At 39.9% G+C, this 144,179-nt stretch overlaps 6 protein-coding genes across 8 annotated transcripts; 2 read left to right on the forward strand and 4 right to left on the reverse strand.

The window, feature by feature from the left end:
- Positions 1–2,077: 2,077 nt before the first annotated feature.
- Positions 2,078–64,933, reverse strand: LOC137608133 (ankyrin-1-like). The gene is made up of 43 exons (XM_068334210.1): positions 64,808–64,933; positions 35,754–35,855; positions 31,819–31,917; positions 31,332–31,430; positions 31,078–31,176; positions 30,369–30,554; positions 29,993–30,091; positions 29,669–29,767; positions 29,406–29,504; positions 28,890–29,087; positions 28,458–28,556; positions 27,835–27,933; positions 27,322–27,420; positions 26,843–27,040; positions 26,599–26,697; positions 26,313–26,411; positions 25,914–26,111; positions 25,712–25,810; positions 25,356–25,454; positions 25,129–25,227; positions 24,791–24,883; positions 24,518–24,590; positions 24,311–24,331; positions 22,468–22,591; positions 22,214–22,277; positions 21,862–21,974; positions 21,114–21,338; positions 20,768–20,922; positions 20,348–20,559; positions 18,778–18,982; positions 18,528–18,624; positions 17,696–17,924; positions 17,362–17,490; positions 16,050–16,169; positions 14,336–14,420; positions 13,210–13,284; positions 12,979–13,110; positions 12,741–12,899; positions 7,195–7,852; positions 6,977–7,106; positions 6,412–6,483; positions 6,161–6,253; positions 2,078–5,940 (listed from the first exon to the last, which is right to left on the reverse strand). Exons 1-42 carry the CDS (start codon positions 64,931–64,933, stop codon positions 6,185–6,187), a joined length of 5,634 nt encoding a protein of 1,877 aa, XP_068190311.1. The 3' UTR covers positions 2,078–5,940; positions 6,161–6,184.
- A 23,288-nt stretch (positions 64,934–88,221) lies between these two features.
- nefma (neurofilament medium chain a) lies at positions 88,222–93,182 on the forward strand. The gene is made up of 3 exons (XM_068334889.1): positions 88,222–89,400; positions 90,213–90,337; positions 90,451–93,182. Exons 1-3 carry the CDS (start codon positions 88,342–88,344, stop codon positions 92,306–92,308), a joined length of 3,042 nt encoding a protein of 1,013 aa, XP_068190990.1. The 5' UTR covers positions 88,222–88,341; the 3' UTR covers positions 92,309–93,182.
- Positions 93,183–95,922: 2,740 nt separating this feature from the next.
- On the reverse strand, positions 95,923–98,894 carry nefla (neurofilament light chain a). The gene is made up of 4 exons (XM_068335212.1): positions 97,783–98,894; positions 97,507–97,631; positions 96,725–97,164; positions 95,923–96,616 (listed from the first exon to the last, which is right to left on the reverse strand). Exons 1-4 carry the CDS (start codon positions 98,827–98,829, stop codon positions 96,183–96,185), a joined length of 2,046 nt encoding a protein of 681 aa, XP_068191313.1. The 5' UTR covers positions 98,830–98,894; the 3' UTR covers positions 95,923–96,182.
- Positions 98,895–101,712: 2,818 nt separating this feature from the next.
- On the forward strand, positions 101,713–103,498 carry pgam2 (phosphoglycerate mutase 2 (muscle)). The gene is made up of 3 exons (XM_068334953.1): positions 101,713–102,236; positions 102,358–102,538; positions 103,053–103,498. Exons 1-3 carry the CDS (start codon positions 101,820–101,822, stop codon positions 103,220–103,222), a joined length of 768 nt encoding a protein of 255 aa, XP_068191054.1. The 5' UTR covers positions 101,713–101,819; the 3' UTR covers positions 103,223–103,498.
- Positions 103,499–103,854: 356 nt separating this feature from the next.
- On the reverse strand, positions 103,855–108,799 carry LOC137608488 (syntaxin-2-like). 3 transcript variants are annotated; one of them, XM_068334909.1, is made up of 9 exons: positions 108,723–108,748; positions 108,423–108,488; positions 108,209–108,308; positions 107,428–107,502; positions 106,916–106,989; positions 106,616–106,724; positions 106,154–106,227; positions 105,918–106,055; positions 103,855–104,265 (listed from the first exon to the last, which is right to left on the reverse strand). In XM_068334909.1, exons 2-9 carry the CDS (start codon positions 108,477–108,479, stop codon positions 103,978–103,980), a joined length of 915 nt encoding a protein of 304 aa, XP_068191010.1. In that variant the 5' UTR covers positions 108,480–108,488; positions 108,723–108,748; the 3' UTR covers positions 103,855–103,977. The 3 variants fall into 3 exon arrangements, with proteins under 3 accessions (XP_068191010.1, XP_068191011.1, XP_068191012.1); XM_068334910.1 differs by having other exon boundaries at positions 108,423–108,491; positions 108,723–108,742; XM_068334911.1 differs by lacking the exons at positions 103,855–104,265; positions 108,723–108,748 and adding exons at positions 104,891–105,826; positions 108,752–108,799.
- A 2,578-nt stretch (positions 108,800–111,377) lies between these two features.
- Positions 111,378–115,414, reverse strand: LOC137608844 (serine/threonine-protein kinase pim-2-like). Its single transcript, XM_068335435.1, has 9 exons — positions 115,378–115,414; positions 113,112–113,303; positions 112,868–113,020; positions 112,557–112,651; positions 112,423–112,467; positions 112,115–112,327; positions 111,836–112,013; positions 111,556–111,732; positions 111,378–111,469 (listed from the first exon to the last, which is right to left on the reverse strand). The coding sequence occupies exons 1-9, from the start codon at positions 115,412–115,414 to the stop codon at positions 111,378–111,380; spliced, it is 1,182 nt and encodes a 393-aa protein (XP_068191536.1).
- Positions 115,415–144,179: the final 28,765 nt, after the last annotated feature.

Here is a 144,179-nt window from a genome sequence, read left to right on the forward strand (position 1 = left end):
TTCTTTGGAGCAGCGGACCTCATGTCAATGTTTTAAAGAATTATCTGAGCAGCTGAGTCACGCTTGTACTGATGTAAATCACTCCAATAAGTGTTAGAGACTAAAACATTGTCTACATGTCTCGGTGTCTCTCAGGCTTTGACTGTCAGCACATAAACAAATGAACCACTTGTGTGCCGGCGCTACACCACAGGGTGTCACTCAGCCTCTGCCTGGGTCAATGGATACCATTCACAGCAACTGTTTTTTTGGGCTGTGTTATTGACAGAAGGAAGCCCACACCGGGAGCTTGAACTTCAAATCTTAACCCACATAAACACCCACATGTGCACCAAGGCTCACGGGGAAACAAGGCACACAACACAGCTTAGCTTTATTGTACAACAACGTTATACGGACAGAAATACATATAGAGCTATGAAGATATAATCTCTGTCTTCTCTGCTTTTTGTTTCAATATTACAAATGGATGTGACAGCTGATGCATGAGGTTTGGCTTATGGTATGATTTCCTACATTTATTTGTTTATTTGACTGTCTGCAGGATTGTAATAACGGTGCATTTTGTAATAAATAGTCCAAAATGTAATAACTTTTTCATTTCATTTTGTAATAAAGCTGCATTTTGTAATAAAGTACCGCATTTTGTAATAAACTGCCCCAACGCATTTTGTAATAAATTTTGCCGCATTATGTAATAACTTATGACATTTTCAACGTTAATTACAAAATGCAACGTTATTACAAAATGCGGCTCAACAATGATGTTGTGGGTTTCTGATTAAGTGGATCATGACTGGATCTTTGGCTGAGGAAGAGTTGATTACATTTTACTGAAAGGATGTTGATTCAAATTGTTGTTGGCTTTTTTAAAAATATGATCATTTTGCAAGAAAAATTATTCCCAAGCAAAACAAGGCGACAAAACAAATCAACAAAATCATAATATCTAAATATGACCACCGTTATACGTAATGCTCCATCAAGATCCTGATGCTGTTGCTAAAATGTAGCTGCGATAAAGTATATTCATGTGAATTTCATTTCTCAAAGGGAAGCGGTTGTATTTAGACAATGTGTGCCCTTATTTACACAATGTGTGATCTTATGGAAAACTACATTCTTATATATTTACTGATAATTCGTGGACCACAGATAATCAACACTTGTTTCAAAATGTAACTGATTCAATTTTTTAAAAAAAAGCTGTTTGATTTACATTTTTCAAATTTGTCCTTTCATTTTCAGAATTTTATTGTCAGGTCACAAATGTTCAGAATAATCTTCTGTTTACCACTAATATTAAAAAAAGGGTGTATTCTAATAAAACAGTAAATACAAACAATGGTTCACATATGAATGCATCTCAAAAACGTCAACCTAACATTCTCTTGTGATGTTTGATTCAGACACAATGATTTTGTATAAAATGTCAGCATCCCATGGAAAAGGACACACTAATGGGAGGATTTTTTTTTTTTTTTAGGTTTTATGAAGAATAACTGAAAATCATGTCAATCCATCATTTATGAATTTATTTTCTTTCTGCATCCAGTTTCCTAAACCCAGTTTGAATCCTGGTCTGACCCAGCGGGTGTCTTCAGAGCTGCGTCGACATTGTGTGCACTGCTTCCCTCTGCTGGTGAAAAGCGGTACTGTGGGTGAGGAGCGAACTTAAAAGCCTAGTCAGCAGAACTGCTGCCTCCACATCCATGAGTCAGATGTAGAGTTACACCCCTGCAATCGTTTTGTACTGCTCTTAACAGATGGACATCACTTTGGTCATAGTTTTTTTTTTTGCTATCTCAGTAGGTCAGACTGACGGTGGTGCAGAAGGTAGTGCTGTTGCTTCACAATAAGACGGTGCAGGTTAAAGTCCTTTTTGTGTGTTGTTTGTATGTTCTGTCCAGGTTCGCTCTCCAAAATTTATTTTAGGTGAGTTGATCAGTGGTTGCATAGGTGTGTGGATGAGTTGTTTGACTTTCAAATATACATACATATTTTTATTCTTACAAAAACACACATATTTATGTCACATCTTTATTCATTTTTGTAAATGGTTTGAGCTGGTGTACAGGGTAAGATGATCTATACATATCTTCATGGCAGAATGATTCTGATTTAAAGGCTTGTATATATATTCACATTTGTTTGTCCTCTCTCCAGGAAAATACAAAAGAAAAGAAAACAAGTGTTCATAGCTACAAAGCCTCTACATTCCCCATGATGTGGGCATTGGCCTAGTCTACATAACGCTTAAAGAACATCCATAACAACTCTATGAGGGTGCATAGCATTCTAATTAAATATATTTTGTCATATATTTATACATATATTTTATTAAAAACATCTTTTGTGCATGTGCGCAGTTGCATTCCTTAAGATATAGTAATATGATATTGCATTTACATTGTCATGTATCCATTCTAAAGGAGTATAGGTGATTTTTATTCGTCGCAATGGTTAAAATGTTACAATACTCTTTAAAGCACATCCTTGTTGGTTACACGTTTTCTCAAGCAAGGTTTAAACGGTCTTCCCTTCTTCTGCCAGATTCAACTCATAACCCCCCCCCCCCACACACACACACACTCTTTATAAACACATATTATATGGTGTAGTTGAATTCGTCATAGAGCCAAGGTTCACTGAGTAATGTAAGTCATTTTGTATAACAAGACTGCACACAGTTTCTCTTAACTTATGAAGTGATTGTTTGATTTTAGAACTGCAAGATAATCAACTGGATGACTTACAGTCACAGTTCTAATCCTTAAGATTTCAGCCTTGTGTGATTTAATGACGTCTGCAGCCTTTGCTCCAACCAGGATTTAGGACGACACCAAAGTCAAAGTCAGGATCTGACAAATTTAATATCATCTTTTGCTCAGAAATGTTAATTGAATGTTGTTTCTCATATTATGTAGATGACAAACACACAGTGTTTGTCATCTACGTCATGTCCAGCAAACGGAAGCATGATGTCCTTTAAATCCTTTTTGCTTGTGAGCAAAATCCTGCTGGATCGTTTTGAGCACTCTGTCAAGAAGAGATATTTCTTGCTAAAACACCAACAGAATGCTGCTAAAACAAATGGTGTATTTTGGTGTGGTAAAAATCTTAAGGACTATAACTTTAAAATGAGATTAAGTAGATTTTATTTATTAAAAATCTTCTAAACTTAATAGATCTGACATTTCTCTTGTGCTGATACAGAACAAGATGAATCACACTAGAAATTGAGGGAGTCACAGATCTGCATCATTCAAAAAGTGCATGAATTTAAACATAGTAAAAGTAGAGTGTGTGTATCCTGACTGGATTCACAGCTCAGATTTAAAACCTTGACTTATGACAAAAAAAACCCTTTGATATGATTACAGAAGTTGTACCAAAAAAAGGTCAAATAAAAATCAAATACCGGTAAAACACTGTATAAACCGTGTTATATTAGCAGCCCACAGGAAACATATGAGTGTGTCCTCTAAACAAAGCTGTCACATTGCCTCCCGGGGAGCTTACACACACACACACACACACACACACACACACACATACACACACACACACACACACACACACACACACACACACACACACACACACACACACACACACACACACACACACACACACAGCGAGAGAGAGTTGTCGTTTTGCTTCACAAAGTCCCACCAAACCCCCTCATGCATCCCTATCCCATCTCAAATGACCCTCAGGTTTCATCCTGAACTCCTTTTATTGTCCGTCACTCGTCTTTGGAGAGAAGAAAACATAGAAACAAAAACATTATTGATTCTGACAGAGCAGAACTGAAAACCTGAGTGGAGTAACAGTGGAAAACATGTGATATGTAATCAGAAACATGTGCTGTGTCAGTGGAGGCTATCATGTGCACAGACTGGGAAGGGAAAATATGTGCATTTTGTGTAATGTGTAATTAAAGTGTCCATTCATTCATTTGGTGTCTCACTCATTCAGGCTACAGTAGCATTTACAGTACTTAAATGTTTTATTCTGATTTTCAGGAAAAGTGTGCTACTATGACATGACCCCTCCGTAGTGCAGCAGTTGGGAATCTGCATAAAGCAAAAGTTTTGGAGATGAAACAAGCAACGTTAAACTAAATAACTGAAAAAGAAGGAGTAGTCAGCTGGTTTGTACCATACTGACTCTTCATTAGGTATCTGTTAACATATCCTGGTTTACATTTTGCTACGTTCGGTGCTGTAAATAATAATAATAATCCCTCCCGCTGCTACAGCTAAGTCACCCAATCTTGCATCGATTTGTCATCTTTGACTCGTTTCCTCCTGATCTGGGTTCAATCAGTCCCAACTTTAGGTTTGATGATTAAAAAGAACCCTGGGTTCCATCTTCTGTGCTCTTGTTATGTGTTATTGCTGTAGCTATCTCAAAAAAAGTCACCCCCCCCCAAAGAAAAAAAAAAGTTCTGAGCAGGTAATTATTACATAATGATGAGATGTGCTTCCGATCATGTATGTGCATGCGTCTGTTTGCAAATATGAACGTTTGCGTGTCTTCATAATTCACGAGTCTGGGGTCGGTGTTAAGACAATCACAGTGCTGCCTCGCTGTCTTGTCACATTCACATGTTGTCGTACCATCGCGCTACTTTTTTTGGGGGTGCTTTGGGAATGCTCTGGGCTACATCCTCAGATGAGTCGGATCTTCATCCAATTGGATGTACCAGCGTTTGCATCCGTTGCAGACAGATAAAGAGAGGAGCACACAAAGATTTTCTCAGTGTTTTCAACATTTGGAGCAGATGTTGAAGGATGATTTTACTGCATATTGACTGATGCTACTGATGAAGGCTGTGAGTTGAGGTGACATGCGCTACTAGAGGAATAATGGAAGAAGGTAGAAAAGGTCTCAAAGGAAGAAAATGTTGATCTTGGTGTTGTAGAGCTGCTGCACAGTGCGATCAAGCAACCCAAACTCCTTCCAGAGAAAACATTCCCCGTTGTCTGAAAATCACATTTCCCCTGTGAACACAAGGGGTGACAGAGCTTCAGCTCCTTACCAAGGTTGGACGATTCTTCGAACCAAGGCGGACAAGTTTAAAAGAAACGAATAACAAGAGACGATCCACAAATGAAAAGACGCCAGCGCACAGGGACAGAAACGCAGGGCAGCACGGAAGCTTTCTCATTCCAGCGCTGAGCTCGCCGTGACATCACAGGGCGAAGCGAGCCAAATCGCGAGGCGGGGCTCAGCGCTAAGCCAGAAGCAGGTAACACATGCGATAGAGAAGAATACACGCACACACGTACACGCATTGACACATGTCCACGTAGCATAGAGTGCATATATCTCATTGAGAATAGAAGGGGGATTGGTCCAGTAAGAAGCGTTGGTAGGCTCAGCTGAAGCTTAGCAAGTTTACAAAACCATCCACTGAGGGACTTTTTTTTTTGGCTCTAGTGTTACTGGACTTCACTTGTTTTGTCTCTCCAGGTGGGGCTGGGTGGGATACAGTCCTCAAAACGGCCTGGAGCCCAGTTGCGGGCCAGCCCCACACCTTGTACCCCTTCAGTTTGTGGATAATGACAGTTCAAAAGGTCAAAGGGCATGCACCAGCAGTCATCATGCGTTTACAGTTCACAGGAAGCACTTTTTGTCACTTTTTTTTCTTGGTTATTTACCGACATTTATGTAAAAAAAGAACCATCATGCCTTAGTTTAGTTGATATTTTTCTTTACAAATGTTATAAAACTACAAGTTGAACTCCTCTTTTTTTTTTCCGTCACTTTTTTTCTGCAGCGGTCCGTGTTCAGACGTGGAGGATGGTTCTGTTTGTCATTTTCGTAGTCTGCACTTCTTTGCCTTTCTTTCACTTTTTTCTCTCCCCCCTTGCTTGTTTTCCTCTGCTGTCTGGTTGTGTTTTTGTGGGGGATGTTTTGGCAGTTGCTTCCCTAGAAAACAAAGAGACATCATTAAGATATGAAACACTCTCATTCCCACTGAACTCTATGATGAGAGTGAAATGAATGCTGCCTCTGGAGCTCTAATGATGTGCATTAATGGAGAAGAACAGAACCTTTCTGAGCTCTAGCAAATTCTTATATGTTGCCATACAGGTTTCTTTTCTATCCAAGCATTTGGATGCACAAGTATTTGTTTGCTGTCCTTTACCTGGAGGACTGGTGACTATATATTTCAGTGTTTAACTCTGCGTTGACTGGTACGTTGCACTGACTGAGCACCCTTCCTCACATCCAGCGCCACCTGGAGCAAGGAAGGAGGGAATAGGGAAGGAAAGAATACTTAGACTCGGACCAGTTAATTTCTGAAGCCTCTGTACGTATCCAGACACAAGAAGCCTACTCATTTATCCAAATTTCTACCTGCATATTGGGCGCTGATGATGAAATCATGACATTCACCTTTCGAGCAAGTGCGGTTCCACGCTCAGAAACAAACTGTGTCTCAGCAGCCTGCTCCCCTTTCTCCTCTTTCTGCACAAAAACAACACAGTTTACACATTAAAAGTTACTCAGTTACACATTAAAAGTTACTTTCTTATTGGTGCGCTATAAAAATAGTTTTCTTCCACAAATGTTAAAAAAAATGTAAAAAGGCCAAAAAAAACAAAAGCATTGAGAATTGCCCATTAGTTGCACCACACAACCCATCATTATGGTCTGTTTCTGTGACTCCATCAAAATAATCCATTTTGATGATTCAGTGTTCCGTGAGACTAAAATCTGTTGATGGTCGCAAGCAAAAACATTTAAAAAAATATTAAAATCAAGTCGAACAGCTCCTTCCCATTTTACAATTTGAAAAAAGGGATGGACAAAGATGTTTCCCCCTCGGCGCAGCAACCTGACCTGGCCCCCGCCTCAGCTCCTGTTCCCAAACATGTTGACAAAACCCCAGCCCCCTGTCAAAGGACTGTGAGCCCTGCCGGTGCCCCCGCAGCACATACGAGTAACCCGTGTCACACACCGGATTCAGCAGAGCCTCCTGGGCGGCGTGCAGGCCGGGCACGCTGTGTCCCGAGGAGACAGAGCCCACCCAGCCCTGCAGGGAGTCCTTGTCTGGTATGTAAGGTTGAAACGCTCCACCTCCGACCACCCTGGAGAGAAAATGGAGAATAAATCCAAAAGCAAAGATAAGGAAAGACAAGAAATGATGATCACTGAGATATGTAACAGCAGACGAACCGGTTATCTCCGTTATGATCTGCAGCCCGACTCAGTCCCGACACCTCACACCGCTGGGCGTACACTTGCTGGCCTGCAACAACAGAAACCCCTTCCACTGAACCGAGGCCTACACCTCCACCTCCTACTTTTTTTCCTCTTCCTGTAGCGAGAGCCTCCCCTCTCCTGCCGTCTGACCTCTGACCTCCCAGCTGCCCGTTCAGGTTGACCTTGGGGACGGCGCCACTGGCCCTCACCCTGTCCCTTTCTGCCAGTACCGTTTCTGGCTCCTGTGGTGCCTCCTCCTCCTCTACCTCTCCTTCCTCCTCCTCCTCCTCCTCCTCCTCTTCTAGTTCCATGATGGAGCCGCTGGCACCGCTGGCTCCGCTGCTCGGACGACCCAAGCTGCAGGGAAGGGAGAGCGTGGCGCCTTCGGAGTCGTCAGCCCGGCTGCTGCCCTCCAGTGACGAGTCCTCCACGGTAACCAGCGAGGGGCTGACCCCTGCTGGCCACACCTGAACGTCCGACATCTCCATTAACGTGTCTTCTTCGGTGGTAGCAATAGGGGCGCACTCCAGGCTGGAAACTTCCTGCCAGTAAGGTTCGGTGCTCAGTGGAGAGGGTAAGCTGTACTGCATAGAGGCTGGGGACAGCAGCTCCTCCTGCACCAGCCCATAACCTGGAGGGTGGACAGGGGCGAGACAAGAGAGAGACTAACACCAGGCAGGCACAGCCAAAGGGAGGAGGGGGGCAGGAACGACTGTTTCTCCAACTCACGAGAAAACAGTGGTGATCAGCCCTGTCCCAATGCACCAGGAAAGAATCAAATCTGGATGAAAGAGTCCACAAATCTCGGATAAAGACATCCTCCAGTCCGTTTCAATAGTGTGAAAGGGAACAGATTGTTACTTTATAAGGTAAGAACATTGATTTCCATTATTCCTCTTTCCTTTCTTGTCATTGGGACATGGCAGTAATAGTGAGGTGAGGGTTAAAGGCGTTTGGTGTATCATCCATTGTCTATGAATGGTGCAGGGCTCAAGTAAGTCCTTCAGAAGAAGAAAAAACATGCACATCTGGACTTTTAGAGTGTAGTGATTGTGGGGTTGGCACGATATAAAACTCTAAGTTGTTAACCATCCCAGAAAAGGGTTTGAAGTGAGATGCTCATTGCAGCAATTTTGGATTTCTATTCAGTCAATTCATTATCTAAAAAGAATTGCTGTACGTTAGAAATCTGAGTATGACAAATATGCGTTCATATGCGTTGTGTGGAGACAGACGTTAGTTTTGAATAATCTATGATTTTTCGTAACAACCCTGCTGCAATACAAACACTGTGATGTGTGCTACAATGTCCATACTATCGTTCCAACCCGTGTTCCTGCGTGGGAATCAGCAGCGTCTTGAAGAGTCTGCAGAGGGAAATGCAAGTTGTTCTTGCATCTCCTTGTAGTTCAAGTTCAGAGTCATGCATCATGTGTCAGCACCCCAAGCATCCAAATAAACGTCATCGTACTGCTCTCAGACAGTACCCTCTCTCCCCACACACACACACACACACACACACACACACACACACACACACACGCACACACGCACACACCACACACACTGCTGCTCAATTGAAACTAATAAACATAAAATAAAAGACAGAAGATTTAAAAAAAAAAATTTTTGCTGGACAATGAAGGCAGTAAAACGCAGAAAATAAGCTTCAACAGTATATATATGTACCGTAAATACATATTTTTTACACTGGTTTGATTGCCAAGATCTCACATAGTGGCAAAACATGAGGACACACACATAAGCAAACTGTCAAGTACACAAAGAAATTCTAAATACATTCAGTTGTACAGGTATAGTCCTCAACCTACGAACACAATTGGTTCTGAGAGGCTGTTTGTAAACTGAATAAGTCATTATTAAATTTCAATCTATGATCACCATTTTAGGTCTACACACGAAAGTGCTATTCCTTAAGACTCACCAGAAATAATAACAAAATATAAGAACAACACAAACTAAATACAATACTGTAGGACTGTAATGTAAATTTTATATTTCTAACTCTGCTGAATTAATTTTATCCTTGCGGGATGTAGAAGCCAAGCCAAACTTTAAGCCATTGATGTATTCCACCACACTTACACGAATGACATGCTGAAGCGCTTCCTGGTAATCAAAAGTCCGACACGCCACTTTATGTTTGATTATTCTTTTTTTTTTCTTCTAATAAGTTTCTTAGTGAATTCAACAAAAAGTTAACGTCAAATACCAAAACATTCAACTTTCAGAGTTTATTTTGTAGTTAAACCAAATATTTAGAAAAATAAACCCCACATATATTTAATCTAATCTCTATGTTGTGTTTTTTTGTTTGGACTGATGATTCATTGTGAGGACATTTACTATGATAAACTGTATTAATGAGTTTAGATGAATGAAGTTAGGTGAACTTTTGACGGTAAAGGTGCATGTCACCCAAAAACAAAGTGAAGATGAATTAACACTATTTTTAATCAGAACATTAAAACAAAATTCCACCCTATGAGAAAGACTGACAAAAACTAAAAACACAAACATCTCAAATCCAAACACATTTATATTCTAGTGCGTGTTGTAGAAATTCTTTATATATACAAACAGCTTTCACAAATGACACTTTTAAAATAAAATAATATAACATATTAAAATACTAGTATTTCCTGTGATTTTCTCGTCCACACCCCGACTGAGAGGGATTCCTGTGTAACAATGATTTATCTCGTGTCTGATGAACTGCAGTAATCTGTCATGAACAATGTTTTCACAAAAAATACGACTACAATTTGAATTGTTCATCAAGATGATGATCTATTGCAGCCCTTGGGGGCTCATCTAAAAGAAGAAAATGACTGGATGAAGTAATATAAAGATTTCTCCCTCATGCTTTTTAGATTTTAAATCAGAATCTGTTCTACCATAAATTACATTAAAATGACGTGAGCAGTAAAGAATTCATGTGCTAATGGGTGAAATATTTCTTTACTATGTAACTACAGTAATACTATTTTTTGTGAGTTAGTGTGTCTTTGATTCTGGGATGATACAAGGCCAAGAGGATGAGTGCTGGCAGAATGAGGTGAAGAGAGAAGAATGAGTCAGGATTAGGATGAGGATTAGAATGAGTTGGATGAGTCTGGGTTAGCCTTTCCCTTCACTTCTACTATTTAACATAACACACACAAACACATAGAAGGTGTCAGAGGCACAGGGTGTGAGGGAAACACAAACACACTCTACAGAGAGAAACAAAAAGATAGCACACTGCACGACACGCTACTCACACGACCACTATACAGACATACACACACACACACACACACACACACACACACACACACACACACACACACACACACACACACACACATACACGTACACACACAATACTGCACACATTGAATTACAGGTGATGACACACATTTTGGGGTCACAGGTGAGTTTCAACGGTGTGGATCTATTATCACACACACCCCACAGCGCTATGCCTGCTGGGAGTCAGCAATAAAACAATGTTAAGAGTGAGTTTGCAGTCAGACGTGGGCAAAACACAGATTTGGGAATTGTAATTAAATATTCAATGAACATCAAACTTTAAGTTAATTAAGGAAAAAAAAATTTTTTGAGAGTAATTTACAGCTATTTTGCCCATGAATGAAAGACATCATGTCACGGAAATGTTGTGTATTAAACATCAGGTGTCATACAGCTGGACAGTGTATTACAGCAGAGCCTTAAAACACACCGTTTACTAGTAATTAAAACAAAAACAGCATTTTTTTGTTAAAACAGCATCAAAAAAGTGAAATACAATGATTTAACAATAAATGTTTTATAATGTGAAGTAAATGTTCCACGGTGAACGCATGCCATGCACATTAAGATACCAGAGTCAAAAAGGCAAAATTGATTTTGTTTTAGAAAGTCCTCCCACACAAAAACTGGTCACACAGACACACACACACACACACACACACACACACACACACACACACACACACACACACACACACACACACACACACACACACACACACACACACACACGCACGCACGCACACACACGTCACACATACAAGCAGATAACAGCGAAGCATGCAGCATGCACATGCACAAACTGTAGAACACACATAGAGCTGGACTGAGAGAAGAGGAGGAGAGGGCCCTCCCTCGGCTGAATGAGGGAGGAGCGCAGGAAAATAACATGAAAAGAGAAGAGGAGGCGGCCCAGAGGTCAACATGAGGTCACATGAGGTCAGAGGTCAGACAGGAAGAGCTGTGAGGGAGAAGAGCAGGAGAGGGGAGAAGGAGGAGGGCGGTTGGCCAGCAGATATGACGTCACAGAGAAAGATGGAAGTCAGGACAGAAAGGGAGATTGTCCTGAGCAAAAGACAAAAGTTCATCAGACTCAGTCAGAGGTGAGATTCTGTCTTCTTCTCAGGGAAAGAAAGAGAGAGACTGAAAGAGGGAAGGATAGAAACAATGTATGAAGGCCCAGAGCACGCTATCATCTGTCTACTACTACCACTTCTGACTAGTGTATCCGTCCCAGACATGTATGTATGTGCGTTTTTGTGTGTGTGTGTGTTTGTGTGTGTGTGTGTGTGTGTGTGTGTGTGTGTGTGTGTGTGTGTGTGTGTGTTAGTGTGTGTGAGACAGACGCACAAACCCACTTAATCTGTACAAATTATCTAAAATGAAAGATCAGGAATTTCCCACACGTAAAGAGTTAGCCTGTTTTGAATATTAAAACCCTGCTAGTTACTCTCCTTTCTCATATTAGATAAAGAATGACATCCATCATGTTAAGAGCTCCGGAATGAGGCGTGAGGTGCGTCAGTGAAACTGCAATGACTTGTGCCTCAGTGAGGAATGCACACAGCCAGTGTTAGTGCATGCTGCAAAAGGCCAGGAGTTTGTGGTGAGACAATGATACCATTCTCAGGCCTGAGAGACATCATTTGAGATCCATCATCATCATCATCATCATTATCATCATCATCATTATCATCATCATGTACATATCATGAGCAGCAAACCACCATGCAGCCCCAGGTTCAGCTTCAACTTACCCCTCCTGAAAAACGGAGGTCTAATAACTTGTGGCTTGTGCACTAGGCGCAGTGACCTTGTATCCGTGACCTCTTGTAGAGCAACAGAGACAAGGTAGAATGGCTGTTACCCACTCTCACAGGCAAGTAAAGGGGTTTTCAGCGGGGAGAAGAGTAGAGAAAACCAGTTCCCATATCCTGCTAGGGAATCATGTCTCAGATTTTTAGTAGCGCTAACTAACACCCGCCACAATGACCACTACATATGCATTCGAGTAATAGTAACAGTAGTTAATAAGTGTAGCAGTTGTGACCACTCCAGATCATCATGGTACAATCAAAGGAGTTTACATGCATATATTTGTAAAACATTTTAAAGTGGGGAAGATGTTTAAAGGTAACAATGTGTTAAAGCCAAATGTAAGCAAACTCTTCTGTGTTTCTTTGGTGTTTGATGTGTGGTCTTACCATTGATGACACTGGGGGACAGCAGGGTGGAGTCGCGGTCGCTGAGTCGACAGGCACCCTCCTCTAAAGAGCCGGGAGCAGGCTGTGGATTCTGACCCTCCAGAGAGGTGACGATGTCTGCACGGTCGATGCTTTTCAGGGCGGAGTAAAGCCTCTCCACTGAGAGGGAACACGTGAGGGACAGAGTGTATTAATGGTTCTCTTCTCAGAGCAGCAGCATGAGTGTGTCTTTACTCACTCTTGGCCCGTTTGCCTTCTCTGCTGGCCCACAGGTTGAGCAGAGCTGAGCTTTGGTCTAGCAGGGAGTTTGGATTCTCCACACGGATCCTGTTGACGTCGTCCACGTTGAACTGAAGCTCACGCGCCAACTCTGTCGAATGGACGTCGACAGAAGATCGATAGTAAAACAAACCAAGACACACAGCTACAACGTGTGGACAGATCCTCTGATCACATTCTGATCACTAACCTGCCCAACTCAAACCCAGCTGCTCAGATATGATGTTGATCTTGATCTCAGTCCTTTCCATGGCGTTCACTGTGGCTAAATAGAAAAGAGAAACTCCAATGTCACCAAAACAGTGTAACTTTACCAAACTAAGGTTTGTGTAACTTCTCTAATTTGAAAGAAATCAACTGAGTAAATCCAAATTAATATTTAGACAATGAGGTATCTACAGCTTTCCACTGCTTGATCTTGAGTATGCAGATAAATATAACTGTGTTCTAACAAGTGCTACAATATATAATGCCTCTGATTTATAATAGAAGTACATTTATAATTATTAACAACAATACTTACCGTGAAAAAAAGCATCACTCTGTTGAAGGAAATAAGCAATACCCAGAAATAATCCAGATTATCCAAATCCTTTTTGAGGAGTAAACACACTATATATACAGGATAGGTCAGAATTTGGGGTTCATTCAGGTAAAAGTCCCACCTGTCACAGTATAGCATTCAGTAACCACTACAGAGGGACAGAGGTGCAATGCAGCAGCGCTGTGCACTTCATAGACAGAAAAGGCCTTTTACCTTTAACCAGCCCGTCATCAGTGACATTTAAACCAGTCAAAACGACCGGCGGCCAATCAGCACAAGGACTCCTCTGTCTAGCTCCACTGCGAGGTCCTGCCCATTCCCAGTGCTAAGCTACAGTGCTAAAGCTAACAGTAGCTGATGCCATGCCAATGGAAATCGCAGTGGAGACACCAGCGCCATGCAAACCAATCGCAGTAGTCATTCATCTGTTATCATAGCTACCAGGCACTGAAAAAAGGAAAGGCTAATACTTCATGTGCCATGGAGCTATTTTGGGTCATGTTGGGGGTAGGGGGGGGCTGCTGCTCATCTGTTGGCGACACATTCAACAGGATTTCCTGTAACTGCACAACAAAGAAGACCTGGGCATACTGCAGAGCAGTGCATTGCATACAAGGCTCAGTCTTTGTGCCATTCATGCTAAAGAAACATCGAGATGGAATAGAAAGAGCAGAGTGGGAAGTTAAGGATTGTGGATAGTTCAACATTCAGGGCCCGTCTCAGCTGTGTATAAATCAGGGGAGGACTGAGGTTCAGGTAGCGGAGGACTCACCCAAACCAGGCTCATTCAGTGCACTGTAGCGCTCCCTCAGGGCGAGGGGGGTCAAGGTTCGTCTGCGCTCCTCACTTCCAACAACCTTAGAATGAACAGATATAAAATCATCAAAAAATGAGCTCAGAATTATTATTGCATCACCAAAGTGTGACCCCCAATGTTAGGCCTGGAGGATGTTTGCACTATTCACAGGTTTGATTGACTTCTGGTACAACGAAAAGTCATGTGAATATCGTGTATCAACTTTCATTTGTTTTGGTGGTAATGGTTTTCCTAATGCCTTGATTTAGTAGCAATCCTGTGGACGTGTGAAATGTGGCCTTATAGTCTTGTGATCTTTTGATGTAAAGCCAAAATCTGGGTTTAACTCCCCATTGTTCATCTCCACGTGAATCTTCTCAATTGTTATTTAAAATTTTTAAGAGTTTAATTTTACTGAGCTATAGCATATTTAATAGTATTTATTTTATTATTGCTTAGATTATTATTTTATTATAATATAAGACTATATTATTTCATTAGTTTATCACTATTCTATTATTATTTGATATAGAGAGTAAAGTCACAGATCATTGATTTTTATGGCATGGACTGAACAGATGATCGCTGACTGGATGGAGACTCATGTTTTGTGTACAGTATTTGTCTCTGAAAGACCATTTATCATGTTTAGATTTTGCTATAAGCATGCACTCTGCTGCCTCACTGGAGAAAGGATTTACCAAAGCCACTCCAGGCTCAGTGTTAAGTGCTATTTTTTTCCCACTATGGTTGAAAAGGGGCATGTGATCAGTAGTGGTCACAGAAATGTTCCAAGGTCTCCATAGCTCTTCAACATGCTGTCACCACCAAAACAGAAGGGGGGGTGTAATACATGTGGTTATTGTACTGCATGTGGATTGGTGGCATTGCGGTGAAACAGCCTCAGGGCAATATTAAAAATGATGAATAGCCTTATTTTTCCAAGAATTAAAAAAAAAAAAATCTAGATGGAAAATATTTGGCGAACAGGAGGTCTGTGCGAAGCAAAGTTCCTTCACCTTGTAATTACCATCAGGAACTGTTTTTCATTTGATCAGTTATTGCTTGTATTAACAGAAATGTGTGAAAATAGTATAAACATAACTATATAGCCAAGAGACTAAAAGAATGAAACATAACATGACTGCCTACTTGAACTTGTGTAGAGTGGTCGTAATACCACATCCAGCCACTAGATGTCAGTAATCTACAGCGTCACTTGCTGTGACAGGACTGTTAAATTAAGTCACAGGGACTGCAGAAAAAACTTGCATGTGTCTCACCTGTCATCCATGAGACATCTTCAGTTCAGAACTGTTCAGTTCTAGGATGAGAGGCAAAATCTCTTCTAGCTTTTCTTTCAGTCCAATTGACTTAAATCAATCTAAAGACCTACCATAACTTTGATGACTGAGAATCTCCACAGACATCTTGCTGTGAAACATTTCAACCATGTGGTGGACAAAGTTTCTTAACTATAATTTATATTCAATCATTAATGTTATGAACTTCTTTTGCTATCCATAAAAAAGGCAGTTACTAGGGGTATAGGCTAGGAGGCTGTTCTGTTTTGTCCACATGCTTTATTTGATGGTGTGGTCATTCATTTCTAGTGTGAAAGGTCAATGTCTGCTGGAACTCTTGGAGCATGTCCCCATTGAACTGGCTGTACAAATAAAGATATTCTTACCTTGACACAAGCTGGCATGGCTATGTTAAGGTTACACAGTACATGCTGTGTGTCCTCATATTTTGTGCACTTCCGCAGAAAGGACAAAAATCCGGTGGCGTCCTTATTACTGTCTCTGACCTAATATTAGAATTACAGGTCGATAAGAAGGCAAAGAAAAAGAGAAGACAAAGATGGAAAGAAAAAAGAAAAAAACAGATAGAGGACGGGAAGAGAGGGTGGATAAGTTTCAAAGACAGTAAACAAAGAGGGAGCGAAGGGAATCAAAAAGGAGACAAAATGGGAGAGAAAGAGAGGGAAGGAAAAACAAATCAACAGGGTATTAGATCCCTCCACAATATCATGAGCGTGTGTGTTGCAGTAACATGGGACGAGAAGCAGGGGGGAAACAGGGATGGACGCAGTCCACAGGCAGGTGAGAGAGAGAGAGATTTACCTTCACATTTACCTGGACGTCTGTCAGACCAGACAGTTACAGAGTGACCGCGAGAGAGAGAAAGAGAGACAGTGAGACAGACACATACAGACAGGAAAGGCCGCAAGATAGGAAGGCAGGCCGAGACAGTGTAGCAGTCAGAGGACATGCAAACAGTTAACCCAGAGAGTCGACAGACAGGTTGGTAAGTTGTTTGTTGCTTGATTAACGACAAGAGTTTTATCAGGTTATTTATCTATCTGATACCAAACAACAGTTCCTCACTTGGACAGACAAACAACATGAACATGAAAACTGCATGCACAGTACAAAGACAGGTGGAAGCAGGAGGAGAATTGAATAAAATCGATGAAACACAACAGGATAAAAAGTAAGAAATGATTGACGGAAAAAAAAAGATGCACTTATTTTACAGGGACTTCTTTAGCAACACTTTACATCACATATGAGGAAGGTGTTCATTAGGGCTTGTTTACCAAAAGGTGATTCAATCAAAATTAAACAGAGAAGGAATTAAAAATCAGGGACAACTTCAAATTGATATTACCCAAAAATGTTATATAACAAAAAGAATAGAATGACTTATCAGTTTATAACAAATGGTCAATAACAGTAATCTTCGTTGGTATACCTTCACACTGACTGTGTGATGAGCGAAATTTAAACTCTTTATTAATCTTAAAATTTGCTTTAACTGTATGACGGATGTGACAATGGAAAGCAAGCACACAAAAAGCGTGGTATGAATATCTGGGTGATCAGGAGGGGAATGGTGAGATCATCCTTCACACGGTGGACTCACAAAACCACAGAACCCATAGAACACGTGGTGACTGATAGAGAAGCAGGCAAATAAACAGTCCCGTGGACACAGACCTTGACAGAGACAGGCAGCCTGTTATCTCTGAAGGCCTGGAAGCTAAAGCTGCGCGGCTGCTGGGTGGCCTTCCTGATGGGCACCAGGTTTCCAGAACATTCCAGGTGAAGTGGCATGCCCTCCATTAGCTGCAGAGGTGATAACATTATCATAAAAACAAGAGAATCTAAGCTTTTAAACGAGAATGTTACTCGTACTCTCAAAATGAAGGATCTTTTTTAATGAGGCAAAAGGAATGTATCTAAGACTGAGTATAGAATTTATTTCATATTACACAAATTACTCCAATGTGTTGCACGACTTAACAACTATTCCTGTTTATTTTTCGTTCACCTCAATGTCTCGACTACGGGCCACTTCTGTGAAGTTTTCATGTAGCTCCAAAGTTTTGTCCATCTTGTCGTCTGTCATACAATAACAGCGCAAGCGTCCCTCCCGCGCCTCGTTCATCTTGGCAAAAATAACAAACTTGGCCATGTACGGGACGGACATCAGCTCTCGGTAGAGCAAGTTGGCAAAGGTCACCGCCTCTGCTGTGCGGGGACAGTCTGCCAGCCAGAATCTAAAAGGAAGGAAAGAGGAGAGAGATGTGGAGGAAAAAAAATCTGATTAATGTTCAGATGTGTGCAAGAGACTGGTGACACGAAAATGACTGGCAATGAATTTGTCTTGATGGGGCTGTAGGTGACAGTTTGAAGCTTCATTTAATATGTTAACATTTGATTTATCTCTGTGTATAATTAACTAATATTATAAGACAAGTATGACAGTATTTAAAACTAGATTTACATCCTGGCTGTGTTAATTTCTCTCTTTACACAGACAGGGAGATTCACCACCACTATCTATGTCAGATTATCGTCAGAGGACACCACAGTACAGAAAAGGCAATTCGGTATACTAATGGATAGCTACTTTTACATTACATAGCTATATGTTAATGTTACCTCATGTTATCCAGAGGTGAACATGCTTGACAAACATGGTCACATGATACCAGTAACACTGAAGGGGTTTGATTTTTTTTAAAGCAGCAAAGCGCAGGTTAAGTAGGTTGGCAAAATATTCATCCATTGGTGGCAAAACAAGCTGGAAACATTTTCTGAAATGTCAGAAATAACAACAACAACAAAAAAAGACCTAACCTTCATTCTCAGATGCTCACCTTGCAGATACATTAGTGGTAAAGTTGGCACAGTTGTTGGCATACATCAGCTTGGTAGTTCCAGTGATATCCTCCCACTGGGCTGCTGCTGTGCCACCTGACAAAATAACAAACCGTAATGTTATTCATGCTTTGATTACCTAGTTAGCAGATTCTCACGTAAACCATTTTGATGCATATAGAGTTTTGTGAAGGTACATTAAGGAAATCTTTATCTTCCTTTTTTGATGAATTTAAACATTAATCATACCAATGACGCTGCAGAGGAGGCGCAAACTGGTGGTATCCCCCTCCCCTGCATCACGAGGGCTCTCCCTCCAGGATGGTGGTAAAGGGATACGCAGCCCGATTGGACGGTGAAATTTGCGTCGCCGTGGCTCAATAGTAACCACTGGGCTGAAGGTCGCTTGGTTGCCAAGCTGTCGAGTTAGAAGCTCATCAGGGATTGGCTGCGCCTGAGGTGGAAGCATCAGGACAAATGGTTATTAAATTGGAGGACATTAGAGCAAACAGTTTAAAGGATATGAAGTTGAAGAACGGAACAAAAGAGGAAAATACACTCAAGCAGAGGTAATCTAGAAAGATAGTAAACAGGTGGGAGATAGAAAAGATTGACACATCAAACTCACAACCATACTCACACATGCAACCAATTCATATTTCACACCTGACCCAACTCAGATCAGTGCATCAGCTCGGACAGAGCGGCTCACAACTTAAATCAGGGAACTGAGAAGTGATGAATGGCTGGATAAAAGGAAAATAAACAGAGCAACATTAGACAAAGCAAAAACTCATGCATCAGTGCTGTGACAAATCAGTGCTTCAAAAGGCAATGCAAATAAACAATGCAAACTTAAGTGATAAAAAAAGAAATAAATATTGAACGTATAATGTCATCATAAGCACACTGCTATGAAATACAAGGTTTTGTTTGAACAGAGATAGTTAGTGTGAGCCAACTTTCCATATGTGTGTCTGTGGAGGCCTGGATGAGTAGCAGTCAGCTACATATCTGCCAAAAGTTTCACTTTGACTGCTCGTTTGGACTTTAAATCATATGCTGCAGACTGTTTTAAGGCTGTCATATTGTATCTTAAATACCCTGAAAATGTTTTGTTTTGTTTTTTTCTCATTCACTGTGCTCAGTATTCGAGTTCCAGGCTGACTGAAGTTGGTAAAGTTTGGTTATTTCAAGCGAGATTCCTGTTTTTTGTCCTAGCTTCTCTTACTTGCTTGTGATGGGTTTAGTTAAAATGAGAAACAAAATGTGTTTTGTTTGTCAATGCACAAAATCATAGTCATGATAAAATAGATTATGTGACAAAGTTAGATTTCATGTAGCCTTTAAAGCTTTAAGGAACTGGTGGAAGATCCTGTAGTAGTTGGAATTACTTTTTAACATCCTTAAAGATATCTTAGCCATTTTTTTACAACTGCATATTTCATTCTATTGCTGAAGAGTCTTGAAAATTTATCAAAGAACTTCTGATTCTTAATTTATATGTCATGTATTTGGAGTAGCTGATGGTTTCATTTAAACATTGGATTATTTAACTAACTTAATGAAATGTTATGTAGAAAAGCTACTCACAAATCTGACAAAGAAATGTTCAGAATAAGCACAGTGTCATGGAGGTCAGTCAGCTGTTTTGTCCTGAGTTAATTCTGATGAGCACTAGATTGTCTCAAACACACTAACAATGATCATAGGTCTGAAAAGAATCTATTTTTTCCTTGTTTTCCCATATGATCACTTCACTCTCCTCTTCTTCATTTCTGCACACTCACACAGGTCTGGTTTCAGCTATCCTCCTTACCTGCAGTCCCAGCCTCACTCTCTTGGTGACAGCCGTCTCAGGAAAGATTGCCTCAGTGTGGGGCACAAGCTTACTGGTCAGCCGGCCACCCTCTGGACCAATGAGATCACTCTCCTGCTGAACCCGGGACACCACAGCGAAGTATAGGGGGAAGTCAGTGGAGATGATTCGACGGATTCTCTTCTTCTCCAGCTCATCATAACTCTCCAAGTCTACACACAAGAGGGTGTGAAGAGTAAATACCCTTTTCTTGTTTTGCTGTATATGTCCAGTAGAGCTGCTGTCATGAGACATCATTTCTATAAATGACTCCTCCATGTGTCTTTGCTCTGATACAACTGGGTCATGAATCAGATTAGGATAGACAAATCTGCAACCATGCAATGTCTAACTCAAACTAGTCATCACCATTACACTGACCTTCATCCATGCCATTCAGAATAGTTTCCAGGACTTCGTCACCATAGCGATTGCGATGTTCCTTCCAGACCGAGCCATTTTCACTGCGCAGGATCACAAGTTCTCGGTCCCCTCGGCCGAGCGAGGCAAAGTGGGGGATTTCAACAATAACAGGCCTGCAAAATAAATAAGAAAACAAATGTTAAAATCCGCTTTGAGCTTTGAACTGTTGATAGTGTTCCCCTTAAATATAGATTTAAATTTCTTTTGTCGCCTTATATTACTCATCAATGCCTAATTATAAATTTCAAAGAGTTACTGCAAATAAATTACACATGAGCAAAAAAACCAAAAGCGTTTGACTCACCCAAGAAACTGCATACTGGAAGGTCCAAGGGAAATGATGCGGCTTGCGAGCCCCTCCCCCTCCACCAGAGGAGGAGGCGTGGTCAGTTTCTGAGGTTTGACCAGGCGGCAGGTGATGCGTGTCGGGGCGGTGCAGGTTCGAGGAGGAATGATGACTCGCAGGCCGTGGTGTCTGCTGCCTCGCATGGAGCCTCCTCGGGCATCCACCATGAAACTCACCAGGAAGCTGAGAGTCAGACAGTGAGACGGCAAAACAAGACAAAATAGGGTTTATTAGGAGTATATCTTTTTCTTTTAACCTAACACAGTGGAGGACATGACATCTGGAACAGCCACCAAAGAATGAGATGATATTAAAAAATTTAACACCATGTGTTGGACAAATAGCTTTATACTGGTGTGTACTGGTGTGTACTGGTGTGCTTGTGTTTGTCAGGGTGCATCTTTTTTCTAATCCCCTCAAGATATCAAATTCTGCTTTTCACAAGCCGACTCATTAGGAAGACATGGTAAAATAACGTTCACTTATTTTATGAAACCCTAATTACACGGTTGTATGTAAATACAGAATGAATACAATTACTTTTTTCGCTGTGATCATTATAAAGTAATTATCATTTCATCAAAACAAGAAGTGACATGAAAGAAAAATTCCTTGACACCCACATGAGACCATTTCCTCCCACACGGTTCAGACACAAGTCTAAAGTCTGTAAATACACATCTAAAGAAACATCTGATGAGCTGACCCAGTGTGAATGGGGCTGGCCACGGGGCTGACGTTGTCTGAGGTCTCTGTAGCTGGACTGCTTGGGATGAGAGAGTCTTCATCATACTCCTTTGGTAGGGGGACAGGGGTGTGCTGGGGGAAGGGAGAGGGAAGAGTAAGAGGCAGTGTAAAACCACAGGCAATGGACAACATGGTGCAGGGAGTGAAAGAGGAAAAGGAGAGAGAGATGATAGAAACAACCTAATAGAATAAATGGGGATAAAATCAGACACCCATTGATGAGCTAAAAAGTCATACTGATACAGAATACTTTTCAATACTAGTGTTTGAAGTTCAGTAATTCAGATCTTGATTTAACATGTTTAGCTTACCTGGTCCAGTAGTACAGTCTCTGGAGACACACAAGGAATCCTGGGAATAGCAGGAGAATAGGGCCTAGATGACAGCGAGGAAGAATAGCGTAAGGCAAAACTTGATTATTAATCTGCAATAAACATCCAATTACGGTAATCACTGAAATCCACTTTAAAGCATTGATTGTTAGGTGTTCTCAAAACTAAATCAAAACAAGAACAAAACCAAACCGGATTGAAAATAATAGTTGAAGAACAAAAAAGTTACTCACGTGGTCCCCATGCCACCCTCAAAGTCTCTCAGAGTCTTTTTCGGAGACAGGAAGTCATCGTCCTGGTCCTTGAAGTCATCAAGCTTCAAATAGCGTGCCCCGTCCATTCCAAGCAACTCGTCTCCTGATGGAAAAATAGAACTCAGATAGATGGACGAGGAACAAGGAGGACAAAACACACACTGAAAATAAGAGAACGTCAACACAGGAAGGCACAAGACTGAGGGGAAACAGGTCAAAATAATGCTGATCAAGCTGTACAGTTCTTCCACTCAGCTGAATAAACAGCTTTTGTGATTGATGCACTAAAATCTACCAGTTTGATTCACATTTAATGTGTGACAGAATTGTGGTTGACATCCACATATGAAACAAAATAAATGTCACTTGGCACAGCGTTTTGTTGGATAGTGATCAAAGTAGTGATTGTTACACCACCAACCTTCCCTTCACCTCAATAAAACACAAAAATTAAAAAAAACAACCCAACAACACAGCAATGTGAAATATTCCGTTCTAAGCGATGGAGTCAAACCAAAAACCACTAGAGCCAAAAACGAAAGCAGTGAAAATAAGACAGTGAATATCAACACGGTTTAGGACAGTGCATGGATGGCAAACTGCAAGGCACCTGGTGACAGCTTTTATAGTGAGCATGCCCATTTAAAGATGTGATCACATGTGATGATGGTTGCTTCTGTGTAAGAGAAAATAGCTTCATTATTATGGGAGGAATGATATTAAAATAATAACCAAAACACCAATGTAGTAAATTATGAACCATTTTATATACTCATTATCACTAGCTGCAAGGGTGAACACAAACGTTGAGGGAAAAAAGCAACACATAACAAGTACAAAAAGAACTAAATTGACTTTGGGGAAATATGTTACATTCTGGTTTCTTATCTTCTTTAAAGTGCAGATGACTGAGTAAACAAGCATGTTTGCTTGTTGCAGGAGAGAGTCAGAGCTAGAACACAGCATGTGTGTAATCAGCTTATTGAACAATTACAGTTTTGAAGGGAGACATTCATCTTTTTAATACTGGAGTTCTGTCAGTACTGAGTAAAAGAGCAGGTGTGCATTGATTGCTGGTAAAAGGAAAATGTTGTGACTACATGCTGATGAAAAACAGACATTTTAAATAAATCTCTAAGCAAGAGGAAGAGAAAAGCATATACACTCATCAGCCATGACATTATGAACGCAGACAGGTGAACTGAATTATCTATTTATTTAGCACCCGTAAATGGGTGGGACATTTCAGGCAGCAAGTGTACATTTTGTCCTTTTACGTGTCACGTCCGCCCTTCATGGAAGAGGCATTCCCTGTTGGCGGGAGCCTCTTTTTACACGACGATGCGACTTGCCGTAAAGTGAAAATAGTTCTGGAAGGGTTTGAGCAACAAAGCGAGTTTGAGGAGTTAACTTGGCCCCTAAATTTTACAAATGTCAATCCAAACATTTATAGGATGTGCTGGACAAATACGTCCGACCCGTGGCGGCCCAATCTCGCAACTTACAGGACTTTGCGCTTAACATCTTGATGCCAGATACCAAAGCACACCTTCAAAGCTCGAGTGGAGTCCATGCCTCAACAGGTCAGGTATTTATTAGCATCAAAAGCTATTAGATGATCATTATATTATGGCTGAATCATGTACATTGAGAAGATAAAAGATGGGGAAGAGCCAGTTAGGCTGACGTTGACAGCAGAGTCAGTTGAACTGATAAAAAAAAAGACAATTAGTGCGACACAGAGAAAATGAGAAAGTGAAACTGCAATGAAGGCACAAATTGACGGGCTGCACCGGACAAGCGAAATACAGACACATCCTACCTAAGGTTAGCTGGGCAACCCCTACAAAACAAATGAAACAAGGTGTTACATACAGTCATATACAAATATAAATTCATGTTGGTACTCTGGGCACCTCCCATACAGGAACTTCAACCAAAATAATGAATCGGAGCTGAAATTGTTAGCAAAACTGTTTCACTGATTGTGATGATTTTTTATTTTTTTTGTATGAATTGTTTAAGCTACCTTCATCTTCAGAAACATCCAAAATCTCATCGACCGTCTCAGGAAAACTCATGCGATGCTTCTCTGTAGAGATCTGTGATGTGCAGACAAAGGATTCAGGAGAGAGATATAAGGAAGAAATTAACATACAGGAACAAAGAACAAATGTTTTACACTCGTGGAATGGCTGAACCCCATCAGAATAAGACAACAATCCGATTGAACATCTGAGTCCAATCATGTCAAGGCTGCTTCTTTATGTATTGATGTAACCATGTGTGAAGGGTTGCTCACCACAGAGACAGACTCCTCAGTAACCAACTTCAGCACATCAATGACAGAGATGTAACCCAGTCGCTTAGCAATGCCCAGGGGAGATGTCCCATTCTGTAGAGAGAGAGAGAGAGACGAGAAACATGGTTCCAGGGTTCCACTGATTTATAACTCTGTTTAAAATCAAACTAACGTCTGTTATTTTACCAGAAAATGTCTGGAGGTGATTTTAAAGCTATTTGAGAGAATAGAGACGTCAACCACAAAGTTAATAAAGCTACAGATGTTTGTCCGCTAGGGAAGGCGTAGTGTTGGAATGAAGACCTTAAGAGTACAGGATATTCTGAATGGTGTCTTACCGTGGTAATCTCATTGGGTTGGGCTCCATGTTTCAACAACAGGGTGACAATATCCGTATGGCCCTGCTGAGCTGCCTGGTGCAGTGGAGTGTAACCCATCTGGAGAAAAGAGAAAGGATGGCCAAGTTAGCTTGAAAAACAGCATGTTCTCAGGTTCATGCATACTTTTACGGAGTAGTCCATGTTGTACACATACTGTACATACAAATGAGACACATGAAGCTTACCCTTGTCTTGCAATTGACATGGGCCTGCTGTTGCAAAAGAAACTTGACCATCTTGATGTTGCCATAATGACAGGCCACATGAAGGGGTGTGTAGCCCATCTGGGACAAAGAGACAGAGAGTTGGCTCCCAGCTTCAGTTGCTTCAGTAATTTCTCTTTACAGACAACTTAGAGATCACAAAGATACAACTGGCAGAAAGCCATTTTGACCAGGCAGAGAAATCAATTCTAGATGTGCTATTGTTCTTCTACTGTAGTTGTAGCTCATCACCATGTTCTAGCATCATAGTTTAATTTAATTCAGCTAATAATACCCACTCTATTATTTTGTATACCGATGGGGACATTGTAACTTACCCGTGAGGCAGCGTAAATGGAGGCTCCTTGTTTGACCAATGTGTCAGCAATTCCCACATGACCTTCCTGAGCCACGAGATGCAACGGTGTCAATCCATTCTAAAAGGCAGAGAGGACTGTCTTTTTAGTTCAGCATTTTCATTTGTATTTGAGCATATATTACATAAAATAAATATATCCACTTTAGATGTTCAAGTTTTACCTTGTTTCCCAAATTTACGTTGGCCTGTTTTGAAATGAGCAAGGCCACAATGTCAGGCCGCCCCTCCTGTGAGGCCAGGTGCAGGGGCGTGATGCCTTGAAGTGACTCTGCATTTGACATTGCGCCATTCTGCAGAAGACAACTTGCCACCTCTATTTGGTTCTGTTTAGCTGCGATGTGAAGGGGAGTGTAGCCATTCTGAAAAAAACAAAAAAACAAAGCCAGGTCACACAGACTGGACATTTTCTTGAATGATATTCATGTGTGATCTTGGATCAAAATTGAAACTCAAATATTGTTATGAAATGTGTCATTTAGGGGTGTGTGTAACAGATGTGTTCACATGCTGCCCTAGCCTGGCTGAATGAGTATGTGCACACGCATATGTGAGCATCTTACTCGGGCAGTGCTATGTGCAGATCCTCCTTTGCTGACCAGGAGTCTAACAACATCCAAGTTGTTGTGATGAACAGCCACATGAAGGGGTGTCAGACCGTTCTGTTTAACGCGCACACACACCCACACACACATAGATAGACAAACCCATATACAGAAACAAAAACAGACAGAGATATATGAAAGACATACCAGAATAAATTGTCTTCATGGCCTTGCAAACCCTTGTAAAGTGTGAATTAATGTTTTGTGTACTAAGGAACTAAGCTACTAGCACAGACTTTCTGACCTTTCCAGCTGCATTAGGGTTGGCTCCTCTCTCCAGAAGGAGTTCAGCAACATCCACCTTCCCATATTTAGAGGCCACATGGAGGGGAGTGAAGCCTTTCTGCTCAAAATAACAAAAAGATGAGGAGACGGATATTAAACATCCATTACTATGTGGTCAATGCATGCTCATCTATGTTCAGGCTATTGTCAGAAAACATGCATTTTCACTCTGATGCAATATCAGTAGTACAGCCTTACCCTACCTTTGTCATCTTGGTCTGCTGTGCCCCAGCGTCCAACAAGATTCTGATGGTGTGGATATGTCCTTCACGTGCAGATATGTGTAAGGGTGTGTGGCCAGCGGTGGTAGCTGAGTCAGGATTAGCCTTGTGCTCAAGGAGTAACTTGACAAGCTCCTTGTGACCCATTCGGGCTGCACAGTGCAGAGGCGTCTGGTCATCCTAGACATAAGCAGAAAAGTAACAGAACTATCACAACTATTAACCAACCACCAAAATCTATCTCTTGCATTTGCTATTGTTATTTTTTTTTCATTTTTAAAAGCATGTTTATTGCAATTATGCAATTAATAGTAGGAAAATAATAAACAAACGAAACAAAATATAATTATAATCCTACAATGTGGCAATGTGACAATAATTACTTTTGATTGGGAGTGATGGTCACAATCACTAGCTGTCTGTTAGGGCCATGCAAACCAGTAGGTTTGCAGAGCTCCTACCTTCGCCTTAGCATCCACTTGTGCAGCATTCTGCAGGAGGAACTGAGCGACTTCACAGTGTCCTGCTCTTGAGGCCATGTGGAGAGGAGTTTCCACTTTCTGGACAAATAAATACAACAGAATTACCAAACAGTGTACCATTTAAACGTACTGTATGTAACACCCTTTTTATTCATTGACACCCCTAGTTTTTCTAAGCAAAAAAGTATAGTTTAAATGCACCATGTTCATATTAGGGGCAATTTATGTATTACACTCCATCTTGTCTTCCTGTGCCGGCAGAAAATAATCCGTCCGGTAACTGTTTAATGATTGACTTATTAAATTAATCTCCTCATGTAATTAATCATTCTATTAAGTGCGGATTTGAAGTGTGAGCAGTGTGTGGCATAAACCAACCAAAATAATATCTCACTTAAAAGCAGTGTCAGAATGGAGAAAGCAATTTCAATGACAACGTAAAACAAAATAAAAATCTTCCGTTCAGTTTTGAAGAAGAAGAGGGTCTCTTACTACATTGGAAGCATTGGGTGATGCCCCTCTCTGGAGCAGGTTCTTCACGATGTTCAGATGACCCATGAATGCTGCTACATGAAGTGGAGTGAGACCAGACTGGACACAAACACAGATAGGATAGAAGATCAATATCAATGTATCAGAGTCACATTCTACTTCATTAACAACTTCTTTGTCTCACTGAGAACAGTGGAGGTGGCTGTCATTAACACTTTAGAAACTTTTAACTGGGACCAGTAAAGTTGGTGAAACAAGAGTTACTGGATTTTGAAATAATCAATCCTCTTCCCTCTTCTCTTATGGTCAAATTATCGGTAAAGGATGTGTTTTCTACAGCCTCACCTGTTTCGCTATCAGAAACACAACTGGCACAGACCAGTTACGTATCAATAATAGGGAGCTACACAGGCAGACAAGCATGTAAGCCATGCAATCATTTTATTTGTTTGGAATGAACTGACTGAATGGGATTATTAAAGGACAGCAACAACCACAGATACCTGTTTATACTGTCAACAAACACAATAGGAAGAAACATATATTCCATATTTGTCCCTAAATCCCATTTACTGGACCAATTCACTTTCAGACTTAAGTCCCTGGTGGTCACATCATCTCACCTCTGTGACAGCCTCTAGGGAAGCAGAGTGTTTGAGCAGCAAGTCCATGGACCGCATGTGGTTCTTCTTGCAAGCAATATGTAGAGGTGTGAAGCCATTCTAAGCACAAAGAATGAAAGGTTGTCCGTGAGGCTATACATGTGCAGCCCTAGTCATAAAGTCAAACTCAATGTATGTCTTCTGATCCACAGAGTTAAAGCACAAAATTTATCTTAACATTATAACAGCTGACACAAAAAAACAGTGACACATCGCCAAATTAATTCCAACTAAAACATGAAAATTGTAAGACTTATTGTGTCAGTCAAATATATGTGGACATCCATGATGAATTTGTTGAAACACAATACTGAACTCCAACTTGTAAATCACGTAAAGATGGATAATACATAACAGAAATGAATCGATCCTAGACTACTATTATCATCTCACCAGAGCGCGCGCATTGGCTTTCGCCCCCTTGTCCAGTAGGACTTTGGCCATTCGATGGTGACCACAGTGGGCTGCTACATGAAGAGGGGTTAAGTGATCCAGCGTGATATCATCAATCTCAGCATTGTACTGTAAGAGCTGCCTGACACAGTCCATGTGATCTCCCTGCGCTGCCATGTGGATGGGAGACAGACCGTTCTAGGAAATGTAACCAAAAGAGATCCTTGTTTATAAATCAAACCATACGTGTAGCACATAGTACAGAACAAGCATTCAGTGGGATTACTGTATATTAACCAATAATATTGTTAGCTAAACAATATCAATAGGATGTCAACAGGATTTGATTTCATGTGTTTTGTCAAAACTGTAAAAAATAAAATAAAAAAGTCAACACACAGGGGTTAAAGTCAGTAAACAATAACAAGAACAGATACACAATATATTCAATATAAACAACTCCAATTCCAGAAGGACTTTTTTTTTTTTTTTTAACCACACACGTATACACAATACCTTTGTCTTAGCCTGGATGGGAGCACCGTGTTCTAACAGGATCTCAATGATGCGAACGTGACCATTTCTGGCTGCACAGTGGAGAGGAGTCAGCTCATCCTGCACAGAAAGATGAGTGAAGAGCGAGAAAAGCCAGGACAGTAATGAAAAGCTGTTAAAAGGCAATACAAACAGAAAAGAGCAAAAGAGAATAAAGATAGATGGGAAAAGTAACATTTGGTATTTGAGTGAAAATTTGCCAAGAGATCCAAACAGGAAATTACCTTTGTTTTGGCATCAATCTGTGCACCTCTGTCCAGCAGTAGTCTGACCATCATCATATTGCCTCTCCTGGAGGCTATATGTAGGGGAGTGATGCCATTCTAGACAAGCAAGGGTAGGAATGTCATCAGCATGATGTGAAGGTTCACCAGCAAGACAAGACAAATGGAAGCTGAAAACAAGTCTAGATTCATGGAGAAATTTTATTACAGACCTGGAATTCTTAACAAGGTCTATAATAAAATTATTCTCTGGAAACCCAAATGCTTGACCCACGTCCTCCCTCTAAGATGTCATTTCAATCACACAGCTGAGATCATCCTGACCTTGGGGGTGAAGTTTACATTGGCTCCTCTGTTGAGCAACAGCTGAGCTACGCTCATATTCTCATAGTGGGCTGCAATATGGAGAGGTGTGAAACCAGTCTGCAGAGAAACAGACATAATGAGAACATGTGAAGATGAAAGTATAAATAAGGATAGTAATAATCTATTCATATCACCATAGCTGTGTTTCCAGTACAGCACAGTGTAATATGCTTGGAATCTGCTTAAATGTTTGGTGTTTCCTTCATAAACTTCCTACAGAATGTTTTTCTTGAGTAAATGCTTTGAAGAGTTTTCATTTATGAAAATTGTTCTCTGATTCTAACGTAATAATCTCTTTTTCTTCATTTTTTTGGCAGTGCTACTATAAATATACCTTGCTAAGTACATCGGCGTTTGGATCATTCTGCAGGAGCACTGCTGCAGTGCGTGTGTCATCATTTCGTGCAGCAATATGCAGCGCTGGGAGGCGGACCTTGCCCTTAGTGCCATAGTTGATGAGCAGTGCCACAACATTTTCATGGCCCTGCTGGAGGGCTACTGCCAGGGGAGTGAAGCCGTCCTGATGGAGACGGAAAGTAAAGAAAGAGATAAATGATAATGAAAATAGAGGAGGTAAGGAGGCTAAACATGTCACACCAGAAAAGCAAAAGCTTTCTGTTGCTTCTTTTGTGGCTTGATAGTAGACCACATTTATTTAGATTAGATTAGATTCCAGAAGTGTCTAATATTTATGAGACAAAATGTAAAATTACCTTTATTCGACATTGACACAAATAACTTAGGTCTCCCGTCCATTAAAAAAGAATCCAATTATAGTTATAGTAAACTACAGTTTTGGCATTTATAAGCTTTTTCTTTTTCAGCAAAAATTGGGCAATATAAAAAATAGGTTAATAAGAGGTTTTTACACTTCCACAACTATCAACTTTAGTGCTAATTTGTTTCACTAAAATGAATGACAAACCACATGGTAGCTCAAATTGTATGACAACACAGTAATCAATAACGGATTATTATTACCAATGAAGCTCTGGAAAATGATAAAACACGAAAGCGAAAGGCCAGTTTTAAGAGATGCATACCTCTGTAGGGAGACTCTGATTGGCTCCATTCTCCAGTAGGAACTTTACAACCTCTAAGTGATTCTCTTGCGCTGCCATGTAGAGAGGACTGAAGCCTTTCTGTTGATGCACACAGATTACGTATAGTTACAAACACACAATATTCCTAGACTCAATCTATAAAGATGTGTTGTTTATCAAACACATCCCAATAGACATTGTATTTTAACATATGAACAACTCTTTAGCGAGTGTGTTAAACACACATGACTCACATGTGACTGTGCATTAACATTGGCACTATAGTGAACGAGTTCAGCCACCACTTTCTCCTGCCCTGCCAGTGCCGCAATGTGGAGAGCTGTATTTCCTTTCTGGAGGTCACACGCACAAGAGGGAAATGACATCAACTTGGTAGATTAATTTTTAAAAAAATTTTATGCTGTACAAAACAAAAATTATTTTCTAAATATGTGACTTTATTTTCTTTATACTTTGAAGCACTTTGTTTAACTCTGTGCTCTATTTTAAACATGCTAAACAAATAAATTAACTTGGGTTTTATCAATTTTCCAGGTCTGGAAGAGCAATATGAATTGATTCCTAGTCAATGCAGTCAGATAAAGCCAAGGAAATAATGCATTTATTATCGTGAATCATCTCTGTTTTTAATGTAATAATTCAGTTGTCTGTCACCTTACATGGCTCTTAACTTTGTGTTTCGCATTTTACATTCATAAGCAGAGAAAAAGAAGGAAGTACCTTGGTGGTAGCCTCCAGCTCAATGCCAGAGTGCAGCAATTCCAGGACCATTTTGACATGACCTTCTTTAGAGGCCAGGTGTAACCCATTGAGGCCATTCTTAGAGAAGAAACAGACAGATTTAATTATATTAGAATTTGGAGAAACATTCTGGTAACACTTCTCTGTAGGGTTATTAAATACTTAACAACTTAGTACTAATCTACATCTTTGACAAGTTGTTTGAGTTTTCAACTCGAGTTACAGCAACCAAGACAACACCAGTCCCATTAATGCAACAAAGGAATGAGTGTAATTTTGGTCTTGCAAATTACTTAATTATAAATAGAGAAATGCATATTTCTCTATTAAGTATATTAATTATATAATTATATAATTAAGTATCTCAATGCTAAAATGTGCTATTAATGCAGCAGTCTGAAAAATCTGATTTTAATATGTCTGACTTCTGCTACCAATCATCATTTAACGCATTGTACAGCAACAGCAGCAGGAGTCAGCTCTAACTTAACACAAACCTGGTGAGTCTTTTTGTAGACATCACAGGGTCTAGGAGGGGATGGGGAAGCAAATTCCTTCAGGCGACGTTACTGTACAGTATTTATAGCATGACCTTCCTGCTGTGACAAATCTAACCACCAGGAGTCTCTGTTAACCACGCTGCTTGCAGTCTGCCCATCACACTGCAGTGTCACTCAATTTAAATTGGCAAGGGTTTTTCCAAAAGCATGTGCAGTGTTGGGAAATATCAAACGTTGCACACTGTCAAAGACAATGGGGACGTCTCCCATGCACACAAGGCGCTAAAGCAAAAACACATTCAGATTCAGTTTTTGATTTCAACAAACTAAGTACAATACTCATTATCCCCTTAGCTCCCCTTGCTTCAACAGCAACATGTGTGAATTATGTGACTGCCGTCAAGGTCACAGGAGTCACAAAAGTAACATTTAAAAATACAATCTTTGCCTCTGACTCAGTAAAAAAGCCTTCAATGACCTCCACCAACAAAAAGTTTGTGACCAGAACTCAATTACTTGTTAATTTAATTCAACATGAACAATTTGTTTATTTTTTTTGTCAATCTGTCAATCACTTTTTTAACTTTTCATCAACATCGAGAGACAGCGTCATGTGCACATGACGCTGTCTCCCCATCCCTGATTGCGTCCAAACTAGATCATTGAGTTTGTTTGTTCTAAATGCTTCTGAGATTGATCAGAAGCATCAGACTAAGAATTCTCAGTGTCACTAACAATGCATCTCACATGTCTCTGTTAGCAGAGACTCAGGGTAAAAATTGCTTCAAGTTCACCGTGCTGCTAAATCCTTATCTTAAAGTTGGTCATGACAACGATATCAAAACAAACAGTAACAGATAGTGATAGTCATAAATATCTGAGTATGGAAAAATCATGATGCTGCATTGTTACGTGCAATTTGATCTGGTTTCACATTACAGGAATAGAGAGGTCAAAACAGGTAGATATGTGCCTGAGATGATTATTGTCTGATACAGAGTCTTTCAATTACTTTTCATATCTGTGAAATATGTTATATCTAGACAAAAAAAACCACCAGATCTGCTATTATGGGAATGATATTTTCTATTTAAATAATTGCATAAGTTCTGTCAGGAGAATTAATGCTTTGCACCTTTGAACTATATTTCTCATGCTATTCTGCCATTCGCATGCAGTATCTGAAGCACACTGAAACTCATTTTCTACTGTCATGGTCTTGAAGCATTAATTGAGCTTGATCATTCTCATCAGCTTGTCAAAACTAACCAATAGCACAGCAACACACAATGGTTAGCCATCATCATGTTGTTGTTGTTTATTCAGGTCTCTAGATATATATCTAGAGACCTGAATAAACAACATCATCATGTTGTTGTTGTTTATTCAGGTCTCTAGATATGTATAGTGCTCCTCCCTGACACTACCAAATCCTAGAATGAGTATGAGTTTGGTGACGTCAGGTGACGGAGGTGAGTGTCAGAGATGCACGTATGGAGAGGAGCTGATCAGAGTGGGTTATGGCATGAACAAAAGCTGGTCGAATGTAGTGCAAAATACGATCTTGCAAACGCAAATCTTCATTTTATGAACTTAATCAGTGGTTGTTTGTATCTCTGGTGGCACAAAGTACATCAATCAGAATCAGAATCAGCATACTTTATTGATCTACAAGGGGGGAAAGTTGTACTGCTCCAGAATAAACAGTGAATTTCAGAGAGCTAAAAAGAAATCGTAATAAACAGAGAGTAGACTTTCTTACGTCTTGTTATCCCATTTAACAAAAATATTTTCTTCAACCAGGGCCAATGAATAAGTTGGTATTATTTATGCTGGCATGAGGCAGATCAGAGTAAAGGAACACCTTGATGGATGTGATACACCTGTAATCAGGATGCAAGAAGCATTTTCTTTTGACATAGCTATTTACTATTTCTTGTCTGCATAGCTTTTAGTTACAATGAGATTAGTGGAAATTGTGCTCATTGAGTGATTAGTAGTTCTTTGGGTGACAATCATTATCAAAATTGTGCAAAATATAACACTGTTTATAGTCCAATGACTAAATCTTACATATCTTCTTTGTCTCCCTGGTGTACCTACGTGTGCGTGTGCTTGTGCGTGTGCGTGTGTGTGTGTGTGTGTGTGTGTGTGTGTGTGTTGGTTGCATCAACAGACATTGAGGGATTCTTAATGCCTATCTTACTGGCAGTGTTTTGTCTTTGCATTACAGCACTTTATCCATTCATCAATATAAATCCATTCCACGGCTATCCGCAATGCAATAACATGCTGGATACCTACGTGTCCTTTACCACACATATTGACACACTCACATACATGACTCATGATACTCAATCACCTGACTTAGTGTTTTGGTCGTGATGCAACAAGATGTAAGAGAGCAGACAGTAGGGCTGAAGATTAAGGGAACTATAAACGAATGCACTTAAATATTAATGCACACCACTTTAGCCAAAGACAAAGAATCATGAGATCTATGACTCATGAATTTTTGATCCCTTTTTTGGTCCTATTTTACATCCTTTGCAGACATAGATACAGTGACATTCTGTTGAGATTTTAGTGATGCACCCAAGTCCTCAAGTTAGTTTGCAGACACCAGAATTTCTTACTTTTTCTTTCTCAAAGAAATAACAGGACATATATTTCTATCAGTCTTATGCAATAAAGTCACTAGCTATTAACTGAAGGAAATCTGTGCACTTCTGCAGGGGGGTAACAAGAGGCACCGTATTAAGACAGAAAAAAATGTTGTTTTTTCAAAATGTCACTTAGTTCATTTTATTTCTGACTAAAGTCTTGATTCCCTTCAGTTCCACACTGAGTTCCCATGGCAAATAAAACATTCAAACATATTTAGAGTAATATAATTGAATGATTATTGTTGAATATGAATGGAGACCAAACCCTCTCTAAATACTGACAATTAACTGTCTGTCTTTACACCTCATCAAACTTCAATTTATTTGTTTGAAAAAAAAATTAAAGGAAAATTTGGGGATGGTATTTCTGTTTCAGATGTCATCAGGAATATGCCAAGTATTTTCATCAAGAATATCAGACTTTCTCTCTAATCATAGTCTAAGCAAAAGTACTACTAGCTGACAATGATAGTCCCCTGTAACCGGTATATTGGCCCACAGATAATGGTGTTTCTCAGGATACAATAAGAAGAAACCAATTAGTAGAAAACTAGAGATTTATACTTTCTCCAAATGTGCCTCAAGCATGAATGAATCCATTGGAGAGTGGTTTCCAGGAAAAATAATCATATTTACAGCGTCCTCGCACCATAACTAAAATTAGCCCCTCAGCTGTGAATTTGACACTATAGACAACAAAAGTCTTACTCACCCAAACAGACAAATAAGTCTGTAGAAATGATCTTACTTGATTGGCCGTGTTAATGTCGATTCCATTCTTGATGTGATCCAGGGCTTTGTCCAGGTTCCCTGAACGAGCTGCACGCAGAAAGCTGGTGGCTGCATCAGCCTGCAATGAACAAAGGTGTTCACTATTAAAAAAGAGAAGCAAGAAGCGCCGCCAGATCAATTTTAAGTGAAAACAAACCAGAAATATGACCATCATGAACAGGCCTGAAATATACATACAACGCATTGTTCTTACAAAATCATCCATGGGTCCTTCATACCAAGATGCAGTTGCACTGAAATCCCCAATCAGGTTTCACGTCTGGATCCACGAGATTTGTTTCTCAAGGTGCGGCACCAGGCTCTGAGCATGAATTACTGTACATCATTCATGGGCTCTCCTGCCCTCTTTGAGAGTCTAAAAGCATTAGACTCCTTACAGTCGAGTTTCGCCCACACTGCGTGCTTGGCAGGCATTCACAGACGAGCACACTCCACCATGAGCTGTCCTGTCTGCGCATCTGATCTCAGAGGAAAATTTCCTGCTACTTCTGTCTCAGTGTGTGTCAGTGTTTGTACACCCACCTCCAAATTCATTCATCAGCCTCTGGCGTATTGCATCGACCTGTATGATAAGATGGTTCCAATGTTGTGAGGAGGTAATACACTGCAGTGTGCTGCACTCTTGACCCTCTCATCGCCCCTGTCGACAGTTAAATTATGAACGTTTGAGCATTTATTCCCAAGTGGGTTAATTATACTAAAATGCTGAGATATATGCCTGCCCTTCAAAAGATGACTGGGATCAGTTTATCCTCATCCCCTCATATCACTTATCTGTGCTCCGCAAGTAGCCAATATATTGTGTTCCTCTCATCCATGGACTGCACCCTCAGTATGGTGTCATTGGATGAATGAAAACCTACTGTAAGGAGTGTTAAATGCTTTCCTTTTTTTTTGACGACCTACATTCTATCATTATTTTGGGAACTATTATGGCCTATTTGACACTTAATAAATAGTCTTAGCAAGCTATAGCTACCTTCAAATTAGAAAACATTTGTACAATGCTTCGACAGTACAAACATTCTTTTTTCTGGAGCCAGTGTAGAATTGAACAAAAAGCTCTATTGATGGAGTTTCATTGACTGATATTTGTTGAACTCTGGCTCTAACTAACAAATGAATGTTTGCTGCACAAATCTGGCTGATTTTCCAGAAGTATTGTTAAAATAAATTGAAAAGAAAGGCATTAAGAGCTCATGATGTTTCATTGTGTACAATGAGATTGATTGCAAGTACGCTTTCCAAGCTAACACAATCAGGTGGTGATACTTGGTTGTGAAGCAACACCATTGAGGTGGCGATACAATTATAAAAATAACAGTTAGAGTACTTTGTTTTGATATTAACTACATGATTTAACCTGGTTTTCCAAATTTGAGTTAATGTTCTGAAAGCTTTGCTTTTCTCTGCACATCTGTTTTCTTGTGTTCACGGTTACACATGACATTATCAATTCTATCACTCCGGTTTGCTTAGAACCCCAGAGCCAGAATTTGGAAACTGAGAGCCATTCAGAGACTGGACTTCAAAGTGTCTTTGACAAGACATTCTACGCTTTAACAAATAAACCAGTGTGTGGTTTTAGTGTCTGTCACATTACGCATTCTTCCTTATGTTTTTATTATGGAATTTCCCCATTATTTAGGTGTGTTAATGATGTTGTTTTACCAACAACAGTTTCTACCTTCATGACTCCACCACAGCTGCTTCATGAACCACTTCTAGAGTACATTTGTCATCTGCCATCCGTATTTGTTAATGAGCGCATGTGCGTGTGTGTGTGTGTGTGTGTGTGTGTGTGTGTGTGTGTGTGTGTGTGTGTGTGTGTGTGTGTGTGTGTGTGTGTGTGTGTGTGTGTGTGTGTGGGTGTGGGTGAGGGAGTGTGTGCGTACCGAGGCACTGACAGCACGAACTATGAGCTAGCCACTTTCTGCAGATGATGAAATGTCTCACAGCACTTTCCAGAAATTGTACTCCAGTTTGAATCCCTCCTTTCTTTCTTCTCTAATTTCACAGATGTTAGTGCAGTACATGGAATAATTCACTTACAACGTGACACCTCATTTCTCCCGTTTGGCCTCTATTTTCAAAATGTCATTAATATCATTACTCTTTTTTATTAAAAGAATAATGTGATTTATAACTTAATTTTTTTTTTTACTTTTCTTTTTGCCCTGTCAGAAAAAAAGGTGACTTGTGTTAAAATTCATTTTAAACCTCAATGGAAATGAATTGTTAAAATAATTAATTTGTGAATCTTTAAGTCAAACAGATTTCAATGTGAACATGAGGAGTTTGTGAGAACAGATCTGAGAGCCTTTTACCTCATATGACTGCTATAACTAAAACAGGATGTACACTCATTGACTGTGCAGCTGAGTCATACCATAGCCACTTAGCATATGATCCACTGCTGTGAAGGGCTTTGAAACTGCACATTTAAAATGTTTACCTCTGCAAACATCCTGTTTTTAATGTGAAACAAAACATAGTTTGATTCAGGGTAACTCTCATCTATGTGCATAAACCAGACAGAGATTGTTTTCTTTATAAATACATTTGCTCTGAATTACTTGTCTATAAACATTACATTTTTTAACATAGGGTTGTTTATTCTACTCTATTATTGTATTTTTGTATGTTTGGCTTTTCCCATTAGGGGCCACCAGAAAGGGGCTCAAGAAGGGGCTCAGAGCTGATCCCTGATCAGTCCAACCTCTACCTTGAACTCTTATGTGACACCTGCAGCACACTTCACTGCTGTTCTGCTGCCCTCCTACATGTTCTGTACTAATCTAAAGTATTTCTCTGCTACTTTAGACTTCCTCATGCAGCACCACAGTTCCTCTCTAGGTACCCTGCCATAGACTTTCTCTAGATCTACAAAGACACAATGTAGCTCCTTCTGACCTTCTCTGTACTTCTCCATCAACATCCTCAAAGCAAATACTGCATCTGTGGTACTCTTCCTAGGTACAAAACCATATTGTGGTTCACAAATATGTCCTTATTTTCCTCATTCATCATCAACTCAAAGTATTCCTCCCATCTACCAAGTACACTGTTGGCACCAGTTGACACATTTCCATCCCTATCCTGAATCACCCTAACCTGCTGCACATCCTTCCCATCTTGAACCCTCTGACTGGCCAACCTGTAGAGATGTTTCTCTCCTTTCGGAGTGTCCAACCTGGCATATATGTCATCACATGCATTTTTGTTTGGCTTTTGCCACTTTCACTTTGGTGCTACATTGCATCTCAATGTATTCTCATCTTCTCTCCTAAGTCTTCTCAATGTCCCACCTCTTCTTCACTTGCCTCTTTCCTTGTTTGGTTTCCTGTACTTTAGGGTTCCACCACCAAGTCTCCTTCTCCCCTTTCCTACCAGAAAAGACCCCGAGTGCTCTCCTGCCTGCTTCGCTGATCAGCTTGGATGTAATGGTGATGTAATTTTTGGGAGCCTCTCATGTCCACCAATAGCCTGCCTTGTAAATTACCAATGGTAGTCAAAATAAAGTTTGTTTGTGACAGAAAATGTCACAAACAACCTCTGAAGTGAATTTTATTAAATTTAATACATTAGTTCTCTGTGAAGTGGAAGTTATCATACCGGAACTGCGTGTAATCCCAGTGAGCAATTTCTAGCAGGAACATTCACTGAGATTTAAAAAAAATACTGATGGAAATTTGGTGCTTGTGTTTACAGTATTTGCCCATAAAACTGATCATGATACAACTCACTGACATCACAAATGTCAAAATACTGTAAGTATGCTTCACACACAAATTCAGCTTGGCATCAGAATAGATTTAAATGTCACATTTCCAAGATATATAAGGTTAGTGTCAGCAATTTAATACCTGACTGAATATGAAATTGGGTCAGTCTTCTGTTTCTGAGTCATAATAGTGGGTAATGACTAGAAAACGGTACTTTAGAACATTATGAAGTCACCGTGAGGATGACTTTTGCACGTAAAATGTCACTAGATAATCTTCTCCTATTAGACACTTGAATGAAAATTTTACTTAATTGCTGCATGAATTATTGAGTTATGGCCAAAAACAGTTTTGTGAAGTCACAGTAACCTTTAGCTCTGATCATTGAATTCAGTCAGTTCATCTCTTAGTCTAACTTAATGTTTGGGCCAAATGTATGCAAATTCCATCAAAACAAAACAAAACCTTCGATATTACAAAAATGTGATACATGGAGAGATAATAAGAACATAATGCAGATGTACACAAAACCCAGAAAAAAAGTCTGTCATTGCCAAAAAACAAAAACAAAAACAAGAAACTCATTCACATAATGCAAAAAGCAAACCATACAAATTACCTGTACAACACGCACGCACGCACGCACGCACGCACGCACACACACACACACACACACACACACACACACACACACACACACACATAGGCTCAAAGTAAAAATAGCTGCATAGATGTCACAGTTTGTCAGCGTTGGCTCCAACAGGGAGGGAGGGAGATGGAATACAGTAATGGATCCTCATGGGTTTAAACAAAGACCCAGTTCTCCCACAAAAGAGAGATTCTCAAGCAAACTCAGACACGCATGTAATAATTGGAGACGGTCAACATACCAACACAGGCTCCCAGAGTGGGAGGGGATATTTACACGAAGCTGCAGCACATATGATTTTCAGACACAGTCAAGAGCAAGAGCATCCAGTATGTGTATAGGTGAATGCAGGCATACATGGAACATACAATGTCTGGTGTTCGTAGATTATTCTGTGGGGAACATCATCCTCAAACACTGGAAGTGTTAATGACATTCACCACAACAGATCCACAAGAAATGTGTGTCTACACCTGGCTGCTGAATCCCCGTGTGCATCATTGAATGACTCACCTAATTCATCACTTCTAACGTTGCTGGCACCCTTTCCACAGTCCCTTTTAGCTTAAGTCATTCCCTAAGTCTCGACTTGGGTCTCTAGCTCTGAAGTGTTGCCTTGGCAGGAAAAAATGTGATCCAAGTCATCACACTGAAATATCTATCCATCTTCTGTCTAACCCTAACCCTGACATCCTCATATCATACAGGATCAGAAAGGATGTAACCCTCTACAACTCACCTCAACTCCCATCAGGCCGGGCCCATCGCTGTCTGGGACACATCATACGATACAGTCAAGGTTATATTTACTGTAAATACTTCAATGAATGTAAATACTTTATAAGTTTTTTAACAATGAATCACACAATTTCGTAGTTACGATGAAATAGCTTTTTGTTTTAAATAATAAATACGAGGAGATGTACGAGAATGTCAATTAAACACGCAACATCTGATCTAGCTACCTTATATTGTTGTTTTGCTTGTTTGTCTCCTGATTCATTTGTCTTGAGGATTGATTTCTGTAAAATTATGGCCATTCATTTTGGTACCGAACTACAGAGGGGCAGAGCCGCCATGTTTTTTTAATGACTGTCCTTGACATTGTTAAATGGAGCAAATTTCAAAATTGACACTAACTTTGTAAAAATCAATATTAACCCATTTCTTCTTCAAAAAAGTTGGGCATAAAATGGATGTATGGTATGTTCTATACAAAGTTAGTTTCATGTTATTTTACCTCAAACAAACTTGATTTGCTGTAAAACATAAAACAAATGTTCTCTACCAAAAATGCTTTCTTTTTTTTTAACCACAATTTAATGCTTATTAAACTAAAATAGGTTATTAAACTATTTTGGTTTAATAAACCTGCTTCAAAAGTAATTTACCTTGGTCCAACCTTGTTTGTGGACAACCAAGCCTTTCACATAAATCTACTAAATTACCATCCATGATACCATTACCTACTAATCCCCGAACCTACGTATTTCATCATCATCATCATCATCATCATCATCATCATCATCATCATCATCATCATCATCATCATCATCATCATCATCATCATCATGATAATTATCCATCATCACCATCCAAATTACTTAGAACTGGAGTTGTAATAAAGCTATTTCCTATTCAGTTAGACATTTTTTACAGTGTTTGTTGGAGAAAGACTGTTGACTTAGGTCTAAACAAACAGTTCGATGTCAGAGGATGTCAGGCGCTGGCATAGAGCTATCTCATAAGATGCGTTTGAGGATGTTTGATGTCAACTAGGGTAGTTCATTTCAAATCCTTACACTAATCCTGCAGAGCAGTACTGTATGTTTTGCAAACAAGCTGCATAAACCACACAATTGTACACTGATGTCATTGACTGGAATTGATGTGAGATGCATTGAGGTGAGTTGCAACAGTTCGACCAACAACTGTATGTTTTCTAGTGAGAAAACAAAATGGCAAACAGACAAAGGTGAGACGGTCAACAAACCACAACAGATTTAATACACAGCCCCATTAGCCAACTGACTGTGGAGAAGGGAATCAGCTGGTCCATCACCTGCTGTGAGCTGGATATCAGCTAAAACACAGCAGTCTCATATTCTAGAAATATATTGATCTATTTTAGTTGAATAAACCTAACAACCTCCTTGGAGAGATTATATGATAATTCAGAGTACAGTGAGTACATTACAAAAAGCAACTGGCTGTTATTAAAATTATATGACTGAAACCACCAAACAATTGTGCAGCAGATACTGTATCTGTAAGGAGGCTCATGTTATTCAAGCATATTTTCTAATCTCATGCCAGTTTCAGTTCAGAGCTGCAAAACTACCACCAGCCTTAGTGTGCAGCCTGCTCCATGTCTACAAAAGGCTGCTCCTCTGAAGCTTCAAAAGAAGAACAAGGATTGAAGCCTGAAGACATTAAACGCTTTGTAGAAATTTTATATATATATATATATATATATATATATATATATATATATATATATATATATATATATATATATATATATATATATATATATATATATATATATATATATATATATATATATCCCCCCCTCTGGGGTGGTATCTGTGTGTCATCCTGTGTGTCATCCTCAAGCCCGGGTCCTCTACCAGAGGCCTGGGAGTGAGGGTTCTGCGCAGTATCTTAGCTGTTCCTAGGACTGCGCTCTTCTGGACTGAGGCTTCAGATGTTGTTCCAGGAATCTGCTGGAGCCACTCTTCCAGTTTGGGGGTCACTGCCCCAAGTGCTCCTACTATCACGGGGACCACATTAACCTTGACCTTCCACATCTGTTCCAGCTGTTCTTGTTCTTTCAACCCTTGGTACTTCTCAATCTTTTCATGTTCCTTCTTTCTGATGTTGGCGTCAGCTGGAATCGCCACATCTATCATATATATAATATATATATATATATATATATATATATATATATATATATATATATATATATATATATATATATATATATATATATATTAATTTTTTCGGTAAACACACATTTCTCTTTTCCTACTGAAACGATGATGAGACAAACACCCAAACTAGATCTTCCTGTTGTCATCTCTATCCTGGTGCTAAAACAGAGCATCTGAAATATTCATAGTTCCTGTCAGGCCACTGCTTCTGCAAGCCAGTACAATTAGAGGATGTGTTTCTTCAGCTTTACACACACACACACACACACACACACACACACACACACACACACACACACACACACAGACACACACACACACACACACACACACACACACACACACACACACACACACACACACACACACACACACACACACACACACACACAAACACACACACACACACACACACAATTATACAGTAGATGTATAGAGCAAAAGAAACACACAACAAAGACAAAGAGATAAAAAGGATGTGAGTAGTAGAAACAGTACACGCATACTGTTACATCGGGCCGTGATCATGTTCTGTTTTAATGAAACTTTTCTGGTATGAATAATTGTATAACAAAATGCCAAAATTTAAAATGCATTATAGACATGTAGGAATATGGAAATTAAAGTAGGTACTGAAACTCTTGGAACTGGTGTGTAGCTGTGTTAAACACGCACTGTAACATCCTCCTCTTAGCTACATTATTTATTAGTCTTCCATTTAACTTTCCAAGTCTACAGAGCTTCGTAATCGACTAACTCTAGAGAATAATCCTCCCCAGCCTAGAAAAACACCACAGTAATGAAATACACCTCTTTTACAGAGCATTTTCATTGCCGTTCCACTATCTGATCAGATCATTTTAGAGACATTTTCCATCTACAGACAGAAAATAAAATAAAGGAGCTGCATGACAGGGAGAAAGTAAGCATTTATAAAGGCAGTGTGAGGCAGCCCTGAACTTCATTTGCTACACTTCATATTCACTCATTTCTTGTCATTACTCCATTGACTTTCTCTCTCTGTCTCTGCCTCTCTCTACTTCATTCCCCGTTTACGATGCAGCTTTCTCACTCTCCCTCAATATGCTGGCTCGCTCTCTCCCTTTTTCATAGCAGTTCAATATTTATGAGCACTGCAGAAATACTACTGGCATTGCATGCTGGGTAAACCTGTCCCTCAGAGTCTGTTCTGACGTCACGGTGATTTGCTGACATTGTGGGTTCTCTGCGCTGTCAGAGTGTCCCAAAACAGTGGTTAGATGCTAGTACAGCCGATACCTGAGGGTACATTAGGATAATAAATAAGAAGTGTCATTTTGAATGGATTTGTCAATTCCAGTTAAAAAAAAAACTTTGAACAGGCAAAAAAACAAACATCTCTCAAATACAAGCTGACATAGAAGTATCTCAAGAATCAATGACAACAAAGAAAAGAAAACTCGTTTTAATGTTTCAATTTTCATTTTGGCAATCACAGCAGAAAGCCATAAACCCATTAGAGATTTCTGCATCATTTTCTGTTGGCCATGAGCCTGATGTGTGTGCCCAAGTATTAAGCATCTGCCAATTCAAAGTCCAAAAAAGTCGGGAAACTATAAATACAGACAGACTACAACAATTTGCAAACAAATTGTGATTACAAACAACATTTTTGGCATATCCTTCATATAATCACGTATGTAAGCCTCATCCCATAATACGTTTTATGTCAGTGGAATAAAATGAAGAATAACAGTCATAGAATTTTCCAACGACAAAGCTGAAAGTGTAAGCCATTAACTATCAAAATAAATCAGCTAGCATGTCTTTTATTTATGTTTTACACAGAAATCCAAATTTGGAATCAGGTTTGTGTCTGAGGCACAGAAATAACAGCTGAGGATGGCCAAATCTGACTTGCCCTACTGCTCAAGGATCTTGATGAAAATGCTGAAGGTCTGACTTCAAAATCAGTTGACTGGCTTTAAGTATTGAGCCAAAGCTATCAGCCGTACAAAAGAAAAACAATTCTGCTGTAGTTGTTGGAACATGAAAACTGTCAACTAATATTTTAGCATCTTACTCATCATCCTAAGCTTCAGAGGGTGGTATCAGACCACGGGCAGGATGTTGTTCCATAATATCCACATCCAGGTTACTTTAACAAAACAACACACTGCAATAAACGATCAGTGGTTAGGTCCATGTTTGTTGGAGGTAATCTTTATCTTCGTTCCTGTGCATATTATAATTTTCCCTGCAGCAATGCATTCAGATGGTTAGGGCTGACATTAACTTCACTCTGGGCTCAGCTGTCTGATAGTCCAATCAGCTTTCAGGAATATGTGTACTAACACATGTTTTATTAGATGATTTCAGCCTTGATGTGGCTGAATTTAATTTCAAGTCATTTTTGATTACTTTTAAAATTCTCATTTTGAAAACTAGTACATACAGAAAGCTGTGTGGCTAACCGCTGTGGTTTTATGCTAAATGAGATTTTGCCGGTGTGAGTGTTGTGTATTGTCATGCTTCATATCTAAATCTCTCTTTTAAACCAACACCTTGAACAGCAAGTTTGCTTGTAATGTCAATGATATTGATAGCGTTCAATATCAATCTCATGCCTGCATTTTAAAGATTTAGAGACTTCCAGTGTGACTAATTTCAACTCAGCCTCACATAATTCAGCACTAAAAATATGAGTGAAACGCCAGCTAGTTTATTTTATACATAATCATCAACAAAATATTAATAAACAGCTACTTTCATTCTACATTCATTCTTTGCAGTGAGCTCAGCTAACCAGTGAATGGCTGCTTAATTAGAAGGAGAATAAAGTTCCTTTTATTACTCGGTGGGGAAATTCTCTTTCTCACTGCCAGCCACAAATAAAACGTAACTATAAGAATGGCATCAATCCTTATATTATCTCACTTTTTTATAATAACAGCCAGGAAAACAATGTCAAATGCAAATACATATTATGTCATTTAAATGATTAGTTTAACATGACAAAATTGAGTTTTTAACTGATTTAGGACTTCCTGAAAGAGAAAAAGAGGTGCAAAAAAGGGAACAAGCAAAAAGGAATAATAAATGCAGGGCAAGGAGAATTATAAGCTGGGGAGCCAATATGTCTGAAAGTCATGTGTACATAGCTAATGCAATGCACTCAGCCACACATGCTCAATGAGTGCACTCCCATAAGACTAATATGCAATCACTGAAAAAGAAGGAAGCAGTCATCAGTAGGAGGAGCAAGAGTGGTGGATAGCAGGAGGCGGAGGAGTAGGAGGAGGCGTTGGAGTACAGGAAGGACACACAGAAGAGACGATGGGGCCATCTCACGTTGTAAAACCAAATAAAAGGAAGGCACATAAAACTTAAAAGTGTAACGAGAGAATGAATGAGAGGGTAAAGGAGAGAGCTTGGAAAAGAACCTGAAACAGCTTTGTATACAGCTGATATCATATTATATAACAACTCATTACCAAACACAGTCCCATTCTTTTTTGTTTTCTTCCCTAAAAAACTTTTTGTTTAATACAGATGGAAACATTGGTGAGGGTTAAAAGTATACAAATGCATTCATGAGATCTACAGTTATATACAGAACTAAGGGTCAGGTGCAACTGGGAAAGATAAAATTAAGAGAGGGACATTATGTGTAAAGTAATGGTGTGCGTATAATGGGAGAGATCTTGGAACAGGAAAAGGTTGGAGGCCATGGTCAAATGCTGAGCAGCACCTCTGGGAGCAGTGGGAATACACTGGCTTCCATACTTGCGGTGTGTCAATACTGGCTGTTTAGATTTGGATCTAAATTTCATAAAAATTTTTGAAAATCATTCTTTCCTTTGATTGTCTTTTTCCTCTTCTCAAGACGCTTGACAAAATTAATGAAAATATTCTTGTGATAGAAGGGTTACCCCACACAAGGGATGACCCACTGTCAACACGTCACTTTTTTTTCTACTTTTCATGTTGTCCTCAGATTCAGTGTATATTTCTTGGAATTTTAGAATGGCTAACTTTCTACAATAGGTTCAGAAAGACTAAGGCATATTTTACTGCGTTTTAATTTTTGATCATCTAATTTTATTTGGTCATTTTGCTTTCCTTTAAGTTCTTATTATAGGCTCGTAAACATATTTCAATGACCATCTTACTGCTTTTAATGCATATTTTAAAAGATTCACCTGGATGTAGATGAAGGGATATAATATTCTATCTATTATAAAGCTCAGTGAACAAAGAATTCAGTCTTTAATTTTTGATACGGGGTTCATTATTTATGTTCCTGAGTTATTTCATGAACTCAGATGACTTATGCACTGAATAAAACACAACAACAGTCATGAGTGTAGAATAGTGTTGCTTAAACGTACATCTGTGACACTGCTTTGTGAAACTATTGCGACGTAAAGCAGCACCATGATGCTGTTTGTCTCTGCCTAACACACTCAGCCTGCCTCATTCCTAAGTAACTGTACAGTTGTGTTTACATAAAGCATCTCCCGCTTTATAAATGTTGTGTAGCAGTTACGCCTCCTCCTCCTCTCATGAATAAAGCAAAAACATTAGATTAGATTGCAGGAAGTCAACTCAAAACATACCAATGAGGTTGCTCAAAGATGACTGTAGCATGAATCACTGGTTGAAGACAGAGTTAGATGTCAGATGTTAAAAAACTAGAGATTGTAGGCTGAGAAGAAGTGACGGATGGGCTGAGAGGACGAGCGTATGAGGAGTGGGTGGGCAGGAGCTGCTGCCCTATGGTGACACTGAATGACTGACTATCAAATCACTTGTGTCACACACCAGGACTAAAGAGAGCCCCGGAGCTGACGCTAACACAGACAAGCATGCTGATGGACACAGCAGGGTTTCCACTATTGTGCTCCTTGCCCGGTCACCCGGCAGGTCCAAGCCGTGCGCCGGCTCTCCAATTCTAAACATTGGGGAAATCAATTTTATAAATGTTAATAGCGTAATGCTAACAGAACAGATAAAGTGGGTCTCGGTGATGCACCCAGTTATTTTGTAATCCATCTTCACAAAAGGAAGCTGACATGAGCGAGGTTTGATGTAATGATGATTTAATGAGCTTGGAGAAACAAACAAGAAGTATACAGTGAACTATATCATTATCAAAAAGAGAGAATAACTTATTAGAACAAAGAACCCCAGTGGTAAAGACATGATGAGGGAAAATAAGGGAGTGCTGAGTCCCTTCCAGTGCCTTGGGTAGCCGTGTCTTTCCCCGGAGCTAACAGAGTAGCAGAGAAGCTGTCCTACATCAGATGAGACATGATACTGATGACACATCATCGCACTCGCCTCACTTCACTAAGATAAGGTTAAATTGGCTGTCAAATTCCAAACAATTAAAGTGGTTCATTTCTCAAAATAATAATGGCGCATACCTCTTAGCCTTATTTTTGCTTAATGATGTAAATTAGCCAACTTACACTAGTGAATAGCTTGGACACAATATATGGAGCAAAAAGAGTGAAGATAATGCTCTCTCCTCTATTCTTTGGGTTCCAGGTGCCGTAATGCTTTTAACTCAGGAAATGACTGGTATAAATGCTGCTTTAAACATCTAAACTCTGGTTTCTGGTGATGAGAGTATCTGTTTGTTAGGATTGACAAGACCTTCATTAAAAAATAAAACACACTGTAAAAAGATACCTGGCCAACTTTTGAAATCTGTATCTGCAAAAAATCTCCACAAAATACCCACATTTACAGTTTTGTGGTATGTAGTGTTTTGGTGTTTTTAAATGTATACTTGTTTACATCACTAACTCACACCGACTACGAGTCGGCGTGAACAAACATGCTACATCATCTACAGCCTGTTGTCAATGCTCAGCTACAGAAAGTGACATATGTTCTTCTCTGCATGGTGTAAAGAGTTGGACACACATGCACGCACGCACACACGCATGCACGCACGCACGCACGCACGCACACACACACACACACACACACACACACACACACACACACACACAAGAATACATGTGTCAGCTCATTGCTCCCAGGAAGTGCGCATGAAACAGACGCAAACCAAGTCTACGTGATTTTACTTTAACAACAGTCTAAAGTCCAAGCCATACGTGGCCCTCGTCTTAATCATAATCTAATTTTCCAAGCAAATGCAGGCCAATATTGTCTGACATTCATTCAGCCCAGAAAACTAGTCTCCCAGCAGGCGTCACAGGACTGCTGGAGTTAAAAATCTCTCCAAAGCCTCTCAGTGGCAAACTGCATCAGATATACAACAAGGAACGAGTGATCGACCTACAATAAAGGCGTTATATGTAGGGATGTACGATAGCTAGATAGCGAGATAGATAGATAGATAGATAGATAGATAGATAGATAGATAGATAGATAGATAGATAGATAGATAGATAGATAGATAGATAGATAGATAGATAGATAGATAGATAGATAGATAGATAGATAGATAGATAGATAGATAGATAGATAGTATCATAAGAAACACTGAAATGTGTTTGGACATTTCCGTGTGTGTGTTCATGCATGCGGCATCGATATGTCAAGACACAGCATGGAGTGCCAGCTCCACAGCGCTGTCTGTTAGTGACGGCGGGTCATCACTAATCACCCAGTGGGTGTAGTGTCATACCGGTAAGTGACATGCAGAGGGAGCAATGGGGGTGCTGCTGGAGGAGGACAAAAAGTCAATGAGGACAAAGAACTGAAGGACAAGTCCAGAGGAGGGTAGAGTCAGCTGTGCCTGTAAACTCATAATCACTTCTATCTCTGCTGCTTCCAATAAAGCAATGATATAGCAATAATATTAATGATAGCATGAACAGTGTCTGGCAGCTCTGCCGACAAACATGAGTACTGAACATGGAATTATTTAATCATCAATTAATTTAGCAAGGTTTTATTGATTCTTTCTTGATTGATTGTTGCCAAATCAATTCATGTTGGACTTTTTAAAATAACTCAGTAAATGTGAACCTCTGTTGAATAGTGAGATGACATAAATATGCAAATAAACATGATGTTAAGATATATAATCAACACTTATAAAAACCAGAACCTCAAACCACAAAATCATCTTCACGGGCAATCCTAAGAGAATGATGGCATCGCCTTTGGCCACAAATTACTGTTGCTGCACTGATGGATTTCAAGTGATTGTTTGTGGCTGGTCGATAAAGAGCTTCCTCCTTTATGATTCAGCATTCTGCCCATGCTCTCAAGGGATGTTTTGGCTCAAGAAAAAGCTATTCATCATTGGGACAAACTCCTCACGCCAGGGTCAGGAGCTGAAGCACAAGGTCCAGTCTGGGTTAACACACAGTTTGCCAATCTGAAGCTACATCAAGGGGATTATCCCCAGAGACCATGGAGCTAAACACATTAAATTCAGGGGGAAAAAGTGGAAATGAGCAAATAACACAAAAATAAAAATAATGTGACATTAATCCACTCCTTGAATTTAGGGGGACAAACATAATCCTTAAAGGGGCAGGGGGGGGGGGGGGGGGTAAAGAAAGAATCCTGGACATCAGCTGATTTTTTTGTTTTTTTCTGAATTTTCTGTTGGTATTTACATTGAAACTAAAGCCAACACCATGATATGATCTCATCATATGATGTCTACCCACAGATCAATGTCCATACAGATTTTCATTTCTATTGAAGCGACAATCCTGATGAGCTCACGAGAGAACATTCTGTACAGACATAGACAGCATCATCAAACCTTACCAGCGCAAGCAGGTGAACATGCATCCCAGGAAGCATCAGCATGACGATGACATATATCACGTAACATCCCAATGAGAAGTCAGTCAGTCCTTTCCAAAGCTCATGCTATAATAAAACTAATGCATCAGGGAAAAGCTAAAAATAGGTGTGGACAAGCTGACACGCTGCATTTGCAGAAAAGCGTCCTGTCGTTCAGCCCACAATCAATCATCCTTATCTATCACCAGTTGTTGACATATTTCTGTGCCGTATTATGTTATATATGTTAGGATATTTAAGGACTGGAGAGTAAAACCCTAAAAAACAACAACCCTCATTTAATTTTGGGACAATACGTATGCTATTTTGAAAGCTCCACTTATAATTGCGCTAACTTCTTCTCTTATGCAGCCTGAACGCAGTCACACCTTTCAACTTCCAACAGACGTGGCCTTTTCATTTCACACACACACACATCTGGCTTTGAGCACAAACTGTGTACTGTATTTAGCATTCTCTCTCTAGTCTTTAATTATTATTTCACGTCAAAGTGAAAAGACCCCGCAAAGCCATATTAAAATAACCATGAAATTTGAGACACGGGGATAATACTGGTGCAGTATTATGCAATTATGTTAGATATTTCTTGGAACTTTAAGCACATGTACAACAGAAAACTCTACAACAGACTGCAGGGACATCTCCTGATATTTTGTCATTTTGTTCTGAATCAGCAGAAGACTTCCTGGATCATTATAAAGCCTGTTATTTGTTTTTTAAATGAAAAACTGGCATGCAAAGTATTTGAGCACATGAAGGTGTGTGATCAGTGCCAGAATCAAATGCACAGCAACCAAGGCATAATTAAAAACTGAAATAGAGCTTATGTGCTGTATTTATAATAAAAATAGTTTTCCTATCTATCTTTAGTGGAAGCAAATTATAGTGTAATCAGTTACTAAATCTCGAGGATAAAGGATGTGATTTTAATATGTATGCTCTGGGCTTCTTTCAAAGGCGTGTTTTGTCCTTTCACCTTGGCTTTCCCCATGAGATCACAGAGGCAGAGCCAGCAGAACACACCCTGACACCCTGCCAGTCGGTCATAACGCCTTTAAACAGCTGAGTCAGACTTTCTGCTTCATTATAACCGGGCCACGATCCACAAATATTTTAGCTTCCTTGTCTGACTCACACATGTGAGACAGAAAGTCGCGGTAAAAACTCAAATGTGGTTAGCTTGAGTGAGGCGTGTGAATTCAAGACACAAGTGCAATCAATGAACTTAGCCAGTGTTGATTGATCGCAAAAGGTGATCTTCCCTAACGTAGTAGCTGCTCTCCTGTATCACCATCAACAGCTGTTTGAATTTAACTCACTAGGAGTCGCTGTGAATGACTCAAAGAGTTGATCATACAGCATCAGAAGCAAACAGGAATTCTTACTGATTCTGCTTCGTGCATTTCTGACTTACAGCTTATGGGAAATGACAAACAGGAAGAGGTGAATGAAAGACAATCCTCCACATAACAAACAGGATCCAGTTCTAAAGGCTTGTCATTCAAGCGGCTCTTTAACCAGGATGAATGAGGGGTCTAAATAGTGCGTGTAATAGTTCTCTATTGTGCTTCCACAGCAGTATGACTTTCCATCTGTACCTTTGCTGCTAACTCAGGATCATATACAATGCTAGAAATCAATTTCTTACTCATCACAGGCATCTATCTGTATCTATATATTATATTATTGTACTATCTCTATGTCTGTTTTTATACTACTAGTGGATTTCTGTCCTCTGGATAATGCATTAATTCAAGAAAATTAAATAAATGTGATATATGTGCTTGGATGTGTTTAACATACTGACTAGCTCATGTTCTTGGTTGGTCAGGAAACAGGAACGCATGCTGGATTGAGCCAAAGGTAAGTAGGTGCAAATGTAGAGGGAAATGGGAAGACAAATCTTTATGTCACTTAATGAGAGTGAATCTGCACACCAAGCAAAAAATTTGCATTTGGTCTGATATAGGACACACGCAACACATGCTTCCTTTATAGGTCAACAAAAGCGAAGCCCTAACGTCACAACAGATGCGCACAAACACCACTTAGTTTGATCATGTTAATGACCCATATATGTCAATATCTGAAAATAAATGCAGAAAATATACTTGAACACATGTAGAGATTCAGACCTTTCATGATACATGACATTTAGATATAGGGCACAGGTATGTTCTGGGTACATCACGCATTAAATCAGTATTCTTTGCTATCCACCAATCATCTATGGACTCATATTTAGTTTTAAATGTCAGTTTTGCCGTTTAAACACCCCAAATATTCTTGGGGAGGAATAGGTATGTGGTCCTTAGCCAGCGGACCCATGACGTCTACCAATGCTCTGCTTTATGAATATGAATAAGCTGATATTTAAATGATTAGGAGAAGGAGGGCTGCTGTTTTTCACTGTGTCTGTGTTGATTACATTCTGGTCCTCCCAGTTATGGAAAATTATCATTCTAGTTAGTCTTATTAGTAGCAGGTGGCATGCAGGTGGGTGAAATAATCATCAATGAGGAAATATTTATTACATGACCTACAGTGTCCCAAACGATATCTCTTGTGTATGAACAGTTTTTTACCACAGAAGGGACAACAACTTAATTTAGTAATTTCAATCTCCTGACATGCATACTTTGTGAGATGTTATTAAATGTTATGTGTTCTTCTACACATGCAGGACAACAAACACCAACAAACACAGAACAATGTTCATTCAGGTGTAAGCCTGTAAATCATAGAAAATAATTTGTCCTAGTAGGTGATGGAGGACTCAAAATGTGGACAACGTCAGAGCCGGCCTATGCATCATTGGTGTGTTTGTGTCGGGAAGTAGTCTATGTAGGTATGCCTGAAGTGTCCTTTAAATAGCAGGGAAATCACTGCATCATTGGCATAGGATCAAGCAAATGTTTTCCAGTTCCCGAACTTCCTTCCACCTTATTTATGACTAATACATTGTGGGCACACAAGTAGACAACACGGATACATGCTACACAAACAGCACGGGAGCTGGGAAACAAAGTTCCAACTGCGTCCATCAATTGCAACCATCAGTTGCAAATTGCTAATATCCAACACCAGAGAGGCCAGAGGGTTAATTTGGGTAGGCCAATCAGCTTCCCAACATCCTTCAGAGCCCTCATGTAAATCCACCTTATAAAACACCCCCTTCAGTTTAACGGACCTACAAATGATATTTGGAACAACACTGGGTGTTATTGTTGGGACAGGATAAATCATGAACCGCAGGTCTCCTACACATGTGGATCACTGGCAAAACCAGAAAAATCCTGGGTTGGACAATCCAAAATGTGATAGAGGCAAGAGTTGTAATGATAATTTATAGAATGAAAAGGTGAGAGTCTTTAAAGAAATGGTAAAGTGAGGTGGGGATTGAGGCTGAGATCAAGTCTTTTGGAAAGAAATAAAAGCCACCACAGCCAGGCTGTCATTCTGTGAGATGATACAAACACAGTTATGATTATGACAAAACATCAGTTACATCAAGGTAGCCCACTGCAAAAAAGTATGGCTAAGCAAACTACTAGGTCTACTAAGGCCATGCTTGTCGGGCTCCATCCAGGAGTTCAAAATTAAATTTGCAATTAAGTATTAATACAAATTCAGTGTGGGCTGCTGATAGGTCTCTTTTTTCGGCATACATGTTCACAATCATAAGTGCAACAGAGGGATGATGACAGAGTCAGTCTGAGTTTGCTTCTAGCAGCCCCATGTCCCCAACCTGGCTGTCATCTATGAGTGCTGACGCAAGCTCTCTTGGATCCTGCAGTGTGAAGTGCTATCAGTGAATGAATGGCAGCTGATCTTTACTGAGATGTCTGCAAACTGCTGATGTTATCTCCTGACGTTTGCAGTAGTTTCACAACTCAAAAAGCAAAACTGTCAACAGAAAATAGAATATATACTTTGATCCAGTTATTTTGATTTTGACCGTGTGTGTGTGTGTGTGTGTGTATGTGCATGTGGAGGTGGGGGGGGTCTAAAGACCTGAGTGATGAGCCTGAAGAGAGAAAAGCCATTCCATCCACCATCAGGCAGCAATCTCACTGATGCATGATATCCTTTTTCATCATGCACACACACACACACACACACACACACACACACACACACACACACACACACACACACACACACACACACACACACACACACACACACACGTGCACTCACAAAACCAATTAAACCACCTCTTGATTCATGACCTCATTTCCATCTCGAAGAAGCTAAAAATCCTTAAGGAACACAGCTGTCCCATGGTCTCTAGCCACTCTTGCCACTTGGCCAAAAAAGGGTTCATAAGGGAAACACTCTCCTTATATCAGGATGATATAAGGATATACTTACGTCATCCTGCTACTTAAATCAGGATGACATAACTATGGAAAATATTTGTAAGTATATATCACAGAACCACTACTTTACAAAATCCTTAATCACACATTGCTTCCATTAGCCAGCACACATAATGTAGGATATGTTCAGGGCAGAAGAAGAAAATACTGGAGTAAGGATGTGCCCCAGAGTGGCTGCTACAGTGCATTAGTGGGCTCCTGCAGGCCACATGATCCATACAGACTTGAGGATTATTAATTCCATTATGTAATGCCCATCTCCATCTCTTCAGTGTGTGTGTGTTCCCTGAGTGGGCATATCAATGTGAGGAGCATTGTGCCAGTCTGTATCACTTTCACTTTTCCTCTGCTCACTAATAAGTAATTAACGTCTCTTACATTCTGATTTTGCACATGACTTGTCATTTACATCATTAGAACCAGGTTTATAGATTGCTTATGCGTTAATCATGTAAAGCTGATGTGCTTTGTAAGCGTTCTATAGTTCAGATGTTGTTTTTCATGAATCAGTCTGTGCTATGCAGGATTCTAAACAAATCTTGAATACAATTACTGTCTGACTTGTGCTTTTCTTTTTAATGTTGTCTCATCAGAGGCATCATGCATCAAAAATTAAATTCAGCAATTACATAAATCTTGGCCAACGCAGAGACTTTTGAGAGCATTTCTGAATCGACAAGCATTTTGACTCAAGCGATGTCTGGCAGGCAATCAGTGCGGCAAGTCGGTCTTCTCATCACTGACCAAGGCGCACTCTTGTTCATTTCCTCACACGTACATCATCCCACCATGTGAAGGTGTCACGCCATGATCGCTATGGTAACATCAGTCACTTCAGTACTGCTTACCCAGGGTCACTCTAAAGTTTGCCCTACAATTTACAGCTGTTCATCCCCCCCATGCCATGGCGTCACATCAGTTGGCCTTGCTAAAAATGCTTATGGATGCTGTGATTAACAGGTCCAGGATGTCAGCAACTCTTCAGAAACTCAGCGACTGTACTTTGATGTAAAGCCATGAGCACCGAGACTCACTGACCAGACCATTAACAAGACTAATGAAAGTGCTTACATCACTAATTGTTTTTATATTTCAATAATTGTTTATATATCGCGCAAAACGATTATATCTATTTGGTATTTATATAGTTTAACAAGATGTTTACATATTTAACAAAAGGGTTATACATTTAGCAAAATTTTCACATATACAAATGATGTGGGAGGCTAGGCACCTTTACAAAACAGCAAAAATAAAAGTAATAACAAGCGCAAAGTTGTGGTCGATTCTTAATTGTTGTTTATTGGTTATTTATATAGAAGTTAAATTTGGGGGAACAACTGAAAGAGTATTCAGTTGTGCTTTAAATAGAACACGACCAGATCCTGAGGGGTGCTTTACGATGGACTACATCAGGTAAAAAGAAACTCGGGGACCCAAAAACCAGCTTGTAAAAAACTGTGAGGGAAGAGTTGGGAAATTTTATCTTTCAAAAGGAGAGGAGAAGCATGCCAACAATCACAGAGGGCGAAAGAAACAGTATGTTTAGGCCTTTTGTGCCAACAGATGTGAGAATTAATATAATTTACAGGTATACAATATAAATGAATGACATAATAAATGTATTGTAATATTAAACTAATTCATGATATCATTTTAAGCTTGATTTTAATTTTAAGTTAAAATTCCTTCAGTAAGATACTATATCACTGTATGATAACATATTACTTCTTGCCCCTCCACATCAGAATACAACAGATGAACCGCATGAAAGTTCTACATGCTAGACATTAATTTTTTTTGTTCATACAGTGAAGATAACAATCTAATAACACTGAAAATTCAAAATGAGTTAGGGTTAACATAATTTTGGATTAACAGAGCAAAAGGTGCTTATATAAATTCACTTTGATCACCACATTAAAAATCTGTTGTGTTCTAGATAAGCCCACATGTGATGAATATCGATCATCGTGCTTCTTTTCTGGAATAATTTTGTTTTGTTTGAGTAAGTAAAGGAGTGTGGGAAACATCAGAGAATTACAGCAGGTGCTGGGCTAGCACACAGTAGTGTGTGGAGATAGATGGAAGCTTTGGTCTCAGATGCAGTGTAATCCTAGGCTGCAAGGTAAATATAGCCTGTGGCTACCTTGGGCTGGGCTGGCTGCTGTTTTCTCACTGTTCGACCTTGGCTTATTCTCTTCTTCCTTTCCTCAGAGAGGATGATAAGGCACCAGCCCACACTGTAACACAACCTGTGCTACAGTATCACTGAGTTCTTATAAAAAGAGAGAGAAATGGATCCCAATTGTCCTAAAATCTTCAGAGATCAGATAATACACTTTACCTCTTGGAATAGTTTGACATCAAGTAAACGTCCATCTTACGTGGTGAGCGTCCAGTGTTATAACAGCAGTACAGTTTTCATAGGGAATCAAACAATGATGTAAAGTCTACTGTGTACTCCACAACATTCAAATTTCTCTCAGAAGTTGGCGGTGACCAAATGGAGCTAAAATTACCAGTGAAAGTTAGAATTACATTTGCCATAAACACAAAGGTGTCATGGCCCCAGTTCCAGTTTTCCCTCTTGTCCTGTCCTTCTGAATTCACTCCCACTCAATCAAATGATTCCTGTCACCTGTGTTGCTTCAGCCATCTGTATCCCCTCTCCAGTCAGGCCCTACCCTACTTGGTCAAAGCTCAGTTTGGGGCCAGATTGTAGTGACTTGTCCCGCTAAAACAAAAACTTAAAATAAACTTAGAACTTGGACTTATCTCCTGGTGTACTGCTTTTGAGTCCAGACCACATCCGTGATAGTACAATCTGGCCATAGATGGACCCAGCATACCATTTCTCTTCCTCTCCACAGACTCTTCTAGCTTGAGCAGAGAGTATACCTGAACCAAATTGGTCCCAGAGCCTGATCTTGTCCTGGAACTCAAATCTCAATTCCAGTTTTCCCTCCTGTCCTCAGTATTCTGTTATCACTCTTGATCCACTCATTTCTGTCACCTGTTTTGCTGCACCTAAGTTTGAGGCCAGGATGTAGTGACTCCTCTGAGTCTGCTCACTATTTGATATCTTAGCCACAGTAGGATGTCAACTAGACATTGAGAAGAACAGCTTGAAGACACCTTGTCTATCTTGGATGAGAGGCAAAATGTCTTCAAGATTTTGCTACATCTCCAGTTGACTTTATTCAACACAGAAATCTACCATGACCTGGATGACTGAGACTCTTCAGGCACCATTGAACAACAGTCTGTTCAGCCACATAGCTCAGCTCAGGGAGCCACTGCTCACTGCTGTGTGCATTGTGGAATAGGGTTAGCTGTTGAATGAGTGTGTTGTCATTGCTGCAGCAACAATGGGCCTTCCTCTCAAAGCAGTTAAAGTAGCATAATGAAAGTAATTTTAGGTTGGATGGTCGAGGACAAATATTATGATATAATGATGGAAGTAAAAAAAGAAACACGGCTATTTTTAGAACTCCAAGCTGTTGGAAGATTCAGCTGCACTTTCTCTGTCCTCCTTGAGTAACTAGCTCGCTAACAGCATCAGCAAAATCCCTTGCCAGGTCTAGTTACTCCAGTGTATTGTTTTCCACAAGGACCAAAGTGAACAGAACACCAAAGAAAGAGGAACAGCTGGAGAAGAGAGTTTCAGCTTATTATGGAGGGTCAACTACAAGATTACAAAAGAGGACTGAGGTACCCTGAAGCTCTACATTTTGTGCAGAAATTCAGCCCTTTTGGAACCACAAGCAAGCACACATTCCTATAAAAGAACATCCGCTCCATTAGGAGATCTTTGGATCCATTGTAATAAGTGCAGAATGCACAAAATGGACCAGCCCAAGGGGGTTTATGCTGAGGTACTACAATGAAAGGTTTTCTGTCCATTCCACTCGCTACAGGGAACTAAAAATTAACCCAAGCGTTCATTAGTACAATTTGAAGATATCAAAGCATTTTCATGTACACTATTTCATTACTTCATTTATAGTATCACCACACGATTTATTTAAGAAACCACAGTGTAATTAAATACACAGAACAAAGAAATAATTATTGGTTACACCACACTTTAGATGACTGTGGCCAGATTTGATTTGTTTCCAACTTATTTAGATGTGGACAAACCTGGAATTCATGAGAATTTAAAGACCACATCTGCAAAGGTTCCTGGGAACTGTAGACTTTCACTGATTACCAGAGTTGTTATATTACATCCTGCTTCAAAGCGGTGATGTATTGTATTTGTCAGTGTTCGTGTGTTCGTCCATCCGTTCGTCTGTTTGTTCACCAAATATGTTCGCAACTGTTGCAGATAGAAAGATGAAACAAAAAGCACATTACTCGGGCGGCAAAGGGGATGAAAATGAGATGATGACCTTGACCTTGAGAAAACTAGGTCAAAGTCAGATTTCAATTTTTGTACACCCAGATAGAAAGAAAGACAAGGGAGAAGGCCAGTGTGAGTAAGACCATAGATCAAAGCTAGTGCTTTTGGAACCAGTCTCTGACTGCAATGGTTCTACTTTCATATGGGACTGTTTGCTCGCTGTGCTGCTCTTCCTTAACAGCCAGGCCAAATCAAACAGTCTAATCCAACCTATTGAGACTTTTTAATTTCCATTTCAAAATGTACTTTCAAAAAGACTATTGCTTCCACAATAATCAATCAGTGTGTTCACATGATTATTTTATTTTATTTTGTTTTTTACTAATCATGTCTGTCCATGTTCTGTACCCTTACACAGCATGGCCCCAACCAAACCTTACATTGGTATATAAAAGTATATCCTAATGAACAATTTCAGTTTGCTCTTATTACTCTCTTGAATATTGTTGATTTCATTTTTAGATATAAGAGAGGAAACACAAGAAATGAATGAGAAAAACAAATAGTAAAGGCTGTAGTTGATCACATGCCCAGATCTACTGAGCTGTATGACATGCACCTTCACCAGAAACCGAGGTGAATGCCACTTTACTCTCTTTACAGCTTCCCTATAACTACATTGCAGCCCAATCCATCCAGAATATTGATAGCATCACTGTTGGAACTGCGGTGGATAACCTCTGTGCAGTGGTAGGAGTAGGAAAGAGTGATGCCATGCTGCCGAGCTTGATTTACATCGAATGAAGCTTATTAACATTCCGAGACCATTATGACCATCTTGTGCCTCTTTCTCCTTTTATCTCTTTGACTTTCCTTCTCAATGCATCTTGGGTGAATGGTAACAATCTACTGTAGGGAGAAAGAGATTCAAAGAAAGACACACAGTGAACACAGAGACAAATGAGTGATGATTGAGGTAAGAGGTTTGCAGGAATGCTACTGTAACAGAAGCAGTGAACCAGAGGAGGTTCTTTTCCAAAAACATTTTCTTTATTGTGGAATGAAAGGTGCCTTCAGCTATAAAATTCTGCAGTTGCCAATACAACAACAGTAATGTTGTGACTTTCTTTTTATAATCAATATGCTGCTGTTGATTTATATTTAATGAATTACAAACCACAATCTGTGCTGTTGATACGTTTTGTGGATAACATTTCTGAGTATATTCATGGGGGCAGAGGCTGTCTAGTTTTGTGGACCCAGCACTGTCTCTATGTTTTTCCAATGATACTGTATATTTCTGTTAGTGTCTTCAGGAAATGACTCAGGCTATCATTGTGACAATTTACTAGCTATGATTGTCAGTTGGAAAAGGGTGGCCTACTCTCTCCAGATTAGGAAGGCGTTACTGCAACAACTGGAGGAGTCCTATTGGTTGCCAAAGTATGTCTGAATCTGGTTCACAAGTAATGGAAGAATGGGTTGAGAGATTGACGGACTGAGTGGGACTGGTTCTGCTGTGATTCAGCCTCGGTATGTAGTCAAGCCACAAGGAGAAGCTCTTCATTTTTCTAATTTTGGTCATGAGCTCACCTGCAAGAACACAATCACGGATACAAGCAGCTGAAATAAGCTTCTTCCACAAGGTGTCTGCACACACACTTCCCTTGGGAGATATTCTGGGCATGTTCCACTTAGAGGAGACCCCAGGATAGACAGAGGACATGCTGGAGGGATTTTGTCTTTCAGCTGGATTAGGAATTCCTTGGTATACCCCCAGAAGTGCTGAAGGAGGTGACTGCGGACAGTATATCAACAGTACAGCATTGTGGCATGTGAAAATGTCTGTGATGTCTTTGACAACATGTGGTATTAGAAGAGAGATTATCAACTTTAGCTGCTCAATAAACCAATGTCTATTTGGCCAGGATTCTACAAAGTGGAATCTCTGACCAGAAGGCGGCAGAATGCGTCATCATTATCTTGCTGGAATTAGTAGAGCAGAGGCAAGTAATCAGTTCATTCCCTGAAACAATGGTTTGTAAAGGAATTCAAAGGGGATGAGCCCAACTAAATTATACTAATAAGAAATCCAAAAACAAGATGAGAGAAAATGTAAGTAAGAAAATGTAATGTAAGTAAAACAAAGTTAGGAGGTCTACATCAGTGGTCCCCAACCCCCGGGTCGCGGACCGGTACCAGTCCGTGGGCCATTTGGTACTGGGCCGTTTTATTTATTTCTGTCTGAAAGATGTTTTATTTTGAAAAATTTCCCAATTCTCTGTTACATCCGTCTACGTCAGTGGTCCCAAACCGCAGGGTCGCGACCCGATACCAAATCGCGGAGTAGACCGAACGTCCGGAACACACTTCAGGTGTCATTGTCTCCCGTTATCCCTAGATCAGCGGTCCCCAACCACTAATTCTCATTATTTTAATTATTATTATTTGATTTACTTGTCCAACCTTTTATTGGAAATGATCTGTATTTCTCCTACGTTGAATGCACTGATTGTATGTCGCTATATTTCAAAATAAACCTCATCAGTGCAGTCACTTGAATCGAGTTTTTAATATAATTATTTCTTAAGATTATTTAATTTACAGAAATGTTGATTGTCAATTTATGACAAAAAAGGTTGTTTACTGTCTGTTGATGTCTGCATTTTACATTAAACCACTGTGGATGTTTTATTATTACATTACAGCTGCCCTGGCGTCATTAACTATTATCGAGCAAATGAAGACCGGTCCGTGAAAATATCGTCTTAAAGGAAACCGGTCCATGGCGCAAAAAAGGTTGGAGACCGCTGGTCTACATAATGCAAGAGCACCAGCATGACTCTTCTTTTACATTTGCTTATTTGGTTTGCAACTAAACAATTTACAAAACAATATTAATGTACAGATAAATATAATTATTTATGAGGGAATCCATTTACAGATTAACTGATTAAATGGCAATGTGCCTAGTTGTGGCTTCTCTTATAAATTAAATGCAAAAACATGGCAAAAATCCAATCTAACATTGAGTCTTGTCCACAGCCCACAATGGCACAAGAGAAGCAGTCACTAGCAGAGGAGCTAAAGATGTTTCTGTCTTGTAGTTCGATGTAATCCAGTGTTCCTCCACCAGAACCATTCAGTGACACAGCATTCATTGTGTGGCTAAGATAAGAAATGTCTTATATCTCCATCAGGTTATCAGCAAGCTCAGACTTAAGTCTTCTCCGTGTAAGAACAAGTTCCAAAACATTACATAACTCACATAAAATTGTTTATACTGCCCAATCAAATTCAGAATTCAATACATTAGTTACCCAAACCAGTCTCTTTATCAGTGTTGTTACAGATGTGACATAGTCACATTTGTACCATGTGCTGATGTAAATGTGTTTCTAATGACAAAACTAAAGCGGATTTCCTCTTGATAGTACATCAGTGTTCTGCCAAAATGATGTGGCATGCATCTGTTGAGAAAATTTGAAGAACAGGTAATGAAATTAATTAAAATTACATGAAGGATTACTGAGGTACAGTTTTGTCATATAATTACAGCTAACTACAGCATCTGACATTTGTAAATGAAGCATAAACTTGTTAAATAAGCTGCTGATCATGCTGAAAACATTCTTATGTGGAACCCCTTCTTTCATAACCAGACATACACTCCTATTTATGTTGAAATAACCATAAATCAGTTCCCTAAGGAAAGGAAATGACACTTCATGAGCTTCCCAGCTATATCTCCAGATCCCATTTCATTAGCTAGCCATCGCTCTTGTCCTTTGTGTTTCAGTCTTCCAGAGAGATGCTTATTCTCTTTTTTACACACACAAACACACACACACACACACACACACACACACACACACACACACACACACACACACACACACATACAGTACAGTACTTTATAATGAAGTGACTATAAAACAATTTGGAAATCCTCTCTTGCTATCAACTTAGCATTACTATGTGCATAAAATAAGTGGTAAGAGTTGAGAGCACGCATCTGCTTTGTACGCCAACTCTTCTGTACATGTCATAATATGAAATTCTTCAATGGGGAAAAAAATTATTACGTTGCATCTACTGTATTGTAGAAAATGTGCCTCCGTAAATAATTTCAGTGCTGGCAAGTATGAGCTTAAGGTGACACAATCAATAAAATCTACCCTTAAAGGAGCAGCCAGAGTGTGAGAGTGCAGGCCAGAAGTGAGGTGTGGATTTAATAAGAGCTCTTATGGATGATATGGATGATGATTTCCCGTGCCTAGCCAAATCTTAATACTCGACATATGAAATATTACAATCACAGAAAATTATGACATACAGTATATAGTTGACATAAAATTGTGAAACATGTACAGCAAAAAAACATACCCCAATAGATAAAATAAATAAATACAAATGGGTTTCAGTTGCAGCTAATCTATTATTGAAGTGTACTTCCATATCTCCCCTCCATTTTATATCAGCCCCTTGTGAACAACAACTAAAAAACATCATATGGGGAAAGACATCAAATTTGAGCAAAGCAGAGCTTTGTGGGACAGATTAGTGAATGCACCACATGTTAAAGGTGCTGCGACTGTATGCATACTAATAAATACAGGAGAAGCACGCCAAACTTGCATCGCATTATAGAAATTAGATGCACCCTTGTACCCCTGAACAACCCCCCCCCCCCCCAAAAAAAAAATAAAAAATAAAAAATAAAATACTGGTCACATGTGAAATATAATAAAATGACAGCCTGTTAATTCATCAACAGCAAATATTGCTGTTGCCACCTCCACTGACTAAACACCGTCAGACAAATACCAGCCTGAGCGCACAGCCTGCATCATCGGAGCATTTATGCCTGAATGGTTAGCCTTCACACACACACACACACACACACACACACACACACACACACACACACACACACACACACACACACACACACACACACACACACACACACACACACACACACACCAGGCGAGGCCACAGGACGAAATGTGTAATTGTACATGTGGAAATGCATCCTCACCAATCCTGCACAATAGATGCAGTGAGAGACAGAAAGACTCTACTAGAGACATTCAGAAATGCAGGTAGAGACAAAGATGAATGCAAGACCACCCCCCCCCCCCCCCCGCTTTCCCCCCCCATGTCTCCTGTGACAGCACAGCCATACCTTGCGCCGGCGATCCCTGGATCGATTCCTTTTTTTGATCTTCTCCTCCTCCTTCTCCCTCTGCTCCTGGGCGGCGGCCTCCGCAAGGTCCTTGGTCTTGCGGAGCTGCTTGGCGGCTTGCGCCATGGTGCCGCTGCTACTGCTGCTGCTGTTGCTCCAGTCACCGTCGCTCCAGCCCTCCTCTCGTTTGCACCACCACCACCAGTTATCCCTGTTTCCACCTCCCTCTTGTCCCCCGAGCCCCGTCACTTGCTACCTCTTCTCGGGTGGCCACCACGACATGTGTGCGCATAAGGCGACCAGTGGGAACGTCTGTGTCCAGATATTCTGTGCGTACGTGGCTGACGCGGTTGCTACAGCAGCCACAAAGAGAGATGCTACAGCTAGTGGTGCTGATGCTGCTTGCCTGTGCCGTGGCTGCTACTCATCCAGTCTGCTTGCACTGCGCTGAATTGCATCCCCTCCCCCTTCTTTCTTTCCTACATTCCTCCCTTCTTTCCTCCGTCCCTCTGCTTGCACAGACTAGTCACGCAGTAAGGATCCTGGTACAGAGGTCCCTCTTTTTCATCTGTCAAATGCTCTCCTCATCCTGCTGTTCTGCTGAAAGGCTTTTCTTTCACGGCACCTGCTGTTGCCTCGTGTGAGTGAGTTACAAAAGATGAGGGCGCCAAAGCTGTGGAATGCCTTCAGATGATTTTTTTTTTCTTTCTTTCACATTTTGCCTCCATGGCACCTCCCTTCTGGAAAGAGAGGGAAAAAAGACCAGGAAGGGAGAAAGATGTTTTTAGAACACCTTTTATCTAATACACATGATATCAGCAGTTGTTCTACAGGATGATTCTTTGCAAAGCTTCATCACTTTTAGACAATAACACACTATTGTAAACTCAACATGCTGCTGCACATTAACATTCACACTAGCCCATTCCCTAATGGGAATGGGCTAGTGTTTCCTCTTTCAATCACCGAAAGAACATCAGCATGGTTGGTTGATCCTGAAGTAGTAGACGAGTAAGCAGCAGGAACAGACTGAATGATTTAAAGCTGATAACAGTAACACAAATATAACTTTTAATAATTAATCACTGTAATAGTTAACTGTCGAACAGCCAAAGGTTGTTTGTGCAACTGAATATATTGATAAAATAATCAACTTACTGTATTTACTTGTTATATTGTATGAAGATTAGAATGGTCCCTAATGGAATCTGATTTGGCCTGGCATTTTTTCCACTTTTAGGGAAAAAATTATCTGGAAGGCATTTAATAATAATACTACCTTTTCGAACTCCTATCTGATTTTATGCATTAAATGCTGTCAGCTATTGTATTTTCTTCTTTTAAACTATTTTTCAAATCAGAGAGGAAATGAAATGGACATCAAACTCCCTATAACATCATCTTTTTACAGAATAATCTTGCAGTGTAATATTCAGCATATTCTTTAACAAAGAGATCACATGGCAAGACTAGGAATGCATTCACTTTCTTCCCATAAGACGCCATCTGTCAAACAGAATACAAGACTTGTTTCTTCACTTAAAGCTGCAAAGCATGACACTACAATCAATCCTGTGGTGTTATGTGAATTTGTCTTTGCCGTGTTTCTGAAGACATTTTACCGTTGTAAACTAATATAAGGCCCATGTACATCTGTGGTATTTAAGCAGGAGGTGATAAATAAAATTGCAATGAAGCACGGTTGGATCTAAAAGGCATCAATTTTACACATGTTACTGATAACAAAGGTCAGGTAAAGTCCAGATTCCGTGATTTAACTTGGTCACATATTGATTCTGAAATTCTGCTCACATATTTAGACTATTATTAATTTTTCATTCTCGATTGATTGACTTTGTTAAACTGGCCTTCATCTCCTTTTGACACCAGTAAACACAAGGCACTTCCTACAGAGGTTTAGCACACATATTTCAGTGTGAAGTCACTATGACTGAAAAAACAAAAAACATAATGGGATTGACAGTCCAGCACACAGATGTTTCCCTGCCATATTAACTGAACTTTTTCAAGGCGATTCATGAATTCCCGCTTTCCTTCAATCTGATAACAAGACAACGTGACAACCAAACAAGTGTAAAAGTACTTCTGGGTAAGGTGATACATTGCTTTGTCCTGCCAATCGTTGACAGTGTCATTGTTTTTTTAATCAGTGCTCCCTTTAAAATTAAAGCAGTTCATTGTCCAGATTGAGTTTATTTCCTACCATACATAAACATATCTTGCTCCACAACATTTTCATGAACTCCACCCTGCTCTTCACCTTCTCGAAGGAGTCCTGGTCCGTGACGTTGTACACAAGGATGGCTGCGTTGGAGTCTCTCTGTAGTAGATTGGACTTAATGTATGGAAACACCCCTGACCCGCTGTGTCCCAGATGGCCAGGTTGACTCTCTTTCCTGTGATGTTGGAGGGACAAGCATAATTAGGTAGGCATACTACTGTCTGTAACCAAGACTTTGATCATCTGGTCATGATTCTCCTGGATGCATTCCTAGGGAAGTGTTCTAGCAATGCCCATCTGGGAGGAGACCCAGAGGCACACCCAGGACTTGCTAGCGAGATTACATCTCTCGGTTGGCCTGGCAACAGGAGTATCTAAATTTTTGTAAGGAGAACCAGATAATGTGAACTTGTTGAAGGGCCAACAGTCCCTCAGCACGTATGAAGTCTTTTAAAAATGAAGGCAATGAAGAATTTGGCAAAACTTGCTGCAAAGGGGAAGTTGTCAAACTAGAAGTATCAATTGTGAACTGTAAATAGTTTAATTATGAATCTTTCTTCCCCTTTCGGCTTTTACCTTCAAGGGTCTCCACAGTGAATCAGTCGCCTCCATCTTACCCTGTCTTCTGCATCCTCTTCTCTCACACCAACTACCTTCATGTACTCTTTCACTACATCCATAAACCTCCTCTTTGGTCTTCCTCTAGGCCTCCTGCCTGGCAGTTCAAAACTCAGCATCCTTCTACCAATATATTCACTATCTCTCCTCTGGACATGTCCAAACCATCTCAGTTTGGCCTCTCTGACTTTATCTCCAAAACCTCTAACATGTGCTGTCCCTCTGATGTACTCATTCCTGATCCTATCCTTCCTGGTCACTTCCAAAGAGATCCTCAGCATCTTCATTTCTGCTACCTCCAGCTCTGTCTCCTGTCTTTTCCTCAGTGACACTGTCTCGAGACCAAACAGAATCGCTAGTCTCACCACAGTTTTGTACACCTTTCCTTTCATTTTAGCTGAAACTCTATCACACATCCCACCTGACACTTTCCTCCACCCGTTCCATCCTGCCTGTACACGCTTCTTCACCTGTTTTCCACACTCTCCATTGCTCTGGACTGTTGGCCCTAAGTACTTAAAATCCTCCACCTTCTTAATCTCTTCTCCCTGTAACCTCACTCTTCCACCTGGATCCCTCTCATTCACACACATGTACTCTGTCTTACTGTGGCTAACCTTCATTCCTCTCCTTCCCAGGACAAACCTGGAAAGGAGAGTATGTGTTGCATAATTTATAAGCAAAGAGGCACTTCCAATATTCTCCTGAAAGCTTTCTGGAATATCAGGCAAATTGGTCAAGATCTTACGCCATCAGTAAATTCCCATTCAATATAAAGGAAACTGGGGCTGCAGGAATGAATTATGTGTAATCTTAATTTTGAATTTCATGAGTAAAGTCACATTTCACCAATCCCCATATGCTGTATATGTGTAATATTTATTGCCAGGATGTCATTCTTTTCATTTTGAGTTGATTAAACTGTGATTTATGATTCATGATCTGCAAGTACAGCCTTGCTGTTCATGTGTTTCAGCGGTCTCTCTCCTGTGTCCCCTGTGTTATACTGCCACCGAGCGGTAGCAGATTGGTATTGCTGTTATTCAGCATTTCTCTTTGGCTCGGGTGTGATTACAGTATTGTATATATAGATATTTTTGAAATTGCTTTGCTTTTGTCTTTCCTGATGGTTTCTGTCAAAAGGCTTTTTGTGTAATGATAAAAATTCAGCCTGACTGTATACACATCAGAAGGTCATCAAAGAGTTATTGTTTCAGGGCTACTCGAATTTTGATTATTGTGATTAGGCCACTTTTCAATTTTTCTAACACATTCCATGATTCTATCATGATTTTTCTCTTTTTTCATTCTCTTTTCCTTTTTTTTCCTTCACATCTTTATTGTTGTTGATCTTACACAAAAATGTATATGATAAAAATTAAAATATATGTTTATGCACTTCTGCAAAGCACTACTGTTTTGCAGCGTCTTGCTAGTTATGACTTTTTGGCCATGCATTTACTGTGGACCCCGTTATACAATGGTCTTTGCCCTTGACAATGACTTGCATTTCTTTCAGTTAAATAAATAAGTTAATAAATAAATATGGCACTAAGCCAGTGCTGATGTGGTCAGTCGAATGCCCACAACCTTCTCTGACACTGAAAGAAAAGTTGACATTGCTGCAACCCAGGTGGGTCATTTTATCTTGATGTGACATTTCCATGTACATGTGCAACATGTTTCAGCTCCATCATGATTCTGTAAGTTCGTTATAAACCTCTACTTGCATTTTAAGAGTTTGAGTAATGACTGTAAAAGAAAGGATGCATTTACAGTGGTTTATCAAGAATATATGTTTGGAATGGTGAATAACAAAGTACACTATGCAAATGCACAGAACTATTCAACCCTGTGGAAATGAATACATCAACACATTTTCTATTTAAATTTGATTTTTTTTCTGCACTGGCTGTACTATCACTAAACCTATTGATACTATCACTACTCTTTCTTTTACTGCTCCTACTACCATTGGCATGTCACTTGACAAAACTGGTTTACTTGAAACTGTAGGTGTCAGCAAAGTTGCAATTTATTCATTTACCACAAGGGCATTGAAGAGAACACTTGCAGGCATTCAGCAAGGGAAAGAACACTGCAATATCTGACATGTTGGTGCCAAAATGTAATGTGCTTGAGGTCAATTAGTCAAAACAATGAAGTATTAAACAAGATTGTGGGAGTTGTGGTTTTTACTGTTAAACAAACCACGATTGGTGATGCAAACCATTACATCACCAATCATACGTCCCTCACATGACTTGGGGGAGGCAGTGATGGACTCAATGATGAGGGGATGGCACAGATTGAAATACCGTCGTGTTAAAAAAGTGGATGTACCTTTTGCAGGTAAGACAGACTGAAATGCCCTTTAAATGTGATAAATGCACCCTTGTCTCACTCAAAGAGAAAATAATTAATTCTTAAAATTCGTAATAATTCTTTATGATTCTTGTAGATGTAACAGTAAAATGTCCCAATGAGCACGCATAAAATGGGGACAACATAACAAACGGCCCTCAGAAAATTAATTGACCTTCATGTGTCTCTGAATGCTTAATTAAAAATTATTTTATGGCGTATGTGTCATACACATAACTTTGGAGCGACAGGTGACTGAAGGGAAACCATCACCTTGAAAAAAAAATTAAATAACAATAACTGAATTCTGCATATTTGAAGATAAGTATTTATAAAAGAAATAAATCCTTTGTTATCACTTTTGTGTGTAAGTTGTAGATATTTATATTCTCCACACACCATAATATAACCATCAGCTGCACCAATAGAACTAATGGGAAGTGTGTGTGAGTGTGTGTGTGTGTGTGTGTGTGTGTGTGTGTGTGTGTGTGTGTGTGTGTGTGTGTGTGTGTGTGTGTGTGTGTGTGTGTGTGTGTGTGTGTGTGTGTGTGTGTATGTGCGTGTGTGCCGATTAAACCATTGTGCTGTAATGTGTTAATTTTGGGGTTTCAGCAGTGCAGACAGGACAGAGGAAGTGTCACTGTTTCTTCCTGTTTGTATTCTTTATACTAAGCTAAATATTTCTTCATCATGGATTGTTATTATGAATAAAGATGGGGTTTCGCTCATGTCACACTCAGCTCCACAGTAAATAATCATATATTTAAACATCTAGCTGTTCCTTTAAAGGTGAAAACAGTTGCGTAACATCTTCCTATGAGAATTGCTGCACACTTGAATAGATCATAAAAATTAGATTTGCTACAATTGATTCTGGAGAAAAGCACAGAACCTCTCTGTTCTGTTTAAATCTCATGCTGACAACGACTGCACCTCCATTAGGAACATTGATCACTAGAGCTGGGCATGCCACATGCACTCTGTGAGAAGTGCTTGGGGGTGAAAAGCATTTGGCAGACACCCAAAGATTATCTAAGAGTCACCCCCTTGTGAAAGCCAAGATGACACAGTACTGCAGACTAACTTCCTTTCCAGGAGAAGAATAATGCAAACTTTCTCTCTTTCTGTCTGAAATGCTGATGAAGAGACTAACACCCAAGGTAATTCTCCATTGCACATAATAGTCTCCTCTTTCATTGTCAAAGCTGTTTCTGCAAGCAGCTGATAATAAAGCATCTTATACTGTATATTTATCACCTCTTTGAATTAGTCCTTGCACCACATTTCCGTCAATTATTTGTGGAGGGAAAGTGTGGATTAACTCATATGAATCATGAATTGAACCAGCACCATCCTACTCCCTATTTTCACGCTCTGCAGTCTTTTCTTCCTCACAGTGCCAGGAAATTCACCGACCTCTGAGGGTTGGATTACCTGGTAGGTCTGAGAGAGCAGCTCAGAGGCACTTGAGGACAAGACTTGTGGTGCTCCCGATCAATTTGCATTGACTGTGTCTTCTTTTTACAAGAGTTACATTACAGTAAATGTGTTTGCTTTGCAGCAGTTCAGCTCACTGCAACGGCCGAAACAATGTTCCATAGATTAGGGGGTAGGACTGAGGTGTATGGCTCTGATCCTCCTCAAATAGCTGGTGCAGGCATGACAAAGCAACCTTTCTTTATTGCAGCTGTTTGACACTGCATGTCATCATGTCATGACATAATGGGAAATAAAGTGATTGAATAAGTCACTACATGAGGGAATATATATATATATATATATATATATATATATATATACACACACACACACACACACACACACACACACACACACACAGAGTATATATACAGTATATATATATATACACAGTATATATATACACAGTATATATATATATACACAGTATATATATACAGTATATATATATATACAGTATATACATATATATTTTTAGAGATAATGATTGATTTTTTATGCTTGAAACGAAATAAACAGTACAACTTTATTTTTTAAATCCAGCAGAAATAAAACACTATGTTTGTATTAATTTACTTCGATACTACTACTACTACTTAAAATAGTTTTAAGTAAAATAACTCTCCCTAAACTGTGTAACTTATCAAGTGTAAAGAAATATATTTTCAATCAAAGTTCAGGTGCTGATTTCAACTCATTTCATTAATATTCTTCTTTTGAATTACAGTGAATTGAGGAAGTTGAAGCAGAGGATGTTCACTTTCACACAGAAAAGTGGATAGCTTTCCTGTTTGATACTTTATATCGACATAAATGTAAATTCTGCCTGAGGTCAGCATTAAAGCTGTGGCACCAATGGGTCTTTTTGAGATGGTTTAGGGGACAGGGTGGCAATTAATTTTCCTTTCCTTTCTTTTGAAGACAAATTCAAGGACTACATGCACTAAACCCCCCCCCAAAAAAACCCCATGTAAAATAAAGTAATAAATAAGTAGAAGTAGAGCCAGGAGAAGTCATTCAGGCCTTAAACTGTCCATCCATTTTCTTGCAATCTTTTCGTCTACAGCCGGATACACCCCAGACGCATCACCAGCGCATTACACGGCCACATATAGACAGACCGCCATTCACACTCACACCTCTAAACCATTTGGATTCAACAGTTCACCTAAGTTGTATGTTTTTTGAAGTGGGAGGAAGCCGGAGAGCCCTGTGAGAACCCACATAGACACAGGGAGAACATATCATCTCTGTATGGAAAGCAATAGTACCTGGAACCTTCTTGCTGTAAGGCAACATCACTACCCACTGTGCCACCATGCTGCTTTGTCTTTAAACTAGCTCTTTTAAAATGACAGCACATTTTCTGACTGAAAATCTGCACTCTGTTGATATGAAATTGTTTTCTGTTGATGGGACGGTGCATCTTGGAGTTGGCACACGAAAAACTCACTTCACTCTCCTTTTGCCCAATCATTGCTCCTCCTCCTAAACCTCCATATTGCAGAGAGACATAAGCAAAGATAAAGAGACATACAATGAGGCAAGGGTGTTCAGATCAGGAGAGGGAGGGGTCGAGTTTTTGGAAAATGGGGAAAGTGAGCTGCACTGCAGCAACGGGGCGTTGGCTCAGCTCACAGATGGAGTCAGAGAAGAGAAGGAACACAGTGATGGAAAGTAATTATGCATGTTTAAACACTGCTTAAAATAACTGAGGCATCTGTATGTGACTAAAAACAATTTATCCACACTTTTAAACAAGTTATTGAGATTTCCCATAAAAACATATAGTTTAGCTTATCCATTCATAAAACTATGCAATAGGAATAATAATTCACATTATAGTATAGCAATATGAGAGCAAGAGGCTACTTGTGTGCTATTACTTTTAACTTATAAAACTCTGAAAAGATATAAATATAGTTTTAGAATACAAAAATGACTTTTAGTTTCTACTGAGGGTTTATGAAATTACTGTGCATCTAATTGAATGTGGAATGTCTTTTAGTGTTTAAATATAAGTCAAAAGTCACCAAAAGCACTATGTTAGGCTTTGACAAAAATTTAGAAAGTCATGAAGGAATTTCTCAAAATGTGCTTGGATTATGTAACTGTGTCGCTCACACATAAAAAAGCATGAGTGCAACAAAGCAGATATGGAGTAAAGATAATATCAAAGTAAACAAAAAACAGAGAAATGATACTATAAGTACTTTTATTTAGTGTTATAGGGTGAAAAGCATTTTCAGCATATGTTACAAGACGCCAGCGGTCTCTACATTAATGCCGTTATTCCAGTCACTTGTTAAACTGCTGTTGTTGCATCCGTCTTTTTCCTCTCCCAATGAAATGTGAACCGGATGACCCTTTCTGGTTCTCGCGTCTCACCTTTTTATAGTGTCAATTTTTCTGTCTACATCACTCCTTTATTAATGCACTCAACAATGCTTTTATACTACAGTGTGGACATGTAACAGTTAATTAGCTGGACTGGAATTCATGGGATGCTGTGTCACTGTTTGGATGACGTAACAGCTCCTCCATATCTGCTGTGTGTATTCATCCAATGGATGACCACAGTCTTATGATGCCACTGTTAACATCATCGTGAGTGCAACCTGAATTCTAAGTCCGTGCTCTGCATGTATGAGTATAATTCAGATGAGAACACATTCTAATATGCACACAGAATGTTCTAGCCCTCCCGTCGTATTGTAATGCACAAATACACATGCAAGTAGCTGCTTATCGCCCAAACCACCTTAAAAGGAGAATATAATGTTTGATGCCCACATGCTTTTGCATTACCACTCTAAGTCTAATTCTCCCTCAGTTTCTCCATCTTCCTCACGAAATTGCTTTACAAATTTCTCCTCTTTTCCTCCTTCCTCCTCCTGCCTTTCTTTCCTCCAGGACAGGGAAATGTGCAGTGTCTGCAGGGGAGTTATTTGGCGCAGCAGACAGGGAGTAATTGATAATGTTGCTGCTTGTGCTATCAGGAGAGCTGTGTGTGCTTTTAAAGGAAATGAGGAAGAGACAGACTCAGAGGGAATAGCAAGTTTGAGGGGTAAAAAAAGCAAGACAGTTAAAATGCCAAGGAAGACAGTGTCATGGGAGACATATGTTGGAGCGAGTCCAAAATTGACATAGTAGAAAAGCATTTTGAGTGAAAGATGCAGCAAGTGCTATTTTAAATCTCAAATAAACTTGCTTAAGCCTTGCTTTGCTTAGAATTGCTTTGGCTTTTTTGGTCTGATGCACCAAAAAAGTGCAGTGAAGTCACCACCTCTTTTGTTAACCACTGAAACATCATTTAATGTATGAATGAATGGCTGCATTAAGTAGTTTAACAGAATATATTATCACTACAAATTTGCATTGAAACTATAGTTACATTATAGTTACAATGCTTACTATAACACTCAGAATCACTCATGTCACAAGTACAGCGTATTTAGTTCGAAGAGTCAGTGTAATTCAACACTGCAATAGTGAAAATATCACTGAGGAGTTATTGCAAACACCAGAAATCCGATATATGGAATGTGATGTGAGTGTAAAAGAAGGTGTGTAAAAAAAATGCTTGGATAGATGCAGTACTTTATCATCAGAAAACATATCCCCTGGCATGAATGAATTTTACATTTCTTGTCTTAGTGAAAGCTAAGGCCAGAAGATACTCTTTGTTTCTACGTTTTTGACGCAGTCCCTTACAGTTCAGAGTTTCCAGCACTGTGAAGACTGACATCATAAAAAACCTTGCCACTAAAATATTCATGAGATCTCCCAGGCTAAACTCATTGGCCTCATGTTGGAATAAAATAGACCCTGAAAAACAAAACAGAAAGGTGCTCCATCTACTGCACTGTAAAGAAACATCGAGCATGTATAGTCAGCCGTGACTCGTGGAAATGATTAGTTGTGAATTTTTATATTAACACACCCTCTTATGCCTCAGAGGCACTGTGATTTGAATTATGTCTTAAACTTTAAAAAGTAACTTCTTAGAAAATGACAGCATATAAGAGGGACCAAAGTAACAACTCTGCAAAAAAAGAAGAAAGAGCTTTAGGGGGAAGATTTGCTGCATGGAAGATGCAAAACACCCCACCATGCACCACACACTGTGTATCATTTAATTTGTGGGAAATGAGTTGCTGTATGTTGATGAAGCTAGGAGGTCTCTCATGGCTAAAGATACAGCGTTTGGCATTGACATCAGCGCGAGTCAGGTGTCTGATACATGAGTTCTGCACAAAACTTTTGTCTTTGATGCTGAATCACTATTGTTTAGTTTCAACGGTCAACTCTGAACCTTTTTTGTGCTTACGTGCATCTAAATTTTTTTTTATATATATCCTGATACATGGTTGAAAAAGTAAAACGTTAATCATTCACCCATCAAAACTCCTTTAAAATAATCTCCCTGGTGACCACTGTCAGGTTGTGGATAAGAATTGTAATTTTTTTTGTGCAGAATATGCCTGACACACAAATTTTGCCATTGCAGCAATTTTCTGCAGCCAGTGCCAATGTTATGAATTATGCAACATTAAACTCAGTCATGCTGCTGCCATTCACCAGTCAGGGTTGTGTAACTTTGAGATTCATGACCTGAACTAAAAGGGATGGAATACACTACCTTGACACTGCAACTACTCTATTTAGTCTCAATGATGTTTAGTAGATTATAGAGAGAGTATATTATAATACCGGGACACGCCACAGCAGATGAAGCGGTTGATGATGAATGAATGAATATTACACTATTTTGTATTCGTTAAATTCCACTAACCTGTGTGTCAGTGAAGACCTTTCTTCAGTTGTTTGGTTAGGGTTTAGCTGTGGAATATCTGCACGATATTTAGCCTCTTAAAGTGCCAAATATTAAATTTGCCCAAAAGTCAAGATATTAAAGTACAGAATCAAATGTAAAAATTATGTTTTTGTGAAAACAAGTTGAAAATCCTGCTTTTGAGGTGAAACTAGTACACACAAACTTTCAGTTAGTTAGAAAAGATCATATACTGATCATATTTACTCTTTGATGTCTATGAAGGGAAAACAAGGTGGCAACAAAATACAGGGCAACATTAATTATTATCAATGTTACATAAATATACCATTCAAATTGTGGAATCACACAGGGGAAAAGAGAGCTGCTAAATTATCGATTTTGGCTAAATGAGTTAACTAGAGTCATTAACTTCAAATGTTTTCATGAAGAAGCAAAGAAATTCAGAAGTGATTCAATTCACCCACATTCATGAGTCATCTCCCTGGAGGGAACATCCTCCTCCCATCCATTCAGCATCACGTCTCTACCTTAATGCACCTCTATACTCATCTTCAGATGATAATCTAGGATGGGAAGTGCTACTGGGTAGTTTATACAGAGTTTGAAATCTGTTTAATATAATTTTTATTTATTTGTCCAGCCCATTATTAGTCACTCATGTTAATCACATGCAGTGCGATCCCGCTACCTCTCGCATGCTAAGCAAGCGCTCTACCATTTGAGCTAATCACAGATAAGAACAATTTGTGGTATGACCAATTCGCCCGCGTTACATGCTTTTTGGAGGTGGGAGGAAGCCAGTCACTCTCGACAGAACCCACATAGACATGGGGAGAACATACCAACTCCGCCCAGAAAGGAATGAAACCTGGATCCTTCTTGGTGTGAGGCAACAGCAGCGTAACGTGTGTGTATAGTAACATTAAGACCTCCATATTGCTCAATAGTTATAGTGAGGACCCTGTAAACAAGGCCATAATTGAGTTTCACTTCTTTATCGACCAATTGGGAACTTCATCACTCACTAAGACTCAGACATTAGCATTTATCAGGCTGGCATCAGTTTCCTGTGATTCAATCCAAAAAGCAACCAAAGAGAATGATCCTGGCAACCACAGATGTGCTAAACATTCACAAACACATGCTTGTGCCTGTACTCACTGCTGACAGTGTTGCACTGCTTCAACCAGGCCTTTAATTCACTGTAATTCACTAATTCACTATACTGCATAGTACATAAGCAATATAGCTCTAGTAATCCTATGGTGTATGTTTCTTAGGCAAGAGCATTAATGACACACACACACACACACACACACACACACACACACACACACACACACACACACACACACACACACACACACACTTTCTAAAGGCTGTCACCCCGACTTGAAGGATTATCGTGTATCAGAATACTAAGTGGCACTTAGTAGGATTGACTGCAGGCTCCCCACGATGGAGCTGTGCTACTGAACCTATTACCGTCAGTAAATAAATTGACCCTCATTCATCTCCAGTCATTCTCTGGATCACAATTTAATTACAACTTTAATCCTAAAATTTAGAAATGTACGGCACACAGAACACCAGACCACCTAAAAGGTTTCCTCAAACATGTACAAGGAGCTTGTAGCAATAAGACCCCACACAAATTCAGGAGTTTTAGTGTCTTTGTACTCATTGTTTTCAATTCTGTCTCCTGGGGTTCATATGATTTTTATTTTGTCAATGTATTTGGATGATAAGCTATTTGGAATAAACTAACTTTTTGGTTACAGCTTTTGTTTTAGTTTTTAACAGAAGTTGTACAATTCCTCCTAATCTCATGTTTCTACCTGTATGCCAAGTAATGATGTCGTCAAGCAGCTGTTTCTGGAGACTCTTTTGCCAGCAATACGTTTTGGGCAGATAAGGCTAGTGACAAGCTGATGTATTTTTTTAGAGTAAGCAATACAGCAACATTTAGAGACTAGATAATGTGTGAGCAGATTAGTATGTTCTTTGTGAACGGTTCCGTGTGAGTCCAAAGCGTTGAATAAAAATACAAAAACAAATCTTAGTTTTGTAAGTCTTTATTCCTGCTTCAGTAATAGTAATTACCTCCTTATTTAGTGGAAAACCAAATTTCCATGACAATAAGACAATTTGGTTTAAAGTCGCTAATGCTAATTCTAATGATGCTCCATGTTTACTCATGCATGAATGGTGAATTTCAGTACATCGACTTCAAAAAATGAAATTGTGAGTAGGTTTTACAAGGAGCTTTTATAATTTACTAAATTAGAGTAGTATTTATTGTCATTTCTTCTACAATTTATATTTTATTAGCACCTTTGGTCGAGTACTGTATTCTCTTAGATATAGTATGATCACATGACTGATCGCTTCTATAGTATTCACTATTGCTTCAGCCGATTGTGCTTGGTTACACTAGTATTTAATGGGAAAAACCCAGCTTTATTTGGAACATGTCAGCCCAAAAGTACATTTTCCCAGTACGAAACTGGTCCCAAACAGCATATTTAACCATTGTAGGGTAACCGACTCTGGTCTACTTTATGCAGAATTACTACTTGACCTCTGCTGTTCGGGCTAGGCCAATGTGCATCCTACAAATCTTCTTCTTCTTTTCCTTTTGGCTTTTCCCTTCAGGGGTCAATCAATTTCCTCCATCTAGCCCTGTCCTTTGCATCCTCTTCTCTCACACCAACTACCTTCATGTCTTCCCGCATTACATCCATTAACCTCCTCTTTGGTCTTCCTCTAGGCCTCCTGCCTGGCAGTTCGAAACTCAGCATCCTTCTACCAATTTATTCACTATCTCTCCTCTGGACATGTCCAAACCATCTCAGTCTGGCCTCTCTGACTTTATCTCCAAAACCTCTAACATGTGCTGTCCCTCTGATGTACTCATTCCTGATGCTATCCTTCCTGGTCACTCCCAGAGAGAACCTCAGCCTCTTCATCTCTGCTACCTCCAGCTCTGTCTCCTGTCTTTTCCTCAGTGACACTGTCTCTAGACCAAACAACATCGCTGGTCTCACCACAGTTTTGTACACCTTTCCTTTCATTTTAGCTGAAACTCTTCTATCACACCCGACACTTTTCTGCATCCTACAAATGATAGAGGTATGTCACGCAAAAGTTCTTTTTATCCCTGGTGGCACTGTGGCATAGCGCTGTTGGCTCACAGCAATTTAGGTGAACTGGTCACACCAAACTGTCCATAGGTGTGAATGTGAACAAGAATGGTTGTTTGTCTTTCATGAGCTACTGTCTCATCCAGGTGGTATGATCATCTTGTTTAGAAAAAAATGGATAGATGGATGGTTGGATGCTTAGCTCTGTGATTTATATTCTGTACAACTGAATTAAAGGGAGAAATAGAGTATTTTGGATTTCTTTGGGTTTCAGGAATACCAAAGTGAACAATTCCCACATTGAAACAAATGTCCCATAATTACTGCAGACAAGCAGAGTTAAAACAAGCAGGCAAAACAGATTTGGGAAAGAGAAACCAAGCAAACTCTAAAGGATAGCACAGCTACAGTTAACCTCAGTAAAACATTTAACACTGAGCAGCATTTATCTCACGTTTAAGATAGACACAGACATTTTTTAATTTACCTTCCACCCCATAACCCACCCACTGGTTGGAGCAGTTTTCATCGTGTGCCTTATCCGACAGTCTACACACCCTATAACCAGATCATCTATCTATCCCTCATCCTTAACAAATAATTTCCGTTGCTTAAATTCATCCACAGACTAACCGTGCTGGTAGAGGAGCAGCAACATTTGTATGATTAATGTAGTAGATCGTAAATCATTTTGACAAATGTGGACTTTTAGTGCAGTAGGTCAGTAGAAGTACAGACTTGACCCTTTAGTGCACCAATGTTATATGTTCATCACAGTTACACATATGGTTAGTTGTTATCCATATTATGTCCTCACACAAACGCATCAACCTCTATGAACCTCAATGACTCTGCCCCCCCCCCTCCCCTTTCTCTCTCCTTCCTCATTCAGCTGTATCATGATTCTGCAAATTACTGTCTGCAGCATGACTCAACTTTCCTCTCTGCACCTTAGTCTGTCTCTCCAGCTGTTCACTTACAAGGCTAACCATTCCAATACTTGAATGGCTTGAAATAAAACAGACAGAAGGCAGACGTTTTGTAAACACATTCTCTCATTCTCCCCTTTTCATGTTAACAGTAAAGGCTCTATTTTCTGCCTGGTACAAAATTGCATTATGCAGAGTGACTGTCTTTACTAGTTACAATGGAGTTATCATTTTCACTCCCTTGAACCCATGGAAGACAAACAGTAACAGCAAATAACAGACAACACAATTTGTCTGTGTAGATGGTTTAGGGTTTTATACCCTATTTGATACACCCTAGTGATTATTGGATCCTTCTGACACCACCTGGGTCCTCATCTACAAATTCACTAACCTAAAAAAATATTTTTCCCAGATTTAGAGACTCGTATTGCCATGGCTCAACATTTCATTCTAACTCTTGGGGCCACATATTTTATACAAACTACTGCTTCAATGTATGAACTTGGAGAGTGTGTACATGAGACTCTTTGAATGTGTAAAGGAACAGAAAATAGGAATTAACATTAGAAGCTATTGTCATGTGAGGAGATTGAAGTTATCAATGTTGGTGAGCCTTGTGTGTTAATGGCACAGACAGTCAAGACACACTGATCTTTTCTGTTCTCACACACATAGACAAACACATAGACAAACACGCATGTTTTTTGGAGGTTGGAGGAAGCCGGGGAACCTGGAGAGAACCCACGCAGACACGGGGAGAACATACAAACTCCGCACAGAGCAGGACTCAAACCTGGAACCGCCTTGCTGTGCGGCAGCAGCGCTACCTACTGCGCCACCGTGCCGCCCCATGTAAATAGTTATTGCATGTAAATATAAAGGTATTCCTTTCTGGAACTACTGTATGTTTTTTCTCTTGTATGGAAAAACAAGCATTTGGTTGAGTTCTCTGTGTTTGTAGAGCATTTGTACATAGGTTTCCTTGTGAAAATTAACAATAAAATGCTCTATATCTGCTGTTAAATTGATTAAAAAATGTTGTTTGGATTTCAAGGTTTTGTCTGATTGTATGCTTCTCCTTCTTATGTTGCTGAACTCATTTAGTGATGTCTCCCAACTACTCAGATCTAAGATGAACAACATTTAGACATCAACGCAAAAAGAAGACTGCATCTTTTCTTTGTGAATGGAATGAATCATAATGTTTACATCAATTTTTCACACCTTTCTTCATCAAAGTTTTTCTGCAGCCTTGCTTCGAAAATACATAGTTATACACCCACCCACAGACTCGCCTACATGTACAGCTCTGTATTGTGCAAGAAGTAAAAGTGATGATTCACATCAGTTATATTGAGGTGATTCATCTCAGTCAAGCAAGAGAACAGTTTCTTTCACCATGAAATATCAACCCATAATTCTGTTAAGGCTGGATATGAGTGGACGATCTGCCGTAGTATAACAACCATAGAACCCCATTTGGTGGCTTCAATAACCTCAGAACCTAAGGATGCTTAGCAACACTCGTTTTGTCAAACATATTTCTAAGAATTTTTTCAAATATCACTCCAGTAATTCTCATTTTTTGTGTGCGTGATTTTGTGTTCCTGACAACTGATGAGAAGCAACAGCAAAACAATGTAAAATAATAAATGAATAAATGATGGAGAATGGAGACATTTCCAGAGAGACAGTGCTCCTGTGTAGGTGGAGACAGTAGAAGAGGGAGGAGGGTTGCAGAGAAGGAGGGTGAGGAGACACTGCAGATTAAAAACGCAATGTCAGACTATGGATGGTCCAGGATATTAGAGAAAGAGGGATACATAGAACTCTGGTAATGATCCAAGATGATATTTCCTCCTGCACTGACAACTAAGAAGCAAAATATTTGTATAAAATGACACTTATTTGCTCTGCCGAGTATCTTGAATAGTTAGAGAAGGGAGGACAGATGTGTGGGTGGCTACATAATTTACTCTCATAGGTTAAAAGTGAAATGAGTGTTAAAAAAAATTGCAGATCACTGCCAGTTTCAGCACTCTCATACAAAGTGGCTTATCTCAAAATGAGTAATTGTCTCAACTGTTGAGTTGGCGTGTGTCTAGCCTCTTTCTGAGGAGAGGATCATAGGAATAAACAAGTGGCTCACCAGCAGACAGGACTAGGATAGGAAACGAGGAAAAAGCAGACAATTATGAAACAATGAAATAAGAGGAGTAATTCAGCTGAACTGACTTCTACTGACCATCTACTCCACAGCATATGTTGATACTGGTCTGATAAGCATTGTGTGCATGAATCAATAAAATGACTAAAGATTAGGTTAGGTTACTAAAGAGGTGGTGAACATTGTGAGGGTTCATCATGAGGGTAACACAAGCTTGTCTTACAAGACTGTTCGACATGTTGTGTGACCCTTCTCCTTGTTCTAAATGACCTTGAAGAGCGGCTTCAAATGCAGCAGAACATGCATGATCCCGACCCCTCCCCCACCTAATCCTCCTTTCCAGTCACTTTTAAGTACCGGTACATGTGCAAATTAACTTGTATCGATGATACTGTTGCTGGGAAACACTGACAACTAACACCACAAGAGAAATTCCATATTTCCTGCTCAAATGATAAACATCTTTTAATGACTTAGTCCATTAAATATACAACCTGTAAAACCAGAGGATGCCGTATGTATTTTATTTGCACTTCAAGTGACTCAAATTTTCCTTATTTTACCATTGGATTCAACAGAGCCTGCTGTGAAATTGAATGTCCAAAACCCAAATCATTGCTATTTCTACATGTTAACTTCACTGGATTTCATTTTAAACAAATTTTCTCTGAATCTACTCCCTTTATTGTGTTCAAAAACAATTGCAAATGCTGCTTGAATAGAACATTTTCTTGAAGTAAAATCAAGAGTATACAATATGCAGAATGAACTAAATCACATGATTCACGTGGTGGGGGATTACTGAAGCATCTCTCTTGGTATCAACTTTTAATAAATCTGCTGAAGAAGACACAAAAATGGAAAGTTAACAGATAAACGTGTGAGTGACTGGATGTAAAGGGAAGTATTATCATAATAAATAACATTAAGTTAAAAACATTATCCACTGAATTATTTATCTGTAGCGCTAAAGGCTGCATAAAGTGCAAGGAAACTATCAATCACTGATTACTTTACACAGAATGAGTCTTTCTTTCACAACTGTGACAAAAGGAAGTGAGTTTCATTGAATAATGTGAGTGTGCACTTTCATGTGTGTGTTTATAAATTGATTTGGTGTTAACTCAAGGAGACAACAGATTTATTTTATTCAACCACTTATGTTTGCTGCACTTTTTCTCAACTAACTTCATTAGAAGATGACAGATTGAATCAAATGCTGATGTATTCCTACTGAGTTGGAGTCTTCGTAAAGGTGATTTTTTTTTTTTTTTAGCAGGTTACATTTCGGAACTTTACATAGGGGGTGGTGATTGGTGTGTGGTTTTGGTTTTATTGTATGTGTGTGTGTGTGGGGGGGGGGGGCTCATAATACATATGTGCAGGTTGTGACTTGGGTTTTTGTCAATTAGTTTCCCTACGAAAGGAGAAAATGTAGAATACTTTTATTTATTTCTGTCGTTTAACTGTCCACCTAGAATCACCTCTGTTAAATGAAGCTACATCAGCCGGACAAAGTGAGAGAGGGAGGGAGAGAAAGAGAGAGAGAGCTACTGATGCATTGCAGATAAACTGCAGATCTCAGTGCAACCCCTCCCTTTCTCTCCGATGCAACCCCCCCATTTCCAATCTTGTTGCGTCTCTTTTTCCGTACCACTACTCGTGACATCATTGCTGCCTCCAGCTCCCTCACTGCCATCATCCTATACTATGTACAGCTGGTCACACCCTGACTTCAACTCCTGATCTTTTCTGTACCGCTCTCTCACCTATATCCTGAATACTGTTTTCTGAAGTAACTCTTTTACAGAAAGAAAGAAAGTTTTTCCCAACAGCCACTCTGCAGACATTTAATTTAATAAATCATCATATTCAAGAGATTAATTACTTTCCTTTGTCTAATTACTTTTCTGTAAAATAACTCTTAACTGTTACTGTTGTCTGACAAACACATTACAAGCTCCAGTGAATATACAAAACATATACATATACAAAAAACTTTTTCAGAACATCCAAACATCCCAAGACTAAGGGGAAAAAAATGCTCTGTTACATCATCCTGCAACTGTAAATACAGTTGCTGATCTTTTTTCACCACAGAGAACATGCCATAGAACCCACAATAAATACAATTTTCAATGCCACATTGTTTGTGTGCAGTGAACAAACCAGAGTTGGCCCGTCAGATATTCAAGGTAACATGTTGTTCAAAAATAAAGAGACACAATGTACGACCTGGATTATCAGTGTCTGGTGTGATATTTTAGTTATGTATTAAACAGTGCTTTGTAAACAATGATACTAACATGGACGTGGTTTCCTATCTCCAATCTGAGGAAGGTTCCTTTGTCCTCTGCTCAAACTCTTCAGACCCTGTGTTGTTTACCTAATTTGAAAACTTATTCCCTAATTTTCTTTTTTTTTTCTTTGAGTTTTCTAGGTTTGATTCATTATATGTTCTTTTGCTTGCATGATTGTTCTGAGGGCTGCACAATTTGTATACAGATACATACTGTACATGCACTGCATTTAGATTATTTTATAGTATTTTTGCCCTGTCATAGCAGTGCATTGTGGTTCTGTTATTATAAATTGTTCTCCTCCATTATATAAAGCACATTGTGTCTTGTTTTTAAATGGATATTGTTAAATTTCAATTTTGCTCATTTTATATATCCCTTAGTGTTATGAAAATGTGACATCTTCAACTTTGTACACCTCCCGCTCAGAGTCAGAACAACACTACATAATTGAACCGCCTGTTATGCAAAACGAAAAAGATAGCCTCAACGGTACTTCCTCATCCAGGCTGTGTAAAAGGGCTACAGAAGAGCATCCACCAACCAACATCTGGAAGTAGACCCACAGCGCATCACTTAAGTCTGGTTTGAGTAACACTTATATAAGTAATACAAAATTAAACTTAACTGCAGTGAATAATGTCATGTCGGAGTGCAGACTAACACTGTTATTATGAAAGCTGTTCAATAAAATGCAAACATTCTAGAGTTTTGAATATTAATTGTATTCATATTTTTGAATATATTAGATTTCGTTAGAAATCTCAACCACAAATTGAGGTTATTTTCCAAGTTTGACGATATGTGGCTGCAAAGCATGGGTTTATAATGACCCACCAGCAGGTCGATTGGCCTAGGTGTCGTGTATATCAATGAGGACTTTTCTTTCAACCTAAAAGACAACCCATACATAGATTTTCCTGGCTTATGCAGCATGTGCATCAGCAGCACTGTCAAACCCCCTGGGAGCTGAATGGTCAAACTGGAGCTGAACACGCAATTGTGTGAATCCTTCTGTGAACGACGGACACACACACACACACACACACACACACACACACACACACACACACACACACACACACACACACACACACACGCACAGACACATTCAAAGCGATGCAAACAGGGGAAAAATATAGTGCAACATTACATTAGTAAAGAAATTATTTCATCTAGGGGGGCTTACATTTACAAATAACTGAAATCCTAACTGTTTTTCTTCTAAATGTAACAGAGTTTGTACTAACCCATTCTGTAATACAACATTATACATGACAAGGCCCCCCCCTGATGCATCAGCGCATTGTTGTGACCTTGACTCTCCGCATGTGTATGCACCATGTCCTGTAAAGGAGATCTATATGCCACCTGCATGCAGGTTAACTGACAGTAAATGATGCCGGATGTAAAGGATTAATGTTAGTGCTGTAAAGGACAGAAAAGTGATAGTGTTATCATGGCGCACAAGAGGAAACAATCATTACTGTGCCTTGGGAGGGAGCAAGTCAGACAGTCAGACGGGCAAAAAGGCAGAGAGGAGGAGGAAGCCGGACAAAGGTTTGGAGGGAATGAGTCAGAGAGGACTCCGAAAAGATTAAACACGATGGCAAATAATCAAGATGTCAGAAAAGAGGAAATGAAAATAATTAAGTTCCCAAGTTCAAGATTAAAAGACATAAATATGATGAAAAAGATAAAGAAAAGGGAGAAATATTGAAACTGATGAAAAACAATCCAACAAACAGCAACACTCAAAGAAATGAAGTAGATAATATTGCACCTGGAAGACTAAGTATGTCTGTCTCTGTAAGTGTCAGTGTTTTCCTTGTAGCCCAGTGCACAGAACGAAAGAACATTTTCCTGGTTTCATGTAAAGAAACTCATTTCTGCCCTCATCCCCATCCGGTACCTTTGGCTTGAACCAGAACTTTGACAGCCAGAGTCTGCAAAGATTTTGTGGGGACTCAACCAATTATTCAGTACTTCTGAAATTCCATTTACAACCCATGTCCTGTTTACTAGTTACACTACTATTAACAATCACAACGCTGCTCCAAGAGGTCATATTGTCCTTGTATTCACTGTCTGTGGTGGTGTCTGCATGTTTGAAGCTGAGCTGACTGAATGGCTGGCCGCATGAGAGAACCTGCTTCTGCTGCAGTACCATTTGAAAGCCATCCAACCACTCTGCAGTGTGCTGGAGCCCAGTGCTGATGTTTGACAACTCCCCTGTTTTTTTTTTTTGTCCAACCCATACACAGTCACTTTGCTGTGTACATCACCCTACCGCTGCCTCATGCATCCTTCCAAACCTACTTCAAGACTCCCACTGAATAGCCCCAATAATGAAACATGTGCTTCTAAAATCCTGCAGTCAGCAGGAGGTGCCTGTACAGGGAAGCTCATGGAGTAACAATCAAGGACATTCTAACATCCGCAAGTGAGGATGGTGAGGGTGTGGCTGGTGGTAGTATATTATCGTTTACGCATCAGTGCTTAAAATAGGCAGACACATGAGGACAAAGTCGTTGTGACTGTCTCGCCCTCCCTCTCTGTGTAGCTCTCTCTTTCTGTCTCTGGTGGATTCATTCTAAAATTGGCCATGCTTGATACATTAGGTCTGACCGACTAAAGCTCGAAGTAGAACGCTTGGGGGGGGGTACAATAATGTCTAGATTCACATGACAGACCCAGAAGAACCAGATCTTGAAACCAGGTGATACTTGTGCAAGACTCCTGATTGGATTTGCCTGAATTTGATTAAGATTCTCAAAAGTTCACGTACTAAACACGAGTAGATGCCCCCATCACTCTATTATGTTATAATTATTATGATGATGATGATAATAATAAAAAATAATGTCAGTAATATGTAATGAAATATAAATAACTACAATTACTTTTTACATGTTAAAGCACAAATTTAGATGCTATCACACACATTTAAGGTCTTCTGGAACAAGGGATGTGGCGAGCATGACATCACATTAAATTGTGTTTATTTTGTTTTATATAATATATAATTTTCTACCATTTCATTAGTTGTTGTTGTTTTTGTTTTGGGGGGGGGGGGTTGGCCAGGAATCAATACCCCATGGACTGTTCCTTAATACAAAGCAAACTAATATATTGATTGGTTGATTAGATCCATTGCTGACTTCTGTCTTTTTGCCTTTTCCGTCTGTCCGTCTGTCCTTCTATCCATCCGTCCATCCATCTCTCCGGGTGGCCTGAGGGGGGTGTGTGCCACCTCCTCCTTACATCACAGGACGAAACAAACTGCTTGGCTTTGCCTTGTTAGTGGGTCCTCCTCACGCAGGATATATAAAGAGCAGACCGAGGAGGTTTCAGTCGCTGTGAGAGCCATACACCCCTCACCTACACACACACACATACACACACAACACCCATACACCTACATAGCCTCCTCCATCTACTGCACTGACCGTCTCCATTCCTCGGCTCATCTCCTACGGTACTCTAACCGGATGAGTTACCCGGTGGAAACTATAGGGAGCCCCTTCAGGAGAAATATGGACACTAGGACGACCAGCTACGGCTACAGCCGCTCCAGCGGCACCCCCTCCAGCGGCTACCGATCCCAGTCATGGTCCCGGGCAAGCCCCGGCTCCACCATGACCACAAGTTACAAGAGGAGCGTCAATATGCCGGTGTCCCGGGCTTACGGCGCAACGGTGTTCAGCTCCGCCGACAGCGTTGATTACAGTCAACCATCTATCCTCAACGGAGACTACAAGCGATCTAACGAAAAAGAGCAACTTCAGGGGCTCAACGACCGGTTTGTCGTTTACATCGACAAGGTGCACTACCTGGAGCAGCAGAACAAACAGATCGAGGCGGAGATCCAGGCACTGCGGCAGAAGCAGGCGTCGCGCTCGCAGCTGGGCGACCTCTACGACCAGGAGCTGCAAGAGCTGCGCTCCATGCTGGAGCAGATCCATCACGACAAGGCGCAAATTCAGCTCGACACCGACCACATCGAGGAGGATATCCAGCGGCTCAGGGACCGCTTTGAAGAGGAGGCTCGCATCCGGGAGGAGACAGAGGCCATCATCCGCGTCCTGAAGAAGGACACGGGTGACTCGGAGTTGATGAAGTCCGAGTTGGAGAAAAAAGTTCAGTCGCTGCAAGATGAGATCGCCTTCATCCGCAACAACCATGAAGAAGAGGTCGGCGACCTCATCGCGCAGATTGAGGCGTCTCAGGTAACTGTAGAGAGGAAAGATCCCCTGAAGGCGGACATCACCGAAGCGCTCCGGGAAATCCGCTGCGAGCTGGAGGGTCACTCCAAGCAGAACCTGCAGCAGGTGGAGAACTGGTTCATGTGCCGCTACGTCAAGCTCACCGAAGCTGCAGAGCAGAATAAGGACGCCATCAAGTCCGCCCGAGATGACATCGCCGATTATCGCCGCCAGCTGCAGTCCAAGACGGTGGAGTTGGAATCCGTCCGCGGGACAAGAGACTCGCTGGAACGGCAGCTAAACGACATCGAGGACCGCCACAACAGCGACCTGGCCAGCCTGCAGGTGAGGATTCATGTTTTAGTCTTAACATCATATGTGGCATTTTATGGTTTGCCATTAATCACCAATATCATTGTGTGTTTACATCCAACAATTTGTATTACTGTAATGGTGATAACTGGTAGTTTGTATGTTGTATGTATTATATCTGTGTGACGTCGGGGGTTTTTTTTGGGGGGGGGGGTTTAAAAATTAATTAGCAACATTAAAATCGCAAAAGTAACAACACAATGCCAGTGAAACCTCATGTGGATAGACCGTGATTTAACACTTTCTGCTGACTAATAAATGTGATGACCGCATCACTGCGCTTGAAAATCCCCGGCAGTGACTCTGCTTCCCGACTTGAGAGACTTCCAAGAGTTAGTAAATGGTTAAAGGGAAATACTGCAGCAGTCTCTCTCTCTCTCTCCTTCTCCACTCGCCCCCCCCTCTCCATCTCCCTCTTTCGTTGTTGCTGAGTCAGAGGCATGGGTGGATGCATTAATTGGCTTTGCCCTTGCATCGTTTAGATTTTGAGATGGGGGTTCTATTGGCAGGTATTTATGCTGCCCTTGAACAAGAGGCGTTCATGATCTCCAGAACATAGTATTCCCTCAATTCATATTAAAGCTAACCTTCACTTTACAATCTAAAGGCTTAATAAAAAGCTTTAAGAATATAAAAAAAAATAAAAGGGCAAAATGAAAGCAGGTTCAGAAAGTCCTTGTAAGATCTGGATATTTTATGACAACTCTTTTTTTTCCCCCCCTCTACACATGTTTTTGTTGCATTTAATCAAAAATGTGTGCTGTATGATTTGTTTCCTCCCTCAGGAGACAATTCACCAGCTTGATAATGAGCTCAAGAGCACTAAATGGGAGATGGCTCGTCACCTGCGTGAGTACCAGGACCTGCTCAATGTCAAGATGGCCTTAGATATTGAGATTGCTTCATATAGGTATGTAATGACACCTAGAAACTACATTAGAAATAATATCAACGGATGTTTCACAATTTATGTTAATTTATGTGCCAAAAGTGACAACTAAATGCTTGATTTATTGTCGCCAGGAAACTCCTTGAAGGTGAGGAGACCCATTTCAGCACTTTCCCATATCGCCAGGCGATAACCACCACCAAAATTGTTAAATCTAAATCAGAAGCTCCAAAACTTAAGGTGCAGCACAAGTTTGTGGAGGAGATCATTGAAGAAACGCGAGTGGAGGATGAGAAGTGTGACATGGATGACGCCCTATCAGAGCTTGCACAAGAGCTGTCCACCACACTTGAAGATGGAGGAGATGAGGGAGATGAGGAGGAGGGAGAAGAAGAAGAGGGAGAGGGTGAAGGTGAAGAGGAAGAGGGGGAAGGGGAGGAAATAATAGCTGCTACCCAAGCCAAAGTTAGTGCTAGTACACCCACTAAAGAGGAAGAGGAAGAAGATGATGGAAAAGCTGGCGATGACGAAGAACAGGGGGAGGAAGAAGGTGATGAGGAAGGAGAGAAGGAAGAAGATAGTAAGAAACAGGATGAAGATGAAAAGGGAGATGAGGCAGAGGGAAGTGATGAAGGAGAAGGAGAAGAGGTAGTAGAAGAGGTAGTTGAGGAAACAGTTTTGTGTTCCAAAGCTCCAGAGTCTAAAGCCTTATCTGACAAACAGAAGACTGCCGACAAAGAAGGCAGTGGTGGAGAAGAAGAGGCCACCGCTGAAGAGGAGGGTGATGAAGAAGATGCAGGCAGTGACAAAGCATCTAAAAGCAGAGATGAGAAAGAGGAAAAAGAGGAAGCAGGCAAAGACAAAAAAGAAGATAGTGGGAAAGATGAGAAGCTGCAAATTAAGAAGTCAGAAGAGGTCATTACCAAGACAGAAGCTCCAAAAACAGAATTGGCAACACCTGAGACACAAAAGGAGGAGGATGTAAAAAAATCAGCATCAAAACCTGATTCTCCAAAGTCTGAGTCCCCAAAACCTGGATCTCCCAAGTCTGAATCACCTAAACCTGAGTCTCCTAAATCTGAATCTCCTAAACCTGCATCTCCAAAGTCTGAATCACCCAAAGAAGGTTCACCTAAGGCTGGGTCACCTAAAGAAACCTCACCAAAAGCTGGGTCCCCAAAACCCAGCTCTCCAAAAGGTGAGTCCCCAAAGTCTGAATCTCCAAAGCTTGGATCTCCAAAAGCTGATTCACCTAAAGTTGAATCCCTGAAACTTGGATCCCCAAAAGCTGGTTCCCCTAAGTCAGAATCCCCAAAAGCTGGTTCACCTAAGTCAGAATCCCCAAAAGCTGGTTCACCTAAATCAGAATCCCCAAAAGCTGGTTCCCCTAAGTCAGAATCCCCAAAAGCTGGTTCCCCTAAGTCAGAAACCCCAAAAGCTGGTTCTCCTAAGTCAGAATCCCCAAAAGCTGGTTCTCCTAAGTCAGAATCCCCAAAAGCTGGTTCACCTAAGTCGGAATCCCCAAAATCTGGTTCTCCTAAGTCAGGTTCCCCAAAAGCTGAATCTCCAAAGACAGAGACGGCTAAGCCGGAGTCTCCTAAAGCTCCTGAAGAGAAACCAGAGGAAAAGAGTGATTCAAAAGATGACACAAAAGTAGAAAAGAAGGATGCTTCCATGAATGGTGATGTTGACAAGAGCAGCCCGGAAGAGAAAGAGAAAAAGGATGAAAAAGAAGCTGACATGCTTGCCAACGGTGTGGATGAGAGCCCCGTCAAGGACGATGGCAGCCAGAAGGTAGTCATTACCAAGACTGTGGAGACGATTACAACCGGAGAGGATGGGTCCAAACACATCACTAAATCAGTCACTGTGACAGAGACAGTGAAGGACGTGGAGGAAATGCCAGAAGTGGTGCAGGAGAAACTGGTGTCTACCAAGAAGGTGGAGAAGCATTCCTCTCAAACCATGAAGCAGGTGACCGAGGGCAACTGAGCAGACTGGAGATGGCTGATGAGCAGAGGAGGGAACCCACGAAGATAAACAATCAACACCAAACTAACATAAATAAATCATACAGCTAGAGCGATGTAATAAAGATAACTACTCTCAAAAATACAAAAGAAATCATGGAGAGAAGCCAAAACTTAAATGCTTCAAATTTCAAAAATGCATGCTGAGTGACAGCTTTTTTTTGGCCAGATGCAGCCTGGAGCAAGTGACTGAGACATTTCATCTTTTTCTTTCTTTCTGCAGTTCATGGTTCAGCTCAGGTTAGGCAGGGAGAGGGATCTCTGCATGCTAGAGAGGGGAGTATGTTCCTCTCATATATGTATGTATGATAGAAATGCACTGTAGAAAGAAAAATTATATGCGAAGAATAAATACGATGTGAATGGGAGAGTGAAAGAAACATTATTAATGTTGAGTTTAAGTAAAAGAAGGGGGACTGGTGAGTAGGTGGGTCCTTCAATCAGACATGTTCTCTACTGAAGAAGCCTTATTTGACATGTGAAGACGTCAACTGAGCCAAAAAGAAACTAACAACAAACACACAAGATACAGCGAAGAAAGAAAAAGGCAGCAGTATGATAAACACATAACCATATACATCCAGTAACTGAGGCAGTTAAAGCTTAACAAACCCGAAGAAACTCCTAGCCTTAAACATGCTTTCTATCTGTGTCTGTTATGTTTACTTGAGTGCAACTGACAAAAGATAAAACTTGTAAATGCGCAGATTTGTGCATTATTGTACGCATAGGATGGACTTGAATTTAAATACAGAATTAAATGAGGTGCTACTGTTTGCAATCCCATGACAATTTCCCAGCAGCATTTGCTCAATAAATGTCATAATAAAGTAAAAAACAATATACCGTACGTTGTGTCTTGTCATTTTGTATTATTTTATCAGAATATAGTTTGCAATTGCATACACAGGTGTCACATGTCACATTAGTCATTAATTTCAGAAGATATCATTTTAAAGCCAACATTAAAGCCAAGCAGCATAAGGCATCATAATGAAAATCTAATAATTAAGTGAATGGATACGGGTGTAAGAACATATATCATCATAAATTCAAAATGTCATTATCTTAATTTACACAGTTAAACCAATGTAAACTCATCATATCCAGTAAATATTACTGACAAGTTATGCAAATAATAAATAATCAATCAATAACACTGTAAATGTATTTTATAATGTATATACACTATATCACTTGAAAGGCTGTCTCTCTTATAAATCAAAATGTTACTACATACTTATTTTATCACTGACCACTTATTGTATATATTTGAGGGATGAACATTTACTGATGAATCATCAGTAACAAAAACAATCATAGTACCATACATTTATGAAGTGACCCAACTTGAGTTTACAACAGTTTACACCAAAAAAATTTTGTACTGGTTTTATTGTATTATAGTAATTAGTGTGTCCTCATCAGCACATATGAAGTCTGTAATCCTCCTCCCCCTCATGAACTCTCCTCGTCTTCCAGTGGGATGGTGGCCCACCTTCCAGTCAGAGTTATTGCTCAGTATTGGAGTGTGGGATTTGGGTTCACTAAAAGGTTGCCAGGGAAACGTTCCTGAGCAGGTTGCCTCAGCTGGATCTAGTAAAGGTCATTTCCTCCCAGTAATTTTTTAATTTAAAAAACAACAACCCTTTTATAGTAGAGGGACTGTTTGACAAGAGGGTAGTTATTTTGGATTAGGTAGCTTAGTCGGCATTATGTCTATTTCATTTAAAAATTGTGTTTTCACACTCAAGACAGCTCAAAAACATTGCTCAAGCATTATCATTGACACAAAACCTGCCAGACATGTGTAGCCAATTCTAAATTTGAGAAAAACTCTCCTCACATCCATTTATTTTCTTGAGAACAAGATGAACTTGATCATCTTGTCTTCACCCATTTTTCCTCCTTACGGGTCACGACTGTTGTTGGAGTGTATCCCATCTGGCTAGGGACAAGAAGCAGGGTATACCCCGGATGCATTGCGAGCGCATCACGGGGCTACACGAAATACACACAACCACTCACGCACTCACACCTATGGAAAATTAGGGTGATTAGCTCACCTAAGCTGTAAGATTTTGGAGGTGAAAGGAAGCTAGAGACAACCTGGAGAGAATTCATGCAGAAACAGGGAGAACATACAAACTCACTGAAGGAATAGAACCTTCTTGCTGTGAGGCAACAAGCTACCCAATGCTGCACCTAACGCCAAACTTCCCTCACATTTAAGCTGAAAATTATGTGTTTAATTGTCTCGTGTAGTTAAATTAGCCTGCACAGACTAATGTTAGCCGATATTAGCGAATCTTTGCTGAAGTTTGGAGTGAAACTGACATTAATGACATGACTTCACAAAAATCCTAGTGTTTTATGATTAACTATGTCATAAATTCACTTGAATATATACTACAGATTTCAGACACAACACAATTTTGATGTATTCTTCATGACTGGACTGACTGGTTTCTTTATTCAAGACATCAACAGACAACATCTTCACGGTACTAAAGAAACGGGCAACAAAGAAGAAACGATGCAATAGATAGACAGTATGTTTATTTCCTGGCTTACATTTGAGATAAGGGCAATAAAATGTAATTTGTGACATGCTAGAATAAAATCTTAACAATAGTAGAATTAGAAAGTTTAAATGGTGACAAGTTACTGTAAATCATGGATATAAATGTAAGTTCCAGAGAGCATATTAAACCTAGTGAGGATGTGTTTTTGTATGAAGGAAGTTTTCATTTTGAACTAGAAAAGTGAATTATATCAGAAGCAGATGCAGCAGCAGTTGTTTATAGAGTTGTTTATAGTATATAGTGCAAAATGCACTTATATGAGTGGGACTGGGGGCCAAACTTCCTGAATTATTTCATGGGGCTCCAAACATTTTCCTACTTTGCCTCTCCTGACAGCTTCACACGTTTATGACGAAATCATAGGAAGATATTCCACAACTTGCATCAATTTTCATAATTATGAAAGTAATTTGATTATTGTCATTTTTACATCCATATTTACATTATAAATTCCATTGGTGATAACTAATTTCTCATATACAGTATTTAATAGTGCAAATTTGTAAAATTTGTACCCAAGAAAGGCAACCAAAGCTATCTCATAACCTAACTCATTGAATGTGTGACTGCATGAGCAGAACACATTAGGAAAAAACTGGTGTTACAAAAACTATTGATTAGTTAATTTGTCGCACCACCAGCATTTATTTTTCATATGACAGTGGTACTAAATCTCAGCGGCCAATTAGTGTCTAAATTTTCTTCAGTGAACTTTGAAAACAGTCAGACTTTGAAAAGTTTGCTGCACAATAAATATTAACAATTCAGCAGGCATTGTTGTAGCTGGGAACTCAGTTTCTAATCACCATTTAGAATGAATTACATTGAAATTAAACACATGTGGATGTCAAATACGAAGAGAGGAGATTATAGAGGTTGCAGGGTTTAATAGCGTAAAGGGGTCCTCCATGTTCTTGTTAGATGTTGAAACGTCCATCATGATTTGCTTATGCTTTACCAGGCTGAAAATTTATGACACATTTGGCTTTAAGGGGCATTTATTTAACCATCAAAACTCACACACTCATGTTTGCAATCAGAAAGAGTACACAATACACTGATCAGGGTTTGTGCATTTAGACTATTATGGACTACTTTGTATGTTGGCAAGCATTTAGCCTTGGTTTGTTGCTGTAAATAGGTGTTAAATTATTTTACTGAGTACCACGTTAAGCGGATTAGACAGGAGAGTGCCGATGCCTCTGGTTGTGAAGCTGATAACCTTGATAGATGTTTTCAGGGGCTGCTGTGTCACTTCTTCCCTTTTGTGCTATTTTCCTCAGGAGCTCCAGGTTTGGCTGCCTTTCCTTGTTGGTTTTCATTTTTGGCATCAGCTTTGTCCTCTGTTTTCGGAGTGGTTTTGTCGTCTTTGTCGTCAGCTTTGTCTTCTTTCTTGGCATCAGCTTTGTCGACTGTTGTCATAGCAGCTTTGTCATCTTTGTCATCTGTGATTTTTTCTTTCTTGTCATTCACTTTGTCGTCTGGTTTTGAAGCAGCTTTGTTGTCTTTGCCATCAGTTTTGTTTCCTTCCTTAGCATCGGGTTTATCTTCTTTCTCTTTGCTTTTTTCCTCTTTCATACCATCTTCTTTTTCATCCTGACTTTTGTCTTCAACTTCTCCCATTTCATCCTCACCTCGTGCTTCATCATTTTTGTCATTCTTCTCTCCATCTTCCTCATCACCACCTGCATCAATAAATGACAATTATAATAAATGTACTGATCGTTCATTGAGCAAGTAAAGAAAATAATGAGTTTTTATATTACAACAATAATATAAAAACTTTTACTAACCTTCTTCTTCCTTGTTAGTGTCTACATCTCCCTCCTTAGCCTCCTCTTCATGATCTTTTTCTTCATCTCCTTCCTCCTCTCCTTTCACCCCCTCATCCTCATCCTCTTTAGTCTCTGTATCATCTTGTACCTCGTCATCTTTCTCCTCTTGATCACCATCCTTTCCCTCCTCCTCCCCTTCCTGTTCTTCCTCTTCCACCTCCTCCTCCTCAGGTGGGCCGGCGTCTGCTTTCTGAGCCTGGCTGCTAGAAATGACTCCCTCTGTGGTGCTGATGCTGGAGCTAAGCACGCGGGATGTCATCAGGTAGGAGGTGCCAGAGCTCATACTAGAGAGGGTGGGTCGGCTGAAGGAGGGCGCTACCAAGCTGTGGCTGTACAAAGAGGACACACCCCCAGCCACTCCCACACTGAAGCGAGTCTCCTCCCCTTCCAGCAACTTCCTGTACAGGCCATGAAATTCAATTTGTCAGTTGGTGTGTGTGTGTGTGTGTGTGTGTGTGTGTGTGTGTGTGTGTGTGTGTGTGTGTGTGTGTGTGTGTGTGTGTGTGTGTGTGTGTGTGTGTGTGTGTGTGTTTCTGTGTCTGTGTCTGTGTGTCTGTGTGTGTATACATACTAAATTCTTTTATACTAAAATCACCTTGTGAATAAACTCTCTAAATCTGAATTCTTGCATGAAAATACATGTGCAAGTAAATACTTTGATCTTTCTAATGTCCTTGTTTATTTTTGTTTGTAGAAACACATTTAGATCCTTTTTTAAAAGTTCTGTTATTCTGTTTCACCTGTATGCAGCAATCTCGATGTCCAGGGCCATTTTGACATTCAGGAGGTCCTGGTATTCTTTCAGGTAGCGAGCCATTTCCTGTTTGGTGCCCCTCAGCTCACCTTCTATCTCACTTATGGTGTCCTGAAGTAGGGAGAAAGACCAGTGTTTTATCATTCAGCAAGAACATGTCATACAAACTTAAGTTTAATGAAAAACATGAGTGATTGTGTGATTAATATCCCCAACATAAAAAAATCTGAATAATTTATATTAAATCAAGATAAAGACTAACCTGCATGGCAGCTATCTCAGCACTCTGTTTCTCCTCCATCTCATGCAGCTGCGTCTCAAGGGATTCATTGAGACCCCTACAGGCGTCGATCTCCAGCAGGCGGGTCTGGAGCTGGCGCCGATACTCTCCTGCCTCATCCCTAGAGCTCTTCACGGCGTTACTGTGCTGTGCCACAGTCTCAGTCATGGAGCCCACTTTCCCTCTGAACCACTCCTCAGCTGCCTGCATGTTTCTCGCTGCAAGCCTTTCGTACTGGGACCTGATGTCCCTGAGAGCCCCGGAGAGGTCAGGAGTCGCTGAGTCAGACTCTATCGCCACCTGGACGCCAAGCTGGACCTGGGCTTGGAGCTCAGCCACCTCGCTCTCATGAATCTTCTTGAGGAAGGCCAGTTCATCCAGCAGAGTTTCAATGCTCTTCTCTAGCTCAGCCTTAGCTAGGGCAGCTTGGTCAGCATCACGACGGGCCTCCATCAGCCGGCCCTCTGCATCTTCACGAGCCAGAACCTCTTCCTCATATCGACTCTGGAGGGCGCTCAGAGTTTGTTCCAGATGCTCTCTCTGTCCCAGGATGGCCTGTCTTTCTGCCCTTGCCTCGTCCACAGCCGCCCTCAGGGCTCGGGCCTCCTGCTCATACAGAGCTCTCAGATGGGATGGCTCAGTGTGCCTCTGCCTCAGCAGCAGCAGCTCTGCCTCCAAAGCACGGTTCTGCTGCTCCAGTTCACGCACCCTCTCAATGAAGCCGGCAAAACGGTCATTGAGATCCTGTAGCTGGTTGCGTTCCTGGGTGCGAACGGCGCGGAATTCAGAGCTGATCTGGGCAGCTTGGCTGAGCTCCAGCTCCAAGGAAGAGGCTTGTGAGGAAGAGGAGGAGAGCAGCACGCGGGCTGGAGAAGAGTACTGCAGACGGGAGGTGGACAGTGGGGAAGAATGGGAAGCATAGGCAGAGTGGGTCCTCCCTCTGGTCACCACCACGCGAGAGGGAGCCTCGACATACCAGCGTCTGTATGACGAAGTGGGGTAGAAGGGATCATAGCCAATGCTACTCATGGCTGTGGGAGGAAAGGCTGCTCTCTCTCTCCTCTGTGTGTAAGTGTGTGTGTGTGTGTGTGTGTGGATGTATATGAAGGACTCAGGTTTAAACCCTGACTGTTCGCTGCTGCAGCAGGATGTGCTTTTATAGCAGGACATTGAGGTCTGACGCAGGCGCACTCCACAAACTGTGACACTGCAGGCTTGATAGGCTTATATTACAGCTGCAGGAAATGAGGACAACAGCAGGCTTAGGAATAGGTATTCAAGGGAAATGAGGAATGCTAATAAAGATAAAGATAAAAGAGGGAGGAGGTTACAAATCAACTTAATCTGTTTTTGTCATCTTGCTGCGAGTTTGGCATCAGCGGTTGACAAGATTTTGAATATCATGTAGCATTAATCATGTGACCCAATATAAGAAATAGAGCACAACAGCCCATCATTATTTATTAAAAAAATATAATACTTGATTTTGACCATAGTAATCCTGCATTGTATAACTTGCTGCACTATACACTCTGAAAATAGACAGAGAGGATGGGAGTGGGGAGTGTGAAGTTGGGGTGGGGTGTCATGATTTAACAGTTGTGACACAGCGTCTCCTGTTGTGGTGGAGAGCAGAACTACAGCCACCACCTTAAAATAAGCAAACACCTGCAGTGATTAAAAAAAATCAGCCACTTCTAACAGCAACTGTTAGAAGAAGTAGGAAGACATGTTTTACTATTTTTGGCCCATAAATAGCTCTACTGCCCACTGAGATTTAGAAATTAGCATCTCATACGTTTACAGTATTGAATAAATGAGGGGTTCCTGATGATTTTTGGTATCAGTATTATCAGATCAGTATAATCAGTTCATTTTTGTAGTTATTCAAAAGACGTGATTGTGATTTATGAAAGGTATTTATCACCTTTTGTCAAGTTGTTCAATGAAAGACAAACAGCTCCTCTCGTCTGCAGATCAGTTACACACCAGGTGCTGATGTGCATTTTTCTTGACTGTGTGTCTCAGTGTGTGTGATTGTGACTGTTGTGCACTATTAAGTACGAAGCATACTGAGGAATGCAGTGTGTGTGTGTGTGTGTGTGTGTGTGTGTGTGTGTGTGTGTGTGTGTGTGTGTGTGTGTGTGTGTGTGTGTGTGTGTGTGTGTGTGTGTGTGTGTGTGTGTGTGTGTGTGTGTGTGAGAGAGAGAGATCCACGGTGGGGTTCTTCCAGTAATTTGCTGTCGCAGCAAAGCCCCCAGCATTTACAGACAACACTGTAGCAACATGAGGAGGGGGACATCAGCAGGAGCTGCACTGACTCTGCTGCAGGCTGAGTCATCATAGCAGTTGTGATCACACAAACGCCTCACTGTACACTCTTTCCCACTTGAACAGCAGTCTCAAAATCTGCATCAGGACCTTTTTTCTTTTCTTTTTTTTTTTGGTCAGACAAGACATTTAGAGAGCTGGAGCTTTGAAAGAGAGAAAGTAGCCTCCCCTCCCAAAATGATATAGACATTGATATGCTGATTTGTAGGTTGGTTTTTATAATGCAGTTTATTATTTTGTTTTGATGACGAGTAAGGAAATGTTATTCCACAACACATGGTTGAGAGGATAAATAACTTACCGCTACTCGCTGCACTGGGGACAGTAGCAGCAAAGATGAGTACTGTCATGCTGTACTTGTTAGTGGTTAAAGGACATATTGAACAAAAGCAGTTGATGTAAAAGTCTCTACTATAAATAGTAATATTAATTACTCGATAATTTAACTCACAAAGAATAAAATTAGCTTCAACTTTTTAGGCTGCGTTTAGTTGGTATTTTTGCTTTTTTGTTTGCTTTCTTTTAATCTAAAATAAATTTTAATTTAATTTAAAACCATGAATGCACTACAAAAGTGAGTAAGTAACACATGCTATCACACTTTTTCCTGCATCATCATCATCGTTATAGCCTCTGGTCTAAAAATATATTTTTTTCCTAATGCATTATTTATTATTGAGTAGGAACTACAACAATAATGGCGCAGGAAAAGGTGTGAGGATACACAAACTAAACATAAACCAAATCCGTTTTTAAAGCATGTTGGCATTATGCCCAGAATTCCATTAATATATATTTTTGGGCTATTGAAAATTCTTCCCCCTCTGTGGATCCTAATTTGATTGGAAGTGAAATGGGATATTGACTTTGCCTGAGAGCCCGGTTTTTGGACTGTGGCCTATTTCACTGAGCTTCATCAGCACTTTTATCTCTGTCCTGTAAGTCAGAGCATATCTCTGATTCCCAAAATTACATTTCCTGAAGGAGACTGCAGAATATTAGGCTTGATTTTAGTGGGCAGAGTCACGGTCCAACGTCCTTACACAGGGAAGCAGTTTGATGCTTGTGTAACATATACAGCTACTAAGACTAATCAAAGGATGTAATGCTGTCTTTCTTGTAAAATTAGATTGATGCTGTAAGATTTCAAAAATTATGCTGGAGCGACCTCTAGAGGCGATGTATGGGAATGACACTTGTTCATTGGGTCAAGAGTTCAGTACAGTATCTTTCCCCTTGCTGTAACCTCATCTGTGTTTTGTCATATTGCCATCGGATCTCAAACACATGCCCAGATATTTATTAAACATATGGAGTCATCACAAATGATGAGAATTTTTTTTTTCTCAGTGGTGAAACTGGTCGCCTCTAGATGGATTGCTTCTCTGATCATTACACTTTTGTTGCACAGATGTCAGTTTAAAAGTCATGTTGCTATTTTGGCTTCATGTCTGAACTCTGGCCTTCTGAGCTACCGCATATCCCTCCAGCCCAAGGATGTGTGGTCCTATTGGCTGTGCTCTCCCGTCCAACAGCAGAAAGTAAAGAGGCTACCCAGCACACTATAAAAAGAAAGTGGTGTGCCGGCTCGGGCTCACTGTTGGTCAGCCAGTGTGTGCAAGTGCACGAGTTAGAAGGGCTGAGGGTCCTGTGTTTAAGGGTTCAAATCAGTAGACACACCGTAAAGCATGGCTGCCGTCCACCGTTTGGTCATCGTCCGTCACGGCGAGAGCGGCTGGAACCAAGAGAATCGCTTCTGCGGCTGGTTCGATGCGGACCTCAGTGAGAAAGGTTTGGAAGAGGCCAAACGCGGAGCTCAGGCTATCAAGGAGGCCGGCCTCAAGTTTGATGTGTGCTACACCTCTGTGCTGAAGCGTGCCATCAAGACCCTGTGGACCATCATGGAAGGCACAGACCAGATGTGGCTTCCTGTGATTCGCAGCTGGCGCCTAAATGAGCGTCATTATGGAGGCCTCACTGGTCTCAATAAGGCAGAGACGGCTGAAAAGCACGGCGAGGAGCAGGTGAAGATCTGGCGTCGCTCCTTCGACGTCCCACCTCCACCCATGGAGAAGGATCACCCTTACCACAAAATTATCAGTGAGGTGAGACAGCTGGCATGAATTAATTATGTAGTGCCTCGGTGCTTGTCCACAAGTCTAGCCTGTGAGTTAGGTAATTAACTATTGATCTGTGTCTGAGTAACCTTTATTCCCTCGTCTTTAGTCTCGGCGCTACAAGAACCTAAAAGCAGGCGAGCTCCCCACATGTGAATCGCTGAAGGACACCATTGCTCGTGCCCTTCCTTTCTGGAATGATGTGATCGCCCCTGAAATCAAGGCGGGAAAGAATGTTATCATAGCTGCGCACGGAAACAGTCTCCGTGGCATCGTCAAGCACTTAGAGAGTGAGTATTTCAGTTTACCAGCAGGCAAAGCTTCCACGTGAAATATGAAACTCTGACTAAACTTTTAATTTTGAAAATGTTCTTTGTTTTTTACACTTAAATACTTCCAGTCAGACAACACACACACACACACACACACACACACACAAACACACACACACACACACACGCACTCACAAAGTGTTGTCGATTACATTGCCTAAAAATAGCACAGTGGGACACCCACATTACTGCGCAGGGACAGAGGAGAGGGTCATGAGTATGGTTCCCCTTACAGTCACGACCTTTATGTAGAAAGGTTGTTGCAGACACGTTTAAGAGAGCTGTGAAACCAGATTTTTAAGGGCAATGGTAAAGGTCATAAAATTGTTTCTTGTATTTTCATAAAATGTTAAAGTGCAATCAGATATTAAGGGAATCACTTTTTAATTTTCATTTTGTAAATAGTGTAAAAAAAATTATTTAATCTAATTAGAAAAAATTTTTTTTTAACTTAATCTGTTTGTCTCTTCAGGCATGTCTGATGCAGCCATCATGGAGCTGAACCTGCCAACAGGAATCCCGATTGTGTACGAGCTGGACGCGGACCTAAAGCCTGTCAAGCCTATGGCTTTCCTCGGTGATGAGGAAACTGTAAAGAAAGCTATGGAGGCCGTGGCTGCCCAGGGCAAAGCCAAGAAGTAAGCCTGACACCAGAGGCTCCTTGAGGAGGCAGGAGAAGAGACTGATCCCATTCATTTCTTCACTCTTGTGGTTCATTCCAATTGAGGAAATGCTTAATGGTTCTTTTGGAGATGGGCCATTTTCAGCACATTAGCCCTGTGTGCTTAAATGGAGGGATGACTTGTCAATCAAATCAAACAGCCTGCTGTCACATTATATGCAGATATACACCACTCAGCCCTTTTAAAATGCAATGCACCCTGGTTTAACCAATAAAAGAACCATGTTTTTATATAAGCCTGCGGCTGTTTGTCTTTATCGTCTCACATCCTTCTTTACTTCCTTGGATCAAAAACCACCATTATTCTCATCTAATATTCTCCTATTCTTTATCTGTCACTCATGCAGACCTCAGTGGCTTCACCAAAGTGTCAAGATGCTGTGAAATTTTATCCAGAAGGTAGAGATGAGAGGGAAGCTGTGGAGAGAAAGAGAAAGGGTGGGGGCTAGGAAACAAGGCATTGGGTTCATCCTGGCAGCATTCCCATGATGCAGGAGAGACTTAGAGATTGTTGCCCATTCCTCCAAAATAATCAGATGTACACAGAAAAAGATTAGTTTTCAGATTTTTATAAACATAGTCTTTATCTTGGTGACATAGAAACATAAAACACTGAGAGAATGATTTTTCCTAATCCAAATGCTGTGAAGAAAGATCTTTCAGGAGGATATCTCCACCTGCATAATTTAAAAGTTCACTGAAATGATCAATGAGTTTACAAATGATGAACTTTGCTTTCAGTAGTTTGAATCCTAAATGAAATTCTGGATGACTCAAACAAAGCGCCCACTGAAAAAGTCATTATCCCAGACACTAGAGAGATGTAAGCCACAGAGAAGTCAAGCTTTTTAATCCAACAAAGAAAACCATTAACCACTATATTCTTTAACAGGGCAGCAGACACAGCAAGGTGGTTCCAGGTTTGCGTCCAGCTCTCTGCAGTTTGCATGTTCTCCCCGTGTCTGTGTGGGTTCTCTCCCGGTTCTCCGGCTTCCTCCCACCTCTAAAAGCATGCACTTCAGGTTAATTGGCCATTCCAAACTGTCCGTAGTGTGTGTGTGTGTGTGTGTGTGTGTGCGCGTTTGTATGTTTCTGTGTGGCTCCGTGGCGTACTAGCGTCGTGCCCGGAGTTTGTCCCACCTCACGCCCTAAGCCAGCTGGGATAGGCTCCAGCTCCCCATGACCCACGACAGCGGATGAAGCGGTAAAAGAAAATGGATGGATGGATATCCTTTTAACTAACATAACTACCAACATTCGTCAGAATTTCACTTGTGATGTAAATAGTTCATGGGAATCGATTCAGGAGGTGTTGGAGATAGTATATCAGTCTGACACAAAATTCAATCACAATTACAACAAGGCAGTCAGAGACCGCAACATTCCGCGACACCCCTGAATTCAAAATTTTATCCTAACTTACTTTTATAATGGTCGCAGCGATCAATTGTATTTTGTATTATTGGGTAAGACACTGACCTAGTTTTCTAAAGGTGAAGGTCATCACATTTTTGTGCTTCTGGCTTCCTGTTTTGTGATTATGTCTCATCAGGTTTCAGAGATGTGTACCTAAAAAGGTGTAAAAGTGAAAATGTGAGCTTCACCTAGTTTTTCAAGGTCAAGGTTGTGATCTAATTTTCATTCCCTTGCCTCCCTGAATGTCAAGCTTTTAGTTTCGGCTTTCTATCTTATCCAGTTCCTGAAATATGTAAAAAAAAAATGTAAAAATGTTTAAATTTGACCTTGAGATGACCAAGTTTTCTCAAGGTCATCTCATTTCATCCACTTTGCCACCCATGTGCTTTTTCTTTCATCTTTCTATCTGCAACAACAGTTGTAAAAACAGCACTGATAATACATTTATACTGGTTTATTTCAGTAGTGATATTACAAATATTTCTTTCAAATATTCTAAATAAGCAAACACAAATTAATCTGACAGTAACCAAGAAAACAACTAGCAACACTTCCAGCAGGACTTTGCAGAAAAGATAGTGACCTGGAATAAGTTCTGGCTCATGTTGTCACGCCATCTACTGGCCACTAAGGTGAACACAAGCTAAATGAAAGAGGGAATCCACGATTTAAAAATTCAATATTTTTTTGTTGCTTTTGTTGCTGTTCATGTGTTTTAATGGTCACCATAACCACATTACATTAAGTAGAATAATAAAGTATAAGAACTTGGTTAAAATAAAAGTCCTTACAAGCTGAGCTGCCGTTAAGAGTCATCTGAGAACTTAAGATAGCAGATCATAATTAAAAGTATTCTGATTTTAAGGGAGCACTTGATTCCGTCAATCTTCTGACATTCATCAGGATGTTCGTCTGCTCCCGCTTCAAACAGGCTCAGCAGCTCAGTCCTGGTGTGTGTCTGAGGTGTTCCGATCACCATCAGTTTCAACAGAGCTTTTCCTCCTGAAGGACCTGAAGAAGCTTGGGACAGATACTATCTTGTATCGGTTTTTCTTGTATGTGACTGCTTTGCTGGTTTCTTCCTTTGACATGTCTACATACTCTGCAGCACTTGTCACATTCTTCTCTATATTGTTGATCAAATCGCCCTGATAGAACAAATCCAGCACTAAATTTCCGGGCTTCACGACATCAATACATCACTTCTTTAATGTTTTCAAATAGGGAGAACCATCTCACCTGACTCTCCAACAGCATGGCGGTATCAGCAAATATCTCATGCAGCTCTTCTATGCTGGACTCGAGGCAAAGGATGTCCTGATGACGAGATTCAATCTTGCTCAGAGCCTGGCTTGAAATCTGAGCATTAGAGTTGATCTGTCACAAGAAAAAATACACCAGCGGTTTCTATAATCATCACCAATATAAAACAGCTTCACATGAAACTATTCAAAGTGATCCACAACCCAACTAACGTCAGAAACAAAGATAGAAAGATTGTCACACTGCAGCATCTCCTCCAGCTCTTCATCTGTGGTTGGTTTATTCACTGAAAGAAAGAAAACTTATGAGCTTAGATGATTTTCAACTGTTTGTAAAGGTTAAATTTACAGTCTGATAATGTACTTCACAAATATCATTATATACACAGGCTTTAATTATAGATTACAAAAACAGTGGGATTAAGTGAGCACATCATTATCTGTGTCTGCCCAATCCATTAAATTATCGGTATATGCGTTTGTACTAATCCTTGACGTGGATGGAGCTTCAATCTGAATCAGCCATGGTTAGCCATTAGCTGTCAATACGAGTACGAGGTGAATATCAGCCAATCAAAAGCTAAAATATTTATTTTTTAGCAAAACACCTTTTTAGAGCAGTCTCAGCATTAAAGTTCAGATTAATGGGTTCCTGCTTTGGTTGTAATAACTCACCGACATCCAACTGTCTCTGAATTTGAACTTTGCATTTCTCCCTGAAAGAGATTTGGGCCTTGTGGTAGCCCTTCATGATGTCAGCAAACCTCCGTGTCAAGTGGGAATGCTGAAAATGGATTCATCAGTCTTATACACGGGTTACCATCAAGAGTAATGCTGTCAAACATGTAAAAATTGAGTACCTGCTTAAATAATTGATTTGAAATATGATGTTTTCCTTCAAAATAACATCTTATATTCAGAGTTTTCAATCCTTATGCAAGGCACTTATTACAATAAATTCAAGTGCTGCCAGACCTGGTTCCTTTGAATACGATGGATTACTGAGGCACTTCTGCTGTTCTCAGCTACTGGAAAGTCCTTCTGCATTGCTGCAACAACAAAAAAAACAAAAAAAAAACATAAGCAAGCAAGGATTAGTTCCAAACTTAATTTAACGCTCAAAGGTTTTAAATAACAGATTGCTGAAAATTCTCTATATTCCTACGATCAGGACTTTTGTTCATCTAGGGAGTTCAGTGGCCTCTCTATTTCTGCACATTTGCAAGTCAAATCCTGCAACATTACCTACAAAGCCCCAGATTTTGAGGAAGTGTGATGTGTTACAGACTTCCTCTGTATTGTCTCTTACAATGCACATCCACATCCATGTTTAAATACACAATTAACACAATTGCTGCTGCATAAAACACTGCTGTGTCTACACTGATGGAAATACAGTACACTGACGAATAGTTATATAGTAATATAAATGTATGTGCCTTAAATCATGCATATATTGCAGACGATTTGAAAATAAACCTACTGACTTTTTAACTTGGCCCGGATCAAGTTGGCATTCTTCTTAATTTCCTTGTTGTGCTGCTCCAGCTTCTCTTTGTTTTCTGAGAACAAGTTAAAGACAGAATGAATTCTTCCAGTTCACAATCTATCATAAATGTGTGGGTTCATATGTGTTGTACCTTTGTCTGACTTGTTCACATTCAACAACTTTTATACTCTGATGATGCCAGTTTCATCAGATTATTTTTTTCAGTTCACTGGCCAGCACACTGAGATTAACTTTAGAAAATAAAAGTACACTGACAAACATGGAGACACACTCATACTAACTGTGCAATGCAACAGCTGATTGTTTAACAACTCACTCTGTAATTGTGTACAGATTCTGCTGCTCCTGCATTAATGTAACACACAGTCAAATTATGTGTTGGCATTCCTTAAAATTAAATACATGTGTTGTGATGGCATTTATGGTGAAGTCATTCATCTGCACAACCACTTCATCCGCTGTCGCGGGTTACGGGGAGCTGGAGCCTATCCCAGCTGACTGGTGGGAGGAAGCTGGAGAACATATGCAGACTCCCGATCTAGATTACATTCATAACAGGTGAAGTCATGTTTATTTAAATCCAACAAAGACAAGAGAAAACTCATTAAAAGCACTTGTTTGTTGGCTAGAGGAATCCATCGATTGGAAAGGAGACAGACCTCCGAGAGCATCTGCACCAAACAGAGAGTAACCTCCCTTATGAAGTGGGTGGAGGCTCAGCCCAGACACACACCCTGATGCCGGTACCCTGGACTTACTCTTCTCTTTGTTTGGAGTAGAGAGAATGACGCCATGGCTCATCTCCACCTGATCCACTTCACAACACACTTTTTCAATGAGATTGCTCACCTCCCCCACCTGAACACACACACGCACGCACACACACACACACACACACACACCACACTATTAGAATACTGGATGTAAAAACAACAACAACCCAGCCACAGTCACAGTGTTTGTGAAGTTCACCGTTCTGAAGAAGTCCTCCATGTTGCTCTCCGCTGTCTCTGACACATACCAGGTCATCTTCTCCTGCTGCTAAACAAAGGGGGGGGGGGGGGCTCGTCACCTGTTGCTGAGCACAAACTATGATTTTTTAACAAAATGTTCAATGGCCTCATCAAAAAAGAAATTTAAAATCCGCTTGGCAGGTAACGTTACAATTACGATTATTATTATTTTTCCGTTAAAGCGTTTCCATACACAAACAGCTGCTACGCTCCCCCCCCCGCTGGTGTGATAGAACAAGTGAGCTCTCTTTGTTCCTACCTACGAACCTGCGGCTTTACACGACCTACCTTGTCCTTTGGGCTGAACACACTCCAGCGCACCTGAACCGAAAGAACACGAACAGCCGCGCATGCGCGTTAAGCTCCAAACGAGCAGACAGAGGTGTCCACCACCTGTCCGTCAGAGGCGCAACACCGGAAGCATGACGTCATCTCTGTAGAGATTGGTTATTCCATAGCAGAATGAAGTACTTAACCTGTGTAAAAGTACTTTTAAGTTAATACACGATGAAAATACAGCAAATTCTAGTTCTTTGTCCTCTTCATTTTAACTCTGGGTTCATATTAAGGAGGAATTATTAGTTTACTAGAAGTAGATTAAATCGTGCTGCTTTTCTTTGTCATTTAGGATAGAAAATCAATAGTATTTCGACTGCTAGTGAGATTTGACTTGTGTTTATGAACTGCCGAATGGAAACCTAAATTAACACATTAGGCTGTGCTATTTTAAATAAATCGCTGTATCACAAAAACAATATTACACAAACAATGTGCCAAATCCACAACAAATTAAATCTCAAGGTCATGTAAATTCACTCTGAAATGTGTGGCTGCATAAGGACTTCATTTTTCTGTATAGATGCAGATCCATTTCTTTGATAATACCACTTTGTCTGTCACTGCTCTAAGGACAATTCTTCAGGATGCTTCAGTCTGGCCTTTTAGTATAGAGTTTGTCCCCGATCAAAGGTGCTGGTGGTTATGAATATTCCAGTGAGTTCGTCTGGGTGCAAAACAACATTTTGCTTTCCCAGTACTTGCTACATTATCCTCATCTAATAAGGGATCACGAGCTGTGCCTTTAAGTCTACAAAAGAACGTTTACATGCTGTTTACAGCACAGTATGTTTCAAACATAATGAAATGGTGTGAAGATTAAAACAACAGACACCATCTCATTTTATAACCGAATCAATACTACACATTTTGAACCGCAGTGGATTCATGTGACTGTTGGGTGCGGCAGGATGTTTGCTCTCTGTCAGCAAATTAACCTCGCAGCGTTTTTGTATTTACTTTGTATCTTTGTCACCCTGTCCGTTCAGAGTTGGATCAGATGTCAAAAAAGTGATATCAACAGCTAAAAATACTTGGAAAAAGTAGGTCAAAGTAGTTATACCATTATATTACATTGTGATTGTCATGTTTACACTTCATAGCATTTAAGAGTGTGAAAATATCCAAAGTATTCACTACATAAAACCCAAGTGGCTTGAGAAAAAATGTTTTGATTCAATTCTCTGCCATTCTAAAAGTAGAGTGCCACAGATGATTATCTTCAGATGTCTTAGTTGGCTTAACCCTCCTCTGTTCATTCTTAAGGGAAACAAACAACCACTGTGCAAACCTTCAGAAGCTCTTTTTTAACAATCATCATTATTTAATAAAGGGAGACATGGAAATGTGCTTGTTTTCAGAAGATTTGCAACCACCCTAGTATCACTTCATATATTTTTTCATTTTACCTCCTGATTTTTTGTGAGGTTTTTTTTTTTCTTCATTATTTGGATTTAATAAGCTAACATCATCCAATGACAGCACACCAAGAAATGGTTTTAGCAAGGGAGATTGTTTTATTTTTTTGTTCGTTGTGATGCTTCATAATTGAGTTTTGAACTGCCAGGCAGGAGGCCTAGAGGAAGACCAAAGGGGAGGTCTATGGATGTAGTGGAAGAGGACATGAAGGTAGTTGGCGTGGGACAAGAGGATGCAGAAGACGGGGTTAGATGGAGGCAACTGATTCCCTGTGGCCACCCCTGGAGGGAAAGCCGAAAGAAGAAATGATGCTTCATAATAACATACCACATGTATTCTTACCTGACAATGACAATTTGATTGTTTAAGGTTATCTTGTTGTCTGGGCAATAATGAGGCGCTGATTACAAAAGAGCTGTCGGTCCACTCCAAACTAAAGCTAACAAAAAGTGCCAGCTGCTCTGTCTGTGAGCATTTACATCCCAGGCTCTCAGTGTGATGCATGGGTTGGTGGGACATCAGGGAGATATTGTCATTCTGACAATCTCAAATTAAGTCATTCTGAAATAGCTGGACTGAGTAAAATATCAGCAGAAATATGTTGACAATGTAATGAAATAATGATTAAAAAAACCCAGGGCTTGTGCTCCACTCAAGTTTAATAAGTATTCGTTGATTTGGAACAAACAGATTCTCATAGAATAGCATTATGATACTCTTTAGTACAGAGACCCAACAGTTCCACAAAGAATAATCATTAGAGAGCAGTGGTGATGGAAAAACTGCTTTTTAAAGGGTAGAAACATCAAGTAGATCAATGTGCGTGATCCTCTAAACTAGGAAGTACTTGTTGTAGTGATAATGTTACTGCAGACATTGCTAACAGAAATTGTAGTCATTAGTGCGAATGGTATCATTAGAAGTACAAAGAGTTGTAGTAGCTGCCATCAAAGTACAAATACTTGTAGTAGAGGTAGTAGTGGTACTAGTTGTAGTAATGGTAAAAGTGCTAGAACAATTGGCAGTATTAGTTATAAAAAGCAGAAACACTACTTCTTAAATGTTCTTTCAAAAATTAAATGTACTACTAGTATTACTATTTTTACTACTTCTTCTAAGAACAACTAGTCATTTTTTGGATGAGGGTCTCTCCATTAGTTCATTTGAGCCAAGGGTGATCCAGCAGAGTCTTCAGGCTTGCTCTGGCCGCTGGTTTCTTGTTGAGGCAGGAGCGAAGAAAGTCTTTGCAGTCTGGATGGAAAAATGTAAATTATTTTTAGTATAAATATGTCCCCTGTGTTTTTAACTGTGAGGAAATCTACTGTGTTTTGACTTACCAGGTGAAAGATCATCATTGATGCAGGCATTGTCATAGAGGATTTCAATGGTGTTGTCGAAGGGCATTTTCAGATGTAACAGCATAAACATCACCACACCAATCTGCCACACGGAGGTCGGTTCAGCCCTGTACTTGCCGCACCGGTAAAACTCAGGGCAGATGTACAAATCCGTTCCTACAACACATAACCACATAGAACACTATAATGGTGAGTGGTGAAGGAGATGACAAACAGACAGTGTTGGCTCAGAGAGTGGGGCTGAAGAAAAACTGCATACCTTGTGATGACGTGTAAATCTCCTTAGTCAGGAAGGTCCCACATCCAAAGTCTATGATCCTGATGTCTGGACCATCAGGACCAGTTTCATGCAAGATATTATCAGGCTTAATGTCCCTGTGAAACACACCCTTGGAATGGATCTCATTGATGGAGTCCACCAGCTGTTTGCCAAGGATCTGGAAAAGAGAGAAGACAGATATGTAGACTGTGTGATACTGGGAATGTGGATATGCTATTGTATTTAGACATGGATATGCTCCTTCCATCAGCTACTTACCTTTGCCTCACACTCCTCCAATGGGGAGGTTAGTCTTTCCATGTACTCCAACAAATCCATGCAGTGGAGAGGCCTCTCCAGGACGAGGACCAACTGATTCTTCAGGTCGTACCAATCCAGTAGGGCCACAACTCCACGAGTACCTCCTTCTGACCTTAATTTCAGCATCAGTGCCACCTCCAGTGGGACCGACCTTTGCTTTGCATCCACAAACTTTATACAAAAAGCAAAAGAAGATCATTTAAATTGAAAAACAAACATTTATGAAACAATCTTATGATAATGTCAAGAAATTATTGGAAACTTACCATTGGACATTTACTTGTGTCACCATTGATATATTTTATGGCCACCTACGAAAGAACCACACAGACATTTAGTTCAGTGCTCCTACTTACAGGTTAGATGCATCAACCATACATGAAATGTGTGTGAAACTTACAGGAAGGTTGTCATGTTTGCGATACCCAGCAAAGACACATCCAAAGCCTCCTTCACCGAGCATGTACCCTTCCTCATACTTAGCTTCAAAGGCAGCTAAAAACATAAACAAGAACAGTTTGATAAGACACATTTACAATTTTATGGATCGAATCTAACACAAATCCTAGTAAAGTCAGCATTTATTTAAATTAAAATCTTATTTCCAAAACCCAAGGCTGACCCACATTGAATCAGATAATCTGTAAGACATTTGGGGCTACCATTGGTTGTCATAGGCTAAACAGTATTTCTCCTGGAGAGTTAACTAACCTTTAGCTTTGGCGACAACACTGTTCTCTGACGAGGCGGGGGCAGGTTCAGAGGAGGATTCTGTTGGAGCCTGGTGACTGGGAGCATCAGATGGTTGTTGGCTCTCACTCCTTCCTTCTCCCTTACTGTCTGCCCTCGTCTTCTCACTCACATCTTGAAAAACATTTGGAAAAATTTCATCTATATGAATATTTGAGCAAGTCTGACTGCAGATAACAACAGATACAATTCTGTCTCATCCAACCTGCTGCGTCAGGTGAACCAGTATTCACCACAGTGGCTGTGCTGTAACTCGTTGATGGCCCACTGGTCTGACTGGAGCTCCTGCAGGGACTCTGAATTGCCCTTTTCTTTGTGGGTCTTTGGGGGCTGTCATCAGCTGCCCTCTTGACACCCGACTTCTCCTGATCCCCACCGCAGGATCCAGTTTGGAGTTCTGCAAAAATCACCCAAGATAATCTGTTATCACACCCACTTTTCCAGTGGAGACCTGATATTGAACTCAACTTAAAATCACTGCTGAGTTATTAGACATAACCCTCAACTGAATAAACGTAAACGTAACGGCATAAATTTGTATAATTTGTTGTTGTCTCCTCCAAAATTAATTAGTAAAGAATTTAAATCAAAACTAAACACACTCGCCGCGTCTCAGTTTCAGAAAGAACCGACAAGCTGCTTAATATCTTCAGCCACCAGGGGGCGCCAAGAGCTTAACTAGCGGTTCATTGTATGATTGTACAGTACTGTATTTCTTTTGCCGTTGCTGTTTGATCCAAATTACTTTTATTCCGAATAAAATGCCGTTGTTGCATCCACTCTTGACGCGCTATTTACTCGTTGCTATTTCAAAATATCATATTTCACAAGCTGTGTTAAGTGTCATCACAAGACCAAGGCTGTACTTCCCTGCGGACTGAATGTAAGTCACTTCACATCAACCACTTAATTATCCATATAGGCGGGGGTTGAGGTTACACTCAATGCATTATAAAATAATTGCATTTTCACATTCACATTAATAAGAGCTGGGTCTGATCGTATCATTTAATGTTCAATGGGTGGAGTTCGGTGCCAGGGTGATTCACAGAGTACATATAAAACAAATCCTCCACGAAGGCTTAAAGGCAAATACCTGTCCTCCATTGCTAAATAGAAAAAATCAGAGATGTCTAGAATTTTTCTGAACAGTTTTTGTGCAGTAAAAGATCATCCCTATTCATTCTATCTCATCTACTTCTGCCTCAGTTATTGGCATACAAATTTCCCCAAACTATCTCCAGCATCACTCAGACAATGAAGCGACAGTTCCCAGTGGAGACGCGTCCCACCACATCCACAAAACCTTTTGCAGCGATATGTGAATTATGAAAGGAGAATTAGGTATATATGTTTCCTATATGATGGATTTCTGTCTGTGTGATCTTTAAATGTCAGCAAAGAAACGAGGAAAGCACTTTTCTACTGTGATGCCGCCAAAGACAAACGAGTGTGTAGAAATAGTTTTTATAAAGGGAAAGGTTGTTTTTTTTTCTTTAACCCAGCGCTATTAAAACATCAAACACCTAAACGACATCCTAAGTCCATGATATTCCATCTTCATTGTTTTAACAGAAAAATAAAAACTTAATTGAATGACACGGACCACAAATGAATTCACAGCCGTTCAGTTCCCCCCTGTTCGACAAATACCAGCTCTCTGGCCACACTACCAGTCTTGTGCAAAGCAAATGCAAACGCAAAATTGTATGATGACTTTCCTATCTTCATAAATTTCATATTTACGCATCATTCCACAGTTACTAACGCAGGGCTACTCTTCCCCTCCAATACACTCCTCTTTACACCTCTGCTATCGTGTTATCAAACTTAACCCCGCAGGAAAAGCGATGCAAAATGTACCGATTTGTGCTGTACTTAATTTCATGTTGGTCAGTCACAGCCATGCTACATTTAATTGCAGATCCATGATGGTTTGCTGGTGCGCATTAACCAAAAGTCCTTGACTGCACTCAATACTTAACGGATCTACCCTTGGGAGTCTTTCAACAGAGCGCAAAACCTACTCGTTAACTTCTCCATCACTCTTATAATTGTGTATCTTGGGGATTTAATTGTGTTCGTGACAGGGCACCACATAACTGACACGCAAGAAATCAAGCATCAACGCACAAGCAGAAGCACACGCAAATTGAAGCCAGTATGACATTCTCCAAACGGACACGTAAAATATCAGGGACTAGTTTGACCTCAGGAGCAGCCTCTATTTCCTTTGGGTCAGTTCTACCACTCTTTAATGCTGCAAGACTCCTCACTAACACTATTTTTTTAAACTCTTAAATGAAACAATTCCACTTTCTCTAAATTTATCTCACTTTGGGGGAGAAAAAAAGCTTAAAATAAAATGCTGCTGCCTGTTCATTTGAGATAAACATTTAGTCAGACTGCAAAGCTCACTCATCTTGAAAAGAAAATGTAAGACCCCATGTAATATAATAAACGCACTGTACCTTCCTGTTGCTGCACGTTGTCGTTTTTCCAGATCATGCTTGCAGGCTGACACTGAAATGAAGTTCTATTTTCTGGCTTGAAGATGTTTCAACTCACGTCCGCGAAGTGAAGCTCCTTCTGACTGGTTCTGACTGTTGGGCAGTACAGGCCTTTAAAATCTCCTGGGATTTCTTTTACAATGACAGTTGTTTATGTGACTCCTCAGAAGTTGATGAGTTGTTAATGTCTTTTGACGACGGTGATTAGTTTGTATAAAGGGCACCAGGTATGTCATTAGCATTACTATAAGTTTCAGTTGATTCAGGTATGAACGACTGAAACCTCCAGGCCAGACATGTGAAGACACCATTGCTGTATGTATATGAGGGGAGGTGTAAACCCCCACCTAAACAATAGGTCATCAGTAAAGGCTCCGACTGTCTGGCCTGTGACTCACTTTACCCAAGAGAACCCACACCTCACATGCATGGACTTCTGAAAAGGCAAAAATAATGAATTCCGTTGTGAACAAGCCTCTTGGATGATAGATGAAATATACTTTCTTATTTAATTTACAAGTTTCTACACCAACCAGCAGCACCAAAATGAGGACAATGACATCTATGTCTTAGTCATTACTCATTTTGTGTTGAGGGAGATATCCACTCTAGATTACAAATAGCAATGCCACCTCTCAAGGTCTCTGTATCTGCTCTATCAGAACGTTATGTGAATGTCAAGTGAGTCCAGCTGCAAGTTATATCGTCAAATTGTCAAGGATAGGGTTAGGACCCAAATGCAGAACACTCAAGGAGAGGCTTTCATTCATGAAGATTTTAAATGACAAATAGGAAGGAACAGAGCAGCTCATGAGCAGGATGACCATGAATGAAATGAGGAGGGGCAGATCATCATGAATAACTTTGAATCACAGGGCAATCGATTTGTATTGTACATTTGAATCTCCAACCTCTCTCTCCTAGTCTCCAATGACAACCTACTAATTCAACTTCTTCCCTGGAGTCTCTGTGTTCTATGTCCTCACAGGTTTTCTCAGGTTCACCCCTCATCCACCCATCCACTGTGGAGTTACTCTTCCAATCCCACCATTATCACCCCTCACCGATGTATCGACTGGGGTTCTGCTGCCTTCCTTCCTCCGTGCCGCCATACAGTCATCCATGCAGCTGTAACTGTACTGTGAATTAACCAACTACATGATGGGGAACAGGTATTGAAGGCAACAACCCAGGAGTCGATGTACGCAGCCTGACTTACCCGTCCCCCAGTCAGCGCCTGCATCAAATCTTCTAACAATAACCGTAACGTCCTTCTATTCATTTTATTTCTTTTCCATCCAACATTAAAATACAGAGTCAGGCTCTTGATCACGATTGGAGTGACTGAAATTTGGAAACATGTGACAGACTAATGTTTGGAGACTCCTGCTGCCTACACCTCAGAGTATACATTGACTTCAAGTCTCATTAGTATAGATCAAGTGTCCAAACTGGCAACCTGCAACAGTTCCTGGTGCCCATCTATTAAATGGTCTCCTTGGTCATAAAGCTTGACATAACTTATTTCTGTTATTTTCCCAAGGAGACTACCAGCATCAAGGTGCTGTTTCTTATTTTATCTGGAGGTAAATGATTAGAGGAAACCACTAACTGAGGCTCAAGGCTCCTCTGGTTGTCCAGGCTGGCTGACATTGTCAAGGTAAATCTGCAGCAGATTAACCTCATACATTCCCGCAAACAGTGAAGATTACCATGACTGTAATGGTAACAATATTTAAAATGGAAAATAGATATCGACGTAAAATATACAGTGTTTATGTTAGAAATTTAACCAGCACATATGATAATTTGAATGAAAGTGGAAATGTTTCCATTTGATATTGACCAGTTTACAGAAATAAAACTAAATCCAGATGACATGGAGAGGTTTTGAACTGTAGATGGCAGTCTTGTGTGATAAGTTTTTACTCTACAAATGTAAAAAAAAAAAAAAATTCCAACAGAAATCCTGTAAAAGCTGAAATTTAACCAACACTAATTACTGCCATTGCAATTGTTTACTTCATAATATGACGCTGATTGAAACTGAGGTTGCCTTCCTCTGAAATCTCATCAGGCTTTCATTTTGTTCTAGCTCCATGTTCCTCCTGGAGATGGAGCTTTCTGTTGAATGTTAAACATGCTGCATCACTTCAGTTTTCTGTGCAGCTTGGAGAGGTGGTCTAGTCTTGGATAACTGTCACGGGTAGCCTTGTAAAAATTAATAAATAAAAGAATATCTAAAGAGATGCTTTAATGAACTGAGAGAGGATGAGTAAGATGAATTTGTGTCCCTCCTGCTTTCATTAAACGTCTTTCTTGCTACACAGGATTTCAGTCAATACATGGATTCTAGAGAAGCCATGTATGAAATAAGTATAGATCCTAGATAAAGAAGTGAAAGGAGGAGGAATGCTTGGGACTCAGGAGGTGCATTAAGAGATTAATATTAGTTAACAGCCAATACATGATCTACAAGAGAGGTGCAAAAACACACCTTTGATATCATGTGTGTTTTTGTGTGATTTGCAGATTCTCATATGTTGATAGAAGTATCTGAACATGAATGTGATTTATGACTGCAAACAATCATTGATTCCTTTGGGACAAGCCCAGAGATAAACCTCTCACATTGGTGCTGGTTAAACAATGTTATTCAATTTTTACAGACTGTTGTGTAGAGAATTGGAAGCATCCACATCCACGAATCTTCAGCAGAATTAAATCTGTCCTGGTAATGGCATTTCTACCTCTTCTTGCATCACACACACACACACGCACACACACACGCACGTACGCACGCACGCACATACGCACACATGCACACACACGCAGGTAAACACTCACGGGCACACACATTGTAATGATGATTAAGATTGTTTTAGTGTAATAAAAATGGAAAAGTCACTTGTGTGACCTGTAAAAATTACTGGCATCCTCAACATACAATGATCTCCCCTCAGCCCCCACCCCTCCTACCCTCCCACCCCCACTTTCTGTGTTTTTGGTTTCGGTGGCTGTTGTGTTTACATATAAATGCTGGTGGTTGTTATTCCCTTCCTGTCTGTTTCCAACTTGTTGTCCTCTTAAAAAGTTAATCGTAGCTAAACAAATACAACACAATATAATGTTCATGTATTAATATCAAGCTTATGGTCTCAGCAAGGTCGAAATTTTAAACATCTCCATAATTTACTGTAAGACACATGGTCTACTCTGGAAACTATAAACGTACTAATCCACAAGGTAGATGCTTAAATATAAACCACATCCGCCTTGGCCAGGATGTTCAACAGGTCATATTTTATTTTAACGCATAAAAATGATTGATTGACGTACTATGACAATATTTGTATAAGCTGGGTTTTTTTTTTTAAGATACAGTGAAGGAGGTGTGTGTGTGCGTGTGTGTGTGTGTGTGTGTGTGTGTGTGTGTGTGTGTGTGTGTGTGTGTGTGTGTGTGTGTGTGTGTGTGTGTGTGTGTTGGGCGGGCGTTGGCGCGTCGATGCGGGATAAGACGCAGAATCGTGAGACAGCAGCGTTCTGTATTGTGTAGCAACATGCCATTCTGGTTTGTTTTGACCCAAAACAAACCAGAATAAGTGTGACAGATCCACAGTGAGTCTGCTGCATGAAGACAAGGGACCCGAAGATGATTTAAAAATAAAATAAAATAAAATAAATATATATATATATATATATATTAAAGGTTCTATTTCAGTTTCTTCAAAGAAGTGTATGTGAAATAAGTACAATGCTCTTATTTTGCCAGCAGGCGGCGCATGTCAACTAAATGGTCTCCGTTACAGCAGTGGTAAAGTCGACTCATTACTTCTGTGATAGTGTTGATTTATTCGATGTTCAGGAGAGAAAATAAAAGTGAAGACGTTAGATAAATTTCGGGAGCCTGGTTTTAAATTACAGCTGCAACATAAGGGTTGTTCACCCGAGGAGAGTGATGGAGGGCTGCAGCTGATGACCAGGACTCCACATTAACTCATCCGAAAAGCGACTGAGATGCTGGCCTGAGTGCAAGAAGAGCAGCCAACAAGGGCTCAATATGTGTCTACTTGAACTGATGTAAACATAATTGTATTTAAATGTTTTGATTTGTATGCATGTTTGCTTAACATACATATGTTATTCTATAGTAAGAATTTCCTTGGTCTTGAGGTAAAAAATAACAGAAACTATATTGGTACTTTATATTTGTAATTACTGTTTGACCATTCATTGCTACAGTAGATGTAAGCTGATGTTCTACAACAGATAGATGAAATAACAAAGAAATATGTTCATTTATTTATCAGTTAATACTCTGTACGCAAACAACAGGACTCTATCAAATCTTACGTGAAATGTTTCAGAGTTAAAAAAAAAAAGATCCAGAATCCATAGTGAATTTGTTAATCATGTCTGTATTCTTTCATATCACCTCTCACCTCTCACCTCTCACCTCTCACCTGTCACCTCTCATTACATGTCTATTTTATTGCCTGTTTTTTTGCCACAGGAAAAAAATAGAAACAGAGAAAAAGAAAATGTGTATTTTGTGTAGGGCACAAAGTTATAAGTTTACTAATAAATACCACAATTATCTCAGACTTTCCATTAGTTATTACACTGCCTGCAAAGTTCCCTCACAAGGTCTGTCCTGTTGGTGATCTAAAATCCTAAAGCTATAACTCACTGATGCCAAGATGTCCAAACAGTGAACGGAGCCAGCTCTCTGATAAATTTATTGAGTCTTCCGTCCCCATCAACGCCCAACCCCAGCCTACAGCATAGAAGATATCTAAAATGACCAGTGTCATAAAAAGTTCTAACCTGTCTACAGCACACAAACCCAAGGACAGTCTCTTCAGCAGTCGGAGGAATTTGGCCTTTATTATACAGGGCATATTTTTTGTCACTCCATGCAGGCTAGATTATTGTTTCTGGAACTGTGGTTGTCCAGAGCCATGAAGACTAAACCCTGGATGATAATGGATAATTTATTCTGCACAGGCTTTCAGTAGTGTGGGGCTTGGAATGTAAGGCTTTCCTCACAAATGGAAAAGCAGATTCAAATGGTTTGCGTCTTCACAGTCTGGTATCTCCCCTCACCGTTTCAACATCTGAAGAACTTGTTTGGTCCACTCCAGACCTCCCTGGACTTCTGCCACAGCTGTTCCTCCAGGTTCCTTGTGGAGCTGTCCTTTTCCTTGTTTATTTCAAATCAGAGATCCCTCTGGAAGCTCTGCAGCTGTTCATCTTTCCCTGACTTAAAAAGCCTCTTTTTGTTGTTCAGCAGGGCTAGACAGTCACCCAGGGTTACTGTGGCGTGTTGTTGGGTTGCACAGTGTTCTCCACACAGACGTCCATGTAGTTTGTGATGCAGTGGGTCAGAATGTAAATGTCCTCCTCTTGAGGCCTGCAGATTGCTTCCCAGTCTGTTGTGTCGCAGCAGTCTCTGTGCCTCGCACTGGCCGCCTCACACCACTTCTTCACAGACCTGTCCACAGGTGGTGGTTTAATGTCTGTAATGGTTTTGGTACACATTTGATTAAATAGCCAACATTAGGAGAAGAGAATAGGGAGCCAGAGGAAGTAGATTGAGCTCCTGCACCTTTCCTCACCACACGTCATCTCCACATGAATTGAAAAGGGCAATAAGGCAGTGTAAGTCAAGATGAAATAGAATGATACTCATTCATATTCATTCACACTCACACACACACACGCACGCACGCACGCACGCACGCACACACACACACACACACACTGTTAAAAGCCTTGGTATGTAGAGGAGCATGCTGGAGCTGGTGACACTCTAGAGGAATGTTTGATAAGTTTGAAGAATGATTCCATTTCAACAAAACTAGCCTCTGAGACTTCTGCAACAGGACAGGTGCCTAAGAGGCAAACGTTGGAATACAAATATAAGCACCATTGATCTGTTTTATTTATGAGAGCTTTAACTTTATTTTTATACTACTGGACGAATCAATAACTGAGGAGTAACTTGGACAGTCTATCTCACTTAACAGAAGGAGCCATACTACTATCCATGTAAAATGGCCTGGAGCTGTTTACCAAGTAAAGAGCAGAAGAAACTGTGAACAAGAGGCTAATGAAGTTATGTACCTTAGCCTAAATTAAAACCCTTAGTAAACAATGTGAACAATGGCTCTTCTTAACTGCTGACCAAATACTACTCATAAGAAAAGATGTCTTCAAATTAATCCACCGATTCAAGTTTTAAATTAGTCTATACTGTACACTATTTGTTCATGTTCTTGATCACTGTGTTAAATCTACCCTCTGTATATGGCATATGTTTTGGAAGTTTATGTGTTGAATTAAATTCAACTTTAAAGGCAGGTCCTGAAGACGTTTTCCACTTTTAGTATCGACTAAACTCAGATTCATTGAATTACAAACTTTTTTTTTTTTTAATCAAACACCAAAATCAGTGTTTGGTGTTAACAGAATTTTTATAACAATGTCTAGTGTTTTTTCAGTTCAAACTACCTTGTTTCATCATTAACAGTACATTGAGACTGCATGACATGAAAGAAACCCAGACATGCAGATTGTCTAGACTGTGAAGCAACATCCCAGGTGAATGAAACTACTGACAGAAATTATATTTTAAAAAACGCCTCAGGAATTATTTGAAGTGTCATGGAATATCATCTGATAGGATGTGATGATCCGTGGTGCACTGGCGTCGTGCCCGCAGTGTCCCCCACCTCATGCCCTATGCCAGCTGAGTTAGGCTCCAGCTCCCTGTGACCTGCTATGGCGGATGAAGCGGCAGAAGAAGAATGAATGAATGAATGAATTAATTAATGAATGGATGAATGAATGAATGAAAGGATGTGATGATGATGGTGGATTGTTTTTTTGTGAATTTAACGTTCCTTAATCTATTCCTTAAAGTCTTGAAAATCATTAGAGAGGACGATACATTACATTAGGGAGCAAAATAACTGGATTTTATCAGTGGAGAGTATAAATGGCAAACCTGTGTAGGCCGAATGGCAGAATTGGAGGCATTGGTTAAGTGATGAGTCCTTGAGGGTGTTTATAACCCAAATAGTCTGCAGTCTCCTTGTTAGAGTCAGTCCTAGCAGAATTCAATAAAAAAGGTGAAGGAAAAGAACATTTTTTGAGTGAATTCACATTGATGGTGTGCTTTACAACGGGTAATTAGCCATGTGGCAAAAGCACACAAATTAATTTGACCAAGAGTCAGTGTTTCCCCCTGGGTGCCATTAAATATTATGACAGAAATGTACGACTGATGAATTACCTGTCAATTAGATTTGTTCATATATAAAAGGCTTAATGATCACTGATACAGTGCAGCACAGGTATAAAACTTGATTATTTTATTCCAAAATATTACAACATAGTATGATGGAGATTTGAATGGCTGCATTCAATGTCAGTTCTTACATGTGAAGTTATGTGTACTATACAGCTGCATAAACATATTTTTTGGTTTAACATGCTTCGAATAAGGTTTGGTTTGGCTTTGGCAGAACATACAGTTCGGTTTGGGACTACATACTCAAGATCTAATTAGTTGTCATGTGCTGATGTTTCTCCATTAGAGGAAAATTAAATTAAATTGCAGTTGTTCTTCTGAATGAGACCCAAAAAAGCATGACAAAGCGTCACCATATGACGGATTGAGAATGAGACCGGAAAACGGAAGCGAAAACTATAATTAGAAATTTCCAGATGCTTGAGAGGTCCTCCATTCTATATTATGCAACTTGTAGTTACAAAAAGTGCAGCAGCCTCTATGGTTTGCCAGCATCCGCTACTTGAATTGACTGTGTTGTGTCCAGTCCAGTCTTAAAAGCCCTCCTTTGTGTCTCAATGAGGTGCAAACAGAAGGTTGTGGCTGCTTATGGTGGAGGCATGAGAGCTGCTGATTACAGAGAGGGATGACAAGAGCTGTTCAATAGATCATCTGTGTTGACCCTCCGACGTTATGGAATAGTAATAGTAATATCAGTTGTAGTAGTAGTAATAGATGGATGGATGGATGGATATATATATATATATATATTAAAATATATAGATAGATGGATAGATAGATAGATAGATAGATAGATAGATAGATTGATTGATTGATTGATTGATTGATTGATTGATTGATTGATTGATCGATCGATACTTTATTAAATTATTATTAAATAAATACTGGATAAACACCAGGAGAAAAAGAAACACTGACACCACAGGACATACCACAAGACATACACTACACTACACTCCATCTACTAATAGTAGTAGATGTAGGTTCATTGGAGTTCATGTGTTCTCCTTGTGATTGTGACCTTGGTATTTTGACTTTATTGTAACCTTTATTGTAACCTTCTACTATGAATAACTGAATCTGTTACCTCTGATGTCCTGTATTCCATGAATACAGGGCTATTTCAAGCTAAACAGTAACTGGATTTGTTTATCTGTCTTCACAGAGTTTGAATTATGGGATGTTTGGTAGCCGGACAGATTTGTCAATGTTTCCTGTTGCTGACTGGACTTCTCCATCATCCAAAATCCAAACAAAAGCCTCCAGTCACAGTCTGTGATGAAAACAGAGGCTGAAATTTCTAGACAGATGGAGAATGGAGAAAAAAGCTTGCTCAACACAAGCCTAGTGTGACCCCATGTTCCAGGACAGATTAGCTGTCTCAATCTCATTGCACGCCAAGTAAAGAAGTTTGAAGAATAATATGAGTGAGAAAAAAATCACCTTCAACAGCAGACCTCTTCACTTCTTGAGTTTTTGCAAAATAGATAACTATTTTGTCCTGGTAGCGTTCTTCAGATAGCCACATCCATTTGTCAGAATATTGTGGTTTGGATGAACGCATAAATGGCTGAGCATCCTTAAAAAGCCAGTTAGATAGACCAGGAATGTTCTTCAAATGGCAGCCCCCGCCATTAGCCTACTAACACAGTAGGCTAATGGCGGGGGCACTTTGAAAAGTTGGTATACAAATGAGTAATGTTGCTGAGGTGTCACACTTTATGTGAATTACTGGAGACAAAAATATGTCGTTTTTTGTTATGTTCATAGGTGGAGTTGGGGAAAAGGGAAAGTGGGTGCCCACTGTTTCTATTAACATCATTTACATATGAAGTGAAAAATTCAAATGCCCTACAATCTGGCAGCTGAGAGAAGAGACCTAGATGACAGAGTCATCCTTTAGACTGTGGTTGTGACAGCCATGGTGCACAAGCCCTCAACGGGGCTTACGGAGAGGATTTGCATCTGTTTGACGAGTGATTCAACCCTGAGGCACGGCCCGTGTTAGCCAGCCTACAGGAGCTGGACGAGGTTAGCTCAAACTCCAGTCTCAGTATCTTTTTCTAATACTGATAAATGGGAGTTACGAACCAAGAAACTGTAGAAACTGATTACTGAAGGTGAAGCACTTTGCATTCACAGGGAGTCTTCATTGAACATCTCTTCTAATATATACAGTATGTATATATATATATATATATATATATATATATATATATATATATATATATATATATATATATATATATATATATATATATATATATATATAGTGAAGTTGTGTTACATTTGAAATACTCTCAGTCTAAATACACCTTCACTTCTTTTAAGAATATACCCACAGGGAATTGGAAATTAGATATTTGCATAATTCAGTAGGTAGTGTAGTCGAAAGGTTTTGCGTTAATCATGCCATAATTTCTCAAAGATTAAGTTACATTTCAGACTTAAGGTGCAAAGAAAACACCAGAGAGATACTTCCAGTGAGTAAAATAAGATCAAACTAATGTCTTAAACTTTTTTTCATGTGTTATTTTCGACACTGTTTCTTAACTGATAGCATTGAATCGGATTGGATGGACTTATTATTATATGCTTGGTTGGACAAACACCTTCATTTACTTTCATGTAAAGTCCAGTTTATGGTGATTTGATTAATGCAACTGACCAGCATTTGTATTGTCAGTAAGATATGTTCGAAGAACATAACTCGTGTCTGTTAAAGCAAGAACAAATGTCAGACAAAGATGTGTGTCTGTACTAGGAGTGAAACTCTGGAATGATGTGGAAGATGAAATTAAATTGATAAAAATTCTGTCTAAATTCAAGAAAAAAATTAAATAGGATTTAATTGATGGTTATAAATGTTTGTAAATTTACTGAGGTGAAGTCAATGGATAGTGGTGAATAATTTAATTCATGTGAATGTTGTTAAAAACCAAAAGAATGTTGATGTTGGAATTAAGTTGTGTTAATCAGGGTGGGCTTATATAAGCAATTTGCTTCAGCCCAGTCCTTTTTTGGTTACTATTAATACAATTGAAATGTGTTTGTTTTTTCTTTTTTTAATGTGAAATATGAACAACCAAAATAAATTTCATTCATTCATTCATTCAAAACATAAATATTGATAAAAGTAAAGGCTGCTGTTTAAATGAGCATTCAGTGACATCAAGTCAACTAAATCAGTAAGGTTTAGGTGTCTCAGCAGTGTGTGTGTGTGTGTGTGTGTGTGTGTGTGTGTGTGTGTGTGTGTGTGTGTGTGTGTGTGTGTGTGTGTGTGTGTGTGTGTGTGTGTGTGTGTGTGTGTGTGTGTGTGTGTGTGTGGAGGTGCTTACTCCGATGAATGGATTAGAGACAGTTAGAGATGATATATTTCACATTGCATTACACTGAGAAACAATGAGAACACTTCCACCGTTTTTATGACAATTTCCTGCTCTGGTGCTTTTGCTTCTTGGCTGTGTGTGTGTGTGTGTGTGTGGGATTAAGACACTGATTTGCTATGGTGCAACACTTCACACTTGTGTCAAGCAGGACTTTTTTTAAATAATAAAATGTTATCATTCTACAGCGCAGCAACAACCATCATTTTGTATCCTCGTTCCATGGTGAATGCAAACCTTCTGTCGTCTCCATCCTTCCCATCGCCACTGAGGTAAGATCACGAATAGAAGCACCTTATAAGTGTAAACAACAGAGAGTCTTAAATGTGCAAACTTTCCTCCAGTTCATGAATCATGTTATATGAAATTAAGATCATAAAATTGTCACCCTGGTAATCAAGTAAACAAGCTGAACTTCATTTGTTCCTGTGGTGATTTTTTCAGTGTGTGTATTGTGGCCAGTTACCCTTTCCTACCTCTTCACAATTAGCATTCACATTAGCACAGTTAGGATTCAACCACCTCATTCCTAAAATTCATGCTACTTAGGAAGGCTATCTATAAAAGGTGTTGGTGAAATCCTGAATATCAACTTGGAAATGTTTGACAACTAAATGCTAACATCATTGAGGGAAGGCTAACTGGTTGATTTAACAGGTTATTAAATAAACTATTAGTTAATTTTAATTGATGACAGTAACATATTTCCAACCAGTTGGGAAAAGGACCTTTTTGCAATAAGGGATGGATGAGGAATTGAATTGGATACCCGTGACCACTGCAGTGAAACCTACAGGATCAGAAGACATACCACTTAATTAATACCAGTACCAATTAATAAGTTTTCAGTAATGAGAAATTTTGGTATTTGTTTCTGTGGTAGAAGATATTTCAACATGGAGGAAGTCGATGTCCGATGTGCTGTTAGGTATCGGAGGCGTTTTGTCTCAACATCCTACTTGATTCAGTCTAGTGGACACGATGCAGGTCAGAAATATGTTATGAGTTTTTCTCATTTTCTCTTGTCTTTCAAAGTGTAACGTAGAGAACTGCTTCATTGTCAATGCTCGTATCTGATATTTGGTTTAGGTTTCAGGTTAGGTATTTTTTTATATCAGTGGCTGTCTGCGGTCGTGACGTGAAAATGTGTGTCTATCTCTTTGGTACTTTGATTTCATTACTATTAGTCTTTATTTTTTTTCCTGTGGTCAGTTACTTCCTTGTGAAATTTTTACTGTTCTATAGTAAATGCTTTTTAAAGGTGTGCTAAGGTTTAAAATCACGATTTAATGCAAACTATATTACAAGCTGTAGCCAAGCTCAATGTAAACTACCATAAATTGAATGAACAAATATCTTTCGTCATTAGAATGAGTGTGAAGTCCTATTCAAGCATATAAAGACATCATTCCTTGATGACATTTTATTAATTGAAGTGTTTCTGAAGATGCCAGATACTGTGACTGAATCAGTGAGAATTATATGTTTTAATTTAGCTTTGTCATGTTTTTGGAGTTTGTTTATTTTCACTTAAGTCAGCTGTAATATTAATTCAACCTATGAAACAGTCTACATGTTTTATGGAATGTCACAGTATGCCTTCAGCTTTGAATCTGTTTTCTTCATTTAGGTTCACATGAATATTCATAATAATATTTAATTATTCTTAATAATAATTAAACTGATATTATTTATTCCACAGAGTTTTTATCTGAAGCTAATTACCTTCAAATTTAAGAACTAAATACTGACAAAATGGTGTGTGTGTGTGTGTGTGTGTGTACATGCATGAACAAGTGTTGAGTGTGGGTCGCAGGTTAATAAACTAAATTGTTTTGAATAACATGTTTGCTTAAATTTTTGAAATCAAGTACATTGCAGATTTCTGCTTAAGGCTCCCAGAGGGTCAGAGGAAGATCTGAGAGTGATTGGAACATTGTGAGAAAAATTATGAAAGTCAAAATAAAAAAAAAAGAACACATAAAGAATTAAGACAAACGCTGTAACTCATCTGAAGAGGATGTAGAAAACAATGCAGTGGAAGCATATCTTAATAGTGAGGGTGCAATATTTTTGTGTTTAAGATAAATGTAGGTACTAACAGCGGATGTTTTGCTGCTCCAAAATTCTAATTAGCGAGTAGCTGGCAGTGTAATTTGTTAGAAGGCAGGCTGTATTTGTTTTTCAGGTGAAAGAAAACTTTGTTTACATTTGAGAAGAATGTGATTTTAATCTAATTTGAGCCACATCTTCACCCATGTTAAGTGTGGAGGCCAGTGTTCTGATCTTTTTCTCACAAGTATATAGACAGAATAGCTGATCACAATGCAGACATCATTTATTCATTCATTTTCTCATCCCGCTTCATCCACTTGTGACTTGTGCAGGTCGCGGGGAGCTGGAGCCTATCCCACCTTGTCTGAGGGAGTGAGAGCAGGGAAACTCCGGGCGCGACGCCATTGCACCGCCGAGCTACACACAGACTCGAATCCGGAACTGCCTTGCTGTACGGCGACAGCGCTACCCACTGTGCCACCGTGCTGCCTCATATTATAATATAATATAATAAAATACAATAACAGTGCTGTCATAAAAACTTTTCAGTCTATAATTATGTTGACAAATGACAGTTCTGTAAAGTGTAGGGTGATTTCATTTACTAAATATTCTGTTTAAAGTTTGCTTGACACAACAGAACCTTAAATTTTTGTTCTTACTGGCTGTAAGGGATAGAAATTTTAGTAAAAGTTACAGAAATGTAAACAAGACATGTTTACATATCTCTGCACTGGACTCACTTTCAAAGGTGCTGTTGCTTGTGCAACTATGAAAGCTTATTGTACAATACTACATAAATGTACCACATGAACTGGTTACTGGTTAAACATGATACTCGATATGGGGTATATCTTCTGTGTCGGACTAGAGACTCTGTTCTTGCTTTGAAGCAGTATATTATGACCCCAGTGAAAGAGAATATGGCCTAAAAAAAAAGAAGAGTAACTGAAGTAAAAGTAACCAATTTAGAGTAAGATGGAAGTCCCCTTTTTGCATTAGATGGAAAGCACTTACACGTCACTTCATCACCCATATGAATCTGATTGGACCTTCTACCCATTGCTGATGCAGTTTGCATATTCACTAAAATTCAAGTAGGAGCAAATGCATCAGCTCTTATTTGAGAAGGGGATGACCTCATAGAACCTCAATGCATCTCAAAATGATTGCTTCCCCAGTAGAGCGTCTAGATGTGTATACCACATTGTGTATTTTGCTTGAATCTCATGTGCCTTTATCTTCAAAGAGGATAAGTCATCTTCAGATATGTGGTTTCTGGAGCCTGCTTGTTGGAGACATCTGGTATTGTGTGGAAGATATACATTCAAATAAATTAAGTGATACCCTGGTTGTTGCACTATGCATGTACCACACAGCAGAGCTGGCAATGAAGCTCTTCCTTTTCAAGAAACTATTGATTGATTATTTTTGACTGTGACAAACTTGATGTTTTTGTTTCATGCCTTACCATTTCAAAAACTTTATTTTGTGGTGAAGCATTCATGGCACTAAAGAAGTCACAATTGTTGTTTTTGCTCTGACATTGGTCTATACTTTGTTTCACCCTGAACAAAGTATAGACCTGTGCAGTCACATAACATAATGGTGAAAACACGTTATCAAGCTGCACCTGGAAGGTTCAAAGTCATATGTGCCATTTTAAAGATTGTAGACTGACAAGTAGGGTTGAGCCAGGTACACATTTCAGATGAGTATATTAAGCATTTTTGACGAGTACGAGCACAATATGAGTAAAACTCATCAATGTTTGTGGAACCCATGGAAATTCCACGATAAAACAATAATATCAGACTTCAGATCAAACATGAAAACAAATGTATTGGTATTATAAACCAAGTGCACTCAACATAGTCAAAAATCAATGTGGTGACGTAATGACTTTGTGTTGGCAAATCATGGATAGCGCTGGGCGGGCATTGTGAAGCTTTAGATGAATGTTAGCAGGCTAACTGGAGAAAGAAAGCTAACTAATCGTGAGATTGGGAAAGGAGCTAACGTTAAAGGAAAAGGCACCAGTCAAAAGAGCAATTTTAGAGAAGTGACAGTTCCGTTAGATGACTACATTAACAGAACGGTATGTAGTTACTTGAAGACCGTTTTTGTCAGATGCCCGAGGAGCATTTTGGATACTATATCGATTCTCACATTCTGCTCAAAAACATGAAAATTGTTGGAACAGTTATGACACTCTAAAATTATGTTAACTGGGAAGTCAATGTATAGTTATTTCTTCTCTTAACATAGCAGATGCCTTACACCATACTGTTCACGTGATTCCTTCTGGCAGATGCACAGTGATTGGTTGAGCGCTTGATTGACAGGTAGTGGGTGGAGTTGGCGACAACATGACAGCGTGAGACTTTCAAGTGAGCTTATTCAAATATACAGTGCCGTGCGAAAGTATTGGCCCCCCACAAGAACGTTTTGACATTTTGCCACATTTCAGGCTTCAAACTTAAAGATAACTAACTGAAAATATTTTTCATGAATCAACAACATGTGAGACACAATCGTGAAGTGGAACCAAATTTATTCAACATTCTATATTGTGTTTACAAATAAAAAACTGAAAAGTAGGATGTGCGAAAGTATTGGCCCCCTGTTCTCTCAGCTCAGCCAAACGACTCCAGAAGTTCTCTGATGACTTCTGAATGATCCAATGTTGACCTAAATGACAACAATGACCAGCAGAGATCACCTATGTGTCATTTGGTCTCACATTTGCCTTACTTTCGCAAGGCACTGTATAGGTGAGGAGATGAATGAATGTGGATTAGATGGGAATTGAGCCGTGCTCGAGAGGTTGATCATGTTAGCCACGCTAAGTGTGCTGCTCACTTGAATCGCACCAGCCATGTTGCACTGTTCACAATGTTAATAGTCATTAAGGATATTATGGTAGTTGTTGGAATTGGGACAGGGTTCAGAATTTGGAGAAGCGCCTGTTGTCCCCATGAAGGAGGGCACATTCATCAGAGGGAGATGATTCTGGAGAGCTTGATGAACTAGATGGTGAGCCAACCCAAGAGATTCTAGGAGGAAGGAGGATCGTTCCTTGTGTGCACGGTAGGAGGTACACCTGGTGTACCGTACAACAACACCTGGATTCGGGCCCCAATGATTTTGTGTCAGACTGACTGAATTGAGAGAGATTTTATTTTTGTGCGCACTTTATTATTTTTGATGTATTATTTTCCTTGTTTATTATATTCATTGTTCTGTCAAAGGCAGATTATGTTGTGTTCAATAAAATTATATATATATTTTAAGTATTTGTGTGGGCTTCTTTACTGTTATTCACAACCCTGGGCTCCCAGAGTCGAATTAAGCTTCGGATTATTGGTCCATTTTGAAGATAGTCTTTCAAAGAATAACGTAATCGACAAAAGGGTTACACTAGTGTTGACAAACAAAACACTCAAAGCAAAGTTGAACTATTATACTTAATGTTCTCCCAAGTAAAGAGTGAACAGGATTTCAATAACACCATATCTATCAGAACCCCACCATCCATTCATTCATGACCATAGAGACGAAAGTGTCAGCTTCACAGCTCAGCAGTCAGTGGGGTAATATATGGTAAAACCTTTGAAAAGCCTTTTCATCCTTTTACCATTTGTGGGAGTGAGTGAGTGAGAGAGAGAGGGAGAGAGGGAGAGAGGGAGAGAGAGAGAGAGAGAGAGAGAGAGAGAGAGAGAGAGAGAGAGAGAGAGAGAGAGAGAGAGAGAGGGAGAGAGAGAGAGAGAGAGACCCACACTCTGGTTCGTACCAGAGAGAGGGAGCGTTTGTGTGAGTGGAGCATGGGAGGGAAGTAAGGATTAAGGAGAAGAGAGAGAATAGAGAATACAGGGGAGGAGGTGTCAACAAGAGCGCTAGGCACTGTATTCTATGTGTTTTTTTTGTTTATTTGTTTGTGGCAGAAGCATCAAATCACAAATTGTTAATTTACAAGCCCAAAGATGGAGGATTGCAGCAGCAGGAGGAACATTGATGACACACAGTTGCCACACAGATTGAAACTGTGTCGACAACGATCCTTCGGCTATTGGTGAAAAATGTAGCTGAGGAAAAAAGAGATGGAGATGAAGGTTGGAGAGAAACAGTGGGACAGAGGGAAATTGTGTGAAGGTGAGACAGGGTTGCAGACAGTGATCAAACACTTGCATTGTGTGAAATAGAAAGCATAGAGTGGCACCAGCAGTTTTATGAGCGACCCCACAGGAGGGACTCTGGGCTTCAGAGACACAGGCGATTTAAGTTTCAGTAAACAAACACTCAAATACATCTTTTGCAAGGTACCCTGTGTCGAGTATTGAGCTTTTGTTTTTCAGGAAACCCTCATTCTGTGCTGCTCACTAAATCTCAATCAATACAGTGCCTTGCGAAAGTATTGGCCCCCCAAGAATTTTTTGACATTTTGGTACATTTCAGGCTTTGAACTTAAAGATAACAAACTGATAATATTTTTCAAGAATCAACAACATGTGAGACACAATCGTGAAGTGGAACCAAATTTATTCAACATTTTATATTGTGTTTACAAATAAAAAACTGAAAAGTAGGATGTGCGAAAGTATTGGCCCCCTGTTCTCTCAGCTCAGCTAACCGACTCCAGAAATTCCCTGATGACTTCTGAATGATCCAATGTTGACCTAAATGACTAACAGTGACAAACAGAGTGCACCTTTGTGTCATTTGGTCTCGGTTTAAATGCACCTGCTCTGTGATTGTCTCAGAGGTCTATGAAAGGAACACTGAAGAACAAACAGCGTCATGAAAACCAAAGAACACACCAGGCAGGTCCGGGATCAAGTGGAGGAAATGTTGAAAGCAGGAATGGGATACAAGAAGATTTCACAATATTTAAACGTCTCCCAGAGCACTGTGCGAGCAATAATATCAAAAGAGACACAGATGACATGTGGAACAAGGTGCTCCTCTCAGATGAGACCAAAATTGAACTTTTTGGGCTGAATGCAAAATGTTACGTTTGGCGTAAGAGTAACACTGCACATCACCCTGAAAACACCATCCCCACCGTCAAACATGGTGGTAGCAGCATCATGCTCCGAGGTTGCTTTTCTTCAGCAGGGACTGGGAAGATCGTTAGAATTGATAGGAACGTGGATGGAGCAAAATACAGGGCAATTCTGGCAGAAAATCTGTTGGAGTCGGCAAAAGACCTGAGGATGGGGCGGAGGTTCACCTTCCAACAAGACAATAATCCTAAACATACAGTAAATTCAAATCTACAATGGAATGGTTTAAAACTAACCATATAAAGGTGTTAGAATGGCCAAGCAAAAGTCCAGACCTCAATCCAAAAGAGCATCTGTGGAAAGATCTGAAAATGGCTGTGCAGAAACGATCTCCATTTAACCTTAAGGAACTTGAGCTGTTTAGTACTGAGGAATGGGCAAATATTTGTCTCAATATGTGCAAAACTTATAGAGACATACCCAAAAAGACTTGCAGATGTGATCGCAGCAGAAGGAGGTTGTACAAAGTATTAATTCAAATGGGGCCAATACTTTTGCACGTCCTACTTTTCAGTTTTTTATTTGTAAACACAATATAAAAAGTTGAATAAATTTGGTTTCACTTCACGATTTTGTCTCACATGTTGTTGATTCACGAAAAATATTTTCAGTTTTTTATCTTTAAGTTTGAAGCCTGAAATGTAGCAAAATGTCAGAAAGTTCTTGTGGGGGGCCAATACTTTCGCAAGGCACAGTATATCCTCTGCAGAAATGCATTTCATAACAGATTGTTCATGTCCTGTCAATACAGTGCCATTTTAACACCTTTACCCTTGTGTCGTGTGATTGTGTCCTACACAAAGGTGACATGGCAATTAATGTGAACCCAAAAACTGAGTAGAAAGGATGAAGACAGAGACACAATGTCCAAGCCTGGCACAACATGTCTCATTATCGACTCATTTTGTCAGGAGGGATGACGGTGGGGTGTTGGCGAGAACATAGAGGGCTGAGACAAGACAGAAAGGAAAAATGAGACAGACTTGGAGAGAATACGAAGAGGTACAGCCATTAAAGTAATTGAGAAGGAAAGTGTAGTGGACGAACAAATACAGCTCAATGTGTTTCACAAGGATATGCAGGAGGAAAGAGTAAGGAGATAAACAACAAACACAGAAACATCAGGTTAAGCCGAACAAGGGCAGCAGCAAAAAGCAAAAAGACACATCAAGACAAATTGCTGAGCAGCTGTATTGCCTATGGGGAAAACTGTAAAATAGTGCAAATATCAATAATTCTCCTCTCTGTGTCTGTTTTAATGGGTACCAAAAGTCAAACACAATATAGTGTATTTCCACATGCAGAAAGTAGTATCATGTGCATGAACAGGGAAAATGTGAGCTTTCTGAAGCTAGGTAGTGTTTTCTACTAACTAACCAGTTTATTTCTTCAGCAAAGCAGAATATATTTTTCCCTGTGGTCATTGTTTCTTTCTTTCTTTTTTTGCCCTTGTGGGAAAATTCGAACAGATATCTAGAGTATGTAGTTGAATGGCCTTTGGTGGAGGTATGGACTCTACACACTGCCATAGTTTACTAGTTAATTATTATAACTATTATAATTAATGAATAACCACAGAGAGCAAAGTTTCAATATGTAGGATGCATAGATAGAATATAATACAGTGCACCCTTGTGCATCAAAGCCCGTGGCTTCACCTCATTGTGGATTTTTGGTAGGCAGTCATGTGATACCGTATATACATTCTATTGGCTGACGACAACCAGAAGTGTTCCATGAGTCTCGGTTCCATGAGTCTCGGACTTATGTGAGAAACAAAAGTGCTTTAAACAGTATATAAGTGTGTGGGAAAAGGTAATACAAATACAAGGTGGTTTAATATAGGAATGGGGATGGTCATAAATGTTTCAATTACCGTAAACAATAAAATAGTCAGTTGCTCTATCGCGGAATTCATTAATCGCGTGTGGTTCCTGGAATGTATTAACCGCAAAGAACGAGGGCGCCCTGCATTGAAAAAAATGGAATTTACTATTTAGAAATACAGTACATCTTTATTAGTGAGTAATACTCTGAAATATTGTTATATATTGTCATTAGAGAGTAAAGCTTTAGGAAGCAGATGGAAAATCCTGCAGAAACATTGCTTCATTCTCTCTGCTGTTTGCTATCTGTTCGGCGTGTCAGTATAGTTCAGCCCTGCTGTCTGTCAAACAGACACACAGACCTGCAGCTCATTGTATATACTTCACAGGCTGACAGCAGAGGAGAGACGGAAACAGTGATATATTTTGGTAAGTTTGATAGAATCCCAACCTTGTACAGAACATGTAAGTGAGGTTATGGACTGGGGCCACATTGCCAGCAGAGCAAAACAAAAAATATTAGAAGACAATAAAGGTAGAGCAAAGGGTTTCGACAAACATACAATGCCAGACATGTGTCTTGGGTCACAAGTTATTATTTATAGGCAATGTTTTTTTATTGGTCCATCATTTTTTTTCTCTGTCTCTAGAAAAACAACTCACAAGCAATCTCCCAAAAACAGCAAATGTGTAAGATTCAGCGGACTGCCTTTAAAGGTATAGGAAACTCATTGTAAAGTAATATGTGCTGTATTTTGTTTATCATTATAAGCGGCAGCAGTGGCTCAGTCGTAGAGCGTGCGGTAGAGCCGGTCGTCCAATGTTTCAAAGACCGGTTTGATTCCCGCTCCCGCCCAAAAAAGAACACCTGACACCTGAGGTGAGCTGACAGTGGGAGGTGTCAGCTCACCTCCAGAGCACTGCCGAGGCGCCCTTGAGCAAGGCGCCGTCCCCCTTACAAGTTGCTCATTTGGGGCGTACCACAAAGGAGTTGCCCTCCACTCTACCTCCTCTGCATGCGTACAGGCCCCATGTGTGTGTTTTTGTTTGTTCAGGGCCTGTACACACATATATATATATATGCATGATATGAACTAACTAGAGTGTACCACTAATTTCCCTGCAGGGATTATAATCAGTATATATAAAAAAATGAATAAATAATAAATAAATAAATGTATACATAAATAATAAAAATTTTAAAAAATTCTTAATGTCTGGCATCATCCCTGGTGTCAGGAAGCTTTAAAATCTGTGATGCAGCAGCCCCGTCACATGGGGTCAGAGTCAACGACAACACCAGTCGCTTCATCAGTCAGGGCAGCCATTACAGCACAATACAATCAATGAAGTGAAAGATCCGATAAAATCATGTCTACCTGTGAGGTGAATGGATGTTCCAACACCACAGGAGTTAGACACAAAGATCTTTCTTCAAAATACCTTCTTTAAAGATTGGAGAGCAATGGAAAGCAAGGATAAACAGGGTCAAAATGACCAAAGATCCAAGAATCTGCCATGAGCACTTCACCCCAGATGATTTTGAAAAAGATTTGAAGGTAGGACAACCCGTAGTATTTATTCTGAATTCCTAAGGTTTAGTGGATAAATAATTCATTCCTGCAGCTACTGTATACATGTTTATATGACCAGATTATCATGCAATTATGGCATTCGCGAAAAGTAAACAATATCAAACGTGATAAAACTCAATTGATTGGGTTTGTTTCCCTCAGGGCTTGTTACTTATTTACACCAATTACCTCAGATTTTGGGGGGGTTTCTCCTTGATTGGTAACATATAGGGGCTTGTATAGTTTGCCTTTACAATGCAGTTATCATCGGGTTGTAATTATAAGAGATAATTACGACCCCAGCTGGGTTCACAGGGAGCTCCTCTTCCGTATCTGATGATGATGACGACATGATTTGAGATGATTTTTTGACAAATAAATGTGATAATATTGGCTTGTTATGGTGTCACTTGCTTTATATATAAATAATGGCACTGATATGGATTCAATTCACCCCGATGTATACAATTGTGCCACTTCCGCTGAGGGAGCGCATTGCAACTTATGATATATTTTGTTTGGCAAAGGTCCCCAATAATAATGCCACCAAAACCTTTGTTATATTATGTACTTCAAATAATAGACATGGTTCATTTTGACTTTCCTGTCCCTTTAAAATTAGGTGTTGTGTTCCATACTGTACAATTAAAAAACAAACAAGAATATTATGATATACAGTGATAATTATAATTATAATATATACCAAAAAAAATACCAAGGTTTGCATACATTACTGTAAATGTTTGTGTCAAGATCAACCAAAACACCTAAAAGGGAGTTGGCCAATTTAATTTTAGGACTCACTTCACCTAATACATCGGTCCTTCGAAACGGTTAATGAATTCTAATTTCTCTTCCTCCTTTGTAGTCATTATCCTTCCCTCTCCTCTCGTCTCCATTTCTCTGCTCAGTTTCCTCTGTTAGTGTTTAGCTATTCCGTTTACCTGTTTGATATTGAAGCAAACACTGGCAGTTGTCAGAACTATTACAACCTTCTCAACCAGTTCTGCAAACTAGTGTCAATAGTGACAGGGCTTGTCTTCACTGATTCTATAATTATAATGATTACTGCTACTATTCTCAACAATGAACCATAAAGTTGTTGGTCATTTGTCAGTTTGAGCTGTTGCTAAAATGTTTGGTCAGGCTTTGCTGCATAGCTGCTAACATAACAGTTTATCTCAGGGCCAAATAAGATTAGTATCTGCTTCATTTGCTAATGCTTGAACACAAATTGGGAGAAGGCTCCATATGACAGTAGCTCAATTGTATGAGCAAATGGCTTCTCATCAGCAGAGCCTCCAGTGTATTCAGGTAGATAACAAGCAGCTACAAGTGAACTGCAGCAAGTCATGTTAAAATTCTACTTGTAGGAACTTTAACTTTTAAGGAATGGTGGAAGTTCAGAAAAGATCATAAGGAAATATTTGTATAAAAAAGAGAGGTTACATTCAAATTAATTGTAATATCTACTACTGATGAACTCTCTAGAAGGTAAAGTGCGATGCTCTGATAGAGGACTACATCATGAGGCGACTCTCAGAGCAAGTGAGAACACTTCAAACTTAGCAAAGGAGCTGAGAGAAAGAAAAAATGCTTGAAGGAGAGGTTTTGTGACAGAAATGGGCTTTTTTTCACAAAATTGGAGGCAACGGGAGAAGACCTAAAGAAGCATCAGAAAGACAAGCTCACCCAGCTACAGGTGAGATGATTCATCTCAGATTTGATATTCCATCTTTTTCAAAAGCCCTTAGATAATTTATGCAGTTTAAACTTCAAAGTTAAAATGTGACAAAATATAATATTTAAAATGAAGTTTCAGTTTAAATAAGCACAATATCTGCCACGACTATACAAGAGACAGAAAGTTTTAGACAAGGGCAGAGTGAAGACTGACAAGTAGCTGGCCCAGGGAGATGAGCGCTACCTGCTTTAACTTTCAAGGGTATCAGATAGCTTCAGCAGAGCATTCTCAAAGCAGATGGATGAGTTAAAAGACCTGTCTGAGAGGGATGGAAACCTCAGGAAGTTGTTCTGAGAAAAAAAAGAGAACTCCAGTAGGGATCATCATCTTATTCTGTCGCTCAGGATAGGAACAGAGTGGGAGCTCTAACAGCTCATGGTAGAAAACGTCCAAACAAATAAGTTTCTTCAACCTCACATTTAATTATTTAAATCTATGACCACAAATGGATGCCATGAACCCCATGAACTAATATGTTTGGAAGTAAAATCAAACATTTTTTTAATAATTAGCTCCCAATAGATGAACAGAAGAAGAAGGAAAAGAAAATTAGATTTTTACAAAAAACACTTCAATCACATTCACAAATATACAGTGTCACATATCAACAAGAAAGTAGTAAAGTGTTTCAAAAACAAAGACAAATAAACATAAATAAGATTTATAAAATACAGTACATCAGTGCAGCATTTATTCGATCAGGAAATTTGCATATTCATATTGATCTTAAATTAATTTGGAAACAAAAATGTTGTGACACCAGATGTTAATGGTAAACATATTTTAGATTTTTTCAATTCACTTTCTGTATCATGCACCAAAAATACAATTTACAATACCAAAATTGTCACTGAACCACTGTTTCATGATGTAGACAGGGACACAACTGCATTGAAACAGAGATAAAAGCATTGGAGGCAATGGCACCATGTAAAATCTTCCGTTGGAGGTCGGCTGTTCCTTCCTTGAGGGGAGGTTTGTACAAAGCCCTCCACTTTGGATCCAGTCCATTTCCTTTCGGCTTGCTGTTCCAGGCAGTGGGCCTGTGAGGAGAAGTTCATCCAATTCTCGGAAATGGGGACTGATGTAAACCTCCAGGAGAGGTTCTCTTTGATCAGGTTCAGTCCCTTGACTGTAATCCAGAAGGGAGCTTCCTTCCTTCCCAGAGAGTCTTTGCCAAAATTTTAACACCCCTTGAGCTACCCTGCTCGACTGGATGTTCAGCAGAGGGCCCACAGCTTGGGCATCCTGCAATGCCACCCTTACGTTGGCAACTGTAAGAGAGTTAGGGTCTTAGTTTGGCATAGAATTAACTGCCCATCCTGGTTCCATCAACTAATGCTGGGGTGTCAAACCCTTTTTCACCAAGGGCCACATCAGCATAATGGCTGTCCTCAAAGGGCCAGATGTAACTTATAAATGTAACTAAATCTAACTCAATGTAAAGTAAAATAAATGTAACTACTCCTTAATGTTAAATAATTCTGAATTTATAACTTATTCAAGTTACAAACATTACAGTTGTACAGAATTTTTTTTTTGCTTGTTGCTTTGTTTTAACAGTTAAAAACAGTGTAGCATCCGGTGTATATTTACACATCTGCAAAATACATCTGGCCACTTCTCTCCATGTTGTTCCGGTCAGAAACCTGTGCATATTCTACTGAGGCCGTGTCCCCCTACCTTATTTGGTAAAAACACATGCTCTGAAGAAGAACAAGGAGAATGTCACGCCATCCCTGGCAGCAAAGGCTTCACTCTTGTTCCGGTTCACCCTCGATGCGGCAAGATTGTTACATGATTTACTCAAATTTAAAAACATCGCTCTGGTTTTTGATAAGAACAATAACATCATTAGCATAAGCAGATAAAACAGTGTTATCTTTAAACCAGGTGAAATCAATGCTTGTCTGAATTTTACATGGGGTTTCTAGGGAGAGTGCATAGAGCCTCCCAGACAGAGAAAATCCCAGCCGGATGTTTCGATGCACCCTGAAAGGTGCACAGAAACAACCATTTGAACTTCAGCATGTACGGTTTCGTTGTGTCACTGGGCAACACCTGTACCTTGGCAATGAAACCAGTGCTGAACCCAAACCTCTCCATGGTTTTCCAGAGGCAGCTGTGCTCAACATGGTCAAAAACCCACCGTAGGCGAGATTCTGGTGGATGACCTGCTCCGTAGCTCCCGTTAGCCTTGTAGCTAAAGCCTTTGACAGAATTGTATAATCCGTGCAGAGGAGTGACACAGGGCACCAATTTTATGTCCTGCAGATTTACTTTTTTTGGCCGGTGGACAAGAGCCTGAGGCAGGACTTTCATTAAAAACCTCCAAAATATCAGGTGTCTTCTAAAATTCAGTGGTCATCAATGCCAGGAACCCACACTCTAAAAAATGATTCAGGGACCTAGTAAATTTGACAGTAATATATAGTTATGCATGCTCAATAAAAATTCTGAATATCATCATGATGAGTATTTGATTCGACTACATCCAAATTAATTAGTAAAAGTCCAACAGGAATATTTGTGAAATAGACACATGTAAATTAAGTTTACTTACTTAAAATAAAGTATTATTTGACTCACAGATTACATGGTTTAAATATTTGTAATAATAAGTGCATGTTTCACCAACCTTTTTGAGAATATATTAACAATTATCAGTTAGTTTTAATAAGTGCAATTATTAAGCAAGTCAACTCAATTGTATTGGAGACGTAACAACTTAAAAAGAGTAAACAGAAAATAAACAGTAAGGGAACCGATTCTGCCTTTTTAGGATTTTGGGGTGCTGGCCACTCACTCTGGCAGTGGCTCAGTGGTAGAGCAGATGTCTTGAAGGCAGATCGCCCAGCCATCGGTGGTTCGAATCCCGCTCCCACCAGGACATCCCTTGGAGTGTGAGCTGACTTTGGGAGGTGTCAGTGCACTGTCCCTGTACGTTCTGCAAAGGAGAGTGGAGTTCCTCCATTTGTAGTGGTCGATCCAAAAGTGAATTTGTCTCCACACGGAACTCCTCAAACACTGGCTGGTTCTTCTGGTTCTCACTGATGTATATAAATGAGTAAAAACTCATAGCTCGCTTCTGTATGTCACTGCCTTAGTCTCACCTTTCACCTCCCTACTCTCAGCTATTTCACTTATCACCTCCCTCGTCTCACCTAGTTCACTTGTCACCTCCCTAGTCTCATTCAATTCACCTGTATTTTGCTGATTGTTGCCTGAGGCTCCTTCAAAGCCACCCCAGAGAGAAAGAGGCTATCAGGTTTGGGATTCATCAGGAAAAAAAAGAATATTTTTAAAGTAGTTTTCTTACATCATGCAGTATACTTCACATTAATAAGATGAAATTCTGAAATCAAAATTTACCAAACTGCCATGCTAGTTGAATTGTTTTAACTTTGAGAACTTTCTTGAAATCCCAGGATTGTTGTTAAAAGTTAGATCTTGCAGCATCTCATCAAGATGTACTCAAGTACAGCCTGAGGTCCATTGCATGAGATAGGACTGTTGTGAGCATTTGGAAATAAAGCTAGAAAGAGAATGCAGATGAAAAACAAGAACACTGACCCTCTGGTGCTTGAAACAAACTCTTCTGTGTCACTATTCTCTGTGATTTACGGTTAACTGCATGCGAAAATGTGCTTGATATTTCACATTTGACTTCTACCAACTTGAACAGAAAATTGGTTTTGAACAGAGTTTCTTCTGTCACGTTTATGTTATGTTCTCTCTCTCTCTCTCTCTCTCTCTCTCTCTCTCTCTCTCTCTCTCTCTCTCTCTCTCTCTCTCTCTCTCTCTCTCTCTCTCTCTCTCTCTCTTCTCTCTCCCTCTATTGTAATGCCGATGAAATGAAACGTTTGATGAGCCAAATCCTAAAATGGATCTACTTCTCCCTTTAATTTTCTTTCAGTTGTTATCTACATACATTCTATGTGACATACACATTCTATCTAACCTGCATAAACAAGCAATTGGAACACATGTCTTCAGATTAACCTTAAAATAATTTGTTGACCTCTCCAGCTGCCTTGTATACCACATGGAGAAATGCTGTAATCAACTCCAGCTCCTCATGGACATCGACAGGATAAACTGAAGGACAATGTCTAAACCAATTTTATGTCTATATGTGCTGCGCTTTGACCATTAAAGTGAATCCATATCAGTGCCACTTCACAATGAGCTGAATTCCCCTTCCTGACTGAGCTTTGCCCACTGTGTCAATAAGTGCCAGCTGCAGTGGAAGTTAGAATGGATACCGATCAAAACAACTCAGTTTTTTTGAATGAGATTTTTACCTGGCACTAACTTTAGGCCTGTGCCCCTCATCTTCTCTGTGCTTTTCTGACAAATGTCCAAACACATTAAACACTGAATGAGGCTTGAGAGTGAGCTTTTGGGTAGACTAAATTTAAACCAATGTCACACTCATAGCATATTTTGGAAGATATGACTGAAAGTGTTGTTATTTTAAAATGTTTTGCAAAACTTTGAGACTGTATGGGAAGAAAATAGTGCTAGAACCTGAAGAACCTGCATAATGGACAGCTGAAGTAATCATTATTGTTAGTGTTATTTGTATTATTTGTATTATTACTGTTATTATTCAATTATTGTATTCTTCTAACGCTGTCATTGTTAAAAAACTGTATTAAAGCTAATTGGACCCAAAAGCAGGGTACTGATAAGGCAATTGCTTGAATGAACTTAAAAGTACAAACACAATGTGATGTGTTTCAAAGCACCACAGGGAGGAGATCAGGAGAATCCTGTAGCAAAGTATATTAGTAGGTAGTGATGCTTAACAGTTGAGCAGAAAAGAAGGTTGAATTGAGGTAAACACTGACTTGGTGGAGGGTTGAAAGCATGCTGAGATGCAAGACTTGTCAGACCAGCAGTGGAATGGTGAGGCCGAGGTGTGCTAAAAGGAGTCGGTACCAGAGCAGAGGTGGGAAGTCTAGTGGTTGTTGTGTTTTCTGGAAGCACAAGAGAAGATAATACAATCATTAAATGTAATTTCTAAAGAGATTAGTTTGCTTGAGCCAGGCTAAAACTATCACTTGGCTCAATGGTCTGAACCCTGGTGGGTGCTTACACCTGGGTTCAATGCTTCAGAACTTGATGAGAAACAGAATCAGTTGTGTTATAAATACTTGTCAGCCTGTGCCACCTGTTCAACCTTATTAATGGCAAACTGAAACCACACCCACCACAGGAGGAATGATCAGCAGTGGGAACGCATAACAGTCATGTATTAGTTTGGACCAAGAGGTATGAGTTGGGTAGCAGACCATGGCTGGGGGGTTATTTTATGAGTATGACTAAGACTGTCTACACACACACACGCACGCACACACGCACGCACGGACGCACGCACGCACGCACGCACGCATGCACGCACGCACACACACACACACACACACACACACACACACACACACACACACACACACTCCACATTTGTGGAGAAGTTGGACCAGGTGAAATTTCTGGTGGAAAAGAGAAACTGTACTGTACTTGTAAATGGAGTGAACGAGTTCTGTTGTTGTCGCAGCCGGTGTCAAAGATCAATTTGTCAAATGTTCCCCCTTTCGTCAGTGATGAATTCCTGAAAAAAGAGCTGTCTCACCACGGCACAGTTGTAGCACCAATTTAAAAAGTTCTGTCGGGATGCAAATCATCGCTGCAGGAACAGCTTTTGTCTCACCACCGACAGCTCTTTGTGATTCTCAACAGTAATTCAACCATTTTGTTGTTTGGGTAGATGACTGCGACTAGATGCTGTTTGCCACCT

Source organism: Antennarius striatus, chromosome 15 (genome assembly GCF_040054535.1).
Source record: "Antennarius striatus isolate MH-2024 chromosome 15, ASM4005453v1, whole genome shotgun sequence".
Lineage (NCBI taxonomy): Eukaryota > Metazoa > Chordata > Actinopteri > Lophiiformes > Antennariidae > Antennarius > Antennarius striatus.

What these genes read in the sequence shown, in the direction of transcription:
- LOC137608488 (XM_068334909.1), bottom strand. Translation starts at nt 108,479, where the DNA reads ATGACCTGGTATGTGTCAGAGACAGCGGAGAGCAACATGGAGGACTTC. An exon ending in TACTCCAAACAAAGAGAAGA is followed by an intron (nt 107,503 to 108,208) that starts GTAAGTCCAGGG and finishes ACTTGTTCTCAG; the next exon opens with AAAACAAAGAGAAGCTGGAG. An exon ending in ATCGTATTCAAAGGAACCAG is followed by an intron (nt 106,725 to 106,915) that starts GTCTGGCAGCAC and finishes ATCCATTTTCAG; the next exon opens with CATTCCCACTTGACACGGAG.
- LOC137608133 (XM_068334210.1), bottom strand. Translation starts at nt 64,933, where the DNA reads ATGGCGCAAGCCGCCAAGCAGCTCCGCAAGACCAAGGACCTTGCGGAG. An exon ending in CCAGGGATCGCCGGCGCAAG is followed by an intron (nt 35,856 to 64,807) that starts GTATGGCTGTGC and finishes TGTTCATTGCAG; the next exon opens with GCTGATGCAGCCACCAGCTT. An exon ending in ATCAGAGTCTCCCTACAGAG is followed by an intron (nt 30,555 to 31,077) that starts GTATGCATCTCT and finishes CGTCTCCATCAG; the next exon opens with GACGGCTTCACTCCCCTGGC.
- nefla (XM_068335212.1), bottom strand. Translation starts at nt 98,829, where the DNA reads ATGAGTAGCATTGGCTATGATCCCTTCTACCCCACTTCGTCATACAGA. An exon ending in CTGAGATAGCTGCCATGCAG is followed by an intron (nt 97,632 to 97,782) that starts GTTAGTCTTTAT and finishes TCCCTACTTCAG; the next exon opens with GACACCATAAGTGAGATAGA. An exon ending in ATCGAGATTGCTGCATACAG is followed by an intron (nt 97,165 to 97,506) that starts GTGAAACAGAAT and finishes TGGCCTGTACAG; the next exon opens with GAAGTTGCTGGAAGGGGAGG.
- nefma (XM_068334889.1), top strand. Translation starts at nt 88,342, where the DNA reads ATGAGTTACCCGGTGGAAACTATAGGGAGCCCCTTCAGGAGAAATATG. An exon ending in GCGACCTGGCCAGCCTGCAG is followed by an intron (nt 89,401 to 90,212) that starts GTGAGGATTCAT and finishes TTCCTCCCTCAG; the next exon opens with GAGACAATTCACCAGCTTGA. An exon ending in ATTGAGATTGCTTCATATAG is followed by an intron (nt 90,338 to 90,450) that starts GTATGTAATGAC and finishes TATTGTCGCCAG; the next exon opens with GAAACTCCTTGAAGGTGAGG.
- LOC137608844 (XM_068335435.1), bottom strand. Translation starts at nt 115,414, where the DNA reads ATGATCTGGAAAAACGACAACGTGCAGCAACAGGAAG. An exon ending in GCAAACATGACAACCTTCCT is followed by an intron (nt 112,468 to 112,556) that starts GTAAGTTTCACA and finishes GTTCTTTCGTAG; the next exon opens with GTGGCCATAAAATATATCAA. An exon ending in CAATGATGATCTTTCACCTG is followed by an intron (nt 111,470 to 111,555) that starts GTAAGTCAAAAC and finishes TTTTCCATCCAG; the next exon opens with ACTGCAAAGACTTTCTTCGC.
- pgam2 (XM_068334953.1), top strand. Translation starts at nt 101,820, where the DNA reads ATGGCTGCCGTCCACCGTTTGGTCATCGTCCGTCACGGCGAGAGCGGC. An exon ending in ACCACAAAATTATCAGTGAG is followed by an intron (nt 102,237 to 102,357) that starts GTGAGACAGCTG and finishes CCTCGTCTTTAG; the next exon opens with TCTCGGCGCTACAAGAACCT. An exon ending in CATCGTCAAGCACTTAGAGA is followed by an intron (nt 102,539 to 103,052) that starts GTGAGTATTTCA and finishes TTGTCTCTTCAG; the next exon opens with GCATGTCTGATGCAGCCATC.